The 137,629-nt window shown below is 43.7% G+C and overlaps 4 protein-coding genes across 4 annotated transcripts; 2 read left to right on the plus strand and 2 right to left on the minus strand.

Moving 5' to 3' along the window:
- Positions 1 to 21,187: 21,187 nt before the first annotated feature.
- LOC120051850 (biogenesis of lysosome-related organelles complex-1 subunit 2-like) lies at positions 21,188 to 28,565 on the minus strand. The gene is made up of 5 exons (XM_038998736.1): positions 28,379 to 28,565; positions 22,886 to 22,993; positions 22,525 to 22,644; positions 22,313 to 22,417; positions 21,188 to 21,477 (listed from the first exon to the last, which is right to left on the minus strand). The coding sequence occupies exons 1-5, from the start codon at positions 28,548 to 28,550 to the stop codon at positions 21,446 to 21,448; spliced, it is 537 nt and encodes a 178-aa protein (XP_038854664.1). The 5' UTR covers positions 28,551 to 28,565; the 3' UTR covers positions 21,188 to 21,445.
- Positions 28,566 to 29,341: 776 nt separating this feature from the next.
- LOC120052564 (ubiquitin carboxyl-terminal hydrolase 24-like) lies at positions 29,342 to 76,625 on the plus strand. The gene is made up of 54 exons (XM_038999547.1): positions 29,342 to 29,694; positions 33,442 to 33,610; positions 33,749 to 33,816; positions 34,029 to 34,172; positions 34,283 to 34,405; positions 34,512 to 34,547; positions 39,349 to 39,414; positions 39,668 to 39,733; positions 39,838 to 39,912; positions 40,115 to 40,273; positions 40,459 to 40,573; positions 40,683 to 40,894; positions 41,812 to 42,069; positions 43,105 to 43,212; positions 43,364 to 43,513; positions 45,927 to 46,058; positions 46,406 to 46,517; positions 48,342 to 48,418; positions 51,578 to 51,718; positions 53,366 to 53,602; positions 53,756 to 53,965; positions 54,133 to 54,306; positions 54,398 to 54,483; positions 54,563 to 54,671; positions 54,860 to 55,015; positions 55,132 to 55,325; positions 56,134 to 56,356; positions 56,451 to 56,613; positions 56,792 to 56,953; positions 58,696 to 58,766; positions 58,837 to 58,997; positions 59,864 to 59,925; positions 60,018 to 60,209; positions 62,909 to 63,168; positions 64,676 to 64,921; positions 65,042 to 65,140; positions 65,251 to 65,333; positions 65,441 to 65,582; positions 65,710 to 66,038; positions 66,147 to 66,271; positions 66,445 to 66,586; positions 66,673 to 66,823; positions 67,152 to 67,247; positions 67,361 to 67,578; positions 71,734 to 72,031; positions 72,188 to 72,290; positions 72,375 to 72,493; positions 72,806 to 72,919; positions 73,034 to 73,099; positions 73,233 to 73,299; positions 73,525 to 73,603; positions 73,797 to 73,872; positions 73,952 to 74,149; positions 74,345 to 76,625. Exons 1-54 carry the CDS (start codon positions 29,422 to 29,424, stop codon positions 74,405 to 74,407), a joined length of 7,758 nt encoding a protein of 2,585 aa, XP_038855475.1. The 5' UTR covers positions 29,342 to 29,421; the 3' UTR covers positions 74,408 to 76,625.
- An 81-nt stretch (positions 76,626 to 76,706) lies between these two features.
- bsnd (barttin CLCNK type accessory subunit beta) lies at positions 76,707 to 78,332 on the minus strand. Its single transcript, XM_038998937.1, has 3 exons — positions 78,057 to 78,332; positions 76,964 to 77,043; positions 76,707 to 76,815 (listed from the first exon to the last, which is right to left on the minus strand). Exons 1-3 carry the CDS (start codon positions 78,231 to 78,233, stop codon positions 76,707 to 76,709), a joined length of 366 nt encoding a protein of 121 aa, XP_038854865.1. The 5' UTR covers positions 78,234 to 78,332.
- A 21,936-nt stretch (positions 78,333 to 100,268) lies between these two features.
- On the plus strand, positions 100,269 to 124,072 carry LOC120052566 (delta(24)-sterol reductase-like). Its single transcript, XM_038999548.1, has 9 exons — positions 100,269 to 100,767; positions 112,930 to 113,085; positions 113,169 to 113,274; positions 117,048 to 117,166; positions 121,438 to 121,701; positions 121,839 to 121,982; positions 122,517 to 122,714; positions 122,982 to 123,160; positions 123,270 to 124,072. Exons 1-9 carry the CDS (start codon positions 100,537 to 100,539, stop codon positions 123,421 to 123,423), a joined length of 1,551 nt encoding a protein of 516 aa, XP_038855476.1. The 5' UTR covers positions 100,269 to 100,536; the 3' UTR covers positions 123,424 to 124,072.
- Positions 124,073 to 137,629: the final 13,557 nt, after the last annotated feature.

The raw sequence follows: 137,629 nt of genomic DNA on the forward strand, positions 1-137,629 counted from the left end.
AATGCATTCCTGTTTTGAATGTTATTTTGGCATTAATACATGTCACATATCAGTTTGCAAACAATATAAAAAAAATATTTTAAAAAATTGTTAGTTCGTTTTTTGCTTTCTTGAGTAAGGCAGCTCCAAAATGCAGGTGTTTCAACCTAGCTCAGTGCTCTCTGTGGTGGTGGGTCAGCCAGTGGAAAATATGGAGCGTAGGGGTAGGGAATCTTCTCTAGTTGCGCCGTGATTGGTTCAGTGTTCTGTCACTCATGGCGACACTACATCACCGCAAAATCTACAGGGAATAGCTCGAAAATTGAAGCCCCTTGGGTGCTGCCATAGAGTTACAATAGAAGTGCCCATCCAAGAAGGCTCAAGGTCATTGGGCACAGATAGAATGACATCAAATCACATTGTCAGCATCATACTTTTAAAATCTTAGCTAGCAAGCTAGCAGTCATCATCATGGATCAAGTCGACAATCTACTGGCAAATCCTTTTCAATCCTTGTCATATGAAGAGACATTATAGATAAAACGTATCGGTGCTCATCGGCCATAAACATTACACAACAAGTTGGAAATCGCAAATTCTACAATGAGCGGTTTGGAAGGAAACAGTGGGTAATTGCAAGCACTGCAAAGCAATCACTAGGTGTGTGGTCCAAGTCTGGGTTTAAGGGTCTCTTTCCCAAGCTTAAAAGGATAAACATTGGCCATGCTGTCAATCCAGAACTGGGAAATCTCAGACTTCAGTGAGTTCAAGACAACTGAGAACTCGGGAAAAAACTAGCTCTGACTGGGAAATAAGTTTTGAACAGTCATCCAACTCGAAATTCCAAGTCGGGAACTTGGGCCTCTTTCAAGAGCTCCGACCTGAAGATCACTGATGTCATGATTTGACCTTGTTTTTTTCAGAGTTTCCAGTTGTCTTGAAAGCACCCTAAATTCAGAGAATGCCAGACATTGATAACAACATTTGCCCATGAAGGACCACCGCCACCTTCCTGATCAAGTGAGCACAGCACAACAAAGTGAGTCCAAAAATGTATTGTATGTTGCTTCATAAATTATGTAATATGCCTAGGAGATATGCATACTGTAGCTAAGAAAGTAATACTAAGTGTATTTTCTGTGGTAAGCTGTTGGTAGCCCATGTGCTTAACCCTAATAATTTGGTCCCTTTTCCCCATACCTTAGCCTACTGTTCAGACTTGGTTGTGCACATTTAGCCTATAGCCTGTTTTAGAGAAATGTCATCATTGAATATTGTAAGAGCTTTCATTGTCTGTATTTGCCACGTTTATTTATCCTACGGTTCTGACTTGGTGTACAGGGAGAATACTGTAAGAACGGCCCATGTTCTGAATTCTGTCGCTGTACATTTCAAAAGTGCTGACCAAATAGTTATATTGACTCAGTCCGTTCTTGCTCGCTCATTAATGTCTAAATCGAAATGACCTCTTATCCGTTCGTCATCCCCTTATGCCATAGTTTGTACATCTCAATTGTCAGTAGAAACCACATTTGTTTAAGCAAGTCAGCCATATCAGCTCTATTTTTTTTAAACGGCAGTAAATGAGGCTGAATGAATTGTTTTGCTGCCAGTCAGGTGTAGCAGTGGTAAGATGTTGGGACTGCTGTTGGGACAGCTTTATGTAGGCCCTAAGAGTTTTTGGGCACCGTTTGTCACCGTTATAGTGCAATTAATGTATTGTTTAGTGTTGTGGCTTTGCTGGCATGCATTTTTTATTGAGTTTGCCCCACCAAGATTTACGTGCTAAAATCTGTTATTATGGAGATGCTTTTAGTTTCTTTGACCAGACTGCACCTCTATTCTTTACATGGGTGTTAATGAATGCGCAGATTTTGGGATTGTCAATTTTTTCAGTATTTTCGTTTTTAAATATATATTTCTATAGCGAATGATAATTTCAATTTTATTTTGGAAATAGGCAAACTTTTCTTAGATAAAATGCATCTTAGTCCCATATGTTGATAACAGACAATTCATAAATGCAATATTTATGTTGATAGTGTCCTTAAGATAGCGTAAATCACACAATTATTAGCCTAAAGCATAGACTGCTGATGAGAATAATTTTCGGCAAACAAGTCAATCCACATAGTTTGGAATTTATTTTGGACTAATTGGATAATTATGTTAGAAGATCATGGTATGCACACGTGACAATTAATTCACACATGGCGTGAGAAGGTGCTATATCGGCCTCTCGAGGTCCAATGATTGAAATGCTGGGTAGGGAAAAAAAAAAAAAAAAACACCTGGAACTATTAATGCCTGACTGTGGATCTAATTAAAAGGGACATTGAATTATGAAACAGGATCCTCTTGTTTAAATATCATATATACAGTGGGGAGAACAAGTATTACTGGTTGGTAGGTTGGTACTGGTTGGTAGGTGATCAAATACTTATGTCATGCAATAAAATGCAAATTAATTACTTAAAAATCATACAATGTGATTTTCTGGATTTTTGTTTTAGATTCCGTCTCTCACAGTTGAAGTGTACCTATGATAAAAATGACAGACCTCTACATGCTTTGTCAGTAGGAAAACCTGCAAAATCGGCAGTGTATCAAATACTTCTTCTCCCCACTGTATATATAAAATATAAATAATATCAGAGAGGAAGACTCACACCCTTCCACATCCTTGCCTATTTCCATTTCCGTTCCTGTTTTCAGGACATACTTTATAGAGTATCAATTACACACACGCACACACACAGCCCGACGCCAGAGGAAACAGGGCTGTTGTGAACGTTGAAACAAAAAGACAATTTTAGAAAGTTCCTCCTGAGCGGGGAAACAAAGGGGGGAAGAGAGATGACGTCGCACATCGAGAACTAGTGTCAACTTGTGGCATGTTTGACACACCCTGGGAGCTCACAGTACAAGGTCTACACACACACACATTTTAATTACAAATGAAAAGCTGACATGTCTTGAGTCAATAAAGGGAGATTTTCCAAAGCCACGCAAAGGGCACCTATTGGTAGATGGGTTTAAAAAAAAAAAAAAAGCAGACATTGAATATCACTTTGAACATGGTGAAGTTATTAATTACACTTTGGATGGTGTATCAATAAACCCAGTCACTACAAAGATACAGGTATCCTTCCTAAATCAGATGGTGGAGAGGAAGGAAACCACTCAGGGATTTTACCTTTAAAAAAGTTAGAGTTTAATGGCTGTGATAGGAGAACACTGAGGATGGATCAACAACATTGTAGTTACTCCACAATACTAACCTAATTGACAGAGTGAAAAGATGGAAGCCTGTACAGAATAGAAATATTCAAAATCCTGCATCCTGATTACAACAAGGCACTAAAGTAATACTGCAAAAAATGTGGGAAAGCAATTCACTTTTTGTCCTGAATACAAAGTGTTATGTTAGGGGCAAATCAAATGCAAAACATTACTGAGTACCACTTTCCATATTTTCAAAAATAGTGGTGGCTGCATCATGTCATGGGTATGCTTGCATCCCTAAGACCGGGTGTGGTAACTCGTATGTCTAAAGTTTAGTAAAGATGTTCGGTACAGTGTGACTTTTAGGAAAGGGCTTTATAAATGAAAACATAGCAATGTATCAACCTACGTGACATCAAAGAGGGTCAACCAACTTTCTGGTAGAGAATGCAGCCATGAGTACTAAAATAGTCATCTGTAATAAAGCGCAGTGCGCTATGATAAACTGAATCTAACAGCTTTAATGAAGTGGCAGCTGTGTTCATATAGATGTCACCATAGACTAGGACCGATAGGAACATCGACTGAATTTGCTTTCTACTATTTAGCGAAGAAGCCCATTTTATTCTCAGTTTCTTAACTAACTCATCAATATGCTTTTTAAAAGACAGCTTTTCATCTATCCAGATATTTGTAAGCAGGGACACGATCAATATGGACACAATCCAAAGTACATATGCATAAATCAGAGTTATTTTATGCGCTCTAGAGAACATTCAATAATAATTTCAGGTCAATAAAGTTTTTCTGTAATACAATGAAGGCAGACTGTAGTTCAGTAGAGCCTGGTCAACCGTGGGGGCAATTGCATAGCCAACAGTATCATCAGCATACAAGTGCAGGTTACAATTTTCTACAGGAAAGTTGATATTGTTCATGTAAACAGTAAAGCCCAGAATCGACCCCGGCGGGACACCTTTCGCGATATCCAGGAAAACTGATTTAACACCATCAGTAGATACACATTGAGTTCTACAGTGTATTGCAAAAGTATTCACCCCCGTTTTTCCTATTTTGTTGCATTACAACCTGTAATATAAAATTATTTTTATTTGGATTTCATGTAATGGACATACACAAAAGAGTCCAAATTGGTGAAGTAAAAGTTTTTAATAAAACTTGTTTAAAAAAATAATAATTAAAAAACGGAAAAGTGGTGCGTGCATATGTATTCACCCCCTTTGCTATGGAGCCCCTAAATAAGATCTGGTGCAACCAATTACCTTCAGAAGTCACATAATTAGTTAAATAAAGTCCACCTGTGTGCAATCTAAGTGTCACATGATCTGTCACATGATCTCAGTATATATACACCTGTTCTGAAAGGCCCCAGAGTCCGCAACACCGCTAAGCAAGGGGCACCACCAAGCAAGCAGAACTATGAAGACCAAGGAGCTCTCCAAACAGGTCAGGGACAAAGTTGTGGAGAAGTACAGATCAGGGTTGGGTTATTAAAAAAAATCTTAAACTTTGAACATCCCACAGAGCACCATTAAATCCATTATTAAAAAATGGAAAGAATATGGCACCACAACAAACCTGCCAAGAGAGGGCCGCCCACCAACACTCACAGACCAGGCAAGAAGGGCATTAATCAGAGGCAACAAAGAGACCAAAGATAACCCTGAAAGCTGCAAAGCTCGACAGCAGAGATTGGAGTATCTCTCCATAGGACCACTTTAAGCCGTACACTCCACAGAGCTGGGATTTATGGAAGAGTGGCCAGGAAAAAGCCATTGCTTAAAGAAAAAAATAAGCAAACATGTTTGGTGTTCGCCAAAAGGCATGTGGGAGACTCCCCAAACATATGGAAGAAGGTACTCTGGTCAGATGAGACTAAAATTGAGCTTTTTGGCCATCAAGGAAAACGCTATGTCTGGCGCAAACCCAACACCTCTCATCACCCCGAGAACCTCATCCCCACAGTGAGGAATGGTGGTGGCAGCATCATGCTGTGGGGATGTTTTTCCATCGGCAGGGACTGGGAAACTGGTCAGAATTGAAGGAATGATGGATGGCGCTAAACACAGGGAAATTCGAGGGAAATCTGTTTGTCTTCCAGAGATGTGAGATTGGGACAGAGGTTTACCTTTCAGCAGGACAATGACCCTAAGCATACTGCTAAAGCAGCACTTGAGTGGTTTAAGGGGAAACATTGAAATGTCTTGGAATGGCCTAGTCAAAGCCCAGATCTCAATCCAATTGAGAATCTGTAATATGACTTAAAGATTTCTGGAACCCATCCAACTTGAAGGAGCTGGAGCAGTTTTGCCTTGAAGAATGGGCAAAAATCCCAGTGGCTAGATGTGCCAAGATTATAGAGACATACCCCAAGAGACTTGCACCTGAAATTGCTACAAAAGGTGGCTCTACAAAGTATTGACTTTGGGGGGGGGGGATAGTTATGCACGTTCAAGTTTTCTGTTTTTTTGTCTTATTTCTGGTTTGTTTCACAAAAAAAAATATTTTGCATCTTCAAAGTGGTTGGCATGTTGTGTAAATCAAATGATACAAACCCCTCAACATTCTATTTTAATTCCAGGTTGTAAGGCAACAAAATAGGAAAAATGCCAAGGGGGTGAATACTTTCGCAAGCTACTGTATTTGCAAGTCATTTTTAAAAAACATTTACGAGCAGCCTGGTCTAGGCCAATTGAGGAAAGCCTCTGAATTAGCAGTAAGTTATCAACACTATCAAAAACTTTTGACAGGTCAATGAAGGCAGCAGCACAATGTTGCCTTTTATCCTTACAGTTAAACACATAATGTATAAATAGGGATGCAGCAGAGATAGTAATATGACCTGGTCTAAAACCCGAATAATGTACATTTAGAATAAATTTCAAGGATAAGAAATATCTTAGCTGGGAATTAATCAAGGATTCTAATATTTTAGCTAGGCAAGAAAGTTTAGAAATAGGGCAATGATTATTTAGGTCTCTAGGGTCACCACCTTTGTGAAGGGGGAGTACATGGGCCACCTTCCAAACCTTGGGGATAGTACCATATATAATCGTCAGGTTAAAAATATGGGCTGATGATTCAGCAATCAGGGGGGCAGCGGGCTACAGCAAAAATGAATAAAGCACATCAGCCCCAGTGGATTTTTGAAATAATGCATGGCCCCATGTCGCAAGGATCTGTACACAATTTCTGGAAGCTGAAAATGTCCCAGTTCCATGGCCTGCATACTCAACATAGATGTCACCCATTGAGCATGTTTGGGATGCTCTGTATCAACGTATATGACAGCGTGTTCCAGTTCCCGCCAATATCCAGCAACTTCACACAGCCATTGAAGAGGAATAGGACAACGTTCCAAATGCCACAATCAACCGCCTGATCAACACTATGCAAAGGAGATGTGTTGTGCTGCATGAGGCAAATGGTAGCCCCTACTTTAAAAAAAAAAAAGGTATTTGTGACCAACAGATGCATAGCTGTATTCCCAGTCATGTGAAATCCATAGATTAGGGTCTAATTCATTAATTTGATTTTAACGATTTCCTTATATGAACTGTAACTACGCAAAATATTTGCAATTGTTGTATGTTGCGATTTATATTTATATATACACACTACCGATCAAAAGTGTTAGAACACCTATTCATTCAAGGGGTTTTATTTATACTATTTTCGACATTGTAGAATAATAGTGAATACATCAAAACTATGAAATAACACATATGGAAACATGTAGTAAACAAAAAAAGTGTTAAACAAATCAAAATATATTTTATTTTTGAGATTCTTCAAATAGCCACCCTTTGCCTTGATGACATCTTTGCACACTCTTGGCATTCTCTCAACCAGCTTTATGACGTAGTCACCTGGAATGGATTTCAATTAACAGGTGTGCCTTGTTAAAAGTGAATTAGTTTCCTTAATGCGTTTGAGCCAATCAGTTGTGTTGTGACAAGGTAGGTGTGGTATACAGAAGATAATCTTATTTGGTAAAAGACCACACTCATATTATGGCAAGAACAGCTCAAATAAGCAAAGAGAATCGACAGTCCATCATTACTTTAAGACAGGAAGGTCAGTCAACACGGAACATTTCAAGAACTTTGAAAGTTTCTTCAAGTGCAGTCGCAAAAAACATCAAGCGCTATGATGAAACTGGCTCTCATGAGGACCACCACAGGAATGGAAGACCCAGAGTTACCTCTGCTGCAGAGGATACGTTCATTAGAGTTACAAGCCTCAGAAATTGCAGCCCAAATAAATGCTTCAGAGTTCAAGTAACAGACACATCAACATCAACTGTTCATTAGAGACCGGTGGGTGGCTATTTGAGACTGCGTGAATCAGGCCTTCATGGTCAAATTGCTGCAAAGAAAACACTACTAAAGGACACCAATAAGAAGAAGAGACTTGCTTGGGCCAAGAAACACAAGCAATGGACATTAGACCGGTGGAAATGTGTCCTTTGGTCTGGAGCCCAAATTGGACATTTTTGGTTCCAAACGCCATGTCTTTGTGAGACGCGGTGTGGGTGAACGGATGATCTCTACATGTGTATTTCCCACCGTAAAGCATGGAGGAGGAGGTGTTATGGTGTGGGGGTGCTTTGCGGGTGACACCGTCTGTGATTTATTTAGAATTCAAGGCACACTTAACCAGCATGGCTACCACAGCATTCTACAGCGATACATAGCACGCGCTCCAGCAGGTATATCTCACTAGTCACCCCCAAAGCCAATTCCTCATTTGGCCGCCTTTCCTTCCACTTCTCTGCTGCCAATGACTGGAACAAACTGCAAAAATCAATGAAGCTGGAGACTCATATCTCCCTCACTAGCTTTAAGCATCAGCTGTCAGAGCAGCTCACAGATCACTGCACCTGTACAGTCATTGCCAAAAGTTTTGAGAATGACACACATATTAATTTCCACAAAGTTTGCTGCTTCAGTGTCTTTAGATATTTTTGTCAGATGTTACTATGGAATACTGAAGTATAATTACAAGCATTTCATAAGTGTCAAAGGCTTTTATTGACAATTACATGAAGTTGATGCAAAGAGTCAATATTTACAGTGTTGACCCTTCTTTTTCAAGACCTTTGCAATCCGCCCTGGCATGTTGTCAATTAACTTCTGGGCCACATCCTGACATAATCAATGCTTGGAGTTTGTCAGAATTTGTGGGATTTTGTTTGTCCACCCGCCTCTTGAGGATTGACCACAAGTTCTCAATGGGATTAAGGTCTGGGGAGTTTCCTGGCCATGGACCCAAAATATCGATGTTTTGTTCCCCGAGCCACTTAGTTGTCACTTTTGCCTAATGGCAAGGTGCTCCATCATGCTGGAAAAGGCATTGTTCGTCACCAAACTGTTCCTGGATGGTTGGGAGAAGTTGCTCTCGGAGGATGGTGTTGGTACCATTCTTTATTCATGGCTGTGTTCTCAGGCAAAATTGTGAGTGAGCCTACTCCCTTGGCTGAGAAGCAACCCCACACATGGTCTCAGGATGCTTTACTGTTGGCATGACACAGGACTGATGGTAGAGCTCACCTTATCTTCTTCGGACAAGCTTTTTTCCGGATGCCCCAAACAATTGGAAAGGGGATTCAGAGAAAATGACTTTACCCAAGTCCTCAGCAGTCCAATCCCTGTACCTTTTGCAGAATATCAGTCTGTCCCTGATGTTTTTCCTGGAGAGAAGTAGCTTCTTTGCTGCCCTTCTTGACACCAGGCCATCCACCAAAAGTCTTCGCCTCACTGTGCATGCAGATGCACTCACACCTGCCTGCTGCCATTCCTGAGCAAGCTCTGTACTGGTGGTGCCCCGATCCCGCAGCTGAATCAACTTTAGGAGACGTTCCCGGCGCTTGCTGGACTTAGTTGGACGCTCTGAAGCCTTCTTCATAACATTTGAAACGCTCTCCTTGAAGTTCTTGATGATCCGATAAATGGTTGATTTAGGTGCAATCTTACTGGCAGCAATATCCTTGCCTGTGAAGCTCTTTTTGAGCAAAGCAATGATAACGGCTATTTCCTTGCAATGATGCAATGATGAGGTGTTTCCTTGCAGGTAAACATGGTTGACAGAGGAAGAACAATGATTCCAAGCACCACCCTCCTTTTGAAGCTTCCAGTCTGTTATTCGAACTCAATCAGCATGACAGAGTGATCTCCAGCCTTGTCCTCGTCAACACTCACACCTGTGTTAATGGGAGAATCACTGACATGATGTCAGCTGGTCCTTTTGTGGCAGGGCTGAAATGTTTTTTGGGGATTCAGTTCATTTGCATGGCAAAGAGGGACTTTGCAATTCATCTGATCACTCTTCATAACATTCTGGAGTATATGCGAATTGCCATCATTCAAACTGAGGCAGAAGACTTTGTGAAAATTTATATTTGTGTCATTCTCAACTTTTTGGGCCACAACTGTACATAGCCCATCTGTAAATAGCCCATCCAACTACCTCATCCCCATACTCTTTATTTATCTTTCTCCTTTGCTCCCCAGTATTTCTACAGTATATCTATTTCTACATTCACCTTCTGCACATCAATCACTCCAGTGTTTAATTGGTATATTGTAATTACTTCGCCACCATGGTCTATTTATTGCCTTACCTCCCTTATCTTACCTCATTTGCACACACTGTATATAGACTTTTTCTACTGTATTATTGACTGTATGTTTGTTTATTCCATGTGTAACTCTGTGTTGTTATTTGTGTCAAACTGCTTTGCTTTATTCTTGGCCAGATCGCAGTTGTAAATGAGAACTTGTTCAACTAGTCTACCTGGTTAAATAAAGGTGAAATAAAATAAAAAAAAATAAAAACACCATCCCATCTGGTTTGGGCTTAGTGGGACTATCATTTGTTTTTCAAAAGGACAATGACCCAACACACCTGCAGGCTGTGTAAGGTCTATTTTACCAAGAAGGAGAGTGATGGAGTGCTGCATCAGATGACCTGGCATCCACAATCCCCTGACCTCAACCAAATTGAGATGGTTTGGGATGAGTCGGACCGCAGAGTGAAGGAAAAGCAGCCAACAAGTGCTCAGCATATGTGAGAACTACTTCAGGGCTGTTGGAAAAGCATTCCAGGTGAAGCTGGTTGAGAGAATGGCAAGAGTTGGCAAAGCTGTCATCAAGGCAAAGGGTGACTATTTGAAAAGTATAAAATATATTTTGATTTGTTTAACATTTTTTTGGTTACTACATGATTTCATATGTGTTATTTCATAGTTTTGATGTCTTCACTATTATTCTACAATGTTGAAAATAGTAAAAAAAAATAAGAAAAACCCTTGAATGAGTAGGTGTTCTACTCACGATAGTGCACTGGGCCTTTACTAGTCCTGTATTTGCGGACCGATATAGCTGTCTGGAGTGTTAACAAAAAAAAAATCGTGCCTACCAGTGATAGGAGTGGAACCCGGTGTGGTCGGCTGCTGCAATTGCCCATCCGTGACAAGGACGGACGAGTTTAGCATTGTGTGCTCCGAGATGCTGTTCTGCACACCACTGTTGTACTACGCCTTTATTTGCCCGTTTGTGGCGGACCTGTTAGCTTGCACGATTCTTGCCATTCTCCTTCAACCTCTCATCAATGAGCTGTTTTCACCACAGAACTGCCGCTGACTGGATGCTTTTTGTTTGTCGCACCATTCTCGGTAAACCCTAGACACTGTCATGTGTGAAAAGCCCAGCAGGCCGGCCGTTTCTGAGACACTGACGATAATACTCGTTTTGCCCATTTTAACGTTCAATAGAATAGTAACGGAATGCCTCGTTGCCGGGATGTCTGATTCACATAGCAAACCATAGCCACGTGACTCTGTCTGTAGGAGCGAACCTTTTTTGTGAACTGGGTGCTGTACCTAATAAGTGTATATATAGGGCTATATTTTAACAAACCTAATGCATTGGTAAATCTAAGATCAGGCTGTGCCTTACAGGTTCTAACGGCGAGTTGACGTTCTCTCTTTCTATTTATATTGGATCAATGTCCAGCAACTGTGAACAGTTTGGAGGCGCATAAAACCCCATAGTCAGCTTTGTTTTAATATTATATGCCCACAGGGGTAAATTATGGTGCCTGTAAGTCTGACATCGCCTATTTAAAGCAAGTTGTTTTGTTTAGCATTTGATTATAATTATTCTATTTTTTTTAGCCTTATCAATTATTCATTTAATCTTGCTTATTGACAATGTTTGTCATGTCCATGCTCAGCCATAATGCAATTTACAGTAGGTCTGGCCCCTATATCAGTGTGAATGCTATTGAAGCCATGCAATTACTTGGAACAATGTGGACTACAAATGCGTTAAAGATAGGTCTACATTTTGTTATTTCTTTTCTGTAAGCGATTTAACAAACTATAACGGACTAACATTGGAATTTGAGTTTATTCCGAGGCAAAGCATAAAAGACAGTTAATACACAGCTTGATGCAACCACATATTTCGCCATGGAGGACGTTCTGATTGGCCATTGAGGGGGCAAGCCTCTACACACCCACAACTTGTTAATTCATCAAAACCCAGCCCTTTTGCGACAACGCTAGCAAGTGCGCCTATTTGTGATAGGGGAAAAAAGCAACAATATTTCTGACACACCCCTGTACTGCTCCCAAATTAGTAATATGTTTCATGAACATAATTGTAACCACTTTACAGATCAGATCCCAGAAGTTGCATTGGACACCATAAAACCAGGAAGATGAATCATCCTAAATTCGGCTGTAATACAATTAAACGGAAAACAAGAAATTATCTCTCGTTTCATGATGGGCACGAACACAATGTCCGCATCATGGATGGGGTTTTACATCTTAATTGAGAGGTGCTTGGTTTTTAATCAAATAAAATGGTTAAAAAAACATTTTTTTTTTTTTTTGTATGTTTCAAAATATGAAGTAGCTATACAGGCACCAAAACCACATTAGGCTACTCTTGTTCCATGCCATATGGGCAGTGTGCCATAACCAACTGCATTACTGCTAAAACCAGCTTTTGGTTGATCTTAAATATCCCTAACAGCGCTGCCTGAAATTACCACATTGAATCGTTTTTTTAAAGGACACGTCTTAAATATCTCCGCCCTGTCCATCTGAGAGCACGCGAGCTGATATAAGACAGCTAAATTTGCCGAACCAGGCGTTAAGGCTGGAAAATGCCAGTGCGCCAATTTTTATTTAATGAAATTGCATACGAACGTGCGTTTGAAATTAGCGCCGCCTTAACGCCAGCCGAAAATAGTGCGCGTTAGTATAGATGCTGGGACAAAGTGGCCCTGTAGCTGATATTACGTAACACTATCTCAACCTGTTTGTTTCTGTATGAAGCTGCCATGCCGTGGGGGGGGGGGGGGGGGGGGTCAGGGCCAGAGAGGAGGCATGGAGGTCTACAGTTAGTCAACCCCCCCCCCCCCCCCCCACACACACAAAACGTGGGTTCAGGAGTCACCCCATGGAGGTGGATGTTTTTGTGGTACACATACACACACATCACTTATCTATCACAGCCACAATGTGAACCGCATGGATGTAGTTGCTGGTAATGCCATCCAGCCTTGAGGAGGGCTGTGACATGAGCAGAGCAGGGGTCCGGACTAGGGGAGGACACACACAGCAGGCATCTGGACCAGGTTAGATGTGCTCTATTTATTGTGTGTAAATATCTCTGAAGCTGGGGGCCCATGCCATCAATCAGAAGCATAGTGGTACACACACACATGCACGTACACACATACCCTGCTGTGGCCTGCAGTTGGGGGAAGTATTTACCCCTAGCTAGCAGAGATAGAGTTAACAGCCTAACGCACAACATTGGTTCGTTTATGACGTCATAGTCAGGTTGTATGACATTTTATTAACGTATTTAAAAAGAAAATCAACAGAAATACCTAAATATTTAATCGCCATGAAAAAGATGCCTTTACCAATAGTTGTAATCTAGTTATGCCATCTTCTCAACCAGAAAACATATTTACAACCAGAAAATGTGCTCATTATGACACACACACACCAACTCTAAACTATGATCTAACGCCAAACTACTCAGATATTTTTATTCTCTTAGACAGGAAATTTGTGACTTGTTAATTTAACAAAGAAGTGCTCTGTCTCTCTCGGTCACCCATATGAAGTGTCAACCACAACGATGACCACTGACTGACCAGCACTCTATCGGGACAGAAGATAGCTGCTAGGTTCTGCAGGCCAAGTAAGGCACTATGCTGTTTACTCTGAAGTTAGTGGTGTTCAGTATTTATGTTGCGGTTTGTTGGTCTCTTTGCATGAGACAGTGTTTGGGGTTATTTATACTGAACAAAAATATAAACGCAACATGTAATTCGTTGGTAACATGTTTCATGAGCTGAAATAAAAGATCCCAGAAATGTTCTTATTTCTCTCAAATTTTGTGCACAAATTTGTTTACATCCCGATAGGGAGAATTTCTCCTTTGTCAAGATAAGCCATCCACCTGACAGGTGTGGCATATGAAGAAAGGTGCACCTTGTGCTGGTGACCATAAAAGGCCACTCTAAAATGTGCAGTTCTGTCACACAACACAATGCCACAGATGTCTCAAGTTGAGGGAGTGTTCAATCGGCATGCTGACTGCAGGAATGTCCACCAGAGCTGTTGCCAGATGATTAAAAATGTATGTCTCTACCATAAGCCGCATCCGACGTAATTTTAGAGAATTTGTCAACTGGCTTCACAATGGCAGACCACGTGTAACCACGCCAGCCCAGGACCTCAACATCTGGCTTGTTCACCTGCAGGATCGTCTGAGACCTGCCAAAAACTGAGACCTGCCAAAAACTCGTTCTGATTGGCTGGGCCTGGCTCCCTAGTGGGTGGGCCTCTGCCCTCCCAGGCCCAGTCATGGCTGCGCCCCTGCCCAGCCATGTGAAATCCATAGATTAGGGCTTAATGAATTTATTCCAATCGACTGATTTCCTTATATGAACTGTAACTCTGTAAAATCATTGAAATTGTTGCATTTATATTTTTGATCAGCGTAGTTTCAAATCAAATCTTATTGGTCACATACACATGGTTAGCATATGTTAATGCGAGTGTAGCGAAATGCTTCTGCTTCTAGTTACATTTACATTTAAGTCATTTAGCAGACGCTCTTATCCAGAGCGACTTAGTTCCGACTATGCAGTAATATCTAACAAGTAATCTAACAATTTCACAACTACCTTATACACACACAAGTGTAAGGAATGAATAAGAATATGTCCATATAAATATATGGATGAGCGATGGCCGAACGGCATAGGCAAGATGCAGTAGATGGTATAGAGTACAGTATATACATATGAGAAGAGTAATGTAGGGTATGTAAACATTATATAAAGTGGCATTGTTTAAGTGACTAGTGATACATTTATTACATCAAATTTTTAATTATTAAAGTGGCTAGAGATTTGAGTCAGTGTGTTGGCAGCAGCCACTCAATGTTAGTGATGGCTGTTTAACAGTCTGATGGCCTTGAGATAGAAGCTGTTTTTCAGTCTCTCGGTCAGTACAGGTGCATCAAAGCTGGGACCTCGCCTTCTGGATGATAGCGGGGTGAACAGGCAGAGGATCGGGTGGTTGTTGTCCTTGATGATCTTTTTGGCCTTCCTGTGACATCGGGTGGTGTAGGTGTCTTGGAGCACAGGTAGTTTTCCCCCAGTGATGCGTTGTGCAGACCTCACTACCCTCTGGAGAGCCTTGTGGTTGTGGGCGGAGCAGTTGCCGTACCAGGCGGTGATACAGCCCGACAGGATGCTCTCGATTGTGCATCTGTAAAAGTTTGTGAGTGTTTTTGGTGACAAGCCAAATTTCTTCAGCCTCCTGAGGTTGAAGAGGTGCTGTTGCGCCTTCTTCACCACGCTGTCTGTGTGGGTGGACCATTTCAGTTTGTCCGTGATGTGTACACCGAGGAACTTAAAACTTTCCACCTTCTCCACTACTGTCCCAACAATGTGGAGAGGGGGGTGCTCCCTCTGCTGTTTCCTGAAGCCCACGATCATCTCCTTTGTTTTGTTGACGTTGAGTGTGAGGTTGTTTTCCTGACACCACACTCCGAGGGCCCTCACCTCCTCCCTGTAGGCCGTCTCGTTGTTGGTAATCAAGCCTACCACTGTAGTGTCGTCTGCAAACTTGATTGAGTTGGAGGCGTGCATGGCCACGCAGTCATGGGTGAACAGGGAGTACAGGAGAAGGCTGAGATGCACCCTTGTGGGGCCCCAGTGTTGAGGATCAGCGGGGTGGAGATGTTGTTTCCTACCCTCACCACCTGGGGGCGGCCCATCAGAAAGTCCAGGACCCAGTTGCACAGGGCGGGATCGAGACCCAGGGTCTCGAGCTTAATGACGAGTTTGGAGGGTACTTTGGTGTTAAATGCTGAGCTGTAGTCGATGAACAGCATTCTTACATAGGTATTCCTCTTGTGCAGATGGGTTAGGGCAGTGTGCAGTGTGATTGCGATTGCGTCGTCTGTGAATCTATTGGGGCAGTAAGCAAATTGGAGTGGGTCTAGGGTCGAGGTGATATGATCCTTGACTAGTCTCTCAAAGCACTTCATGATGACGGAAGTGAGTGCTACGTCATTTAGCTCAGTTACCTTAGCTTTCTTGGGAACAGGAACAATGGTGGCCCTCTTGAAGCATGTGGGAACAGCAGACTGGGATAGGTATTGATTGAATATGTCCGTAAACACACCAGCCAGCGGGTCTGCGCATGCTCTGAGGACGCGGCTAGGAATGCCGTCTGGGCCGGCAGCCTTGCGAGGGTTAACCTCTATGGGATATGTGGGATGGTAGTGTCCCACCTGGCCAACATCCAGTGAAAATGCAGAGCGCCAAATTCAAATAAATTACTATAAAAATTTAACTTTCATGAAATCACACATTCAATATACCAAATTAAAGCTACACTTGTTGTGAATCCAGCCAATTTCAAAAATGCTTTACGGCAAAAGCAAACAATGCTATTATCTGAGGATAGCACCCCAGCTAACAATCACAGACCATCATATTTCAACATTCGCGAAACAAAACGCAGAAATAACGATATAATTCATGCCTTACCTTTGACGAGCTTCTTCTGTTGGCACTCCAATATGTCCCATAAACATCACAAATGGTCATTTGTTTGATTAATTCCGTCGATATATATCCAAAATGTCCATTTATTTGGCGCGTTTGATTAAAAAAAAAAAACACTGGTTCCAACTTCCACAACGTGACTACAAAATATCTCAAAAGTTACCTGTAAGCTTTGTCCAAACATTTCAAACTACTTTTGTAATACAACTTTAGGTATTTTATAACGTAAATAATCGATAAAATTGAAGACGGGATGATCTGTGTTCAATACCGGAGGAAAACAATGTGTAGGACGCTTTCTGGTCACGCGCCTCTAACAAACAGTACACTTCACTGGAGCCTCATTCTGAACATGACTACTTCATTTCTCAAAGGAAAAACCTCAACCAATTTCTAAAGACTGTTGACATCCAGTGGAAGCGATAGGAAATGCAGGAAGGTCCCTTAGAAATCTGGATTCCCAATGAAAACACATTGAAAAGAGTGACCTAAAAAAAATGAAAATCTGAATGGTTTGTCCTCAGGGTTTTGCCTGCCAAATAAGTTCTGTTATAGTCACAGACATGATTCAAACAGTTTTAGAAACTTCAGAGTGTTTTCTATCCAATACTAATAATAATATGCATATATTAGCATCTGGGACTGAGTAGGAGGCAGTTTACTCTGGACACACTTTTCATACAAACGTGAAAATGCTGCTCCCTATCCTAGAGAAGTTAACACGTTTAAATGTTTTACTCACGTTGGCTGCGTTGAAGGAGAGTCCACAGGTTTTGGTAGCGGGCCGTGTCGGTGGCACTGTATTGTCCTCAAAGCGAGCAAAGAATTTGTTTAGTTTGTCTGGGAGCAAGACATCGGGGTCCAAGACGGGGCTGGTTTTCTTTTTGTAGTCCGTGATTGACTGTAGACCCTGCCACATACCTCTCGTGTCTGAGCCGTTGAATTGCGACTCTACTTTGTCTATATATTGACGTTTAGCTTGTTTGATTGCCTTGCGGAGGGAATAGCTACACTGTTAGTATTCGGTCATGATTCTGGTCACCTTGCCCTGATTAAAAGCAGTGGTTCGCACTTTCAGTTTTGCGCGAATGCTGCCATCAATCCACGGTTTCTGGTTGGGGAAGGTTTAAATAGTCGCTGTTGGTACAACATCACCGATGCACTTGCTAATGAACTCGCTCAGCGTATACATCAATGTTGTTGTTCGACGCTATCTGGAACATATCCCAGTCCATGTGATTGAAGCAATCTTGAAGCGTGGAATCATATTGGTCGGACCAGCGTTGAACAGACCTCAGCACGGGCGTTTCCTGTTTTAGTTTCTGTCTATAGGCTGGGAGCAACAAAATGTAGTTGTGGTCAGATTTGCCGAAAGGAGGGCGAGGGATGGTTTTGTATGCATCTCGGAAGTTAGCGTAACAATGATCCACAATTTTCCCAGCCCGGGACGGGCATTCGATATGCTGATTAAATTTAGGGCGCCTTGTTTTCAGATTAGCCTTGTTAAAATCCCCAGCTACAATAAATGCAGCCTCAGGATATGTGGTTTCAGGTTTACATAGAGTCCAATTAAGTTCTTTCAGGGCCGTCGAGGTGTCTGCTTGGGGGGGGGGGGGGGGGGGGGGTGTACACAACTTTGATTGTAATCGAAGAGAATTCTCTTGGTTCGATAATGCGGTCAGTTTTTGATAAGGAATTGTAGGTCAGGTCAACAAAAGGACTTCAGTTCCTGTATGTTGTTATGATTAACGAGTCGTGGTGTGATCATAAGGCATACACCCCTGCCCTTCTTCTTATCAGAGAGATGTTTGTGTCTGTCGGCGCGATACGTGGAGAAACCAGGTGGCTGTACCGACTCTGATAACGTATCCTGAGTGAGCCATGTTTCCGTGAAACAGAGAATGTTACAATCTCTGATGTCTCTCTGGAAGGCAACCCTTGCTCGGATTTCGTCTACCTTGTTGTCAAGAGACTGGACGTTGGCTAGTAGTATACTCGGGAGCGATGGGCGATGTACCCGTCTACAGAGCCTGACCAGAAGACCACTCCGTCTGCCCCTTCTGCGGCGCCGCTGTTTTGAGTCGCCTGCTGGGATCCGATCCATTGTCCTGGGTGGTGGACCAAACAGAGGATCCGCTTCGGGAAAGTCGTATTCCTGGTCATAATGTTGGTGAGTTGACGTTGTTCTTATATCCAATAGTTCCTCCCAGCTGTATGTAATGAGACTTAATATTCCCTGGGGTGACAGTGTAAGAAATAATACATTAAAAAAACAATATACTGTGTAGTTTCCTAAGAACGCGAAGCGAAGATCTCTGTCGGCGGCGAAGATAAGATACATTGTCATTCCTCTGACCCCTCACCAGTCTCCCCCATAGGGACTCGGGTGCCTGTAGGTCTGGGAGACAGTGGGACCTGCAGTGACCTGGTACCAGTTAGACATGGTGCTGAGAACAGAGATGTACCACATATCAAAGCAGAAAATTGAAAAACACATACGCACTTCATGAATACAACTGAGCTTTTCCAGAACCCCTCACTTACTCAACAGTGTGGTGTGGCATCCTGCCCTGCTATTGTAATTGGCCATCTTGATTGATGTTTGATATTTCTCAAATCATATTTCTCAAGGACTCTCTCAGGGACTTTTGTGGTCAGTACCAGTAAGAACAGTCTGTGTGTACGCATAATATGTTTATGTGCCAATACTGGCTAGTGTCCCATCTATCTTTCTATCCATCTAGAGCAGGGGTTTTCAAACCTCTCCTCGGGGACCCCCAGCCGTTCCATGTATTTTAACTTATCGACAGCTAGCACATCTGATCAACTTGAACTAATCATCAAGCCCTTGAATAGGTGAATCAGGTGAGCTGGTTTAGGGCTACAACAAAATTGTGAAACGTCTTGGGGTCCCAGAGGAGAGGTGGGAAAACCCCTGATCTAGAGTGTGTGATTGTCAGGCTTTATGTCGGTCTTTCAGTGGTTACACAGATTCATATAATAAATCAGAGTAAACTGTATTGGCACTTGAAGGGACGTCCTCAGGGAGCCTCCAGATAGACTGTAGCAGGCCTCGATCACGCCTCCCTTTAAGACTCTTTGGGGCTCCTGAGTGGCGCGGCGGTCTAAGGCACTGCATCGCAGAGCTTGAGGCGTCACTACAGGCTGGGTTCGATCCCAGGCTGTGTCATAGCCGGCCGTGAGCAGGAGACCCATGAGGCGGTGCACAATTGGCCCAGCATCGTCCGAGCTAGGGGAAGGTTTGGCCGGCCGGGATGTCCTTGTCCCATCGCACTCTAGCAACTCCTTGTGGCGGGTCGGCGCCTGCAAGCTGACTTCGGGTTGCCAGTTGTACAATGTTTCCTCTGACACATTGGTGCGGCTCGCTTCCGGGTTAAGCGAGCAGTGTGTCAAGAAGCAGTGTGGCTTAGCAGGGTCGTGTTTCGGAGGACACATGGCTCTCGACCTTCACCTCTCCCGAGTCCGTACGGGAGTTGCAGCAATGGGACAAGACTAACTACCAATTGGGGAGAAAAATGGGTAAAAGTACAAACATAAAAATAAGACTCTTTCTTGAGCAATAAAGAGTTGGATGACGGGGGAAAGAAACCAGAGCCTCATTTAATTCTCCCTCCCTTGTCCCGTTCCCCTACGTATCGGATTTAACCCCCCATATGCAGCGTTACACCCATGATGCTGTCTCAGCGAGTTGACCGTCCTGTGGCGTGCAGACAACCTGAGTTCAAACCGAGTTTGTCATATATTGTACCCCCTGAAGATTGTAAGTTGTAGCAACAAGAGAAAACACCATGTTGAAGCATTTATCGACTAGGGGAGAGAGAGAGGGAGGAAGAGGTAAATAATGTTACATTATGAATAATGAGCTGGGCCTTCACTGGCCTAATGACAGAGACCTGCTTTAGATTAAGCCCCTACAAACAAACACACACACACACACTCACAACCCCCATGCAGCCACTTACACACAGGAGAGCAGTGCAGGAGGCCGTATCGGCATCCGCTCTGATAATCTATTGCCCCTGGCAATGGGATCAGATTTGCTTTGCTCCAGGACAAAAGAGGGAGAGAAGGGAAGGGGATAAAGAGAAAGACAGAGGGAGAATTGGGCCTGTAACCGAAAGTTACTGGTTCAAATCCCTGAGATGACTAGGTGAAAAATCTGTCAATGTGCCCTTGAGCAAGGCTATTAACCCTAATTGCTCCTGTAAGTTGCTCTGGATATGAGGGGGTTTGTGGTTAGTTAGGATGCAGAGGGGGTCTGTGTGTGTGTGGTTGGTTGGGGTCCGGGAGAATGTTTCAGTGGAAATGTGAATCAACAATGTTGACTGGGAGATCACACCCTAGTCTCACATACACAGCCAGCACTTCATTATGAACATGGAGTACCGCTTCCATCTGCTGGCCAAATGACAACACATCAGTTTCCTTCACAGATGTATTATTAGTTCAAAGTTAATGTTTTCAGAAGATACATTTTACACATGCTGCAATCAAACATGTATGGCAATGCTTTTAAGGGACATTAGTATACACAAGCAAAAAAGTATTATAAAGATTATAAAAAAGGTTTGAATTCAGTTCATAATTCCAGCAGAGGAAAACATTTAAAGACGCTAAAGTCCATCAGTAGAAAAGTGAATTTAGTTGTCATCTTCTTAGCTGTGTAACTTCAAGGTTAGAAGGAGGTTGGTGATTCTAGGGTAGTGTGCACCAAGGTAGGGGTCAATTCACTAAATCCAGGAAGTAAATTGTCATTGTGACAGGACGACACAGAGCGGCCTGGAATGTTGCTAACAGGAATATGGCCTCAATAAACAACCCAAAGCCCCATCTACAAGCAACTTTAATGATCCAACAAAAATTATAATACTAGGTCTAACATCTGGGATATCCCTCCAACCAACCCCAGGCTACCTCACACCTCTCTATATAAGGCTGGTGTTGTAAAGATGTGGGTCTTGCTTCCTCAGATCAAATGGGTTAGTCTACAGACGGGGAGAAGGAGGACCAGTACCCCCTCAGGCCTCCTCCATCAACCCCTCTTCCTCCTTTCCTTATATTCTTCTTCCATATTTACTCTTCATCATCGCTTCTCCAGTTTCTTGAACTTGGCCTCTGCAGAGAGACAGACAGATTGACTGACTGACTGTGCAGGAAGGTTAGTTAGTCTCACACACACACACACACTTAGGAGTAGTGTCCAAGGGAAGTGAATTTTTAGCTGTTCATTTGGGACAGTGTGCTAGCGCTCTCTGCTGTTGGAGCTCAGGGTGTAGAGGTGAACTTAAACAGCAGAGGGCACCACAAGTGCATTTTTAATATGACACTATGAGGTAGAAATAACACAGCCTGTTCAGGTGGGATGGAGTTTTCGGCCCAGATCATGACATCACAATCTGATCTGATTATAAAAGACCAATAACCGTTCATCAGGGTAAGCGGGTGGGCTCTAGATCATCCTATCAGCCAATCAGGGCTGTGTATGTGAATATCTTCAAATTTCTTTCCTAACGCCCACACGATCAGACTGAGCATTTCAATGGCCAAAAGAGGAACAGGGTAATAAATAATACAAATATATATTTAGGAGTTGTTTAAATAAACAGTGATTTATTAGATATACAGTGAAGATTTTTTTTTAAATACATTAAAAACACTGCATGGGGCTTTAATGTTGAGCTGAACACTGCAGCACGGCTATTCTTAGCACATCTGCCATAGAGACTGCTAGCAGATTCTAATAGAGAAGCCTTAGTGACCGCGCTAACAGATATTTATTTCTATCTACCACTTTTCTCCCCCTGTCAGTCTGGTGAGGGTTAAGGTTACACACTGGAACTCAGTAGGCTCTTTTCCACTTACAGCCCTGGTATAAATATAGACTTGCAATATGAAGCTACGGTATGTGTTTCCACAGGCATGCCACTCTGTCTGTGTGTTTCTGTCTTACCAAGCTTCTTGGAGTAGGTGTCCAGTTTATAAGCAGCCTGCTCCAGAGACGACACTTGTTCCTCAATCTGGTTTATCTGCTCTAGATAGGGCTGGAGGCTGGCGTCTAACACACAAAACAATATATTTTTCAGTTAAATGAAGGTAAAAAAAAAAAAAATTCATAAAGGGTCGCAAGCGTCCCCTTCATGTTTGAAAGGCTAATAAACATACACTTGAGGTTGAGGTCCTGCAGGTTCCTGCTGATATTAATGCTGATGTCTTTCATCTCCATGTACTTCAGACTGGTCAGCTTGTTCATATTCTCCAGCAGACGGTAGTCCTCACAGGTGCCTGGGAGAAGAGGGAAACGGGGGAGCATGAAACTTTCTCCACAACAGAAGATTATGACATTGTTGTTATGCTGAAGACATGACAGTATTCACTGAGTGTAATAAAACAACTCAATATTTGGAAGGTGTTCGTAATGTTTTGTACACTCAGCGTATACTAGTATGCAACTGTATAGACAATGTAGCGGGAGAGACAAAAGACAGTCAGACATGCAGGAATACAGACAGATAGACAGGCACACCTGTGAGTTCTCCTTGTAGGAAGACCGCCATCTTATCGAACATGTCTGTACAGAGCTCATTGATGTCTGGTTCTACAGCCTCCTCTGCAGTCTCCACCCCACCGTCACCTACACACACAGCAGTTACACACCATTGACATGTTGTAGAAACATCTCATCATCCGTACTCTGGAGGATTCAGTTGGCTCCTACCTCAGATGTAGGACCAATTTGCCAGTTCCTTGGCATGATGCTGTGATAGTCGGCTTAGCTACTGCATTCTAATGTAATAAAAGGTACTCATGGTCGACTCCAGGCATAAGCAGTTGCTTAATAAACTCTCAAATTTTGTGCATAAATTTGTTTACATCCCTGTTGGTGAGTATTTTTCCTTTGCCAGGATAATTCGTCCACCTGACAGGTGTGGCATATCAAGAAGCTGATTAACCAGCATGATCATTACACAGGTGCACCTTGTGCCGGGGACAATATACAGTAAGGTCACTCTAAAATGGGCAGTTTTGTCATACAACACAATGCCACAGATGTCTCAAGTTGAGGGAGCGTGTAATTGGCATGTTGACTGCAGGAATTTTCACCAGAGCTGTTACCAGATAATTGTATGTTTATTTCTCTACCATAAGCTGCCTCCAACATCATTTTAGAAAATTTGGCAGTACGTCCAACCGGCCTCACAACTGCAGACCACTTGTAACCATGCCAGCCCAGGACCTCCACATCCGGCTTCTTCACCTGCGGGATTATCCGAGACCAACCACCCGGACAGCTGATGAAACAGGAGTATTTATGTCTGTAATAAAGCTCTTCTTGGGAAAACTCATTCTGATTGGCTGGGCCTGGCGCATCAGTGGGTGAGCCTATGCCCACCCAGGGCTGCCCCCCTGCCCAGTCATGTCAAATCCATAGATTAGGGCCTAATTTATTTATTATTTCAATTGACTGATTTCCTTATATGAACTGTAACTCTGTAAACTCTTTGAAATTGTTGTATGTTGCATTTATATTTTTGTTCAGTATATACTCATAAATATATATATAATAAAGTATGTGGACAACCCTGCAAATTAGTGGATTCAGCTATTTCAGCCACACACCCATTGCTGCCAGGTTTATAAAAAACAAGCACACAGCCATGCAATCTCCATAGTCAAACATTGGCAGTAGAATGGCCTCACTGAAGAGCTCAGTGACTTTCAACGTGGCACCGTCATAGGATGCCAACAGTACACCAAGTCATTTTGTCACATTTCTGCCCTGGTCAACTGTAAGTGTTGTTATTGTGAAGTGGAAATGTCTAGGAGCAACAACGGCTCAGCCGTGAAGTGGTAGGCCACACAAGCTCACAGAGCGGGACCGGCGAGGGCTGAAGCATGTAAAAATAGTCTGTCCTCAGTTGCAACAATCACGACAGAGATCCAAACGGTTTCTGGAAGCAACATCAGCACAAGAACTGTTCATCGGGAGCTTCATGAAATGGGTTTCCATGGCCGAGCAGCCGCAAACAAGCCTAAGATGCGCAATGCCAAGCGACGTCTGGAGTGATGTCAAGCTCACCGCTATTGGACTCTGGAGCAGTGGAAACGCATTCTCTGGAGTGATGAATCACAATTCACCATCTGGCAGTCAGACGGACGAATCTGGGTTTGGCGGATGCCAGGAGAACGCTACCTGCCCCAATGCAGTGTCAACTGTAAAGTTTGGTGTTGGAGAAATAATGGTCTGTGGCTGTTTTTCATATTTCAGGTTAGGCCCCTTAGTTTCAGTGAAGGGAAATCTTAACACTACAGTATACAATGACACTCTAGACAATTCTGTGCTGCCAACTTTGTGGCAACAGGTTGGGGAAGGCCCTTTCCTGTTTATGCATGACAGTGCCCCCCGTGCACAAAGCAAGATCTATACAGAACTAGTTTGTCGAGATCGGTGTCGAAGAACTTGACTGGCTAGCACAGAGCCCTGACCTCAACCCCATCGAACACCTTTGGGCTGAATTGGAACGCTGACTACGAGCCAGTCCTAATCACCCATCAGTGCCAGACCTCACTAATGCACTTGTGTCTGAATGGAAGCAAGTCCCAAAAGCAATGTTTCTAGTGGGGGGAATCAACTCCATATTAATGCCCATGATTTTGGAATGTGATGTTCGACGAGCAGGTGTCCACATACATACATGACCAAAAGAGCGTGTGCGTGTGTGTATACACACACACACACACACACACACACACACACACACACACACACACACACATATATACATACACACAGTCAAAAGTTTGGACACACCTACTCATGTATGTTTTTCTTTATTTGTACTAATTTTCTACATTGTAGACATCAAAACTATGAAATAAGACTTTTTATTTCACCAGGTAGGCCAGTTGAGAACAAGTTCTCATTTACAACAGCGACCTGGCCAAGATAAAGCAAAGCAGTGCGAAAAAAACAACACCACAGAGCTACACGTGGGATAAACAAAAGTACAGTCAATGACACAATAGAAAAAAATATATACAGTGTGTGCAAATGGAGTAAGGAGGTAAGGCAATAAATAGGCCATAGTAGCGAAGTAATGACAATTTAGCAAATTAACACTGGAGTGATAGATGTGCAGATGATGATGTGAAAGTATCCATGTTGGCCGGGGTAGCCAGGAGGAAAGCATGGCCAGCCGTAGATAAATGCTTATTGAAATTCTCGATTATCGTGGATTTATCAGTGGTGACAGTGTTTCCTAGCCTCAGTGGGAGGAGGTGCTCTTATTCTCCATGGACTTTAGTGTCCCAAAACGTTTTGGAGTTAGAGCTACAGGATGCAAATTTCCATTTGAAAAAGCTAGCCTTTGCTTTCCTGTGTGTTGGTTCCTGACTTCCCTGAAAAGTTGCATATCGCGGGGACAATTCGATGCTAGTGCAGTACGCCACAGGATGTTTTTGTGCTGGTCGAGGGCAGTCAGGTCTGGAGTGAACCAAGGGCTACATCTGTTCTTTGTTCTACATTTTTTGAAAGGGGCATGCTTATTTAAGATGGTGAGGAAATTACTTTTAAAGAACAACCATGGAGTCATATAGTAAACAAAAAAAATAAAAAAGTGTTAAACAAATCAAAATATATTTGAGATTCTTCAAAGTAGCCCCCCTTTGCCTTGATGACAGCTTTGCACACTCTTGGCATCCTCTCAACCAGCTTCATGAGGTAGTCACGTGGAATGCATTTCAATTAACAGGTGTACCTTGTTAAAAGTGAATTTGTGAAATTTCTTTCCTTCTTAATGTGTTTGAGCCAATCAGTTGTGTTGTGACAAGGTAGGGGTGGTATACAGAAGATAATCTTATTTGGTAAAAGACCACGTCCATATTATGGCAAGAACAGCTCAAATAAGCAAAGAGAATCGACAGTCGATCATTACTTTAAGACAGGAAGGTCAGTCAATATTGAACATTTCAAGAACTTTGAAAGTTTCTTCAAGTGCAGTCGCAAAAACCATTAAGCGCTATGATTAAACTGGCTCTCATGAGACCCAGAGTTACCTCTGCTGTAGAGGATAAGTTCATTAGAGTTACCAGCCTCAGAAATTGCAGCCCAAATAAATGCTTCAGAGTTCAAGTAACAGACACATCTCAACATCAACTGTTCAGAGGAGACTGTGTGAATGAGGCCTTCATGGTTGAATTGCTGCAAAGAAACCACTACTAAAGGACACCAATAAGAAGAAGAGACTTGCTTGGGCCAAGAAACACGAGCAATGGACATTAGACCGGTGGAAATTTGTCCTTTGCTGATGAGTCTGTGATATTTTTGGTTCCAACCGCTGTGTCTTTGTGAGACGCAGAGTAGATGAACGGATGATCTCTGCATGTGTGGTTCCAACAGTGAAGCATGGAGGAGGAGGTGGTGTGATGGTGCTTTGCTGGTGACACGGTATGTGATTTATTTAGAATTCAAAGCACATTTAACCAGCATGGCCACCACAGCATTCTACAGTGATACGCCATCACATCTGGTTTGCGCTTAGTGCGACTGTCATTTGTTTTTCAACAGGACAATGACCCAACACACCTCCAGGCTGTGTAAGGACTATTTGACCAAGAAGGAGAGTGCTGCATCAGATGACCTGGCCTTCACAATCACCTGACCTTAACCCAATTGAGATGAGTTGGACCGCAGTGAAAGAAAAGCAGCCATCAAGTGCTCAGCACATGTGGGAACTCCTTCCAGGTGGATCTGGTTGAGAGAATGCCAAGAGTGTGCAAAGCTGTCATCAAGGCAAATGGTGGCTACTTTGAAGATCCTAAAACATATTTTTACTTGTTTAACACTTTTTTGGTTACTACACGACTCCATGTGTGTTATTTCATAGTTTTGATGTCTTCACTATTATTCTACAATGTAGAAAATAGTAAAAATAAACCTTGAATGAGTAGGTGTGTTCAAACTTGACTGGTACCGTACATACACACACAAAAGTATGTGGACACCCCTTCCAATTAGCAGATTCGCCTATTTCAGCTACATCTGTGCCGACACATCTATAAAATCGAGCACAGACACGCAATCTCCATAGACACACATTGGCAGTACCGATGAGCTCAGGATGCCATCTTTGTCAGTTGATAAAATGTCTGCTCTGCTAGAGCTGCCCTGGTCAACTGTAAGTGCTGTTATTGTGAAGTTAAAACATATAGGAGCAACAACGGCTCAGCCACGAAGTGGTAGGCCACACAAGCTCACAGAACTGGATGACCGAGTGCTGAAGCGCATAGAAATCGTCTGTCCTCAGGTTGCAACACTTGCTGAATGGAAGCTAGTCCCCACAGCAATGTTCCAACACCTAGTGGGAAGCTTTCCCAGAAAAGTGGAGGCTGTTATAGCAGCAAAGGGGGACCAACTCCATATTAATGCCCATGATTTTGGAATATGTTCAACGAGCAAGTGTCGACATACATTTGGTCATGTAGTGTATATATTAACTCAGTTGGGGTCTCAACTTACTGTTTAGAGTTAGAATACACAAGGTGCAAGTTCAACATGTGGTTGTTACATCAGCAGTTTCTCTTGTTTTGTCAGTCAGTCAGTCAGTCAGTCAGTCACTCAATTAGCCATGTCAGTTAACAATTTTTAGATTGGTATGTTAGTCTAGTCAGTTTTCATGGCCAAATACCACCCAGGGGCACTAACCTCCATGGGAGCCCCATTGATTTTGTGAGTCACTCTCACTCAGAAACTGTATAATTAACATGGCATCATGGCAAAATGTGTAGAATTGCAGGGGCCCCTCACTTAGGGTCCCCAAAAGGCTAGAGTCGGCCCTTAAGGTACTAACATCAGTCTAGTATCAGAAGATGGCCAGAGTAAACAACAAAGTGTTAATCTTCTTGCTCTCAATAACTAAAATAGCGCATCAACTTGCAGCCAGGGCGTCTCCATTGGCCCATTTGTGTTTGTTGACCTGCTACGGCTAGCTGGAATTGGAAGCTAGCAAGCACCACTCACTGCTGCTGGTAGGCTTCTTGGGCGCAGCGGGCACAACCTGGCCGTCAGCAGCAGTCTCGCCAGGCTCTCCCCGGGTTTCGGAGCTCCCTCCCAGGCTGAGGACGGTAGGATGGGCCGGGGGTACTCTGGAGATGCTATCCATCGCAGCAGCCTCCTCTCCCGTGGCCGCCATCTTGCCTTTCCGTCAGTCACATGATGGAGTTTCACGTGACATTTATTGTCGTCTCTACCTTCTTGCCCTTTGTGCTGTTGTCTGTGGCCAATAATGTTTGTACCATGTTGTTGTCATGTGTTGCAGCTATGCTATGTTGTTATCTTAGGTCCCTCTGTATGTAGTGTTGTGGTGTCTCTCTTGTCATGATGTGTGTTTTGTCCTATATTTTTATTACATTTTGTAATGTTTAATCCCAGCCCCCGTCCCCGCAGGAGGCCTTTTGCCTTTTGGTAGGCCGTCATTGTAAATACGAATTTGTTATTAACTGACTTGCCTAGTTAATAAAGGTTCAATAAAAAAATAATAAAAGGTTAAATAAAATTATAAAAATTAATTATTCCCCCTCTTCTGAATTCGAGCTACACCAGTTTACTTGACAGGTGCGTGCTACGTCGTGTGGTTGTCAACACTCACCATCATCACACAAACAATATCACGATTCATTTATATTTTTCCTATTCATATTGATTGATAGTTTTATATTGTTTTGTCATTGTTCGAGTGTAGTGAGCTCGAGCTGTCCATGCTGTTTTGCCTGTAGTCGTGTTGCATTATGAACCCTTCGAATCAGTGTGAAACATAATGTTAGTGTTTGCAGAGCTAACTAGTCAGCCTAATGTTAGATGTTTTGGGGTAAAAAAAAAAAGAGGATCCTCAAGTCCTCTCTTCGGTTCATATGGGTGGGTCAGAGTGCTGACGTTCTACGCAGGAAGTGTCCAGTGAACCATCGTGACAGCCTGCGTGATTGTAAACATGGCGCCATGCTCCGCTACAGGACTGTGCTGTTTTACATCCCGTTTGTAGCTAGCCTGAGACACAAAACTTAACCATGGAGACAGAAGAGGAGCAACATATGACAACTCTCCTCTGCATGGGTTTCCCAGATGCAGTGGCGATACGCAAGGCGCTACGCCTGGCGAAGAACGACATCAACGAGGCTGTGGCGCTCCTGACCAATGAAAGCCCCGGTCTTGGGTATGGATATGAGCCGATGGAGAGTGGCCCTGCCCCAGGCCCAAGTGGAGACGGGGAGTCCAGCGGGCGGACTGGGACTGGAGGGTTCGACCCACCTCCCGCATACCACGATGTGGTGGAGAGCGAGGTAAGGGTGAAGAAGGATAGTAACGTTAGTTCGCTGGCTTCGTAAGCTAGAACACAAGCTAGCTAACGTCGTTAGCGCTATCAAATCTAGCGATGATGATGGCTAGGTATCCAGACAGGGCTCGCCCTACAATACTGCATAGCGCGCTCCGCTCATGCCTGGATGTCAAAATATAGAAGGAAAATCCGCGGCATGCATAACTCAATTTACAGTTAGCTCAATCTCGGTCTGCATAAATTCGACACCCGGCTAGTTGAGTTGTAAATATAGCACTATATACTTTCATCATCAGTATTGACATTGGGTGCACACGAGCCACCATCCGAATCAGAATGTAGCTGTTGCTAGACAGCTAGCTAGGTAGTTAGCGGGGAATGCGCGAATCTCTAACGTTACATGGGCAAACTTGCTAACCAACTAACTAGTGTTTGCAATAGTTATTAATAAAGCCGGTTTGCAGAGTGAATGTGGTGATATTAAGATCTTCGCATTCATTATCTTGGGGAAATGCACATCTGTGTGCAGCTTAGCATAATGTAATGGAGCTAGTGATAATGCCCGAGAAGCCGGTGTTTGTTGGATATTGGCACCGGTGTTGTTAGGCCGGAGACGAAGTCCATAGGTAGCCTAGCGGGTAAGAGCGTTGGGCCAGTAACCGAAAGGTCACTGGTTGGAATCCCTGAGCCCACTACGTGAATAATCCGTCGATGAGCAAGGCACTTAACCCTAATTGCTCATGTATGGGCTCTGGATAAGAGCGTCTGTTAAATGACTAAAATGTAGCTAGCCAACGTTAGCTACGCGAACTAAGCTGGCTATAACTAGGTACATTAGAGAAGCTGAGATTTCGCAATCGCCCGTGAACCTGATGTGGCCATCTTGTGCTTTAAATATTGTCTAATAAAGAAAGTTATTTTAAATTGTTCATAGTCCAGTGACAACGTGATGTCTAACCCGTCTGAACTACATGATGTCTAACTAAACTCCAGCATACAGCAGCTGCAAGCTAGCTAGAGAGCATCAAGGAGGGGCAGGGCAAAACCGTTTTGGTGATTTGGCTATCATCAAAATAACTCAATCGCAGACGTTTTTGGTCTCATTCAGCGGTTTTTACCTGATTTAAGTAAAATACCATTGGACATTTTATGTTGAAAGATCAGTTTGTATTCCTAATACTTAAGTTGAAAATGATGCTGTTGCTGCTTCCTGTTAAGACGTAATGATAGTCCAATGTCAAAACAGTTTTAAAGTGTCCAAATCAAGAACCAATAACAGTTTGTGAGAATATTGAAAACATGAAATGTACTATCTACATATACATGTGCAACAATAGTAATCGTATATGTATTTTTTTAAAGGAGCTACTTATAAACTGCACAAGCTCCAAAACCTTGTTGTTTTGTCAAGTGGCAATACATCACTCAACGATTGGGGTGGGGGTATGCACTGTTTAAACTACCACAACTCTAAAACCACATGGAACTGGATAGGCAGTATTTTTACATCACTGGTTAGAGGACAACCTCCAGAACAGTCAGCTACATTTTGGAATGTTGCATTTTGATAAGGGGGTCAGAAGCCAGGACAACAACCTCTCCCTCAACGTCAGCAAGACAAAGGAGCTGATCGTGGACTACAGGAAACAGAGGGTCGAGCACGTCCCCATTCACATCGACTGGGCTGTAGTGGAGGGGTCGAGAGCTTCAAGTTCTTCGGTGTCCACATCACTAAGGATCTATCATGGTCCACACACACCAACACAGTCGTGAAGAGGGCATGACAACACCTCTTCCCCCTCAGGAGGCTGAAAAGATTTGGCATGAGCCCTCAGATCCTTTTTTTATTTTTTATTTACAGCTGCATCATTGAGAGCATCTTGGCTGGCTGCATCACCGCTTGGTATGGCAACTGCTTGGCATCCGATCGTAAGGCGTATCTCTCTAGTCTAGCGGTTAGGGTACCATCTCCATTCTCTACACACAGCAGACTATGTCCGCTGTCTTCATTGCTGTGCGAAACCGTGTGCATGGTGACGTTGATCACCAGGGTGTGGGCGTGTGTGTGTCTGACACCCGGGTTGCATTCAGTAGGTCACAGCATTGCAAAATGTTTTCAAATGGACCACATTTTCCAGGAACCGTCTGCGTCAAAAGCAGCCCTGTTTTGTTTTTATATTGAAAACATGTATTTCAGGTTACATATTCAAATGGTTCACATTCACACCATTGTGCCAGACAAATCTCTCCGTCTCACTCTTTCTCCTCTATCTCTCTCTCCAGCTTGTTTTTTGCGTCTCTGCTGTTTGTGCCTTAGGAGGCATGTCACGGGTCTGTGGCCCTGCATTCTCATCCTAAATATAGCTCCACACACACAAACATCCCTACATTCTCATATGGTTACTTAGCTGCCCTGCGCAACATACGTACATGCGTACATAAACACAGCAGCACACACACTCATTAAAAACACACATACCAGAAAGACATAGACACACTAACAAACACACCACACCCTGTCCTCCTGAGAGAAGCCCAGAGCTCCAGTCCTCCCCTTAGGAGAAGCTCAGGCAGGAAAACAGCACTAGTACTGTTATTGTTACTGTGTTAATAATGCTGAGAGGAAACAGTGATGACTGCCTATTGGTTCTGACCTGTTAAGAGACAGGTCAACAGTTCATACTGTCTTCTTGACCTCAAAAAGAGGTCTCTGATTGGACTGTGCTGTTCAGAGGTTTCTGATTTAGTAGGTGCTCCTCAGCAGTGAAATGTTTGGCTGTTGACGTTTCTGTCTTAGAGAAACGCTCATCTCTGACTCCCTCCATCCACCCATCCATCTAGAGCTCATCTCTCTTTCCATTTTTTTCTATGAAGGAAGATAGCTGAAACCTGATGCTTCTCTCTCTCTCTCTCCCTCCTTCCCTCCCCCTTCATCCTTCCATCGATCATATATTGGTATGCTGTACTGAAAGGGGTTATTGAACACACACACCTCTCACAGCCTGTTGTGTTGTGTTCAAGACAACGAAAGCGAGACCGATTTTTATAGACCGGAGCAAATCGAGTCTGAGTCAAGACTGGGAGGGGGGCGAGTCAAGACCGAGATCAGAAAAATTAAGTCCAATTCAAGACCATGATTGTAATTGTGTCAAATAACCACCATAATGAGTTTAAAATGTCCAGTATTTCTGTGTTTATATTTCAGAAGAACATATTGATTCTTTAGACAGTCAGAATGGTGAGAGAATGCGTGCTGATGGCAGAGAACCACTCTACAGATGATCACTAACCCAAGCAGGTCTCTAATAGATAGAGACAAAATATGTTCCAACTTCCCCGTCTCCCCAAATAATTGTGAGCGCACAACTTTCAAACATTTACTGCATTCATGCCAGCGAATCAAAGGACATTCTGACGAGCATGACAGTTTGAGGATATTTTTCAATGAAAGTAAAGGACAGTAATGTTACGAGTAAAGTAGGAAGCCCAGGTTTGAATAGGCGATAAGATGTTAATGTGTCATGAAAGGAGGGTGGATGTTTGGCTCGACCAAACAGTTTTATACGCTGAGTCTGACTGATTGGGAGCTGGTAATTGAGTTTCTTACTCCGCTGGTCTCGAAGAAATTACGAGTCCTCAATGTCCGAGACGGAGTAATGTTATCTGAAACCTAGACAAGACCAAGACTCTCAAGACCGGTCTCGAGGACTACAACACTGGTAGAACTATAAAATGTTTCTGTGTGTTTCAGAGGAGTAATGATGAGAATGGGAATTGTTCAGGCAGGAGTATGGAGTTCCCCACCACTAACCTGTATGAACTGGAGAACAGAGTGTTCACTGACCACTGGTCCATCCCCTACAAGAGAGAGGAGTCACTGGGCAAATGTCTGGTCGCAGCCACCTGCCTCGCCAAACACGGTAAGAGAGAGCGAGTAAGTGTGTGGGGTAGGTTTGTTGTTGTGGGTTTTGTGACTTGTAACTGTTGGATGCTTTTCACACATTATTTTACACCCAGTTGTCTCTCTCTTTCTGTCTCTCACTCTGTCTCTCTCTCAGGTCTGGCGGATGCGGATGAAAACTGTAAGCAGTTTATGGACAGGTGTATGCACGAGGCCTTTAAAAAGGTGAGTTGTGTGTATGCATGAATGAAGCCTTTAAGGGTGTGTTGGTGTGTTTGTGTGTGTGCATAACACTTATAAGTGAGTGGTGTACAACCTGTTTCAAACACAGTTCCCCTCATCTTCAAGAAAGGAGGCCTATTTGAACAGGACTGTTTGGTGGAATATTGACACGTTCACTCACTCTGCTTGCTCTCGCTCTTCCCATCCCTTTCTAGCTCCTGACCAGTAGTGCGGTCCATAAGTGGGGGACAGAGATCCATGAGGGGATCTACAACATGTTGATGTTACTGGTGGAGCTGGTGGCTGAGAGAGTCAAACGGGACCCCATACCTGTTGGCGTGATGGGTGTACTGACTATTGTGGGTACACACACAGATCTCATGCATACAGTAAACACACACACACACCACGTCACATGAAATAGCATTCACACACCTCACCCCTTTAACCATTAGCTGTCTGTCTGTAGGCCTTCAACCCAGACAATGAGTACCACTTTAAGAACCGTATGAAGACGTGTCAGAGGAACTGGAGCGAGGTGTTTGGAGAGGAAGCCATGTTTGCTGTGTCACCTAGCAACAGCTACCAAAAGGTGAGGCTGTAATATGGGTGTGGCTCTAAAGCACAAGTATAAAATAAAAAACAGAAAATCTATGTGTGACTGATCACGTGTGTGTGTGTGCCTTTTGTTTCTACAGGAGCCTCATGGCTGGCTGGTAGACCTGGTCAATCGGGTAAGTCCTCCCACACACACCTACACACACCTCTGTGATAGTTCAGGGCAGTTTCATGGTAACAGAATTATTCTGAGAACTCATATTTTTCACTTTAAAATGTATACCAAAAAACCCCACTGATATCAAGGTTTAACAAACCATATATCTCCATGCACAATGACTACTTTTAAAGCCCCCCCCCAGACATTGAAGTTAGGTTAAATTTAGGTTCTGAATGAAAGGTGAAAAAGTATTTTCCTTATGTTTAAAATACATATTTTCCAGGACGTTGAAAAGGCGTCTTTTTCCGGATGTTGAAAAATACGTATTTTCCAGACGTTGAAATCCAGTTCATTTTTGGTTATGAATGAAAGTTAAAAATAAGTCATTTATAGGCATCTATTTTTGGGCGAAATCAAGGATGGTCCGGACCGGACCAAAAACCAATGTCCGTGGATGTGGAAATCAAGGCCGGTCCGGACTGCACCAAAAAAGTCCAAAAGGCACCGGCGTCAGACTGTACTTACTGTAGCCTGAAATTGAATTTTATGAATGCCCATCTATGTGGTAAGCCTACCATTTGTAAAACACCCCAAAAAGACTTGCGGACAGAGGTGTAGCCTACAATGTCAGCCCTCACTGGATTTTTATGAATTCCCATCCATGTGGTAGGCCCACTATTTAAGATCTGAATATCAGCTACCCAACTTTATCAGGAGTTCTTGTGAGCTTATTTTCAATGTGATTACACAGCGGGAAATGCAGAAGTATTTTCTTTTTCGCAATGAACAGCTTGTCAAGACTTCGCCACAGATTGCAACCACTGGCCTATCTTTGATTTCGCCATATATTTTCTCCAAAGTTTTGTCATCTCCCATAAATTGCGGCTGCGAATCCCCCATAGAAATAGTTAGAAAAAATAACAGACCTGCCAACATGCACGCATTGTGCGTACCAGCTATGTAATTCTCTGTCCATGTACGAGATCCGAGTTAAAAGTACGCAGAAATAAATGGGGCCTGATTTGTTTTTTTATTGTTAATGTACATTTGAATAAAAAGTGACTCTAACATCCTGATTCTCGAGCTGCAACACACAGACATGTACGGAGTTTGTGTCAACGGACATGCAGATTAATACATCATTATTCGACGTAGCTACCCCGTCTGCCCCGCCTCCTGTTTGTTGTGATGCTGAGTTTGCTGACTGTCAGCTGTACGTAAACATGTGGACAAATCCCTTTTCGACTCTGTGTGTTGTGGAAAGGTAAACACTAATTGTTTCAAGCTAACGTTAGCGAACTTAAGATGGACGTTCAGTGGGCTCTAAAGTGGCAGCAGTTCACTCGCATTTGCAGGTGAAAGAAATTAAATGCAAATACTAAAAACAACTGGTCGCATTTGTGCGAGTGTGATATACATTTAATTCTGCGTCCCTTTAGTTGTATTTCCCACGTAACATTACGAAGATCATGCAACCTGATTGACTGTAACTGTAATTCTGATCCACGTCACAAAAAGTATAATCAAAAATAAATATAAACATCTTTGCATTAAATGGAGTGGGGAGTTTAGAAGAGTGAGCGATGAAGAATGAATGAGTGTCCGGTATTAGCTATAAAGGCAATGCTTCTAAAATACCGTTGCACTAGATTTGAGATTTTATCAATTTTGAAAATCTGAAATGATGTATGCACTGTAAAGAAATACAATAGGCACCTTTACATAGGCTGAAACACAGCCTACTTAAGCTTTGTGTAGCCAGTGTGCGGTCTGTATTTATGCGATCATTAGTTTTTATGTTTTCAAAATGATTTTGCTTTTAGTGTTGATTAGGAACCGTGTCTAAAAAAAAAAAAAGCCAATACTAGTGACTGGCCCTGTTTGAGAGGTGACAAGCGTTCCTCTACTATAGAGACTGAACTTGGGGGCCAAGGCAAGTTGGATCTGAAGACCTTCTATGCAGATGTCAGAAACTTATTTTCTTCTGCAGTAGACTACATGTTGCTGAAATTTCCATTTGGAGATGTGCTCCTCCAGCATGCAGTGGTTGCTGACATTGCCAACAGGCAGACTGCCAAGTTCTCATCCCTCAACTTTTTCATGGCACGCTTTCCCTGCATTATTCCTGAGGGAGCCTCTATTGATCTGGTGGAAGATGAGGTTAGACTCTCAGGCAACAACCTTTGAGCAGAGTCTGGTCAACATGCGCACGGATCAGGCCTGGAGAGAAATCGTCACAATGAAAAGGGGGGGCAGCCTGGTCTACTCCCACCTTTTGGCTGTGATGCAATGCATATTGGTCATATTCCACCAACATCCCCAGCAATGCAGACTGTGAATGAATATTCAGTCTCGTTTCCAAGAACAAAACCCAGTACAGAGCCTCCCTCAGTAGCGACATGTTGAGTGCCCTCGTTACCAAGAAGGTTTCTATGATTGCCAGAGGAACTGTTTTCCACAGAGAAGTCTGCCCTGCTGTGTAAGGCTAAATCTGCTAGCTACCAGGCAAATCTGTCTAGGAAATGATTTCCTGAACATTTGAAGGTCTCCAAAAGATTTGTTCTCACCCACTGTTTCCTATCATAGCTTTTTCGTTTTTACTATGGATAACATGTTTATTTGATACTGATTTCAAACATTTGTTCTTATCATATCAGAGGTAAAAAAAAAAAAAGTTTTAATTATCGTGGATAAGACGTTTGTACATGTTGTACCTAGACAAATAACTTATTATTTGTTTAATAACATTTTTTTTTAAACTCCAAGAATTAAGGCCCTTTGTGTGTTCTTTCTAATTACATCTTGTTAGTGACTTTTACCATGTGTGTAAATGGAATACTTTCTTTCTTGACAGCATTCCAACCTTTTATAGACTTGATTTGGTACAATTCTATATTTGCGATCACTCACAAACAGTGTGCGGGCAGGCTTCGGCTGCGGTACAGCAAAAACAATGCTCATGGTTCTCATGGGAAGTGAAATGATAGGCTACAATGACTTTGCTCATGATCATGCACGCTGCAAGTGACATGTAACTAACTATAAATTCCTTGAATTTTCTTTCGCGTGTGCCTTTTCGTTATCTGCATAGACACTTGTGGTTTCTAGCTATTGTTACACCAGTCAAAGCAGTGGAGCGTGTAGTGTAGCAAAACATGAGCGGTCAAAACCATTCATCTTGCGGCGGCGGGGGAGCAGGTTTTCAAAATGCTATCACATCACACAATTATACCATTTATAAAGGGGTGGCTAGTTTATTAGGTACACCCATCTAGTACTGGGTCGGATCCCCCTTTGCGTCCAGAACAGCGTGAATTCTTCGGGGGATGGAAATGTTGCTCAATTGGTATCAAGGTACATAACGTGTGCCAGGAAAACATTCCCCACACCATTACACCACCAGCCTGTACCATTGACGCCAGGCAGGATGGGGCCATGGACTCTTACGCCAAATCCTGACTGCCATCAGCATGACGCAACAGGAACCGGGATTTGTCAGACCAGGCTGAAGTTTTTCCACTCATCAATTGTCCAGTGTTGGTGATCGCATGCCCAATGTGGCCGCTTCTTCTTGTTTTTAGCTGATAGCAGTGGAACCCAGTGTGGTCGTCTGCTGCAACAGCCCATCTGTGACAAGGACCAACGAGTCGTGCGTTCCGAGATGCTGTTCTGCACACCACTGTTGTACTGTGCAGTTATTTGTCTGTTTGTGGCCCGCCAGTTAGCTTGTATGATTCTTGCAATTCTCCTTCGACCCCTCATCAACGAGTTGTTTTCGCCCACAGGATTGCCCCTGACTGGATATTTTTTGTTTGTCGCACCATTTTCAGTAAACCGTAGACACTGTCCTGCGTGAAAAGCCAATGCCGGACGTTTCTGAGAAACTGGAGCCGACGTGCCTCTCACCGATGGTCATACCACGCTCTGTCGCTTAGGTCACTCGTTTTGCTCATTCTAACGTTCAATCGAACAGTAAATGAATGCCTCGACGCCTGTCTGCCTGCTTTTTCTAGCAAGCCACAACCACGTGACTCACTGTCTGTAGGAGCAAACCATTTTTGTGAACGGGGTGGTGTAACTAATAAACTGGCCGCTGTGTGTGTGTATTTTTTTTTTTTATACAGACTTGCTAACAAATCAGTGAACATTTGCAAATGATCTAAAGGAATCTGATACATTTTTTGTTAAACAAATTTGCACCCCTTATTTTAATTTGCTCCATGGGTCAGTGAACACAAGTCTGTTTGGATCATTTCAGTCGCGAAGAGGAATACAATTGCAGCTGTTTCTGATTAATATACAATGCCATGCTGGTGGGTGGTAACGTTAAAATAAAACCCAGTCCTGAAACAAAACGTAGGCTGACAATAATGTGTATGTCATATCATAGGAAAAGATACTGCATTCATGTGGATTTACACGGAGTGCGCAGTTTGGATTTGTCACCTCAAGCCTAAATATACAGTATCATACTTTGACTAAAACGATAACTTATTGACTTAAATTGTTGTGCAACATCATGAGTAAGCTCTGGCCATCATCTTTCCGCTCGAAAAAGTGGATTTTACCATAATTATTTTACCACACTTTGCATCTGCAGTTTTCCCAGTAAATGTATTTTTAAAAAAATACATTTTTTTAAGTAGTCATTGTGCATATGTCATTGTGCATATGTATGGCATGTTCAACTTGGAAATCAGTGTTTTTTTGTTTGCCATTTTAAAGTGAAAATTCTGTGTTCCGTTAGTCGTATTGCCATTCATTTTTGTTTCTGTCTCTTCTTCTCTCAATGTCCTTTCCCTTCTTGCTCTCTCTAGTTTGGAGAGATGGGAGGGTTCACTGCTATCCAGGCTAAACTCAATACACAGGAGATAGAGATTGGGGTAAGGACACACATGCATACTTGTGTGGCTACTCTTAGATCTCCTTGTATGAGTCCTTCCTTTTGAGGATTCTAACCAGAACAACACACACATTGATCCCTTTCGCAGCAAAGACCATCTCCACCATTAGCATGTTAATCTCTCTCTTGCACTGGAGACTGTAGCTTCTCAAGCCCCCCCTCACCCTTGGGAGACAACCATTTAAAAAATGTTTTTAGAGTATGTGTGTATGCAACTGTCTGTCTCTCTGCAGTGTGTGTCTGCTCTGGTCCAGCCTCTATCTGTGTGTGCAGAATACCTCAACTCCAGCCTGGTGCAGGTAAGACATTTCCCTCCAATACACACTAAGACACGCAACATACGGTACACCCTCAGCATGATGATTAGTTCATGAGACTAATAATAATGTCTGCGTGTTTGTAGCCCATGTTGGATCCTGTTATCCATAAGATGATCACCTATGTTCAGAACCTGGAGGAGAAGGACCTGAAAGACAAGGTACCACAATACCCCCCTGCCTTGTATACCCACAAGACTCTGCTCTACATACCTTGGGATGCTCCCGGAAATGTTATAAATATCAGTGTCCAACGTCTAGAACTGTTCATTCAGAGCATAAAGTCTGAAACGAACAGTCAGACTGTACAGAGTTTCCTATGAACACAGCATCAGATGATGATTGTTACCGTCCCTCCTGTAGAGGCTGGTGAGTATCCCAGAACTGCTGTCGGCCATAAAGCTGCTGTGTATGAGGTTCCAGACCACCCTGGTCACTGTGGTGGACGACCTGCGCCTGGACACTCTGCTACGCATGCTGAAGACTCCTCACTTCTCTACCAAGATGAACTCCCTCAAAGAGGTGAGAGGTCAGGGGTTACACGGTGAAAGGTTAGAGGTTAGGTTCAACTCGGGTAAAACAGGAAGCCTTTGCCAAAGTCAGCAGGGCCAAGACAAACTGGTGTCGCTCTCCTTATTGTTATGCTATTGTCCATGTGGATGCTTCTTACTATAAACGGTATGAAATGTGTTTATGCGTGTGTCTAGGTGACTAAGCTGATTGAGGAGAGTACTGTGTCTAAGACGGTGAAGAATGCCATTGACACAGACAGACTGCTGGACTGGCTGGTGGAGAACTCTGTCCTCTCAATAGCACTGGAGGGTAAAGACAATGTTAATGTTAGCACTGGAACAACATATTTGTACTTTTATCTATCTTGACATGTGATTCCAGGTAACAGAAAGCAGTAATAGGTGTGTGTGTGTTCTAGGAAACATAGACCAGGCCCAGTATTGTGATCGAATAAAAGGCATCATTGAGTTGCTGGGCAGTAAACTGTCTCTGGACGAGCTCTCTAAGATCTGGATGATACAGGCAGGACAGTCGTCCACGGTGATTGAGAACATCCACACCATCATGGCTGCAGCTGCCGTCAAGTTCAACTTAGACCAGCTCAGCCACCTGTTTGTCCTTATACAGAAGGTCTGTATGTGTGATTAGGAACGTCTCTGTGTCTGTTCGTGTTAATTTTATGCCCTGCAAATATTACTAACACCCGCCAAATGCTGGTAGATTTAGCTATTGGCGGGTAAGAATGTCTAATGTTGGGGGGTGGTCAATTTGCAGGCTCTACACTGCACGCATTACATTCGCATTTGTTAATAAAAATAAGAGTCAGAAGTCAAGTATGAGCATGTGTGAGTTTTCTAAATATTTCTGCTGTTTTGTTTCGTAGCTGCTAATCGCACAAAGAAATACAAATCCTACATATGACTTCGCGCAGCAACAGCTTTGCGCACTGTGAGTGAAGCGCTGATAGATACAGTTTTGGAGGCGCTGGCACAGGCATAAATGTTGGTTTTAATTTACTCAAGTCAGCAAAGTGAGACTTTGTCCTGTTATTTCTTGGCTATTTACATTGTTTTGTTCACAAGCTCGGGTTGTTTTTCAATGTTCGTTTGAATCTGCTGCTTCAACTGATAGCAGAGATGCTGTAGATGCTGTCTACTACTAGTCACATCCCAAATCTCACACAGACACAAGTGACATGATTCGAGTGGTCCTGTTACCACGGTAACCTGCCCTTAAAGGGGAAGTGGATTTTTTTTATCTGATATTTTGGGTAAAAGACTCAGGTCACAAAAAATGAGATGAAATTGAGCAATATTACCACATTTTCTAATACATTTCTTGTTTCGGAAAAATCACAAAGCGTGGTTGTTTATTTTTTTAAATGTAATTATAACAAAAATATTTTGTCTGGTAAAAACAATCTGATTGGCTGGTTGATTTTTTTTATCTACCAGCCATCATAGCTGGTGGAACAAAAAGTGAATTTTAGGCCCTGTGTGTGTGTGTGTGTGTGTGTGTGTGTGTGTGTGTGTGTGTGTGTGTTCCAGAGCTGGGAGGTAGAGAGTGACCGTGTGAGGCAGAAGCTGTTGAGTCTGATTGGGAGGATCGGTAGAGAAGCCCGGTCTGAGGCCACCACAGGGAAGGTGCTGGAGGTGCTGTGGGAGTTAGCCCACCTGCCCATCCTGCCTACCTCCCTGGTACAGCAGGCGTCTGAGGAACACCTGGCCATCCTCACTGACGCATATGCTGTGAAGGAGACTGTAAAGCGCTGCTACATCATCAAATGTATAGAAGACATCAAGAAGGTGAGAAACACCCACACTTTCTGTTTCTCTGTAGGTTGAAGCGCTTTGTCACTCACAGCCTTTGAATATCAATGTATGTTTTTTTACACGCACGCACACGCCCTGAATAAGCCAGTTTATGTTTGTAGACTCAGACTGAGGAGCAGGGTAAAACCAGCGACATTCAGAGCTCGTTTCTTACTGGCTCCTGGGGCAAGAAGAAAGCCAAAGAAAACTCATTGGCCAAAGTAAGAGAAGCCCCTCCACTTCCAACTCTACTGACCAGTCAGCATTCACCTACAATCTTGTCAATGCTACACACCAACCAATTCTGGAGGAGTGCTGGATCACGGGGGGGATTTGATTGGTCACTGAAGGATTGCTGCACTTGATTTTAATGCTGCGTTCATAACCAAGTGGGAAAGTGGAAATTACAAGTTGTGAAGTTGTAAATACCAGTTGGATGCATTCACGTGCTTTGAACTCGTTGAGAAACACAGATTGGCTAATGGCCAACAAGCTGCGTCAACCATTAACTAAAAGTGCAGCTATCATGCTTGTAAAGAAATGATAGGGTTCAATAACCATATTTATAGATTGCTTTTGTTGTTGCATTTAACTGCCCAAAATGTTGTTATCGATGTAATTTCCTTAGTTGTTGACGTCAGAGGTCAGCATGTGGAGAAGTCGGAGCTCAGGGATGATAGACGAGTTTCCCACTAGTAATTACAGGTTGGAGGGGCATTCAAGTGGATTCTTCCTAGGTGTATGTGGTAAATTCCACATTCCCACTTGGTTCCCACAGGGTAACATGAGCTGTTTCAGTACTACATCAGGTGTCTAATTTTCTGTGGAATGGGCCAGTCTTCATTGTGTGTGTTGGTGGGAAGTCCAGGTGTATGAGTCAAGGAGTGAGGTATTGATTGGATAAGGTTTGTGTTTGGGCATCAAGGTGTAAGGTGTGTGTGGGGGGTGGCTCTGGTGTTCTGTGTCATGTGATTGGATGAGCTGAAGGAATCTGACGCTACTGCTCATCTAGTGTGTGTGTGTGTGTAGTCTTCACAGCAGGGCAGCCCCCAAGCGGTCTGGGTGGTTCCAGCTCTGCGGCAGCTCCATGAGATCACACGCTCCTTCATCAAACAGACCTACCAGAAACAGGACAAGGTACACACACACACACACACACACTACCCCTGCAAGAGAGACCTTATCCAAGATGGCAGCAGTCGACAGCATTAAAAGTACATGAACACATTACTTGACACATTTTAAAATGAACAGACACATCTTCATAGCACATGTGCTTCCCCAGCAGAGCATCATCCAGGACTTGAAGAAGAACTTTGAGATCGTCAAATTGATCACAGGATCTTTGGTGGTCTGTCATCGATTGGCTGTGTCTGCAGCTGGGAGCAATGGACTGGCCGGATACACACTGGTAGATGGACGATACACCTACCAGGAGGTACTGCAGCGTGTCTGCTTGTGTCTGTGTGTGATTTGCTTTGATGTGTTGTAGAGCTTTGGTAGGAGTTTATGTGGCTGAGATTAGGGCTGTGACGATACCAGTATTGCAATAATTTTTCCATGGCAAAAAAGAACACCAAGCAGACAACTCTTTGGTCCTTAAAAAAATCTGTTGCATGGCCTCCTGAGTGGCGCAGCGTTCTAAGGCACTGATTTGCAGTGTTGCAGCGTCACTACAGCCTGGTTGTTCGATCCGGCCATGAATGGGAGTCCCATAGGGCGGCGCAAAATTTGTCCAGCGTCGTCCGGGTTAGGGGATGGTTTGGCCGGGGGGCTTTACTTGGCTCATCGCGCTCTAGCGACTCCTTGTGGCGGGCCGGGTGCCTGCAGGCTGACTTCAGTTGTCAGTTGAACGGTGTTTCCTCCACACATTGGTGTAGCTGGGTTCCGGGTTAAGTGAACGGGTGTTAAGAAGCGTGGCTCGGTTTCGTAAGACGCATGACTCGACCTTCACCTCTTCCAGGCCCGTTGGGGATTTGCTGCGATGAGACAAGATCATAATCACGAAATTGGGGAGTAAAAATTACAACAACAACAAAGAATTCTGCTGAATGTAAAATATAGTGTGATATAGCTTGGAAAATATGTGACTGGATGACCACATAATGATGTTTGTTTCCAACATTGGGCTGTTTTTCTGAAGACGTTGAGTCTGCTTTCGTGTTTTGTTTCCTTGTCACGATACTAAATATCACGATACTCGTATCTTCCCGGCCCTAGTTGAGATGATGGACTGAGGATTTTGACCTCTGTGAGATTTTGACATTTTAATGTCACAAGTACAGCAAAAGGCATTTCTCGCATGTTCTAAACCAAACAATGCAATAATCAAAAACAATGTTTTACTAGAAAAAAGCACATGAGAAATAATAAATATGACATACACAATTTTAATCAAGTAAGCATACTATATACAGGAAATATTTAAAAAGTCAGTTCCAATACCAAATTTACATGTGCAGCGATACTGGAGTGAAGGAGGTATATATATGTACAGGGGTAAGGGGACTAGGCAACAGGATATAAGAAACAGAGTAGTAGCAGCAGCTTGCATGTGAGTGCGTGTGTAGAGTCAGTATAAATGTATATGCATATTATATGTGAATTAGCAAATGATGGAGTGAATGTTTGTGTGTAGGGCCCTGTGAGTGTGCAAAGAGACAAATATAAAAGAAAACGTCAATAAAGGTAAACTGTCCGTTTAGCTATTTATCAGTCGTATTGCTTGGGGATAGAAGCTGTTCAAGAGCCTGTTGTTGTGAGACTTGATCCAACGGTACCTCTTGCCGTGCGGCAACAGAGAAAATTGTGTGGTTGCTTGGGTGGTTGTGGTCTTTGATTTTCCGGGCCTTCTTTTCACACCGCCTGATATAGAGGTCCTGGATGGCAGGGAGCTCGGTCCCAGTGATGTACTGGGCTGTCCGCACAACCCTCTGTAGTGTCATGCGATCGAGGGCGGTGCTATTGCTATACCAAGAAGTAATGCAGCCAGTCAATATGCTCTCAATGGTACAGCTGTAGATCCTTTTAAGGATTTGAGGGCCCACTCCAAACTTTTTCAACCTCCTGAGGGGGAAGAGGCACTGTCGTGCCTTCAAGACTGCGTGTGTATTTGGACCATTTTAAGTCTTTAGTGGTTTCGACAACGAGGAACTTGAAGTTGTCTACCTGCTCCACTGCCACTCTGTGGATGGGGGTGTCCGTGCCCTCCGTTTTCTCTAGTCCACGATCAGCTCCTTGGTCATGCTGACGTTGAGGGAGAGATTGTTGCTCTGACCTTCACCCTGTAGGCTGACTCATTGTCGCCGGTGTTGGAGTTGTGCGTGGCCACACAGTCGTGGGTGAACAAGGAGTACAGAAGGGGACTAAGCACACATCCCTGTGGGGCTCCTCTGTTAAGGGTCAGCCTGGTGGAGGTGATGTTGCCTACCCTTACCACCTCGGGTCGGCCCGTCAGGAAGTCCAGGATCCAGTTGCAGAGGGAGGTGTTCAGACCCAGAGTCCTAAGCTTGGTGACAAGCTTGGAGGGGATAATGGTGTTGAATGCTGATCTGTAGTCAATGAACAGCATTCTCACATAGGTATTCTTATCTCAGTGGGTGAGGGCAGTGTGGAGACCAATTGAGATTGTTGGGGTGGTATGCAAATTCGAGTGGCTGGGATGGTGCCGTTAATGTGTGCCATAACCAGCTTCTCAAAGAACTTCACGTTTACAGAAGTGAGTGCTACAGGGTGGTAATCATTGTGGCATGAAGCCTTAGAGTTCCTCGGAACAGGGATGATTGTGATCAGGGACGATTGTGGTTTGAAGTACATGCTAGCCTCTGACTCTTTCTGCCTCCCCTCCTCAGTATCTAGACGGCCACCTGAAGTTCCTGGCCTTCTTCCTCCAGGAGGCCAGCCTCTACCTGGTCTGGAACAGAGCCAAAGAACTATGGGACTGCCTGGTCTCTGGGCCCGAAGTCTGCGAGCTGGACAGAGAGGTACCTACACATGTTACATAGTCGTCTCTCTATCTCTCTCTCTGTCTCTCTCTGTGTGTAAATAAATTTAAAAAAAATACAAATAAATCGTGCTGTTTGGTTTGCCTAATATAAGGAATTAGAAATGATTTATACTTTTACCTTTGATACTAAAGTATATTTTAGGAATTACATTTACTTTTGATACTAAAGTATATTTAAAACAAAATACTTTTTTACTTTTACTCTAGTAGGATTTTACTGGGTGACTTTTACTTAAGTCATTTTCTGTTAAGGTATCTTTACTTGTACTCAAGTATGACAATGATGTACTTTTTCCACCACTCTGACTTTACCTGTGTGTGTAGATGTGTTTTGAGTGGTTCACTAAGGGCCAGCATGATCTGGAGAGTGATGTTCAGCAGCAGCTCTTCAAAGAGAAGATCCTCAAATTGGAGCCCTACGAGATTACTATGAATGGTGAGACACACACACACACACACACAATGTATCTTTTGTTTACATTTTTGTTGGCAGTCCACTCATTGACATAAAGTGCATTTGGAAAGTATTCAGACCCCTTCACTTTTTCCAAGTTTTGTTTAATCAATTCTAAAATTGATTACATTTTTATTTTTCCTCATCAATCTACACACAATACCCCACAATGACAAAGCAAAAACAGGTTTTTAGAAATGTTTGCATATTTATTACAAATAAAACACAGAACCTTATTTGCGTAAGTTTTCAGACCCTTCGCTATTAGACTCCAAATTGAGCTCAGGTGCATCCTGTTTCCATTGGTCATCCGTGAGATGTTTTTACAACTTAATTGGAGTCCACCTGTGGTAAATTCTATTGCTTGTACAATATTTAAAAGGCACACACCTGTCTAGATAAGGTCCCACAGTTGACAGTGCATGTCAGAGCAAAAACCAAGCCATGAGGTCTAATTAATTGTCCGTAGATCTCCAAGACATGATTGTGTCGAGGCACAGATCTGGGGAAGGGTACCAAAAAATGTCTGCAGCATAGAAGGTCCCAAAGAACACAGTGGCCTCCATCATTCTTAAATGGAAGAAGTTTGGAACCACCAAGACTCTTCCAAGAGCTGGCTGCCCGGCCTAACTGAGCAATCGGGGGAGAAGGGTTTTGGTCAGGGAAGTGACCAAGAGCTCAAGAGTTCCTCTATGGAGATGGGAGAACCTTCCAGAAGGACAACCATCTCTGCAGCACTCCACCAATCAGACATTTATGGTAGAGTGGCCAGACGGAAGCCACTCTTCAGTAAAAAGCACATGACCGCTCGCTTGGAGTTTGCCAAAAGGCACCTAAAGGACTCTCAGACCATTAGAAACAAGATTCTCTGTTCTGATGAAACCAAGATTGAACTCTTTGGCCTGACTGCCAAGCGTCAGGTCTGGAGGAAACCTGGCAGCACCCCTACGGTGAAGCGTGGTGGCTGAGATTGCTGTGGGGATGTTTTTCAGCAGCAGGGACTGGGAGACTAGTCAGATGAACGGAGCAAAGAAAAAAATATAAAAAAACCTGCTCCAAAGTCCTCATGAGCTCAGACTGGGCCGAAGGTTCATCTTCCAACAGGACAACGACCCTAAGAACGCAGCCAAGACAATGCAGGAGTGACTTCGAGACAAGTCTTAATGTCCTTGAGTGGCCCAGCCAGAGCTGAGACTTCAACCCGATCGAACATCACTGGAGAGACCTGAAAATAGCTGTGCAGCGACGCTCCCCATCCAACCTGACAGAGCTTGAGAGGATCTGCGAAGAAGTATGGGAGAAACTCTCCAAATACAGGTTCGAGAAGACTCAAGGCTGTAAACACTGCCAAAGGTGCTTCAACAAAGTACTGAGTAAAGGGTCTGAATACTTATGTTTACAAACATTTCTTAAAACCAGTTTTTGCGTTGTCATATGGGGTATTGTGTGTAGATTGAGGACAATCAACAATTTAATCCATTTTACAATAAGGTTGTAACATAACAAAATGTGGAAAAAGTCAAGGGGTCTGAATACTTTCCGAATGCACTGCATATAGATCTTACATAGTGGCTTTTGTTAACTCGAAATGACACAACGACAAGGTTCCAGTTTAACAAAGTTTACTCTACTATATGAACACACTACAAGGTAGCCATTACACTCCAGGCTAGGTCCAACAACGACTAGACTTCCTGCGCATGCGCACTCTTGACTGAGTGATAGCCCCGTAATAACAGAAATATAGGGATACTTAAAACATGAACTTAACAGCTTTAACCAGGGTTTTATTTGGGATTTTTTTAGGCTTCAATCTGTTCAAGACCTTTTTTGAGAACGTCAACCTGTGTGACCATCGCTTGAAACGCCAGGGGACTCAACTGGTGAGTCAGTACACGCACGCACAGTCTTGTTTTACTAACATTGTGGGGACACAATTGATTCTCATTCAAAATCCTATTTTCCCTAACCCTAAACTTAACCCCAAAACTTAATCCTAACCCTAATTCTAGAAATAGCCTTTTTCCTTATGAGGATCGCCAAAATGTCCCCAGTTGGTTGCATTTTTTTTGGTTCCCACAGGTATAGTTACGTTTGCCTACACACCACCCTTTTTAGGTCATTACACGAAATTAGTGCCTTATGTGTCCATTTGATATTTTAATTAGAAATTGTGCTCCAATAAAGAATTTTAGAAGCCTGTTATATTCGGATAAGTGCCCTTTTTAATATAGACCACATGGAGAATTCAATAAATCTGATTTTGAATATGAATAAAGTGTTTTGTAGTGGAAAACTGAGTTGGTCGAGCATAACACATCAACCTTGTTACCCATATATAGACAGGCTAGAAATGTTTTACAAACTTAATTTCTTTTGTGAAGCTTGCATTCAATTGCCTGTTGCACAAAACAAGCTTCCATTTCTTCTGTCATAAAAGAATGTATGGCTGATTTTTAAGATGAAATCATCAGACCTGTTACGGTCAACTCTGACTTTATTTGCCACTTAAAGCGGCGATATATAACTTTTGGGGCGACCCAACAAAATTGACATAGAAATTTGAGTTAAAGATCTGTCAGAAGTTTCATTTTAGCTTTTTTTTTTTTACTTTCGGTTTTGTACACCAGCTTCAAACAGCTGAAAATACAGTATTTTGGTTATGGAAAATATATTTCACAGCTGTTTAGATGGTACAATGAATCTCTACACTATACTTGCTTGTTTTGTCACTAACTGAAATTAAGCAAACAATTAGAATTTTAGAAACCAGGAAATGGCAGAGCGATATTTGCATTGTGCACCTTTAATAGGCATTAATAATACTTACTATAGTCCAGGTATACCCAAACTGGGGGTACGCGCAATGCCGTCAGGGGTACGCCAAATAAAAAGGTGATTCATATTTTTTTAAATTTAATTTCTAATTTTCAAACAGTACATTTATATTTTCCAATGGGACTATACATTTGGGTGAGTTTTTTTTCTCTCGCCTGAGTAGTCTCGTTTCATTGGCAAAAATAAAATGAAATCATCTAGTGTTAAGCGAAGTAATACCATGTCAAATACAGTAGCCTACTCAAATTTTTAACATCCAAACACATTAACCATTACTCTCTTGCAGGAAACCTTCACTCTTGCGCAGACATTTAGAAACGAAACATGACAATTTGATAAATAAGCCACGGGAGTTTTTTGAGCGAGAATAAAGATGACTTTCGAGTAGTAAGACATGTATAAAAGCAACAGATACCATTAATAAGAAGGGGCTAGAAGCGCCTTATATGGTGAACTACCGAGTGGCTAGGACAGGCAAGCCCCATACTATTGTGGAGGACTTAATTCTTCCTGCTCCTGCAGATATGGCTAGGACAATACTGTGGGAAAAGGGCAAAAAAACTATACAGACAATGTCTCCATCAAACAACACTGTTTCACGACTCATCAGTGACGTGGCAGGAGATGTTTTGAAACAATTACTGCTTTGCATACAAGCCAGTGAATTATTATATGCGTTACAGCTGGATGAGTCAACAGACGTGTGTAACGTGTGCTGGGAGTCGGGAAGCAAGTTCAGGGAGTGAGTGTTTTTAATAAATAAACAACATAATACAAAACAAGAAACGCGAACAACGCACAGACATGAAACTGAAAAAATTACTCCTGGGGAAAGAACCAAAGGGAGTGACATTTTTAGGGCAGATAATCAAGGAGGGGATGGAGTCCAGGTGTCATAATGCACTGATGCACGTAACGATGGTGACAGGTGTGCGCCATAACGAGCAGCCTGGTGACCTAGAGGCTGGAGAGGGAGCACATGTGACAATGTGGCAGGCCTGGCACAGCTCCTGGTATATGTCCATTACGTTTATGGGGTGTCAATTAAGGAAGACATCCTCTTCTGGAAACCAGAACAACATGAGAGGATATTTTTAAAGTACTGGACAGCTTTGTGACATCAAATGGACTTTGGTGGTCAAGATGTGTTGATATCTGTACTGATGGCGTAAAAGCCATGACGGAGACATGGTGGAGTGGTAACGCGCGTGCAAGCATTTGCCCCCGACACCACTTGGGTACACTGAAGCATCCATCGAGAGGCTCTTGCTGCCAAGGGAATGCCTGACAGCCTGAAAGATGTTTTGCTTTAGCAAATCGCGCTGTTAAGACACTGATGCCCTTTGCAACCACATACCTACGTGAGAGTGGATTCTTGGCCCTCACTAGCATGAAAAGTAAATCCAGGCACAGAATGTGTGTGGAAAATTATTTAAGACAGACTCTCTCCAATACAACCCAACATTGCAGAGTTATGTGCATCCTTTCAAGCACACCCTTCTCATTAACCTGTGGTGAGTTATTCACAATGTTTGTTGAACAAATAAGGTTTTATATGTAAGATGGCTAAATAAAGTGCAAAATTATTGATTATTATTATTATTATTTGTGTCCTGGTCCTATAAGAGTTCTTTGTCACTTTCCACGAGCCTGGTTGTGACAAATTCACTCATTCTTATGTTTAACAAATGTATTGTATAGTGTGTGGCAGGCTTACAATGATGGCAAAAAAACAGCATTTGAGAGGGTTGCTGACCCTGGTGTACGCAGCTGGAGGTTGAATGTTTGAAGGTGTACAGGACTATAAAAAAGTTTGGGAACCACTGCTATAGTCTTTTTTTTAAATGTATTGTAATTAACATTTATTATGTTGAACATATATGTGCTCTATATAACAATGTTAAAATGAGGCGAAATCAAAAAAAAATCACCAAGTTACACATCTCAAAAGACACTGACATGGTGGAACGACCCCTTTTTATTAAATAATTTGGTTCATGACATGTCTAGACAGTCGTTCATCTCCATATCAGTATTGAGACATTATTTTCAGAGCTGGAAAATAATTTCTGGACTCCAACAATCTGACCAGTTTCTGTCAATTTATTCAGCATATGAGGCTAACACTAGCATGACCGTTAGGATTAATGCACCTGTGGGGCCTAAACACCCCAACCCTTTTATCATTACGGTCCTGTGTGTAGTGTGTGGAGCGGCTGGACCTGTCTGGGATGGACTTTATCTGGCGCATCGCCATGGAAACGCCTGACGAGGAGATCGCTAACGAGGCCATCCAGCTCATCATCACCTACAGCTACACCAACCTCAACCCAAAGATGAAGAAGGTGTGTGTGTGCAGGGTTTTATGACTGATTACTTGAGAAAGGTAATCAGTTACTGATTAGAGATTACATGACAGTAAAAGTAATTAGTAATATAATACATTGGAATGAGTAACGCAATCTGATACTTTTGGATTACTGGGTTAGCCAGCATCTGCCACATCAGTTTATGCTGCAGACTGATGAGTGACCTCTCTGCCCACCTATCTCCCCTCTTGCCCACCCAGCTCACCAGCATCTTTGGGCAATTGCTGGCTCAGATGCCTGTTGCATCTTCTTGATGAAATGGCATCACTGCTAAAAAGTCAGCTTCACTGTCAAGTTGTAGGGAAAGCATACCCAACTCTCGTTTTTCGATTGTGCAGTTATAGGCCTACTGCACCCAGCCACCGAGCAGATAGTGCTCAGTAAAAGAGGAAATGGTCATTTGATTGTCTGGCCCACCTTTAACATAACAGTCTGGAACGATAAAGTAGACATATGTAACGGATCCAAGAGAAATCTGATTATTTCATGAGTTGGATGATCAATTGTGCAAATATTCTGAATGTAGACTATTCTCAGTTTGCAAAAACACGTAGATCTGTCTGCCAAGGCTGACAGGTATATTTCAGTGTACTTATTTCCACTGAAACTAGAGGGTTAGCTGTGCAAGCAGCTGATTTGTGGTGTGTGTCATCCCAGGGCTTAGGAAGTGAACAAACAGGATGGAGCTGTGTTAACTAAACTAAAGTGTCCTTTTGACATAACGATCCTGATGAAATGGGGAATGATTTAGTGCTCAGTAAGTGGGGGTCTGATGTTTTTTGTTTAAAGAAAGTTTCTGTGGAGACAACCAAGGAAAGTCATTTGGCAGTTTTGGAGATATTAAATAGATTCGAACAGGAAGGAGAAGTATCCATTTCCACTAAAAGGTGACTTACACTCAGCACAGCTCTCAAAAACCTGCAATTTCTATTGCAGCAAACATCTTGATATTAGATGAAGTAATACGTTGTTTTTAAGAATATAACTAATTTGATTACGCCATATTTATTTTAAGCAATCTGGGCTGGTAGTTACTTCATTTTTGTAATCCGATTACATAATCCCTGTTACATGCAATCCGTTAGTACCCAAACCTGTATGTGTGTGTGGGGGGTGGTCATGGTTACGATCTCTGCTATTGACTCTCAAATCAAATTTATTTGTCACATACACATGGTTAGCAGATGTTAATGCGAGTGTAGCGAAATGCTTGTGCTTCTAGTTCCGACCGTGCAGTAATATCTAACAAGTAATCTAACCTAACAATTTCACAACAACTACCTTATACACACAAGTGTAAAGGAATGAATACGAATATGTACATAAAATATATGAATGAGTGATGGCCGAACGGCATAGGCAAGATGCAGTAGCTGGTATAGAGTACAGTATATACATATGAGATGAGTAATGTAGGGTATATAAACATTATATAAAGTGGCATTGTTTAAAGTGGCTAGTGACACGTTTATTACATAAATTTTTCCATTATTAAAGTGGCTGGAGTTGAGTCAGTATGTTGGCAGAAGCCACTCAATGTTAGTGATGGCTATTTAACAGTCTGATGGCCTTGAGATAGAAGCTGTTTTTCAGTCTCTCGGTCCCCGCTGTGTGTGTCTGTAGGATTCTGTGTCTTTACACAAGAAGTTCATTGCTGATTGTTACAAGCGACTCGAGGCGGCCAGTTCAGCTCTAGGAGGCCCCACGTTGACTCATGCTGTTACCAGGGCAACCAAGATGCTGACGGCCACCGCCATGCCAACTGTTGCTACGTCGGTCCAATCACCTTCCAGGTCCACCAAACTGGTGATCATTGAGAGGCTGCTGCTATTGGCTGAGCGTTACGTCATCACTATCGAGGTAAGACCTCACACTGACCAAAATATGTAACACATCATTTATAATTTTAGTTTAAACGTTAGACTACTCTCACCCATATGTCGTTATAAACATTTCAATTTGGGGAATGAGAGCGTGACATGCAAAGATAGAAAAATGACTGTGTGTGTGTAGGATCTGTACTCTGTGCCTCGTACCATTCTACCTCACGGAGCATCGTTCAACGGCCACCCTGTCTCTCTACACGTCACCTATGAGTCCACCAAAGACACCTTCACCCTGGAGGCCCACAGTAATGAAACTGTAGGCAGCATCCGCTGGAAGATCGCTGAGCACCTCAGCTGTCCAGTCGACAATGTCCAAATCTTTGCCAATGATAGCGTGGTGAGTGTGTGTGTGTGTGTTACTTGTGTGTCGATGACTGAACAGTGTGTGTGACAGCGTAGTAAGCCAAAGGATGGAAGTGTGTGTGTGTTTGTGTGTGTGTGTGTGACTGCGTATCATATGCATCTGTGTGTTTTGTGTAACTCTCTCTCTCTCTCGCTCTGTAGTTGACAATGAACCGGGACCAGAAGCTGCTGTCCCAGCTGGGGTTCAATGATGAGCAGTCTCTGACAGTGAAGAGCTCTGGCACCGGCACGCCCTCTGGTGGCAGCTCTGAATCCTCCGCCTCCGCATCCTCCTCTAGCTCTGCGGTCTTCAACTCCGCCTACGCTATGGAACAGGTAAACCACACACAATCACTCACTGACATGTATATACGAACACATTGAGTTCATGTTTGTGTCTGATTATGTGCTAACGGTGTGTTTGTAGGAGAAGTGCCTTCCAGGTGTTGTCATGGCGTTGGTGTGCAACGTGTTTGAGATGCTCTACCAGCTGGCCAACCTGGACGAACCCCGGTGAGTTGTGCACGAACACACACAGATCCTTCAAGGACCTGGACCTGAATGAATGACGTTCTGTGTGTGTGTGTTCCAGGACAACCCTGCGTGTGCGTAAGCTGCTGCTGCTGATCCCAACAGACCCAGAGGTTCAGGATGCTCTAGATAACTTTGTTCCCAAAGAGTCCAGTGTCTGGAGTCACCAGGTACATTTACATTAACTAGTTCTATAGCTACTAACCCTTCAGTACTATAATAATCTAACCCTGTACTAGCAACCATCAGGCCCGGTGGGTTAGTTTGTGTTTGGGCTGAAATGATGAGGACAGTTCAACCCCTCTGACCAGAGCCAGGGTGATAACATGTATGCGTTTCCTGTGTGTGTCTGCTGTAGAAGACGCTGTTCACCCTGGGTCAGGGGTCAGGCTCTCGGTCTCCGTCTCTGGGTTCTAAGCAGCAGCACCAGCCCAGTGCTGCCTCCATCTTGGAATCACTCTTCAGATCCTCTGCTCCCGGGATGTCCACCTTCAGAGTCCTCTACAACCTAGAGGTACACACACACTCCTATACACACACACACACACACACACACATTTGTCCACGGACACACTTCACACACTTCTTTCTGTGACCTCTCTCTTCTCCTTTCTCTCTTTCTTTCTCAAGGTGTTGAGTTCTAAGTTGATGCCAACCTCAGATGATGAGATGGCTAAGACCAGTGTCAAGTCTTTCTGTGAGAACTTCCTGAAAGCTGGAGGTCTCAGTTTGGTGGTGAACGTGATGCAGCGAGACTCTATTCCCTCTGAGGTGGACTATGAGACCAGACAGGGAGTCTACTCCATCTGTCTACAACTGGCCAGGTACACAGACACAGGCAGACAGACAGACATACACAGTGGCGGTTCTAGCTTGTATGGCTCCCTGGGTGAACCCCCACCCACCATTCTGCACTAACTGTAATTTTTATTCAGACATTTGGAACAACACAAATAAATAATCATAAAATTTAAAACTATATAAATATAAAATATATACAAAAATAAGTAACAAAGACACTTTGGTACTCGAGCATCAATACATTACCCATCCCCCAACACTGTCAACCAAGAGTCAAGACTAAACCAATTCACCTTGGTGGTGTGCAGACTGGTTTTATATTATTCTTAACGATTTCGCTCAAACCAGAAAAAAATGCAACAATATGTCTGTGAAACTATATATTCACAGTATTATGAGTCAATTGTAGTTTATTTGGTAGCAATTCGTAGTGTGACTGATTGTACTAATTGCATTAGTACTGTACACCGTTAGAGGTGCGCTATTTGATAGATTCCCCGCTTCCCCTACCTCGGGCTTCCAGTGGGGAGCCCTGAGGTCAACCTACTCCCGCCCCCCTCCCCATCTCGTACTTCTGAGTGGGAGACCTTCCCAGGCAACTAGAATCAGGGCGCCCACTCCGACAAGATTAATTGACCTTCAGTCCCACACGGTGACATGATATCATTGACGTGATGTGCAAATGAGCGATAGAAAACCGATCGCAAATGTCACCATTCTGAATTTGGGCGGCTGTCCATGTCGCCTATAACGAAATCCACCACTGCACACACACGTTTAGATAAGTTGTTAGAGAGGTTGAATGTGACTGGATCTTTCTTTCCCCTGCAGGTTCCTTTTGGTTGGCCAGAGTATGCCGTCGTTGCTGGATGATGATGTCATCCGAGAGGGCGACACGCTGTCTAGTCGGCCGTTCCGTAACGCGGGGCGACCGGGGAGGCAGCTGTCGCTGTGTGGAACGCCAGAGAAGAGCTCCTATAGACAGATGTCTCTGTCTGAACGCTCCTCCATCAGAGTAGAGGAGATCATCCCTGCTGCACGCGTAGCTATACAGGTACACACACACACACCCTAATGCATACCTAACACAAACATGCACCTAATACACACATCTTACACACACCTCTAACCATGTCTCTCCTCCATAGACGATGGAGGTGGGGGACTTCACCTCGACGTTGGCGTGCTTCATGCGTCTGACATGGGCAGCAGCCGCTGGCCGATTGGACCTCGTCGGCAGTCCACAGCCAATCAGACCTGAGCACAGCTCGCTCCTTCCACTTGGGGTCCGCACCCGTGTCAGCAGCACTGGTGAGACACACATACAAGGCACTGGTGGAATATGTTGACACACATGTAACAACATACACATCAGCCTGAATTGTGAGCAATGAAATGGATTGTCTGTTACTCTCTTCTGATTCTTTAGCCTTATGCTGAGGATTTCTCTCTCTCTCTCCTCTCTCTTTTTACTGCTCTCTCTCGACAGGAAGTAACTGCAGCTCCAGCAGTGAGGGCGAAGCGCCGCCCACAGCTCTGCATGCTGGGATATGCGTGAAGCAGCAGAGTGTTTCTATTAAAGACTGCATCATCGCTAGAGAGGCCCTGTCACTACTGGTCACCTGTCTACAGCTACGAACACAGCAGCTAGGTAACACACACACACACACACACTCTGTCGCTACTGCTCACCTGTCTACAGCTACGAACACTGCAGCTAGGTAACACACACTGACATTTTCAAACCCTGACCCAGTCTGTAATACCTACATGTTTCAAGCAGACCACCATAGTCCCTGTGCCCAATAATGCCAAGGTAACATGTTTAAATTACTATCGCCCCATAGCACTCACATCTGTAGCCATGAAATGCTTTGAAAGGCTGGTCATGGCTCATATCAACACCATCATCCCAGAAACCTAGACCCACTCCAATTCACATACTGCCCCAATAGATCCACAGATGACGCAATCTCTATTGCACTCCACACTGGCCTTTCCCACCTGGACAAAAGGAACACCTATGTGAGAATGCTGTTAATTGACTACAGCTCAGCATTCAACACCATAGTGCCCTCCAAGCTCATCACTAAGTTAAGCTCCCTGGGACTGAACACCTCCCTCTGCATCTGGATCCGGGACTTCCTGATGAGCTGCCCCCAGGTGATGAGGGTAGGCAACAAAACATCTGCCATGCTGACCCTCACCGCGGGTGCCCCTCGGGTGCGTGGTTAGTCCCCTCCTGTACTCCCTGTTCACCCACGACTGCGTTGCCACGTACTACTTCAACACTATCATTAAGTTTGCTGACGGCACGACAATGGTTGGTCTGATCATTGACGATGATGAGACAGCCTATAGGGAGGAGGTCAGAGACCTGGCAGTGTGGTGTCAGAACAATATCCTCTCCCTCAACGTCTGCAAGACAAAGGAGCTGATCGTTGACTACAGGAAACAGAGGGCCGAGCACGCCCCCATTCACATCGACGGGGCTGTAGTGGAGGGGTCGAGAGCTTCAAGTTCCTCGGTGTCCACATCACTAAGGATCTATCATGGTCCACACACACCAACACAGTCTTGAAAAGGGCACGACAATGCCTCTTCCCCCTCAGGAGGCTGAAAAGATTTGGCTTGGGCAGATCCTCAAAAAGTTATACTGCTCAGAATTGAGAGCATCTTGACTGGCGGCATCACCGCTTGGTATTGCAACTGCTTGGCATCTGACCGCAAGGCCCTACAGAGGGTAGTGCGTATATCACTGGGGCCGAGCTCCCTGCCATCCAGGACCTGTATACCAGGCGGTGTCACAGGAAGGCCCTAAAAATGGTCACTTACTCCAGCCACACAAGTCATAGACTGTTCTCTCTGCTACTGTATGGCAAGTGGTACCGATGCACCGAGTCTGGAACCAACAGAACCCTGAACAGCTTCTACCCCCAAGCCATAGGACAGCTAAATAGTTTGTTAAATAGTTTGTTAAATAGTTTGTTAAATAGCTACCCAGACTATCTGCATCGACCCTTTTTGCACCAACTTTTTTTTGTCTTATCACATACGCTACTGTTTATTATCTGTGACTTTATTCTTAGTTCTATGTACATATCTACCTCAATTACCTCGTACCCCTGCACACCGACTCGGTATTGGTACCCCGTGTGTAGAGCCAAGTTATCGCTGCTCATTGTGTATTTATTATTATGTGTTTTACTTTTCTATGATTTCTCTATTTTCTTTCTCTCTGCATTGTTGGGAAGTGCCCGTAAGTAAGCGTTTCACTGTTAGTCTACATCTGTTGTTTACGAAGCATATGATGAATACAATGTGGCTTTGATTTGACACACAGACACTGTTTTGTAAAGACAGAATGCTAACAGTGTGTGTGTGTCTCTCCAGGCTCATTCTACATCCTCCCCTGTGTCAGCGACTTCATCATCGACATCCTGCTAGGATCAGCCAGTGGAGAGGTACCTAGGATGTGTGTTGGTGTGTGAGACTGAGTGTGTGTGTGTGGGTTCTAACCCGTGTCTCTGTCAGATCCGGCGCGTGGCATGTGACCAGCTGTACACTCTGAGCCAATCCGACAGCTCTGCGTTCCCTGAGATCGTCAAACCCAACGTGTTCCTGCTCCGAGTCGTCCTCGCCTCCCAGCTGCCTCTCTGGAGCCCCACGTCTGTCATGAGAGGAGTCAACCAGAGGTACACACACACGTGTTGTTGTCGTTGCTACTGGGAGGCAGTAGTAAGTTATGTTAAACAGCAGATGGCGCCAAATTATCCGTGACAGATGATAGATGGACTAACATGCTGACCACACCGCTTGCAATGGTTTGAATAACATACATGTTATTCAATCATTGCATCCAAACTGCTCGCGTGTGTCAATGAGCGTCTGCGTAGCCAGGCGCTAAAATAGAGCTTGGTTCTATTTGTGGCGCTTAATGCGCTGCAAGTCCCGTCTCTCCCATCTCCTCATTGGTTTTTAGGAGCATATACCCACATGGGTGATTGAAAGATGAACTGAGGTCCGCACTCCAGTCCAGTTGGTGGTGGTAATGCACCTAAAGTTGGTTGCCAACCACCATATAACGTCCAAAGAAGAAGACTGACGGCGGAATGATTACTAGCAACAAACTCGGTTTACCCTTTTATCTGTGGATTAATTGTTAGAGTAGAGGACCTTGTGCATTTCAGGTAAAATAACCTGAAGTTTATATCCCAGGAAAAATTTGTTGGCAACATCAATCTAGCTAGCTAAATTACCATGAATGTTTAATGCTTCTCAACCTGTCCCCAAATTAATATAGTTGGTTCAGAGTTTGTTTCAACCTGCGTGTCCTGATCGCGTCTGGACAAAATCAACATGCACGCGGATGCCTGCGCGCGCCTGGTCTAGTCAGCATGTAACTTGGAAAATATCACTTAAAAGCTGATGTACAGCGTCATATAGCTGTAGCTAGTTGTAAGTGTACATGGATGTATAGCGCCACGGCCTGTTTTGTTCTGTGTATTTCGTCCTGTCTGTTGTGTCTATATCTGAGTGTAATATTGTTTTGTCTGTCCAGGTTGCTGTCACAGTGTACAGAGTACTTTGACCTGCGATGTCAACTACTGGATGACTTGACCAGTAAGTTTACACGCATGCACACACACACACACACACACCAACATTTTTCCAACACTCATTGACACATGATGAATGCTCCTGTCCCACTCCAGGTTCGGAGATGGAGGTGTTGTCAGTGAGTGCGGTGGCCATGTTGGAAGATGAGATCAGCTGGTTGGATAACTTTGAGCCCAGCTGGAGCTCTGAGATGGAGACCAGTGAGGCTGACAACATCCTGCAGGCTGGACACCTCCGCCTCATCAAAACACTACTGTCACTCTGTGGCACAGAGAAGGAACAACTGGGTGAGTATACACACGTTCATATACCGTGCCTTCGGAAAGTATTCAGACCCCTTGACTTTTTCCACATTTTGTTACGTTACAGCCTTATTCTAAAATGTATTAAATAGTTTTCCCCCTCATCAATCTACACACAATACCCCATAATGACAAAGCAAAAACAGTTTTTATGAATTTTTGCAAGTGTAAAAAAACAACAAAAAAACATAACATTTACATAGGTATTCAGACCCTTTACTCAGTACTTTGTTGAAGCACCATTGGCAGCGATTACAGCCTTGAGTCTTCTTGGGTATGACGCTACAAGCTTGGCACACCTGTATTTGGGGAGTTTCTCCCATTCTCTGCAGATCCTCTCAATCTCTGTCAGGTTGGATGGGGAGCGTCGCTGCACAGCTATTTTCAGGTCTCTCCAGAGATGTTCGATGGCTTCAAGTCCGGGATCTGTCTGGGCCACTCAAGGACATTCAGAGACTTGTTCCGAAGCTGCTCCTGCGTTGTCTTGGCTTTGTGCTTGGGGTCGTTGTCCTGTTGGAAGGTGAACCTTCGCCCCAATCTGTCAAGGATCTCTCTGTACTTTTCTCCGTTCATCTTTCCCTCGATCCTGACTAATCTCCCAGTCAGTGCCGCTGGAAAGCATTCCCACAGCATGAGGCTGCCACCACCACCATGCTTCACCGTAGGGATGGTGCTTGGTTTCCTCCAGACGTGATGCTTGCCATTCAGGCCAAAGAGTTCAATCTTGGTTTCAGAGAGAATCTTGTTTCTCATGGTCATAGTCCTTTAGGTGCCTTTTGGCAAACTCCAACCGGGCGGTCATGTGCCTTTTTACTGAAGAGTAGCTTCCGTCTGGCCACTCTACCATAAAGGCCTGATTGGTGAAGTGCTGCAGACATGGTTGTCCTTCTGGAAGTTTCTCCCATCTCCATAGAGGAACTCTGGAGCTCTGTCAGAGTGACCATCGGGTTCTTGGTCACCTCCCTGACCCAGGCCCTTTTCCCCCGATTGCTCAGTTGGAGAGTCTTGGTGGTTCCAAACTTCTTCCATTTAATAATGATGGAGGCCACTGTCTTCTTGGCGACCTTCAATGCTGCAGACATTTTTTTGTACCCTTCCCTAGATCTGTGCCTCGACACAATCCTGTCTTGGAGCTCTACGGACAATTCCTTCGACCTAATGGCTTGGTTTTTGCTTTGACATGCACTGTCAACTGTGGGACCTTATATAAACAGGTGTGTGTGTGTGCCTTTCCAAATCAAAATGTGGAAGAAGTCAAGGGGTCTGAATACTTTCCCAATGCACTGTACATATACACCATCAGAACACAGTGTGTACACACACACACATCAGAACACAGACAGCCATACATACACACATATAGATCAGATCCTTTAAGGTTACATTTCCCGAATGCTTTGCAGTGGTAGGGAGATGCTACAGCACAATTGCAAGTTACACTGAACAAAAATATAAACCACATATAAAGTGTTGGTCATGTGGTTCATAAGATTAAATAAATGATCCCAGAAATGTTCCTTACGCACAAAAAGCTTATTTCTCTCAAATTTTGTGCACAAATTTGTTTATCTCCATGTTAGTGAGCATTTCTCCTTTGTCAGGATAATCCATCCACATGAGGTGTGGCATATCAAGAAGCTGATTAAACCGGATGATCATTCCACAGGTGTACCTTGTGCTAGGGACAATTAAAGGCCACTCTAAAGTGGGCAGTGTGCTGTGTGACACAAAAATGTCACAGATGTCTCAAGTTTTGAGGGAGTGTATAATTAGCATGAATGTCTAATGTTCATTTCTCTACCATAAGCCACCTCCAACGTCGTTTTAGAGAATTTGGCAGTACGTCCAACCGGCCTCACAACCGCAGACCCACATGTATGGCGTCGTGTTGGCGAGTGGATTGCTGATGTCAACATTGTGAACAGAGTGCCCCATGGTGGCGGTGCGGTTATTGTATGGGCAGGCATAAGCCACGTAAAACAAACACAATGCATTTTATCGATGGCAATTTGAATGACGAGATCCTGAGGCCCATTGTCGTGCCTGTCATCGGTCGCCATAACCTCATGTTTCAGCATGATAATGGACAACCCCATGTCGCAAGGATCTATACACAATTCCTGGAAGCGAAAAATGTCCCAGTTCTTCCATGGCCTGCATACTCACCACACATGTCACCCATTCACCATGTTTGGGATACTCTGGATCGACGTGTACAACGGTCTTTTCCAGTTCCCGCCAATGTCCAGCAACTTTGCACAGCCATTGAAGAGGAGTGGGATAACATTCCACAGGCCACAATCAACAGCCTGATCAACTCTATGTGAAGGAGATGTGTCGGGCTGCATGAGGCAAATGGTGTTCACACCAGATACTGGCTGGTTTTCTGATCCACACCCCTACCTTTTTTTTTTCAAGGTATCTGTGACCAACAGATGCATATCTGTTTTCCCAGTCATAGGAAATCTATAGATTTGGGCCTTATGATTTTTTTTTATTGACTGATGTCCTTATATGAATTGTAACTGTATAATCTTAGACATTTTTGCATGTTGCATTTTTATATTTTTGTTCAGTATCATTTCCTGTCTTCTAACATTACAAGACAGTCCAGGCAGTTCGGATTTCAAAGTCGCTTAATACAAGACTTTCACATTTACAGCATGTGTGTGTTTTCTCCACAGGTCCCTCTCTGATCCAGCAGCTGTTAGATGACTTCCTCTTCCGAGCATCCCGCATCATCCTGAACACGTCTAACCCCGCCTCCAGCTCCCCCCCCAGCCACGACTTCTTCCCCAAGTGCAGTACGGCCAGCAGTAGACTGGCAGCCTACGAGGTGCTGGTGATGCTGGCAGACAGCTCTGTGGCCAACCTACAGCTCATCACCAGAGAACTGCTGTCCATGCACCACCAGTCAGACCCCTCGCTCAGCAAGGAGTTTGACGTGAGTCTCACACACATTTTTGCTCTGATGCGCGCGCACACACACAGATGGGTGTAACGGTTCACCAAACCCGCCGTTTGGTACGTTTTACGTTCACGTTTCACAATGTTCAGCATTCACAATGTTCCTGACGTTGTCTGTTGTGACTGGATTGTTATGTTGGGCCTCAAGTTTCCACTCTGATGCTGCATTTGTGGGAGGTGGGAGTTTACCAGTTATGAAGTCGTAAATACCAGTTGGATGCATTCATGTGATTTGAACTCTGTTTGAGAAACGCCGATTGGCTAATGGCCAACACACTGCGTCAACCATAAACTAAAAGAACAGCTATCATGCTTGCAAACAAATTATAGAGTTCAAAAACCACATAAATAGATAGCTTTTTCTTATAAATAAGGTCTTGTTGCATTTAACTGCCGAAAATGCTGTTGTACATTTCTTTAGTTGGGGACGTCAGAGGTCAGCATGTGGGTGAAGTGGGTTCTCAGGATGATGTACTAGTTTCCCACTAGTAATTATGAGTTTGACGGCCGTTCAAGTGGATATTTTCCCTCAGTCGTATATGGTAAATTCCCTCTTCCATCTTAGTTACGAACGCACCGTGACACTGCCTCCTTCAGTGCCAGATGGGTACTTGTGACTCATAAAGGGAGCTTGTCTGTAGCATAATACATCTCCTTCCGGGGTAATGTGATAGGCATTAACTGTTAAGTAAGCCCAACACAGTGTACATTGGCCAATTCATGGAAAGCTTTGGCTTGCTTATGTAGAGTGGGTAGTCTACTACCTGTTTGCTAAAATGGGTGCGAGAGGGAACTTCGTAACGTTGGCTCGAGTACTTTCACGAGGTGCTGAAAAAAAAACTATTCTCAACCACAGAGAATAGCCTACCTATCGCTCTTGTAAGTTCTTTGGCTCTGTCACAATCAGCTGCCAAGGGCTGCTTGAATGCAGAGGGGAGGCGATGTGTTGTTTTCTTTGCGTTTCTGTCTTGCTCCGGTATACTGGGGTGATGTCGGCGTAAATGTGTCGACCATATTTGAGGCGTTGTCCATCATCGTTGTACTCTACTGGGAAGCCGAAATGTTCCCAAACGGGAGATTTAAACGATGGTGGTGGGAACGTCCAATCCTGGTTTATCGACCCCAGGACAGTTTGAAATGTGGCAATTAAGATTTGAATTTGGATTACAACGTGTCCATAGGCTCTAGTTGTGTTAACGGAATAGCCTGAAATATCTTTTCAGCTCAGATTTACTGGAGACATTGGCCTACCATGCAGCGTAGGCACAGCCTATAGGTCTAGTGTTTTTATGTTTTTTATGTATTCATTCGGGTGCACAGTGCGGAACAAACGGGGTCTCCGTACCGAACGGTTCTGTATGAATACGTGTGCCGTTACTCCCCTGGTGTGCGTGTAGGACTGAAGCGTTTACAGGTATGTAATGTTTCTACCTTCAGTGTCTAACTCTCTTCTCCTATTCCCTCCTTCCGTGCCCCTCTCCCAGTTCCTCCCGCCGGTGGACAGTCGCTCTGTGTCGGGGTTCGTAGGGTTAAAGAACGGTGGAGCCACCTGCTATATGAATGCTGTTTTCCAGCAGCTGTACATGCAGCCTGGCCTGGCTGAGGCCTTTCTGTCTATAGAGGACGACACGGAGCAGCCAGACGAGAGTGTTTTCTGTCAGGTCCAGTCTCTGTTCGGACACCTGATGGAGAGCAAGCTGCAGTACTACGTCCCTGAGAACTTCTGGAAGGTATCTGAACATGCGCAGTCGCGGACGTGCACACACACTCATTCAAGTACACTACACAGTACATACTCAACTAACTACCCGTGTTTCCTTTGAAAATAACTAATGTTTTTGTTTCTGTAGATCTTTAAGATGTGGAATAAGGAGCTGTATGTACGAGAGCAACAGGATGCTTATGAGTTCTTCACTTCACTGGTGGACCAGTTGGACGAGCACCTTAAGGTTTCACACACTCCACTATTCACATCTACTTATCACACATATTTGTACTATAATGTGACACACACCTTTTATGATTGACATATTGAGATGTTGTCTGTTTTGTTCTTTAGAAAATCGGCCGTGAGCAGATCTTTAAGAACACTTTCCAGGGAATCTTCTCTGATCAGAAGATCTGCAAAGACTGTCCTCACCGGTGAGCTCACACATGCGTGTACACACACACACACACACACACACACACACACACACTCAGCCATCACTTCTAAACCCCTAACTATAACCTCTGACCCCTGATCGTAGATATGAGCGAGAGGAGACGTTTATGGCGCTGAACCTGGGTGTGACTTCGTGTCAGAGTCTGGAGATCTCATTGGACCAGTTCGTCAGGGGGGAGGTGCTAGAAGGAACCAACGCCTACTATTGTGAGAAGTGCAAGGAGAAGGTGTGTGTTAATGTATGCATAAAGAGAATGTGTATTAATGTGTGTGTAAACAGGATGTTTACTAAGTCGATGTCCAGTGTTAGTGTACATGTACATGTACGTTAACTTGGTGTGTGTATCTCTCCAGCGTACCACAGTGAAGCGCACCTGCATAAAGTCCCTGCCCAGTGTTCTCTGTATCCATCTGATGCGTTTCGGCTTCGACTGGGAGAGCGGACGCTCCATCAAATACGACGAGCAGATCAGGTTTCCCTGGGTGCTGAACATGGAGCCCTACACAGTGTCTGGCATGGCTCGTCAGGATGGGGGGGCGGAGGGGGGAGAGGGCCGGGGGGAGGCAGGTGGCTCACCCAGGAAGAAGGTCACTATCTCTGAGAACTACGAGCTGGTGGGAGTCGTAGTCCACAGCGGACAGGCACACGCTGGACATTACTACTCCTTCATAAAGGACCGACGGTGAGAGACTAACAATTAAGTGTTATAAACAAATATCATATTTTTAAGACAAGGAAATTACATTGATCATAAATAGTCATCTTACCATTCTGCTCTCCTCTCCTGTAGGGGAAGTGCTAGAGGAAGGTGGTATAAGTTTAATGACAATGTGGTCGAGGAGTTTGACATGAACGATGAGACACTGGAATACGAATGCTTTGGAGGAGAGTACCGGCCTAAAGTCTACGATCAGTGTAAGTCCTATTTAGGTAGACCAAATAGTGGATGTAAATGGAACATTCGCAGCGCTAACATTTTTAGGGTCCCTCTGGGTAGTGTCCTTGGTCCACTTTTTTTTCAGTTCCTTCTGTACATTAATGACAAACTTATAAAATATCCAACTTAACATCACTTTGTTTGTGTGTAGCTAACCCCTACCCGGATGTGCGGCGGCGGTATTGGAACGCCTACATGTTGTTCTACCAGAGGATCAGTGACCAGAACTCTCCTGTTCTCCCTAAGAAGAGCAGAGTCAGCGTCATGAGGCAAGAGGCAGAAGACCTCACGCTGTGAGTCTCACACACACAGCCTACATACACACACCTCATGCACACACACACACAACTCACACTGTAACCCTCTCTCTTCCATGTAGTTCGGCGCCCTCTAGCCCAGACGTCAGTCCCCAGTCGTCCCCTCGCCCTGCCAGGGCCAACAATGACCGTCTCTCTGTCCTGACCCGCCTCGTACGGAAGGGAGAGAAGAAAGGACTGTTTGTGGAGAAGATGCCTGCAAGGATCTACCAGGTAACTACACTGGACTGGTTCGGTGGACCACATTTTGTAATCAGTCACCTTGCCTGAGACCTGAGGACTTTAAAAAAGCACCCTGTGTTAATGCCTAGGCTTTAGCTCAGTTCGCTAATCAAATGTTATTGGTCACATACACATATTTAGCAGATGTTATTCTGGGTGGAGCGAAATGCTTTTGTTCCTAGCTCCAACAGTGCAGTATAACACTGTCTTGTGGCACACAGACAAACTCCTCTCCCCTTCGCCCTCCATTTCTGTGTTTCTCTCTCTCTCTGTGTCTATGTCTCTCTCTGTGTCTCTCTCTGTCTATACATCTCTATAGATGGTGAGAGATGAGAACCTGAAGTTTATGAAGAACAGAGATGTGTACAACAGCGACTACTTCAACTTCACTCTGTCACTGGCCTCCGTCAACGCGGTATGTGTTTGTGTGTGTGTGTAAGATAAACAGAGACGTGTCTGCATAATTCAAAGTTATGCCTGACTCTTTTAAAACTGTTCTTATAAGGTGTGTGTTTGTGTGTGTTGCAGACAAAGCTGAAGCACCCAGCCTATCAGGCCATGGCCAGAGTCAGTCTCCAGCTAGCAGTCCACTTCCTGTTCCACACCTACCTCCACACCAAAAAGAAGCTGCGGGTGGACACAGAGGAGTGGATGACTACGGTGGAGGTGCTTCTGTCTAAAAGCAGTGAAGCCTGTCACTGGATGGCTCAGTACCTGGTGGGACCTGAGGGACGAGAGATCACCAAGTCAGTACTACTATAATACTGCTATAGTACTGCTATTATACTACTATTGTACTGCTATAATACTACTATTCTACTACTTAGAGCTGTTGCGGTGACCGTATTACCGTCACACCGGCAGTCTTGAGTTATGTGACCATTGAGTCACGGTAATCTCCTCTTATGCACTTTGAACATGTTGGTAGTACCCAGCTCCCTAACGACCGTCAGGTCATAATGGCCTGCTACTCGGGGCTCTATTGTTCCTCTAACCACTCTGACATCAATGCACATGAAATCAGAAATCACATCAAACACTTATCAAAACAGTATCATGCTTTTAAAACTCACCATTAGGCAAAAAATATTTACCTCACTGTGATCAATTTGAAGAAAGAAGTTCAACAACAGGTTGAAACTGAGTGGAGAATGTGGTCGTTGTGGATGTTTCAATGCCAAACGCAGTGACATGGACAGCCCTTTCTAAGGTGATGATTCAGTCCAAGTGTTTAAAATGTTGCATGTAGAACCTTCATTTGCATATTAGAGCTTATGCAAACTCTTTCAAATAGTCAATAGCCTATAGTCGCATCATGAAGCCCATTGTATGTTTTGATTCTGAAGACAGACAGGTTTGTATAATTCAAAACTAAATCTAGAGTATAAGACCTGTTTCAAATGATCACTTTTATGCTCAACGAAACCACTTCATATGCGCACTTGCTCCGGAATGGGATTTTTTATTTATTTAATTATATTCAATTATATTATTCTAACAAAAAAAATCGGATATAAAATAATGGGACTTATAGGCATATCTTTTCTGCAAAATGAACTAGCCTACAGCCTATGGCATGGTGCATATCCAGAAAGCATACATTAGGCCGATTCCTATTCTGTTCTTCTGAAATATATTTTCTTCATATCATAATGTTTCTTTTAGACCAGACTAAAATAAATAATGGATTTATTGTGATGGTGTATATTAAATAGATTTATTCAACTTTTTGAATGTAGATGTTCCAAAGGCGCACATCGCCAGGTGGTAAGGGTAGGTAACAACCCATCTGCCACGCTGATCCTCAACATGGGGGTCCCTCAGGGGTGCGTGCTCAGTCCCTTCACCCATGACTGAATGGCCAAGCACAACTCCCAACACCAAGTTTTCCGACGACACAACAGTGGTAGGCCTGATCACCGACAACGATGAGAAAGCCTATAGGGAGGTGGTCAGAGACGCCAGGATAACATCTCCCTCAACGTGATCAAGACAAAGGAGATGATCGTGGACTACAGGAAAATAAGGGCAGAGCACGCCCCCATTCTAAATCGACAGGGCTGTAGTGGCGCAGGTTGAGGGCTTCCAAGTTCCTTGGTGTCCACATCACCAACGAACGATCATGGTCCAAACACACCAAGACAGTTGTGAAGAGGGCACAACAATGCTTATGGCCCCTCCGGATATTGAAAAGATTCAGCATGGGTCCTCAGATCCTCAAAAGGTTCTACAGCTGAACCATCGAGAGCATCCTGACTGATTGCGTCACCACCTGGTATGGCAACTGCTCGGCCTCCGACCGCAAGGTACTACAGAGGGTAGTGCATACGGCCCAGTACATCACCAAGCTTCCTGCCATCCAGGACCTCTATACCAGGTGGTGTCAGAGGAAGGCCCTAAAAATTGTCAAAGACTCCAGCCATCCTAGTCATAGACTGTTTTGTCTGCTACCGCACGACAAACGGTATCCGGAGCGCCAAGTCCAGGTCCAAGAGGCTTCTTAAGTTTCTACCCCCAAGCCATAAGACTCCTGAACAACTAATCAAATTGCTACCCGGACTATTTCCATTGCCCCCCCCCTCCCATTTTTACGCTGCTGCTACTCTTACAAGGGCTTGTAAGTTAGCATTTCAATGTAAGGTCCACACCTGTTGTATTCGGTGCATGTGACAAATAACATTTGATTTAATTTGTATGTGTAGAGACCTGAAGATGCCAAACAAATATTTGTTAATTAATGGTAAATTGCCAGCATTTCTCTATGGCTGGTCATGCTTTCCTCCTAGCTACCCCAACACCGGCCAACAGCTCCGCCCACCCGCAGCTACTTGCGCGAGCCTCCCCAGCTTCTCCTTCACCCAAATCCAGATAGCAGATGTTCTGAAAGAGCTGCAAAACCTGAACCTGTACAAATCAGCTGGGCTAGACAATCCAGACCCTCTCTTTCTAAAACTATCCGGCGCAATTGTTGCAACCCCTATTACCAGTCTGTTCAACCTCTCTTTCGTATCGTCCGAGATTCCTAAAGATTGGAAAGCTGCCACGGTCATCCCCCTCTTCAAAGGGGGTGACACTCTAGACCCAAACTGTTATAGACCTATATCCGTCCTGCCCTGCCTTTCTAAAGTCTTCGAAAGCCAAGTTAATAAACAGATCACTGACCATTTCGAATCCCACCGTACCTTCTCCGCTGTGCAATCCGGTTTCCGAGCTGGTCACGGGTGCACCTCAGCCACGCTCAAGGTACTAAACGATATCATAACCGCCATCGATAAAAGACAGTACTGTGCAGCTGTCTACATCGACCTGGCCAAGGCTTTCGACTCTGTCAATCACCGTATTCTTATCGGCAGACTCAATGGCCTTGGTTTCTCAAATGACTGCCTCGCCTGGTTCACCAACTAACTCGCAGATAGAGTTCAGTGTGTCAAATCGGAGGGCCTGTTGTCCGGACCTCTGGCAGTCTCTATGGGGGTACCACAGGGTACAATTCTCGGGCCGACTCTTTTCTCTGCATATATCAATGATGTCACTCTTGCTGCGGGTGATTCCCTGATCCACTTCTACGCAGACGACGCCATTCTGTATACATCTGGCCCTTCTTTGGACACTGTGTTAACTAACCTCCAAACGAGCTTCCATGCCATACAACACTCCTTCCGTGGCCTCCAACTGCTCTTAAATGCTAGTAAAACCAAATGCATGCTTTTCAACCATTCGCTACCCGCCCGCCCGACTAGCATCACTACCCTGAACGGTTCTGACCTAGAATATGTTGACAACTACAAATACCTAGGTGTCTGGCTAGACTGTAAACTCTCCTTCCAGACTCATATTAAACATCTCCAATCCAAAATCAAATCTAGAATCGGCTTTCTATTTCGCATCAAAGCCTCCTTCACTCACGCCGCCAAACTTACCCTAGTAAAACTGACTATCCTACCGATCCTCGACTTCGGTGATGTCATCTACAAAATAGCTTCCAATACTCTACTCGGCAAACTGGATGCAGTCTATCACAGTGCCATCCGTTTTGTTACCAAAGCCCCTTATACCACCCACCACTGCAACCTGTATGCTCTCGTCGGCTGGCCCTCGCTACATATTCGTCGCCAGACCCACTGGCTCCAGGTCATCTATAAGTCTATGTTAGGTAAAGCTCCGCCTTATCTCAGCTCACTGGTCACGATAACAACACCCATCCGTAGCACGTGCTCCCGCAGGTATATCTCACTAGTCATCCCCAAAGCCAACACCTCCTTTGGCCGACTTTCCTTCCAGTTCTCTGCTGCCAGTGACTGGAACTAATTGCCAAAATCACTGAAGCTGGAGACTTATATTTACCTCAGTAACTTTAAACATCAGCAATGTGAGCAGCTAACCGATCGCTGCAGCTGTAAATAGTCCATCTGTAAATAGCCCACCCAATCTACCTACCTCATCCCCATATTGTTTTTATTTACTTTTCTGCTCTTTTGCACACCAGTATCTCTACTTGCACATCATCTCCTCATTTATCACTCCAGTGTTAATCTGCTAAATTGTAATTACTTCGCTGCTATGGCCTATTTATTGCCTACCTCCTCACGCCATTTGCACACACTGTATATAGACTTTCTTTTTTTTCTATTGTGTTATTGACTACGCTTGTTTATTCCATGTGTCGCACTGCTTTGCTTTATCTTGGCCAGGTCGCAGTTGTAAATGAGAACTTGTTCTCAACTAGCTTACCTGGTTAAATAAAGGTGAAATCATTTATTTATTTTAAATACTATAATACTACTACTCTACACAGAACCACTGTAGTACTACTACTTATATCTTACATTTCTACTCATCAATCTAACTGATCTTCTCTTTCTCTCCCTCACCTCTTCTTTTTCTCTCTTCCCCCCTTCCAGAGTGTGTCTGTTGGAGTGTGGGGTGAGGGAGGTGAGGGTCGTAGTGGCAGCCATCTTGGAGAAGACCTTAGAGAGTGCGCTCCACTTCGCTGACTCTGGATTAGACAGCCTGACCGACGCGCTCCTCTCCCTATTGGACAAAGACGTTCCTGAGAACGTCAAACACTGCAACCAATACTTCAGCCTCTTCAGCAACTTTGCTCAGAGAGGCTCTGGTCCGTGCCATTTGTTGTTGAAACACTCAGCGTATCGCAGGATGCTCATCTTTCTCCTCGGACCCAACAGACAGAACAACCAGGTACTCACAGCACACACACTCAATTCTTACTCCGCTGCAGAGAAATGCATATGACAGGATGTTGTTGTTGATGGTTCTGGAAGTGAATTACTTTTTTTCCCACTCTCTCTCTCTGTCCCTCGCTCCCTGTTCCTGTGATTCCTTCTCCCACTCTAGAATCGGAGGTGGAGTCCAGCCCAGGCCAGAGAGTTCCTGCACCTCCACTCCACTCTGGCCCTGATGACTCTCTACTCAGACCTCAACACACAGCACACACATGGTAACACACTCGCCTTACCGCAGTTAGGATGGTTCCATAATACGCTGATGTGTGTAACCTGATGTGATTGTGTGTGTTTCTCAGATCAAGGTGTGTGTAAGCTGATTGTGAGCAGTATCCCTGCCTCCTCCCGCCTCCTCCCCCTCAACGCTGACATCATGGCCTCGCTCTTCAGCCCCGAGGGACAGCCTTACCTGCTAGAGGTAACATACACACGGTCTCACACACACGCACACTGAGGAGTATTTCTGTCTGTAATAAAGCCCTATTGTGGGGGAAAACTCATTCTGATTGGCTTGGACCGGCTCCCCAGTGGGTGCCCTCCCAGGCCCATCCATAGCTGCGCCCCTGCCCAGTCATGTGAAATCCATAGATTAGTGCCTAATGAATTTATTTCAATTGACTTATTTCCTTTATATGAACTGTAACCCAGTAAAATCGTTGAAATTGTAATATTTTTGTTCAGTGTATATGGAAGAGGCAGTTATATATTTTGTTTGTCTCTGTGGCTGTAGGTGATGTTTGCGATGCGGGAGTTGTCAGGCCCTCTGACTGTGCTGATAGAGATGGTGACGTACTGCTCCTTCTGTAACGAACCCTTCTCCCTCGGAGTACTACAGCTGCTCAAGGTAAGAACTACCAGTTCTGAACAAATCCATTTCCACAGATGACTCCAAATCCCAGCACAAAACACATCATTACTATTCTGATCTGTGTGTGTGTGTGTACATTTATGTATATAGACCCAGTTGGAGACCGCTCCACCCCATGAGTTGAAGAACGTGTTCCAGCTGCTGCAAGAGCTGCTGGTGAGTGACCGCTGTCAATCAAACCTGTCTGTGCATTAGGGTTGAGCGATTAACAGAAAATAATTTGTTTGGGATGGGGAATCCATGCCCCGACGAGGCGGTGTAATACACACGGTGTAACGTGTGTTCTCAGGTGGTAGAGGACGCTCTCCAGACCCAGAGACTGAAGTACGCCTTTGAGTCAGAGAAAGGCCTGCTAGGTAGGCTACCTTCCACTGGAAGTGTGTGCAGGGCGTGTGTATTTGTAAGGCGTGTGCAGGGCGTGTGTATTTGTAAGGCGTGTGCAGGGCGTATGTATTTGTAAGGCGTGTGCAGGGCGTGTGTATTTGTAAGGCGTGTGCAGGGCGTGTGTATTTGTAAGGCGTGTGTATTTGTAAGGCGTGTGGAGAGCGTAAGTGTGTGTGATACTCTTCTCTTGTTTGCAGCATTGATGCACCAGAGTAACAACGTGGACAGCAGCCGCTGCTACCAGTGTGTCAAGTTCCTGGTTACCCTGGCACAGAAGTGAGTTCCTCCAGAGACCAGGAAATATGTTCATGTCGCCACCCTTTTGGCTCAGGCTCAAAATATTGAATGGAAGTAGATTTGAACGTTGCAGCAAGTACATGAAAGTAACAAAGAAATTTCAGTTCAGTTAAAACCTCTAATTTCATACTTCCTGATTTCACATCAAGTGTTTGTCTGTCTCTTTCTCCAGGTGTCCTCCTGCTAAGGACTATTTTAAAGATCTGTCTGGTCACTGGAGCTGGGCAGTGCAGTGGTTGCAGAAAAAGGCAAGCATCAAGCACACAATTTCAGACGTGTGTGTGTGTAGAGTATGGGTTAGTGTAACAGTGTGTGTTTCTCTGTCAGATGTCAGAACACTACTGGACTCCTCAGAGCAACGTGTCCAATGAGACGTCTACAGCCAAAACGTTCCAGCGCACCATCTCAGCCCAGGACACGCTGGCCTACGCCACAGCACTGCTCAACGAGAAGGAGCCATCTGGCAGCAGCAACGGCTCTGACGGCAGCCCAGCCAACGAGAACGCAGACCGCAGCCTCCGACAGGTACAGCTTCACAGAGAGGTAGCAAGTATGAAGAGCTCAATAGCGGTCCTAGAATAGAGACTTGTCACTTCTCAGGACTGGGTTGAGCTCAAAATCTTGGCTGGAGAGTTTTGTATGAATCGGTTTCATAAAGATCTCTTACTCTGAGATGTCACGTCTCCTGTAATCTCTCTCTCCCCTCTCTCTATATCTCAGGGTTCCGAGTCTCCCATGATGCTCGGTGATTCAAAGAGTGATCTGGAGGATGTCGACCCTTAGCTCCTCCTACCAGACACAATCCCTCCAATGGAGAGAAGGCTCCAGACAGCCAATCAAAAGACTGCTTTTCACCTCTGATTGGCCAGAGTTTTGAGGGAGAGGCCCGCTACAGCCTGGTCGGCGGAGCGACAAAGGATGCGTGAAATATCTTGAGTGACTTCCGGCCAGACTAATGGAATCAGAGCTGGAGGAGAGTTTACAGACCAGACTAATGGAATCAGAGCTGGAGGAGAGTTTACAGACCAGACTAATGGAATCAGAGCTGGAGGAGAGTTTACAGACCAGACTAATGGAATCAGAGCTGGAGGAGAGTTTCGAGACCAGACTAATTGAATCGGAGCTGGAGGAGAGTTTTGAGACCAGACTAATGGGTTACAGTGCAGTTTATTATTTTACTGGCTGAGTCAGAAATGTCACCCCTTTGCCTTTGTAGTTCACTACTTTTGGCCAAAGGTTCAGTGACAGCTAGTGGTACTATACTGTATAGGCAAAAGGGTGTCATTTCAGGTGTAGCCACTATTGTCTCACAAGGAAGGGATGGGTTTGTTTTGTAAGTTGTTGCTCATATTTGCCAATGTAACTAAACAGACCATATTCGTTATTGTAAAGATCTGTTCGATAGCTGTAATTTGAAATGTAAGATACTATTTTAAAGTCTCCTGTGCTCCACTCTGTAGAGGTGTGTATGTGTGAGCCCGCGGTATGACCTGCTCTGGAAGAACACACACACACACATGCACACACATATGTTTAACCAGGGTTTTTAAGTATGCACTTTATAGTCCACCCCAGCCTATAGTGGAGTAGAGCAACAGTGATCAGGTCCGCTAGAGCAGCTTAACCATCCTCAACACACACACCATCACACGCACCTGTCTTTCTTTTGGTGTTAGCACTTCTTATCACATCAAACTGAGTTTTCAGCTTCTTACACACACACACACACACACAGTACACATAGCCGATGCCATCGTAGAGAACACGGGCTCCTATGGCTATGTCTGTTGCTCCGGTAACCACAGTGGTATCTAGGATGACGCAGTCTACGGAGGATTCTAGAACACGAACGGAACCAAGCCAACCAACCATTCAGCGCTCTCCCTTCCCCTACAGCGAACCACAGCGCTGGATTTTAGGTATTTTAATTTCTTTGTTTTTGGTTTCTTCTGACGTCACTGTACTCATGCCTTATGCCACCACCACTGCCCTGTGACACACACACACACACACACACACACACACACACCAGAGAGAAGGTCATCGTGCCACCCAGAGGAGAGATCAGGAGCAAGTTTTACTTTGGGTGCCAATGAAATACACACACTGTCTTCCCCTCTTTTTTATTTATATATATATATATATATATATACACACACACACCATACTCTGTGCTTTATCATTATTATTTGGCGCTGGGTTTTTCTTTTTTTGCCTTTTTATCTTTGTCTGTTCAGGTTTGCCTTTGAACACAGAGGGGCATAACCTCTGACCCCTAAGCTCTGATACCAAACCCCACCCCACCTGGACCTCTTGACCTAACCCAACTCCTGGGAGAATTCTAGTGCCTTCATCTCCCAACTCCCCTCACCTCTCTGAAATCAAATTTTATTGGTCACATACATGTGTTTAGCAGATGTTTTTGTGGGTGTAGTGAAATGCAAAGTTTCCTAAGAGCTCGAAGCGAGGCATCCCTCTGTCGGCGCCATTTTTAACATCCCTCCTCCCCCTCACACTTCTCACCCTTGTCCATCTCGCACCAATCCCCTACCTGGCAACAGATGACTTGCTATAATGAACTGTGTGTATGTTACCATGCTGCGTATTGACCAGCAGACTGACCGGGCCCTCGTCCTGGTCTTAGAAGGCTTTCAGGTGTGTTCTAGGTCTGGTGTGCCAGTGACACAGCACTCCTCACTCAGACCCTACTGCTCAGTTTGACCCTCAACAGCACCTGTAGTACTTCTCAGAACAGTACCAACCAATCAATAATTTATTTGTATCTGTGGTGTGTAGTGAGGGGGTTAAGGGGGGGATGGAATTACGGAATGACATGGATCCAGGTTTTTATTCTGTCTCATTCTGCTTTGAGCGTCACTCCTGCTGAAGGCCAGTCCGAGGCAGGACCATTCATGTTGAAACCCAGTTTTCATTTGTACATCAGTTTGATTATGGGGAAATTTGATATAAAATAAACTGGAATGCCCAACTTTTTTGTAAACCTTGTCTTGTTCTTTGTGTGTCTGTGAAACAGGAGTGATCACAGTAAAATATAAAATCCATAAAAGATGTTTATTTCAGGTCAAGCCAGGTGTAGTATGGGACAGCTGTGGGAAGAGTGGAGCTGGAGGACCAGAGGGACAGACAGGGCAGGGCTGACCTTGTTATCATGGAAACCAGCCAGTGTAACTCTGAGAGAGAGAGAGAGAGAGAGAGAGAAGGGGGAGATACGTCAGTCTTGTATCTCAATGCTCCATCACATAAATATACATTCATGATCACATTACTTCCTGGTAATACTACATATTAGTATATTACTGGAGTGTGTGTATACAGCACCTGATGTTTTTCTCCCCTGCAGCAGCATCCATGCTGTCCTTGGCTCCCCTCTCCTCCAAGCTCTGAGAGATCAACACCACCTGACACACAGAAACACAGATTTAATGACCATGTTTGTTTATTCCATGCACACTCATTCTGTGTTTATTATGGCTCTGGGAGAGACCGAGTGGAGACAGACCGCACGTCCTGCTACTATACTGAACAAAAATATAAATGTAACATGCTACAATTTCAAAGATTTTACTGAGTTAGTTTGGAGAAGGAAATCAGTCAATTGAAATAAATGAATTAGGCCCTAATCTATGGATTTCACATGACTGGCAGGGGCGCAGCCATGGGTGGGAGTAGGCCATCCCACTGGGGATCCAGGCCCAGCCAATCAGAATGATTGGGCTTTATGAAAGGGCTTTATCAAAGACAGAAATACTCCTTAGCACCCTCAGATGATCCTGCAGGTGAAGAAGCCGGATGTGGAGGTCCTGGGCTGGCGTGGTTACACATGGTCTGCGGTTGTACGGCCGGTTGGATGTACTGCCAAATGCTCTAAAATTACATTGGAGGCGGCTTATGGTAGAGAAATGAACATTCAATTCGCTGGCAACAGCTCTATTGAACATTTCCGCAGTCAGCATGCCAATTGTACACTCCCTCAAAACTTGAGATGTCTGTGTGTGTGTGACAAAACTGCACATTTTAGAGAGTCCTTTTATTGTCCCCATGATCATACTGTTTAATCATCTTCTTGATATGCCACACCTGTTAGGGGGATGGATGATCTAGAAAAGGAGAAATAATCACTAACAGGGATGTAAACATGCATATGGAACATTTCTGGGATCTTTTCTTTCAGCTCATGAACATGGTACCAACACTTTACATGTTACGTTCATAGTTTTGTTCAGTATAAATCACAGTTGTCCAAACCACCATCCTGTTCAACACACACACTAATACTTTATCTCTTTCATACACAGATGTAAGGTGGTTCGTGATTGCTTGATTGATAACCTTACCTGGGACCTGAAGACTTGCGTTGGCTGGCTCCCTGAGGTAAGTTTAAACTTGAACATACACACACACCTGTCCTTACCTTAGGGTAGCACTGGCAGAGGCTCCACGCGGTGCCAAGGGTGACCATGATGATCCCCAGAGAGCAGAGTGTTGCGTAGATGTGAGGTCGCTCCTGAGTCATAACGAAAAGACCGACTAACAACACACACATCCCCGCCGCGATCAGACCATACCGGTACGGCTTACCCTCCGCCATGCGACCCTGACCAATGAAGTCTGAACCAAACCCACTCCCCCTTACTATGTAGCTTAGCTAAGGCTATGTTATGCTCTGGGTCAGATACTACTGAAGGTGAGGGAGAGAAGGAGGTTCAAGATTTGTAATTCAGCAACAGAGTTCCACTCTGTTGGTTATTACAGCCTGCAGACAGAATAAGGTGTGTGCATGTGGACGTTTATAAGTATACTTGTGGGGACCAGAAGTCCCCACAAGAATAGTAAACAAACAAAAATCTGACCAACTGGGGACATTTTGTTAGTCCCCACAAGGTCAAATGCTATTTCTAGGGTTAGGTTTTTGGGTTAGGGTTAGGGAAAATAGAATTTTGAATGGGACTGAATTGTTTGTCCCAACAAGGTCAGTTATACAAGACTGTGTGTGTGTGGTTTTAAACAAGTACAGTTCTGACAAGTGGGGATATTTTGCCAGTTCTCACAAGGAAAAATGCTATTTAAGGCTTAGGGTTAGTTTAAGGGTTAGGTAAGGGAAACTATGATTTTGAATGGGAATCAATTGTTTGGTCCCCACAAGAATAATACAACGTTTGTGTGTGGTGGCCAGTGGTGGGTCACATTGTCCTACCTCCAGTTCTACTTTAAGTAAATGCTTTCTCAAGGAGAGATGAAGGGGAGAAGGCTGTCATGGTGCCTCTGCTAGGAGGCCCACAACTCCTCCTTCTCCACCGTCCTATTTTCCTCTCCCTTTTATCTCTCTCTCTCTCTCTCTCTCTCCTTAAAAGCATTTACTTCAAGTGTAAATGAGGTTAGAACATAACAAAGAAACTGAGCAAACATACAGTGCATTCGGAAAGTATTCAGACCCCTTCACTTTTTCCACATTCTGTTACGTTACAGCCTTGTTCTAAAATGTATTAAATATTTTTTCCCTCATCAATCTACACACAATACCCCGTAATGACAAAGTGAAAACAGGTTTCAGAATTTTTTGCACATTTATTTAAAAAAAACTGAAATACCTTACTTACATAGGTATTCAGACCCTTTGGTATGAGACTCGACATTGAGCTCAGGTGCATCCTGTTTCCATTGATCATCCTTGAGATGTTTCTACAACTTGATTGGAGTCCACCTGTGGTAAATTCAATTGATTGACATGATTTGGAAAGGCACACACCTGTCTATATAAGGTCCCACAGTTGACAGTGAATGTCAGAGCAAAAACCAAGCCATTAGGTCAAAGGAATTGTCCGTAGAGCTCCGAGACAGGATTGTGTCGAGGCACAGTTCTGGAGAAGGGTACCAAAAAATGTTTTAAGCATTGAAGGTCCCCAAGAACACAGTGGCCTCCATCATTCTTAAATTTAAGAAGTTTGGAACGACAAAGACTCTTCCTACAGCTGGCCGCCTGGCCAAACTGAGCCATCGGGGGAGAAGGGCCTTAGTCAAGGAGGTGACCAAGAACCCGATGGTCACACTGACAGAGCTCCAGAGTTCCTCTGTGGAGATGGGAGAACCTTCCAGAAGGACAACCATCTCTGCAGCACTCAACCAATCAGGGTTTTATGGTGGAGTGGTCAGACAGAAGCCACTCCTCAGTAAAAGGCACATGACAGCCCGCTTGGAATTTGCCAAAAGGCACCTAAAGGACTATCAGACCATGAGAAACAAGATTCTTTGGCCTGAATACCAAGCGTCACCTCTGGAGGAGACCTGGCACCAGCCCTACGGTGAAGCATGGTGGTGGCAGCCTCATGCTGTGGGGATGTTTTTCAACGGCAGGGACTGGGAGACTAGTCAGGATCGAGGGAAAGATGAACGGAGCAAAGTACAGAGCGATCCTTGAGGAAAACCTGCACCAGAGCGCTCAGGCCCTAGACTGGAGGCGAAGGTTCACCTTCCAACCAGACAACGACCCTAAGCACACAGCCAAGACAACGCAGGAATGGCTTCGGGACAAGTATCTAAATGTCCTTGAGTGGCCCAGCCAGAGCCCGGACTTGAACCCGAACGAAAATCTCTGGAGAGACCTGAAAATAGCTGTGCAACGACGCTCCCCATTCAACCTGAGAGTTTGAGAGGATCTGCAGAGAAGAATGGGAGCAACTCCCCAAATACAGGTGTGCCAAGCTTGTAGCGTCAAACCCAAGAAGACTCAAGGCTGTAATCGCTGCCAAAGGTGCTTCAACAAAGTACTGAGTAAAGGGTCTGAATACTTATGTAAATGTATTCCGTTTTTTTTATACATTTGGTCAAAATCTTTAAAAACCTGTTTGTCATTATGGGGTATTGTGTGTAGATTGATGAGGGTAAAAAAACAATTTAATCAATTTTAGAATAAGGCGGTAACGTACCAAAATGTAGAAAAAGTCAAGGGGTCTGAATACTTTCGAATGCACGGTATGCTATAACAATACCTTAACACTCACAACTGAGACACAAACAACTGAGATCTTTGGTTATTAATTTACTAAAGTTGATCATGACATCCCATTTTAAAAAATGAAGAGAGAGGAAAAAAAAACTGTTACAAGCGTTTACTACTGTAACAAGGCACTTCTGGTTGAAATCATCTCTGCCCAAATTGTATTACATTGTCAAAAAAGCAAATCAGTGAAAATGATATTCATTTTAATATTGTACCTGTAAACCCACCAAAGGAAAAAAAATATGAGAATCAGTGGTGCATACAAGACCACAGAAGCACACACACTCGCTACATCGCACTCACTCACACATACATACATACACACACACACCTTCTCACTCACACTAGGGAATGACACTTAACTCCCTCCACAGTCACAGCACACAGCTAATGGAGTCCAAGGCCGCAAGAAAGTCCGATTGGGGTTTTAAAGGCTGGCTCCATTGAGACTGGTAGTGAAGGCTTAGTGCTGGCGGTGTGCTGGGCTTGTCGCCTGGTGTAGCACGATGCCACTAAAAAGTCCAAATATATGGCTGCCGGGCAGTCTTAAACTAAAAAGTAACAGCAGCAACAACAATTTTAGGTGGTGTAAAGTTGAAAAAAGTATTTATTTGTAAATGACTTAATAGGAGTGCAGTGTATTACGCTGTAGTAGTCTTAATAGTAGCAATATAACGCACTCATTCTTCAAACAAGTATGTAAACAATGTTGGTGGGTTCAACCCCTTACTGCCTCTGCGTTCCCCTCCATTCCTGAACAATGTCTCTCCCAGCACGGGTGTGCTTTATTTAGCTCACTGTGTAATGGCAGCAAGGGAATACACCAGAGTCAAAGAACAGTAGTCCCATCCTAGCCCTCAGAGGTCAGAAGGACCTCGGCTCTTCATGACAGAGTCGTAGGAGGGGGGTGCCTCCAGGTCCCAGGGAGGAGGGGTGGGGGGCAAGGGGAGGGGTAGAGAGGGGGTCACTTGCACAGAGTCCTCTGACATCTCTCTACGTATCCGGTCCAACCTCCTAGGGAGAGAGAGACGGATTATAAAGTATCTTGACATATAGTGACAAACTCCCATGTCGTTCAAATTGCATTGTTTCATTGTCTCCTGTCCATCCTGCTCACTGTTATTGACCGTTAATTAACAAACACATTTAGCATCTCCAGGCCTTCACGCATACAAGCCGCTGATGCGCACCTTTGGAACATCTACATTTTTTAAAAGTATAATAAATCAATTTAATACACAACATCACAATAAATAAATAATTTATTTTAGTCAGGTCTACAGAAACATTATGATATGGATATAATTGATTTAATTAGAACAGAATATGAGTTGGCCTACTATATGTTATCTGGCTATGTGCCATGCCATAGGCTTGTTCATTTAGCAGGTAAGATATGCTTGTAAATCCCGTGCCATTATTTTTATATTATACGATTTTATAGTAAAAATATAATTGATAATAGCTGAATAAAATAAAGGATATTTTTCCCATTCTGGAGCAATTGCGCATATTAAGTGACTATATTGAGCATAAAAGTGATCATTTGAAACAGGTCCTATATGCTAGATTTAGAGATTTGGCAACTTTAATTGTGAATGATACAACCTTAGAAATCAAAACAGAAACTCAGCAAAAACAGAAACGTCCTCTCACTGTCAACTGCGTTCATTTTCAGCAAACTTAACATGTGTAAATATTTGTATGACCATAACAAGATTCAACAACTGAGACATAAACTGAACAAGTTCCACAGAGGGCCCTAGCCCTCACCCTCCGATCCAACAGGTCCCAGACGTGCTCAATGGCATTGAGATCCGGGCTCTTCGCTGGCCATGGCAGAACACTGACATTCCTGTCTTGCAGGAAATCACTCACAGAACGAATAGTATGGCTGGTGGCATTGTCCTGCTTGAGGGTCATGTCAGGATGAGCCTGCAGGAAGGGTACCACATGAGGGAGGAGGATGTCTTCCCTGTAACGCACAGCGTTGAGATTGCCTGCAATGACAACAAGCTCAGTCCGATGACGCTGTGACACACCGCCCTAGACCATGACGGACCCTCCAACTCCAAATCGATCCCGCTCCAGAGTACAGGCCTCGGTGTAACGCTCATTCCTTCAACGATAAACGCGAATCCGACCATCATCCCTGGTGAGACAAAACCGCGACTCGTCAGTGAAGAGCACTTTTTGCCAGTCCTGTCTGGTCCAGCGACGGTGGGTTTGTGCCCATAGGCGACGTTGTTGCCGGTGATGTCCGGGGAGGATCTGCCTTACCACAGGCCTAGAAGCCCTCAGTCCAGCCTCTCTCAGCCTATTGCGGACAGTCTGAGCACTGATGGAGGGATTGTGCGTTCCTGGTGTAACCTGGGCAATTGTTGTTGCCATCCTGTACCTGTCCCGCAGGTGTGATGTTCAGATGTACCGATCCTGTGCAGGTGTTGTTACACGTGGTCTGCCACTGCGACGACGATCAGCTGTACGTCCTGTCTCCCTGTAGCGCTGTCTTAGGCGTCTCACAGTACGGACATTGCAATTTATTGCCCTGGCCACATCTGCAGTCCTCGTGCCTCCTTTTAGCATGCCTAAGGCACGTTCACGCAGATGAGCAGGGACCCTGGGCATCTTCTTTTGGTGTTTTTCAGAGTCAGTAGAAAGGCCTCTTTAGTGTCCTACGTTTTCATAACTGTGACCTTAATTGCCTACCGTCTGTAAGCTGTTAGTGTCTTAACGACCGTTCCACGGGTGCCTGTTCATCAATTGTTTATGGTTCATTGAACAAGCATGGTAAACAGTGTTTGAACCCTTTACAATGGATTTTTACGAATTATCTTTGAAAGACAGGGTCCTGAAAAAGGGATGTTTCTTTTTGTGCTGAGTTTATATTGGCTGCATGATGTGCCTATAGGCTATTGATGATTTGAGAAAGTCACAAAAAAAAGCTTGTGCTCTGTTCCTTGTCTCAGGCTGCACAGCTGTTCTCTCATCAAGTGGTCATATTTTAAATTTAATCTTGTCTTTACTAATATGTAAAATTCGTTTAGATTTAGATTGGCCCATTATCAAATAGGCAAGAACAGACGCAGAGGGAAAGAGACATTCACTCTGTATGCACTGGAATAGTGAATGGAGGCCACTTTCCTGCTGGTTTGTTTTTCAATCAGGAAGGGTAAACTACTCTGGTTATTTTAATCCTTCCATCAACCACTGTTTGAGGCTCATGCAGCCTCCCGACAGGTGATATTCTACCCAAACTCTGTATGCCATGGGCTCTCAAACCCTGTTCCTGCAGCTACCCAGTGCTTAATTTGGGAAACCAAGTGAAATCTGTTCGGGAACATTGATAGTAACATGTTTTCACAGCTAAAAATATTTAATTAAACTGTTGACAGCCCCTATGCGCGCTCGGAAAGGAAAATGTCCAATACAATTTCACTATAATTGTAAGCTAACTCTGTAAACCACCCTGCACAATCAATGAACCAACCGCATCGCTTAGGCCTATACATTCTTTCCCAGACTCATGGATAGATAGTTTAGAGCGTAGCGTAAGGTAACCAGTCCATCTATCAGGTATCAAGGTAAGACCCAGATGCAGACCGTGTCAAAGTAACAATGTTTATTACAGCAACAGGGGCAAAAGGTACAGGACAGCAGGCAGGGTCAGCTCAGGAAGAGGTCGGTAATCCAGAGGTGGGGCAAAGGTACAGGACAGCAGGCTCAGGCGGGTGGGTACAGGGTCAGGACAGGCAAGGGTCAAAAACCAGGAGGATGAGAAAAGAGACACTGAGGAAAAGCAGGACCTGACAAAAAAAATGCTGGTTGGCTTGACAAACAAGACGAAATGGCAACAGAGAAAACAGGTATAAATACACAGGGTATAACGGGGAAGATGGGCGACACCTGGACGGGGGTGGAGACAATCACAAAGACAGGTGAAACAGATCAGGGTGACACCATCCAGTATGCATAATAATACAGTCCACACTCAAAGGCGATTACTAGAATTTGTTTGATTTTGGAGTATAGGCTAGACCAATTATGTACCAAAGACATCTTAAATCTGTTTTTTTGTTATGTTTTTCTGCTGTGCGTAATAAGGCATTGTGTAACGTACGGCACAATTATTATTTTAATTTGGGGGGGTTCAGGCTTGGGCTCATATATAGGCCTATGTATATGCATAAGCTCTAATATACGTATGTATGTTTTTAATTAATCCTCACCTTAGAAAGGGCTGTCCATTTCCTTGTGTTAGGCTTTGAAACCACACCCAAATGAACCATGTTTTCCACTCAGTTTCAACCCATTGTTGAACTTCTATCTTCAAATTGATCATCACATTGAGGTGAGTTTTAAACGCACAATACTGTTTTGATGATGAGTTTGATGTGATTTTTGATTGCATATGCATTGATGTCAGAGTGGTTACAGGTACAATAAAGTACCAGGCCATTAGGACCTGATGGTCGTTAGTGTGTTTGGTACTACCAATGCATGTTAAATCAAATCAAATCAAATCAAAAAAAGATATTTGTCACATGCTTCCTAAACAACAGGTGAAGACTAACAGTAAAATGCTTACTTACGGGCCCTTCCCAACAATGCAGGGAGAGAAAAAAAGATGAAAAATAGACAACACGAGGAGTGCATAAGAGGAGATTACCATGACTCAACGGTCACGTGAAATTTTACTGCGGTCATGACTCATGACTGCCGTAACAGCCCTGTGTGTGTGTTTACCTCTGGATGGCCAGGGCCTGGTGTGGGCTGTAGCGTGTTCCTGTGCGGGGGTGTAACAGGAAGTGTCCAGGTACGTCCAACACCTGTAGCGTGGTCATGACAATACAGAGTCCCGCGGTGGTCAGTGTTGCTCCGGTAACAGCCATCAGCACCCCCAGCCAGAGGGCTGGACCTTGCAGAGTCAGGAAACCCCCTACTACCTACATACATACATACAAACATACATACAAACATACAGTAAGCCAGGACACCATCTATATACTTCTTAACAAAATAAACACACACACAGCTAGAATGCTGCACCCTCCTACCATCATCACTGGGCCTATAGATAGCAGCATGCCCTGGGGAGATGGCCTCCTTCTCTCCCCCTGTCTGCCTGGAGTTACTCCCTGACTTGGCTCACATACACTACACTCCTCCTGCAACACCATCATACACAATCTGCAGGAGAGAGAGAAAGATGAATGAGTGTAATGTTTACTGTTCATTTTGTATTGTTTATTTCCCATTTGTTTCTTGTCAATTTCACTTGCTTTGGCAATGTAAACATATGCTTTCCATGCCAATAAAGCCCTTTAAATTGAATTTAAATTGAGATATCAAAGAAGAGGGTTAGAGAGTTATCAGATGATCACTTGTTGATTGAACTAGGGCATACTATTTTACTACTTTACCTTCTGAAGAGGCTTCCAGTTGCCCAGCCGGGGATAAAGGAAGGAGATGATTATTTAGTTTCTAAACATCTCCGTTGTTTTTTTTTACTAATCTCTTCTTCAACTAGTTTAACTTCCTTTATGCTTTCCATGTGGCATGCGGGGTTGTGATTGTTATCTAAACGAAAATTAAGAATCTCCAGAATCAAATTATTCTACTCGAACGAGACATATAATTTAAAACTCATCCCGCTTGCTTTGCCAGAGGTAATCTTTATCGATCCTTTAAATCCGTTATAACGTTGCATCGCGGTCGACATTGAATGTGTGTCGAGTTGTGGGCAGGGCAGGACACTCGCCCCCGGTAGTCACACAGCCCCTGTGCGTGGTAAAAGGAAGTCGGTTTCTGAATGTTATTCGGTGACCGTAGGGGGAAAGGATCAAGACAGAGAGAGGGGGCGGGAACGGAGAGAGACAGGGTGGGGCAGAGAAGAGAAAGATCTGGATATCGTCAGTGTTTTATCAGAAACATGTTTGGCTGTTTATTAATCTAGACGAAGCTGTGTGAGGAGGGGGGAGGATATATGCCATTCCTATTGTGTGGTGTAATTAATTATCCATAGACTAGTTTTAAATTAGTTGGACAGTGTAGGTTATTATCTCTGAAGCAGATCACTTTGGTTCAAATTGTTTCAGTGAACAAGCAAACCTATAATCTTCAATGATTAAAATGTGATGATTGACTGGCCAGTCAGTCATCTCTATTACCAGAATGTGTTGATCGAGAGAGCCTAACCTGGAGCCTCATTTATCAATGTAACGTTGCGTAGAAACTATTCTAAAATACTACTTCCGAACGGTATTTAGAACGTACATATGCATATAACATTTATGATTTATCAAACAATCCTACGAGCGTCGTACGCACACCAGAAGGAGATAACCATTGATAAATAACAATTGTTCTTAGCCTCAGTGGTTGTGCACGACCTTGGCTAGTTGCATTTCGAAACGTCCCAAATTAACCATATTTGGTCAAAATCATCCTTTTAAAGCTTCCGGATTGGTGGGTCCCTTACGGGACGGTTGAGCTGATTTAGGCTAAAGCGATTAGCATGAGGTTGTAAGTAACATGAAAATTTCCCAGGACATAGACATAACTGATATTGGCAGAAAGCTTACGTTCTTGTTAATCTAACTGCACTGTCCAATTTACAGTAGCTATTAAAGTGAAATAATACCATGCTATTGTTTGAGGAGAGTGCACTGTTTTGAACATGAAAAGATATAAACAAATTAGGCACAGTTGGGCAGTCTTGATGCAAAATTCTGAACAGAAATGCAATGGTTCATTGGATCAGTCTGAAACTTTGTACAGACACTGCTGCCATCTAGTGGCCAAAATCTAAATTGCACCTGGGCTGGAATAATACATTATGGCCTTTCTCTTGCAGTTCAAAGATGATGGTACAAAGAAATTGAAAAAAAACACTTGTTTTTTTCTTTGTATTATCTTTTACCAGATCTAATGTATTATATTCTCTGACATTCCTTTCACATTTCCACAAATGTAAGTGTTCCCTTTCAAATGGTACCAAGAATATGCATATCCTTGCTTCAGGGCCTGAGCTACAGGCAGTTAGATTTGGGTATGTCATTTTAGGCAATAATTTAAAAAAGTGGCCGATCCTTAAGAGATTTTTAAAGCCCAAGGGGAGTATACAACGTTGTTCCATGAAATTCAACGCGCAACCAAACAAAGTGAAGAAAAAACACTTCCTAGACTGAAATAAAGGTGCTACTGTCAGAGATTGAGTAAAATCAACAACAACAAAATTGGCTCGCTCAGTTGTGGCGTGACCAGTAAAAATAAAAACATGCTAACATTGCTGTTCTGTAGAATGACCGAGTAGTGCGTTCCACCTGGCCACCACATTCAGCAGCGTCTTTTTGCGCATCACATAACCTATCACTTGCACATTAAGCATGGAAACCTGTTCACATAGTTGAAATTGTTTGAGGATATACAGTTGAAGTCGGAAGTTTACATACACTTATGTTGGAGTCATTTAAACTCATTTTTCAACCACTCCACAAATTAACAAACTATAGTTTTGGCATGTCAGTTAGGACATCTACTTTGTGCATGACACAAGTAATTTTTCCAACAATTGTTTATAGACAGATTATTTCACTTATGATTCACTGTATCCCAATTCCAGTGGGTTAGAAGACTACATACACTAAATTGACTGTGCCTTTAAACAGCTTGGAAAATTCCAGAAAATTATGTCATGGCTTTAGAAGCTTCTGATGGGTAAATTGACATCATTTGAGTCAATTGGAGTACCTGTGTACCTGTGGATGTATTTCAAGGCCTACCTTCAAACTCAGTGCCTCTTTGCTTGACATCATGGGAAAATCAAAATAAATCAGCCAAGACCTCAGAAAAAAAATGGTGGACCTCCAAGTCTAGTTTACCATTGGGAGCAATTTCCAAATGCTTGAAGGTACCACATTCATCAGTACAAACAATAGTACGCAAGTATAAACATGGGACCACGCAGCCGTCATACCGCTCAGGAAGGAGACACGTTCTGTCTCCTAGAGATGAACGCACTTTGGTGCGGAAAGTGCAAATCAATCCCAGAACAACAGCAAAGGACCATGTGAAGATGCTGGAGGAAACGGGTACAAAAGTATCTAAACTCAGCAAAAAATAAACTTCCCTTTTTCAGAACCCTGTATTTCAAAGATAATTCGTAAAAATCCAAATAACTTCACATATCTTCATTGTAAAGGGTTTAAACACTGCTTCCCATGCTTGTTCAATGAACCATAAACAATTAATGAACATGCACCTGTGGAACGGTTGTTAAGACACTAACAGCTTGCAGACGGTAGGAAATTAAGGTCACAGTTATGAAAACTTAGGACACTAAAGAGGCCTTTCTAATGACTCAGAAAAACACCAAAAGAAAGATGCCCAGGATCCCTGCTCACCTGCGTGAACGTGCCTTAGGCACGCTGCAAGGAGGCATGAGGACTGCAGATGTGGCCAGGGCAATAAATTGCAATGTCCGTACTGTGAGACGCCTAAGACAGCGCTACAGGGAGACAGGACGGACAGCTGATCGTCGACACAGTGGCAGACCACGTGTAACAACACCTGCACAGGATCGGTACATCCGAACATCACACCTGCGGGACAGGTACAGGATGGCAACAACAACTGCCTGGGTTACACCAGGAACACACAATCCCTCCATCAGTGTTCAGACTATCCGCAATAGGCTGAGAGAGGCTGGACTGAGGGCTTGTAGGCCTGTTGTAAGGCAGGTCCTCACCAGACATCACCGGCAACAACTTCAGGCACAAACCCACCGTCGCTGGACCAGACAGGACTGGCAAAAACTTCTCTTCACTGACAAGTCACGGTTTTGTCTCACCAGGGGTGATGGTCGGATTCGCGTTTATCGTCGAAGGAATGAACGTTAGACCGAGGCCTGTACTCTGGAGTGGGATCGATTTGGAGGTGGAGCGTCCGTCATGGTCTGGGGCAGTGTGTCACAGCATCATCGGACTGAGCTTGTTGTCATTGCAGGCAATCTCAACGCTGTGCGTTACAGGGAAGACATTCTCCTCCTTCATGTGGTACCCTCCTGCAGGCTCATCCTGAAATGACCCTCCAGCATGACAATGCCATCACGCACAGAACGAGCAGTATGGCTGATTTCCTTGGCCAGCGAAGAGCCCGGATCTCAATGCCATTGAGCACGTCTGGGACCTGTTGGATCGGAGGGTGAGGGCTAGGGCCATTCCTCCCAGAAATGTCTGGGAACTTGCAGGTGCCTTGGTGGAAGAGTGGGGTAACATCTCACGGCAAGAACTGGTAAATCTGGTGCAGTCCATGAGGAGGAGATGCACTGCATTACTTAATGAAGCTGGTGGCCACACCAGACACTGACTGTTACTTTTGATTTTGACCCCCCCCCCCCCCCCCCCCCCCACTTTGTTCAGGGACACATTATTCCATTTCTGTTAGTCACATGTCTGTGGAACTTGTTCAGTTTATGTCTCAGTTGTTGAATCTTAACACATGTTAAGTTTGCTGAAAATAAACACAGTTGACAGTGAGAGGACATTTTTTTTTTTTGCTCAGTTTATATCCACAGTAAAACGAGTCCTATATCAACATAACCTGAAAGGCTGCTCAGCAAGGAAGAAGCCACTGCTCCAAAACCGCCATAAAAATGCCGGACTATGGTTTGCAACTGCACATGGGGACAAGATCGTACTTTTTGGAGAAATGTCCTCTGGTCTGATGAAACAAAAATAGAACTGATTGGCCATAATGATCATCGTTATGTTTGGAGGAAAGAGGGGGAGGCTTGCAAGCTGAAGAACACCATCCCAACCGTGAAGCACGGGGGGTGGCAGCATCATGTTGTGGGGGTGGTTTGTTGTAGGAGGGACTGGTGCACTTCACAAAATAGATGGCATAATGAGGAAAGAAAATGATGTGGATATATTGAAGCAACATCTCAAGACATCAGTCAGGAAGTTAAAGAAAGGTTGCAAATGGGTCTTCCAATTGGACAGTGACCCCAAGCATACTTCCAACGTTGTGGCAAAATGGCTTAAGAACAACGAAGTCAAGTTATTGGAGTGCCATCACAAAGCCCTGACCTCAATCCTATAGAAAATTTGTGGGCAGAACTGAAAAAGCGTGTGCGAGCAAGGAGGCCTACAAACCTGACTCAGTTACAGCAGCTCTGTCAGGAGGAATGGGCCAAAATTCACCCAACTTATTGTGGGAAGCTTGTGGAATGCTACCTGAAACACTTGACCCAAGATCAACCATTTAAAGGCAATGCTACCAAATACTAATTGAGTGTATGTAAACTTCTGACCAACTGGGAATGTGATGAAAGAAATACAAGCTGAAATAAATCATTCTCTCTACTATTATTCTGACATTTCACATTCTTAAAATAAAGTGGTGATCCTAACTGACCTAAGGCCGTGGAATTTTTACTAGGATTAAATGTCAGGAATTGTGAAAAACTGAGTTTAAATGTATTTGGCTAAGGTGTATGTAAACTTCCAACTTCAACTGTATTTTATGTGGGTGCGTCTATTGCTCCGTTCATATTTGGGAACCCATCTTTGCAAATAAATCTCTTGACTTCAAAATCAAATCAAATGTATTTATATAGCCCTTCTTACATCAGCTGATATCTCAAAGTGCTGTACAGAAACCCACCCTAAAACCCCAAACAGCAAGCAATGCAGGTGTAGAAGCACGGTGGCTAGGAAAAACTCCCTAGAAAGGCCAAAACCTAGGAAGAAACCTAGAGAGGAACCAGGCTATGAGGGGTGGCCAGTCCTCTTCTGGCTGTGCAGGGTGGAGATTATAACAGAACATGGCCAAGATGTTCAAATGTTCATAAATGACCAGCATGGTCAAATAATAATAATCACAGTAGTTGTCGAGGGTGCAGCAAGTCAGCACCTCAGGAGTAAATGTTAGTTGGCTTTTCATAGCCGATCATTAAGAGTATCTCTACCGCTCCTGCTGTCTCTAGAGAGTTGAAAACAGCAGGTCTGGGACAGGTAGCACGTCCGGTGAACAGGTCAGGGTTCCATAGCCGCAGGCAGAACAGTTGAAACTGGAGCAGCAGTATGGCCAGGTGGACTGGGGACAGCAAGGAGTCATCATGCCAGGTAGTCCTGAGGCATGGTCCTAGGGCTCAGGTCCTCCGAGAGAGAGAAAGAAAGAAAGAGAGAAAGAGAGAACATACTTAAATTCACACAGGACACCGGATAAGACAGGAGAAGTACTCCAGATATAACAAACTGACCCTAGCCCCCCGACACAAACTACTGCAGCATAAATACTGGAGGCTGAGACAGGAGGGGTCAGGAGACACTGTGGCCCCATCCGATGATACCCCCGGACAGGGCCAAACAGGAAGGATATAACCCCACCCACTTTACCAAAGCACAGCCCCCACACCACTAGAGGGATATCTTCAACCACCAACTTACCATCCTGAGACAAGGCCGAGTATAGCCCACAAAGATCTCCGCCACGGCACAACCCAAGGGGGGGGCGCCAACCCAGACAGGAAGATCACGTCAGTGACTCAACCCACTCAAGTGACGCACCCCTCCTAGGGACGGCATGAAAGAGCACCAGTAAGCCAGTGACTCAGCCCCTGTAAACTGTTGCGCGATTGTGTATGGAAATGGTATGTGTTACTGTTCGTTTTGCTGATGATTGCATACAAAACATTGGCTCATCGCGTGCTGTGAGATGCCGATCAGCAAGCTCCCGCTGAAAAGTGCCTGTTGTCGATAGCACTTGGATGTACACCGGAATGGCATATGTTTGCCTTTTTTAATGTAGGTCTTAAATCCCCGCATTTAATGTAGGTCTTAAATCCTATAACATTGGTTTTGGGAAACAATATCTGATGAGCCAATCTGTACTTTGTAGAAAAACTCCCACCTGTCTCAAAAAATGAGCTCTCTGGAAAATGCAGCATGTGCCAAATCTTCCAAAAGCAAAATCAGCCATCTCTCATTCGATTACCCATTATCTCAGTATTTTATAGTATTTCAACAATAGTTCAGTTTCACACACAGGCCTACCTCTAATTTAACAAATTCTGCTTTATATGGATTGTTATCTTAACAAATGCACTGATGTGGTCAAATTATAGGCTATAGCAGGTCAAGATACTTTTGTATATATAGTGTATGTGGACACCCCTTCAAATGAGTGGATTTGACTATTTCAAATCAAATTTTATTGGTCACATACAAGTGTTTAGCAGATGTTATTGCGGGTGTCGCGAAATGCCTGTGTTTCTAGCAATAGTGAAGTAATATCTAACAATTTCACAACATATAGCCAATACACACAAATCTAAGTAAAGGAATGGAATTAAGCAAATATAAATATATGGACAAGCAATGTCAGAGCGGCATAGACTAAGATACATTAGAATAGAATACAGTATATACATATGAGATGAGTAATGCAAAATATGTAAACATAATTAAAGTGACTAGTGTTCAATTTATTAAAGTGGCCAGTGATTTCAAGTCTATGAAGGCTGAGCACGCACCCTTGTGGGTCCCCAGTGTTGAGGATCAACGAAGTGGAGGTGTTGTTTCCTACCTTCACCACCTGGGGGTGGCCCGTCAGGAATTCCAGGACCCAGTTGCGCAGGGCAGGCTTCAGAGCCAGGACCTCAAGCTTAATAATGAGCTTGGAGGGTACTATGGTGTTGAATGCTGAGCTATAGTCAATAAACAGCATTCTTACATATGTATTCCTCTTGTCCAGATGGGATAGGGAAGTGCGATGGTGATTGCATCGTCTGTGGATTTATTGGGGTGGTAAGCAAATTGAAGTGGGTCTAGGGTGACAGGTAAGGTAGAGGTGATATGATCCTTGACTAATCTCTCAAAGCACTTCATGATGACTGAAGTGAGTGCTACGGGGCGATAGTAATTTAGTTCACTTTCCTTTGCTTTCTTGGGTACAGGAACAATGGTGGCCATCTTGAAGCATGTGGGAACAGCAGACTGGGATAAAGAAGAGATTGAATATGTCCGTAAACACACTAGCCAGCTGGTCTGCGCATCCTCTGAGGACACGGCTAGGGATGCCGTCTGGACCGGCAGCCTTTCGAGGGTTAACACGCTTAAACGTCTTACTTACGTCAGCCACGGAGAAGGAGAGCCCACAGTCCTTGGTAGTGGGCCGCTCCGGTGGCACTGTGTTATCCTCAAAACGGGCAAAGGAACTGTTTAATTGTTTGGAAACAAGTCGTCGGTGTCCGCGACGTGGCTGGTTTTCCTTTTGTAGTTCGTGATTGTCTGTAGACCCTGCCACATTCGTCTCATGTCTGAGCCATTGAATTGCGACTCCACTTTGTCTCTATACTGACATTTTGCCTGTTTGATTGCCTTGTGGAGGGAATTACTACGCTGTTTGTATTCTGCCATATTCCCAGTCACCTTGCCATGGTTAAATGCGGTGGTTCGTGCTTTCAGTTTTGCGCGAATGCTGCCATCTATCCATGGTTTCTGGTTAGGGTAGGTTTTAATAGTCACAGTGGGTACAACATCACCTATACACTTCCTGACAAACTCAGTCACCGTATAAGTATATTCGTCAATGTTATTGTCGAAGGGTACCCGGAACATATCCCAGTCCGCGTGATCAAAACAATCTTGAAGCGTGGATTCCGATTGGTCAGACAAGCGTATAATAGTCCTTAGCACGGGTAATTACTGTTTGATGATATGGTCGACATTTGATTGAGGTATTCTAGGTCGGGTGAACAAAAGGACTTGAGTTCCTGTATGTTATCACAATCACACCATGAGTCGTTAATCATGAAACATACACCCCCGCCCTTCTTCTTCCTGGAGAGATATTTATTCCTGTCTGCGTGATTGGACTGAGTCAAACAGTATATCCCGAGAGAGCCATGTTTCTGTGAAACAGAGTATGTTACAATCCCTGATGTCTTTCTGGAAAGAAATCATCGCCCTGAGTTCGTCAACTTTATTATCCAGAGACTGAACATTAGCAAGTAATATTCTCGGAAGCGGTGGGTGGTGTGCGCGCCTCCTAAGTTGGACTAGAAGACCACTCCGAGTACCTCTGCCAGCGGTGTTTTGGGTTGGCCTCTGGAATCAGTTAATTTGCCCTGGGGGGTGCGAACAAAGGATCCGATTCAGGAAAGTCGTGTTCCTGGTCGTAATGCTGGTAGAGCTGGTGAGTTACAGCTGCTCTGGAATCCAATAGTTCTTCCCGGCTGTATGTGATAACACCAAGAAATAATAAATTATAAAAACGAAATACAGCAAAGTTTCCTAAGAGCTAGAAGCACGGCAACCCTCTCGTTGTTATTTCAGCCACACCCGTTGCTGACAGGAGTATAAAGTCGAGCACACAGCCATGCAATCTCCATAGACAAACATTTGCAGTAGAATGATCTTACTGAAGAGCTCAATGACTTTCAACATGGCACCGTCATAGCCGCCACCAATGCCACCTTTCCAACAAGTAAGTTCATCCAATTTCTGCCCTGCTAGAGCTCCCCCGGTCAACTGTAAGTGCTGTTATTGTGAAGTGGAAACTTCTAGGAGCAACAACGGCTCAGCTGGGAAGTGGTAGGCCACACAGCTCACAGAAAGGGACCTCCGAGTGCTGAAGCGCGTAGTGCGGAAAAATCATCTGTCCTCCGTTGCAACACTCACTACCGAGTTCCAAACTGCCTCTGGAAGCAACGTCAGCACAAGAACTGTTCATCGGGAGCTTCATGAGATGTCTTTCCATGGCCCGAGCAGCCGCACACATGCCTAAGATCACCACGTGCAATGCCAAGCATCGGTTGGAGTGGTGTAAAGCTCACTGTCATTGGACTTTGGAGCAGTGGAAACGAGTTCTCTCGAGTGATAAATCACGCTTCACCATCTGGCATTCCTGGTTCAGGGAATTCTTATTTTTAATTGAACCTTTATTTAACTAGGCCGGCCAAACCCTCCCCTAACCCAGACGATGCTGAGCCAATTGTGTGCCGCCCTATGGGACTCACGATCCCGGCCGGTTGTGATACAGCCCAGGATCGAACCAGGGTCTGTAGTGATGCTTCTAGCACTGAGATGCAGTGCCTTAGACTTCTGCGCCACTCGGGAGCCCTAAAAGATAGTTATGGCTAGGCCCCTTCGTTCCAGTGAAGGGAAATCTTAATGCTACAGCATACAATGACATTCTGTGCTTCCAGCTTTATGGCAACAGTTTGGGGGAGGCCCCTTTCCTGTTTCAGCATGACAATGCCCCTGTCCATACAGAAAGTGTTTGTCGAGATCGGTGTGGAAGAACTTGACTAGCCTGCACAGAGCCGTGACCTCAACCCTATCGAACACCTTTGGGATGAATTGGAACACGCCAGGCCTAATCGCCCGACCTCACTAATCATCATGGCTGAATGGAAGCAAGTCCCTGCAGCAATGTTCCAACATCTAGTGGAAAGCCTTCCCAGAAGAGTGGAGGCTGTTATAGCAGTAAAGAGGGGACCAACTCCATATTAATGCCCATGATTTTGGAATGAGATGTTTGACGAGCAGTGTCCACATACTTTTGGTCATGTAGTGTATGTTGCATGAATTCACAGTGGAAATACAATGGAATAAAAAAAATATTTAATGATTACTCTCCCAACTAAACACATTTTGAACATATATTTTCCCCATTCTACACTTGACAAGCAGTTCCCTTATTCCACCACTTGCCACTGTGCATACGCAATGTCATGGCTGTGCTTAAATTTGTGCAGACTCAATCCAATGTTCATATTGATAAATCTCACACTTTGCGTGGAAATTATCCCACGCATTGTTTACACACAGATTTGTGCCTATGCATTATTGATAAATGTGGCCCCTGGAATCTAATTCTTAAATTCAGTCTTATACAACCAAATTGCACAGAATAACAATATGTGCATTTATAAAGTACCATAATTTAATCATTAATCAGCCAAGGAGATACATCTCTGGGCTGATTGTGTATGTGGAGCCTGTTTCTACATACGACATTCTCCTTGTGGCAGGACAGGTGAGTCATGTGTTACAGATTGACCATGCAAAGCATTTACGGGTCATGTCTAGATGGGATACAGCTTTTGTCAAATTTGACGTCACGTTTATTTTTTATTTTAGCTAACCCTTTTCCTAAACTTAACAACCTGCTACATTAATGATCCTAAACCGCTGCGTAAATTCTATGCTTGATCCGAAAATGTGGTAGGAGACACCATATGGAGGGTGTGATGCAATTTCGTGGCCTCCGGAGTCATGCAGAGGCCAAATTGAGCTCCATACCGCATCACCATGCGCCTCCCAAATTTTGTATCAATGTGGAGGGATCCATATAGCGCTGTATAGCGCTGCATTGACATGATTGGTTGACGGTAGATGGGGGCGGGAGGTCCTGTATAAACACAAACTCACTTCCTTGACAACTTACTTCATAACAGCTCTACTCAACAGCTCTGCACTGATCCGCGAAGCACGAATGCCCTGATTTATGCAGAGGCCGTCTCACCATAAATGCTGCACGACAAATGCAGACGACAGATTGACAATGCATCGCCTTTAAACCTTCTATGAAAATTCAATGTTGACTAAAGCTGTATCCCTTCTAGACAAAACCCTTTAGAGTGGGCTGGATGTGGTATTTGTAGGGTTTTACTTGTCTAGCATGTCGACTGACCACTAGATGTCCTCGCAGACACATTCATGTGTCACATTTGGATTTCAAAAGGACTACTAGATGACATGAAATAATTTCAAGTATTCAGACTATTTTGTTGAACTTTACATAATTAAACAGTATTTAACTTTAATATTCTGTTACACATGCATATACTGTAAAGAGCTAGCAGAGGCAGGGAGAGGCACTGCGGACATTGAGTGTGGTTTGCACTTTTGGGCTATTCCATCGGTTCCTTTGCACCAGGCAAACTCAATGTCTCATTTAAAAGGTAGCTTGTGAAAACATGCTCAACTACAGGTTGTTGAAGACAGACAGATAATATGCTGCTCAAGAGTGTTGCTTTAGGGCAATCTCCTATTCCTGCTTTTTCCTATGGGCTGACAGCTGATTGGAAGAGCCTGAGTGAAGGGTGTGGCCACAGTATTCCTCCTCCAGTGTGGTGGGTGGAGGCAGTGTGTGGGCCTGTCTGAAGTGATGTCACACCTCAAAGCTGATCTCCCGTGATCGGCCAAACAGGGGTTCCGAGGCCAGGTGTGTGTCTGAGTAGGCGCGGCGCAGGTGGGTGGAGCTACAGGTGGTCTTTATGGCGACCTCGTAGGGAGGTGGGGGGCCCAGCCCGGGGGGGTAGCGGGAAGGGGGGCTGAGTGGGGGGTAGTCCACATTATTAGCCCCATACACACCTCGCCGCTGGTGCTCGGTCCTAGACACAAACACACACATAAAGGACAGTTACAATACATGCACAGTGCATTGTAACCTTTCATTTACCTTCTATGTACTTTAAATTCAACAATAACAATTCAAGAAGGATGTGTTACCTCTGCAGTAGGGCTGACTGGGACTCTGGGAAGTGTCCAACAGGACCACGGGGGCTGAAGAGGACGTGTCCCAGGTCAGGATGGGTGTACCGGCCAGGGTAGTTGAGGTCTGGGTGTGGGTAGGGAGGGTTGGGATGTTCTGCCTGGTGGGGGTATTGGGGGAAGTTGGGGTACTCTCCCTGGCTGTACTCTACCTGGTGCTTGTTACTCATGGCCCAGAGAAGCCCCAGGATCAGCATGACGGCTCCCAGCACCACACAGCACAGAGAGAACGCCTGCAGGCGGCTCTGTAATAATAATAAATAACATTATTTGATTATTAACCATAATCATAACAGTAATAATAATAGATTGTACATTGTATCTCTTTATAGTACCCACCTGTGAGGAGGTGAGAAAGGCAGTGGAGCCGCCTGTCGCGATGAGAAAGACTCCGAGGAAGATGGCGCCGTGGTGGAGGGAAGGCATCGCTCTGGGACCTCCGGGGATGAGGTTTGTGTGTGTGTTAGTTTCTGTGGTTCAGGGAAGGCATCTCCCTCTCTATGGGATCACCAGGGATGTAACCCCCTGGTAAATAACCCGTTAGGCGTGCTCTGTTCTGGTCAGTTCCATGGGACCAGGTCCCATTCCAAGTGTGGTTCCCAGGTCCGTGTGGGTTATTTGGATTCAAGAAGCAAAGATGATGAATGGATTTGAAGTTAAATAAGAGTTAAAGTTGAAAAACATTTGCACAGAGTCCCATTATCTTCAGGTACAGCAGTAGAAATACAAATTAAATGGAGGAAATTTTGGTTTTCTTTTATTCCTTCCAGACTGGATGATGAAATGAAGACGAAAGATGAGGTGATCACCATCAATTTCTTTTAGAATAATAGAGACCCATTTTCCAATGATATCCAGAAGCTCACATAAAAAATTGTCAATATCATACAGTTTCTTAAATGAAGACACTGAAAGCAGGAGAGAATCATCCGGGAGGGCTGAGTGAGTGTGAGAGAGAGAGAGAGAAAAAGAGAGAGAATTAGTGTGTGGTGTGTGTGTTCCGGGCAGGAGAGACAGACGAGTTGACAGCAGAGCCCATTAATTACTGGCGCCCCACCCTCTGTCTAATGTGTGTGTACAACTCACCAGCCAAGTAATGCTCCATTCATGTGTGTGCATGTTTGCATGCCTCGGTGTATGTGTGTTCACATGTTCATTCCTTTTCATATGACCCAACAACTGAAAGTGAATTAAACTGAAAACAATCAGTCAAATCTCTCCTGTGCCAGTGCTTGACTTGGACTGAAATAGGAGTCGATACTCATTCTGGGTACCGGTACTGTTTATATTTAGGTGCAGGAGCTGCACAATACTTTTGAGCTACTATTCTATACGAGGAACAGGAGCTCAAGCAGTAGAACATTTGAGGTGTTGGTACTCAGCTCCGGTGAGCTCCTCCTGCCCAAGTCAAGCATGGCTCCTGTCACTGTGACAGTTCATAGATGTGGCTAAAGCAATGTATCCAGACCTACCTCACTGTATGGATAGGGTATATGCTATTATTTATCTAGTTTGATTTCAGACTAATAGTTAACTATGGATATTTAAGGATGTATTCACACTGTATTCACACATTCCATTTTCTTTCATTGGTTAGTGTTTCATGTATCCTAATAATCAATGTAGTTTTATTACCTGTTTTATGGTAGTAATTGGTATAGTTTTATTTCCTGGCTATATGATCGCAATAACTACTATTGTAATTATATGGAAGTTATAATAGTTTGTTATAGTTTAATTAATATAGCCTATGTTTTTCATACAGTTTAATAATTGTATCATGCATACAATAGGATATTGAAATACTGTAGGCCTAGTGTAATATTGGTTTAGTTTTTTGGTTTATTCGTTTTACAAAGTTTTATTGATTTATATCATGTATACACTGTATTACCTAACTGTTGTATGTTAATGAAGGCATGAGCAGGGGGTGAATGGTGTGACGAGCTTTCTGCTCTCTGATTGGACGAAGCGCGCTGACATAGCAACTGGAGTTATGCCGATTGACGCATTGTTCGCCAATGAGCACCGGCCAGAGGCGGGGCAAGCCTACCACCCAGCCAGACTCTCATATCAGAGAGAACGACAGGAGTGGCTGGATTCTAACTTCAAAAATTACACACCTATCTATGTGTGTGAATTTATGTGTGTGCATGTGTTGGCATAAAGAATCTGTGTTGGATTTTAAAAGCAGAAACTTTTTAATCTTGCATCGCTCGCTCCCAACTAAAGGTCATAGAAGATCGATTGTTCCTAGAAGGGATTTTCTCTCTGGAAAAGTCCCACTGGACCATCATCAGGCCAAGTAGACCAACAGAGCGGTAAAAATGGATCCGTTGCTGTATCTTGGTGGACTGGTAGTACTATTTCTGTTGTGGATCAAGGTGAAAGGCTTAGACTACGTGATCGTTCATCAGAGATGGATATTCGTCTGTCTGTTTCTGCTGCCGCTCTCAGTCATATTTGATGTGTATTATTACCTGCGCGCGTGGCTCATCTTCAAGATGTGTTCCGCGCCTAAACAGCACGACCAGCGCGTACGGAACATCCAGAGACAAGTAAGGGCACGAGGCTGAATATCAATTATGTATGCACTCCTGTGATTATACTCTATTTAAATAAATGTTTAATATTAAAGGCCCCGAACAGTCATTCTGATTCCCATGTAAAATAGCCACTTGGGTGACTAAAATATCACCCATAATATTTGTTTTGGATAGGAGTGGAAATTTATTTTAGAAAATTACTAACTACCAGGAAGTTTTAAAAGACAGTGTGAGTGGGCGGGGAGCTTAAATTCATGAGCTTGCCTTGACTGACAGCTCTAAAACGCCTATGTCAAGCAACTTGGATGCAGTGTTGTAGTAATCATCAAGAACATTTGGTGATTCACAAAGCAACTCAAACAACATTGAAATTGCATCAATGATGTCAACTTTTTTTTATACATCTCCCGTTTGGCATGTCTCTTGTTATGTGGTTCCCTTGACAACTGCTTCAGGGTTTTGAACGACCCTCCCCCCTTTTGTTCCATGCTGGCTGAAGCCCTAGGTAGCCAGTAACTAGCTAACACCAGACACAGATGAAAGGGGAAACATGTAAGTATCTTTGCCAGAGATGAATAGGCTAAACTTTTAAATATATTTGCTGACACCCTACTGTAAAATGTTGGCACCAGTCGAGTAGCTATCTAGCTATATAAACCACGCCCCTCTGCAAACACGCCTTCTTCAATGTAGGTTACAAAGCGGTACTTATTTCAATTAGGTAAGAGAACATCATGTTATCATTGGTGTATTAAAATGAGGGTTAGGGTGATGTCACCACCCCTTAATAATCCCGCCTCCTGAATCGAAGTGTTTGACATGGGGAAGGGGACCAGTAACTTTATGACTATCAAAGTAGAAGCAACAGTTATTTTTCATACTTTGGTCACCATACTGTACTTTGATCTGGTTTAATTCAAATGTCATTGATCAGGACTCTCAATTCCATTACATTACACATAAGAGTCATTGGACGAAGGTGTCTTCTGTAGGGGGGAGTTTTGTTAAGATCCCTGATGCTCGGTCTGAACATTAATATGCATCGCTTGCTGTACAGTTTTGGAAGCATAAGGACCTTATCTTTCATATCAGCGAGAAATCATTAAAAAAACATTTAAATTGATACACACCTTGATAGGGTTAGTGTTCCCACACGGCCGTATCGCCTTGCTACAGCGCTTGTTTAAGGAAAACAGACGGAAGACAAGAGGCGACCACCTGTGCTAATTAGTTATCTAGCATGTGTGTAAGTGTAACTCAGGAAGTGTAGCAGAAGTGTCGTTTCGTCGGATGGACACACCCATAGCTGAATGGATCTGTGCAAACACTAGCTGTAGTAGTTATCTTTTTTATTTGAAGTATTGTTTCTCACTGATGAAAGATAAGGGCCATATGTTTTGAAAGCCGTATCGCAAGCAAATATGCGTAGGCCTACTGTCTTAATAAAACACAATCATCAACATTTCCAGATGTTGCACACCGCGTTCAGACAATCAGGTTGCAGCAGTCTGTTGTTTACCCCTGCCTGAACACAGTGCAGCAACATCAGGATGTAGCATTAGCCACTCTAGCATGGTGGTGGAAAATATTGTTTTATTAAGACAGTACGCATATTTTCCCAGTTCTTTTTGGTCGGTGGACCATTAAATCGAGTTGAGGAAACCGACGACTTTGCAGCCTGAATGAAGGATGTTTTATGTATGAGCCGGTCGCTGGGGGAAACAATTGCATAGCCGGCTGAGCACATTGAAGTCAAACTCAGATTAAACAACATAGAAGGAATAATAGAGCCATCTGGTGGCCGGTTGGGCCTCTACTAGAGGTCGACCGATTAATCGGAATGGCCGATTTAATTAGGGCCGTTTTCAAGTTTTCATAACAATTGGTAATCGGCATTTTTGGACACCAATCATGGCCGATTGCATTGCACTCCACGAGGAGACTGCGTGGCAGGCTGACTACCTGTTATGCGAGTGCAGCAAGGAGCCACGGTAAGGTGCTAGCTAGCATTAAACGTATCTTATAAAAAACAATCAATCTTAACATAATCACTAGTTAACTACACATGGTTGATGATATTACTAGTTTATCTAGCTTGTCCTGCGTTGCATATAATCGATGCGGTGCCTGTTCATTCATCATTGAATCACAGCCTACTTCGCCAAACGGGGGATTTAACAAGCGCATTCGCGAAAAAAGCACTGTCGTTGCACCAATGTGTATCTAACCATAAACATCAACGCCTTTCTTAAAAGCAATACACAAGTATATATTTTTAAACCTGCATATTTAGTTAATATTGCCTGCTAACATGACTTTCTAAAATAGGGAAATTGTGTCACTTCTTTTGCGTTCTGTGCAACAGAGTCAGGGTATATGCAGCAGTTTGGGCCGCCTGGCTCGTTGCGAACTGTGTGAAGACTATTTCTTCCTAACAAAGACAGCCAACTTCGCCAAACGGGGGATGATTTAACAAAAGCACATTTGCGAAAAAAGCACAATCGTTGCACAAATGTACCTAACCATAAACATCAATGCCTTTCTTAAAATCAATACACAGAAGTATATATTTTTTAAACCTGCATATTTAGTTAAAAGAAATTCAGGTTAGCAGGCAATATTAAACTAGGGAAATTGTGTCACTTCTCTTCTCTCTGACGCAGAGTCAGGGTATATGCAGCAGTTTGGGCCACCTGGCTCGTTGCGAACTAATTTGCCAGGATTTTACGTAATTATGACATAACATTGAAGGTTGTGCAATCTAACAGCAATATTTAGACTTATGGATGCCACCTGTTAGATAAAATACAGAACGGTTCCGTATTTCACTGAAAGAATAAACGTTTTGTTTTCTAAATGATAGTTTCCGGATTTGACCATATTAATGACCTAAGGCTCGTATTTCTGTGTGTTATTATATTATAATTAAGTCTATGATTTGATAGAGCAGTCTGACTGAGCGGTGGTAGGCAGAAGCAGGCTCGTAAGCATTCATTCAAACAGCACTTTACTGCGTTTGCCAGCAGTTCTTCGCAATGCTACAAGCATTGCGCTGTTTATGACTTCAAGCTTATCAACTCCCGAGATTAGGCTGGTAATACTAAAGTACCTATTAAAACATCCAATAGTCAAAGGTATATGAAATACAAATGGTATAGAGAGAAATAATCCTATAATAACTACAACCTAAAACTTCTTACCTGGGAATATTGAAGACTCATGTTAAAAAGAACCACCAGCTTTCATATGTTCTCATGTTCTGAGCAAGGAACTTAAATGTTAGCTTTTTTACATGGCACATATTGCACTTTTACTTTCTTCTCCAACACTTAGTTTTTACATTATTTAAACAAAATTGAACATGTTTCATTATTTATTTGAGACTAAATAGATTTTATTGATGTATTATATTAAGTTAAAAATAAGTGTTCATTGTTCATTCAGTATTGTTGTAATTGTCATTATTACAAATATATATATATATATATATATATATAAAAATCGGCCGATTAATCGGTATTGGCTTTTTTGGTCCTCCAATAATCGGTATCGGCGTTGAAAAATCATAATCGGTTGACCTCTAGCCTCTACTCTACTACCCTACATGTAAAGGCCTATTAATTGATAACTTGTGCAGTGCTATTACAGTCTAAATTCGAACATGTTATGTTATCTGGACCTTCACACAGGTTCCTGATAACAACCCCAGATGCGTGCGTGCGTGTGTTCCTAAACACAGATCCCTGATAACAGATCAAATTATAATACATTTTGTGTGTGTGTGTGACTGTGCTGTGAAATTCCTGGGGTGAGGGACCTTAATCCCTCTCTTCCTAAAGGGATTTTGGAAAGAACAAGGGATTTGGAAATGGAAGAGAGATAACAAACTGTGCAGGGTTCACTGCGTAGATCTCGGAATGTGTGCCAGTGTGTGAGTGTATTCTGGGAGCTCAGCATTTCTTCATGGTATCAGATATTGTACACTGCTCAAAAAAATAAAGGGAACACTTAAACAACACAATGTAACTCCAAGTCAATCACACTTCTGTGAAATCAAACTGTCCACTTAGGAAGCAACACTGATTGACAATAAATTTCACATGCTGTTGTGCAAATGGAATAGACAAAAGGTGGAAATTATAGGCAATTAGCAAGACACCCCCAATAAAGGAGTGGTTCTGCAGGTGGTGACCACAGACCACTTCTCAGTTCCTATGCTTCCTGGCTGATGTTTTGGTCACTTTTGAATGCTGGCGGTGCTTTCACTCTAGTGGTAGCATGAGACGGAGTCTACAACCCACACAAGTGGCTCAGGTAGTGCAGCTCATCCAGGATGGCACATCAATGCGAGCTGTGGCAAGAAGGTTTGCTGTGTCTGTCAGCGTAGTGTCCAGAGCATGGAGGCGCTACCAGGAGACAGGCCAGTACATCAGGAGACGTGGAGGAGGCCGTAGGAGGGCAACAACCCAGCAGCAGGATCGCTACCTCCGCCTTTGAGCAGGAGGAGCACTGCCAGAGCCCTGCAAAATGACCTCCAGCAGGCCACAAATGTGCATGTGTCTGCTCAAACGGTCAGAAACATACTCCATGAGGGTGGTATGAGGGCCCGACGTCCACAGGTGGGGGTTGTGCTTACAGCCCAACACCGTGCAGGACATTTGGCATTTGCCAGAGAACACCAAGATTGGCAAATTTGCCACTGGCGCCCTGTGCTCTTCACAGATGAAAGCAGGTTCACACTGAGCATGTGACAGACGTGACAGAGTCTGGAGACGCCGTGGAGAACCTTCTGCTGCCTGCAACATCCTCCAGCATGACCGGTTTGGCGGTGGGTCAGTCATGGTGTGGGGTGGCATTTCTTTGGGGGGCCGCACAGCCTTCCATGTGCTCGCCAGAGGTAGCCTGACTGCCATTAGGTACCGAGATGAGATCCTCAGACCCCTTGTGAGACCATATGCTGGTGCGGTTGGCCCTGGGTTCCTCCTAATGCAAGACCATGCTAGACCTCATGTGGCTGGAGTGTGTCAGCAGTTCCTGCAAGAGGAAGGCATTGATGCTATGGACTGGCCCGCCCGTTCCCCAGACCTGAATCCAATTGAGCACATCTGGGACATCATGTCTCGCTCCATCCACCAACGCCACGTTGCACCACAGACTGTCCAGGAGTTGGCGGATGCTTTAGTCCAGGTCTGGGAGGAGATGCCTCAGGAGACCATCCGCCACCTCATCAGGAGCATGCCCAGGCGTTGTAGGGAGGTCATACAGGCACATGGAGGCCACACACACTACTGAGCCTCATTTTGACTTGTTTTAAGGACATTACATCAAAGTTGGATCAGCCTGTAGTGTGGTTTTCCACTTTAATTTTGAGTGTGACTCCAAATCCAGACCTCCATGGGTTGATAAATTTGATTTCCATTGATAATTTTTGTGTGATTTTGTTGTCAGCACATTCAACTATGTAAAGAAAAAAGTATTTAATAAGAATATTTCATTCATTCAGATCTAGGATGTGTTATTTTAGTGTTCCCTTTATTTTTTTGAGCAGTGTATTTCCATTGTGTCGGTTCAAAGTTCAAGTTCTTGCTTCCATGTGTAATGTTCTGTAGGGATTCATTTACAGGGGAAAGCAGGAGTACGGCTTTAACAATTGAACCCAGGACAAGTCTACTACCTATCCATCTTCTATGCAGTGGCGATTTTAGCATGTAAATCTTGGTGGGGTAAAAAAAAAAAATGTGGGATGCATGCCAGCAAAGCCACAACACTAGCCAATACATTAATTGCACTATAACGGTGACACACGGTGCACATAAACTGTTAGGGCTTACATAAAGCTGTCCCAACAGCAGTCCCAACACCTTACCACTGCTACACCTGGTCTCTGACGAACCATCAAACAGCAAAGCGTCAATACAGGACTAAGATCTAATCATACTACACCGGCTCTGACGCTCGTCGGATGTGGCAGGGCTTGCAAACCATTACAGACTACAAAGGGAAGCACAGCCGAGAGCTGCTTAGTCACGAGCCTACCAGACGAGCTAAACTACTTCTATGCTCGCTTCGAGGCAAATAACACTGAAACATGCATGAGAGCACCAGCTGTTCTGGAAGACTGCGTGATCACGCTCTCCGCAGCTGATGTGAGTAAGACCTTTAAACATGTCAACATACACAAGGCCGCAGGGCCAGACGTATTACCAGGACGTGTACTGCGAGCATGCGCTGACCAACTGGCAAGTGTCTTCACTGACATTTTCAACCTCTCCCTGTCCGAGTCTGTAATACCAACATGTTTTAAGCAGACCACCATAGTGCCTGTGCCCAAAAACAAAGGTAACCTGCCTAAATGACTACAGACCCGTAGCACTCACGTCTGTAGCCATGAAGTGCTTTGAAAGGCTGGTCATGGCTCACATCAACACCCTCATCCCAGAAGCCCTAGACCCACTCCAATTTGCATACCGCCCAACGAGATCCGCAGATGCAATCTCTATTGCACTCCACACTGCCCTTTCCCACCTGGCCTATGTGAGAATGCTATTCATTGACAAAAGCTCAGCGTTCAACACCATAGTGCCCTCAGCTCATCAATAAGCTAAGGATCCTGGGACTAAACACCTTCTGCAACTGGATCCTGGACTTCCTGACGGGCCGCCCCCAGGTGGTAAGGGTAGATAACAACACATCCGCCACGCTGATCCTTAACACAGGGGCCCCTCGGGGGTGCGTGCTCAGTCCCCTCCTTTACTCCCTGTTCACTCATGACTGCACGGCCAGGCACGACTCCAATACCAACATAAAATTTGCCGATGAGAGAACAGTGGTAGGCCTGCTCACCGACAACGACAAGACAGCCTATAGGGAGGAGGTCAGAGACCTGGCCGTGTGGTCCAGGACAACAACCTCCCCCTCAACGTGATCAAGGCTAAGGAGATGATTGTGGACTACAGGAAAAAGAGGACTGAGCACGCTTCCATTCTCATAGACGGGGCTGCAGTGGAGCAGGTTGAGAGCTTCAAGTTCCTTGGGGTCCGCATCACCAACAAACTAACATGGTCCAAGCACACCAAGACAGTCGTGAAGAGGGCACGACAAAACCTATTTCCCCTCAGGAGACTGAAAAGATTTGGCATTAAATCAAATTTTATTGGTCACATACACATGGTTAGCAGATGTTAATGCGAGTGTAGCGAGCGAAATTCTTGTGCTTCTAGTTCCAACTATGCACTAATATCTAACAAGTAATCTAACAAATTCACAACAACTACCTTATACACACAAATGTAAAGGGTTGAATAGAATATGTACATATAAATATATGGATGAGCGATGGCGTGCGGCATAGGCAAGATGCAGTAGATGGTATACAATACAGTAAATACAGTTGAAGTCGGAAGTTTACATACACTTAGGTTGGAGTCATTAAAACTCGTTTTTCAACCACGCCACAAATTTCTTGTTAACAAACTATAGTTTTGGGAAGTCGGTTAGGACATCTACTTTGTGCATGACACAAGTAATTTTTCCAACAATTGTTTACAGACAGATTATTACAATTCCAGTGGGTCAGAAGTTTACATTACACTAAGTTGACTGTGCCTTTAAACAGCTTGGACAATTCCAGAAAATTATATCATGGCTTTAGAAGATTCTGATAGGCTAGTTGATGTCATTTGAGTCAATTGGAGGTGTACCTGTGGATGTATTTCAAGACCTACCTTCAAACTCAGTGCCTCTTTGCTTGACATCATGGGAAAATCAAAAGAAATCAGCCCTCAGAAGTCCTCAGAAAAAAAATTGTAGACCTTCACAAGTCTAGTTCATCCTTGGGAGCAATTTCCAAACGCCAGAAAGTACCACTTTCATCTGTACAAACAATAGTACGCAAGTATAAAGACCATGGAACCACGCAGCCATCATACGACTCAGGAAGGAGACGCGTTCTGTCTCCTAGAGATGAACGTACTTTAGTGCGAAAAGTGCAAATCAATCCCAAAACAGCAAATCAAATCAAAGTTTGTCACGTACGCCGAATACAACAGGTGTAGACCTTACAGTGAAATGCTTACTTACAGGCTCTAACCAATAGTGTAAAAAAGGTATTAGGTGAACAATAGGTAAGTAAAGAAATAAAAACAATAGTAAAAAGACCGTGAAAATTAACAGTAGCGAGGCTATAAAAGTAGCGAGGCTACATACAGACACGGGTTAGTCAAGCTGATTGAGGTATTATGTACATGTAGATATGGTTAAAGTGACTATGCATATATGATGAACAGAGAGTAGCAGTAGGGTAAAAGAGGGGGTGGTGGGTGGCGGGACACAATGCAGATAGCCCGGTTAGCCAATGTGCCGGAGCACTGGTTGGTCGGGGCAATTGAGGTAGTATGTACATGAATGTATAGATAAAGTGACTATGCATATATGATAAACGGAGAGCAGCAGCAGTGTAAAAGGGGTTGGGGGGCACACAATGCAAATAGTCTGGGTAGCCATTTGATTACCTGTTCAGGAGTCCTCCTTTTCCTGTAGTCCACAATCATCTCCTTAGTCTTGGTTACGTTGAGGGATAGGTTGTTATTCTGGCACCACCCGGCCAGGTGTCTGACCTCCTCCCTATAGGCTCGTCGTTGTCTGTGATCAGGCCTACCACTGTTGTGTCGTCTGCAAACTTAATGATGGTGTTGGAGTCGTGCCTAGCCATGCAGTTGTGGATGAACAGGGAGTACAGGACTGAGCACCCACCCCTGGGGGGCTCCAGTGTTGAGGATCAGCGTGGCAGATGTGTTGCTACCTACCCTCGCCACCTGGGGGGGCGGCCCGTCAGGAAGTTCAGGATCCAGTTGCAGAGGGAGGTGTTTGGTCCCAGGGTCCTTAGCTTAGTGATTAGCTTTGAGGGTACTATGGTGTTGAACGCTGAGCCATTGTCAATGAATAACATTCTCACATAAGTGTTCCTTTTGTCCAGGTGGAAAAGGGCAGTGTGGAGTGCAATAGAGATTACATCATCTGTGGATCTGTTTGGGCGGTATGCAAATTGGAGTGGGTCTAGGGTTTCTGGGATAATCGTGTTGATGTGAGCCATTACCAGACTTTCAAAGCACTTCATGGCTACGGACGTGAGTGCTACGGGTCTGTAGTCATTTAGGCAGGTTGCCTTTGTGTTCTTGGGCACAGGGACCATGGTGGTCTGCTTAAAACATGCTGGTATTACAGACTCAATCAGGGACATGTTGAAAATGTCAGTGAAGACACCTGCCAGTTGGTCAGCACATGCCCGGAGCACACGCCCTCGTAATCCGTCTGGCCCCGTAGCCTTGTGTATGTTGACCTGTTTAAAGGTCTTACTCACGTCGGCTACGGAGAGCGTGATCGCACAGTCATCCAGAACAGCTGATGCTTTCATGCATGCCTCAGTGTTGCTTGCCTCGAAGCGAGCATAGAAGTGATTTAGCTCGTCTGGTAGGCTCGTGTCACTGGGCAGCTCGCGGCTGTGCTTCCGTTTATAGTCTGTAATAGTTTGCAAACTCTGCCACATAAGACGAGCGTCGGAGCCGGTGTTGTATGATTCAATCTTAGCTCTGTATTGATGCTTTGCCTGTTTGATGGTTCGTCACAGGGCATTTCTTGTAAGCTTCCGGGTTAGAGTCCCGCACCTTGAAGGCGGCAGCTCTACCCTTTAGTTCAGTGCGAATATTGCCTGTAATCCATGGCTTCTGGTTGGGGTATGTACGTACAGTCACTGTGGGGACGACGTCCTCAATGCACTAATTGATAAAGCCAGTAACTGATGTGGTGTACATCGGAAGAATCCCGGAACATGTTCCAGTCTGTGCTAGCAAAACAGTCCTGTAGTTTAGCATCTGCTTCATCTGACAACTTTTTTATAGACTGAGTCACTGGTGCTTCCTGCTTTAATTTTCCTTGTAAGCAGGAATCAGGAGGATAGAGTTGTGGTTGGATTTACCAAATGGAGGGCGAGGGAGAGCTTTGTATGCGTCTCTGTGTGTGGAGTACAGGTGATCTAGAATTTTTTTCCCTCTGGTTGCACATTTAACATGTTGATAGAAATTTGGTTTCCCTGCATTAAAGTCACCGGCCACTAGGAGCGCCGCCTCTGGGTGAGTGGTTTCCTGTTTGCTTATTTCTTATACAGCTGACTGAGTGCGGTCTTAGTGCCAGCATCTGTCTGTGGTGGTAAATATACAGCCACGAAAAGTATAGCTGAAAACTCTCTAGGCAAGTAGTGTGGCCTGCAATTTATCACAATATACTCTACTTCAGACGGACAAATTTGAGAGACTTCCTTAGATTTTGTGCACCAGCTGTTGTTTACAAATATGCACAGACCGCCCCCCCTCGTCTTACTGGAGTGTACTGTTCTATCTTGCCGGTGGAGCGTATATCCCGCTAGCTGAATATTCATTTCGTCATTCAGCCACGATTCCGTGAAACATAGGATAGGATATTACAGTTTTATTACAGTTTTTGATGTCCCGTTGGTAGGATATGTCTCGTTGGTAGGACCTTGAAGATGTTGGAGGAAACCGGTACAAAAGTATCTATATCCACAGTAAAACAAGTCCTATATCGACATAACCTGAAAGGCCGCTCAGCAAGGAAGAAGCCACTGCTCCAAAACCGCCATAAAAAAAAGCCAGACTACGGTTTGCAACTACACATGCGGACAAAGATCGTACTTTTTGGAGAAATGTCCTCTGGTCTGATGAAACAAAATAGAACTGTTTGGCCATAATAACCATTGTGTAATAACCAGTCTCAACGTCAACAGTGAAGAGGCGACTCCGGGAGCTGGTCTTCTAGGCAGAGTTGCAAAGAAAAAGCCATATCTCAGACTGGCCAATAAAAATAAAAGATTAAGATGGGCAAAAGAACACAGACACTGGACAGAGGAACTCTGCCTAGAAGGCCAGCATCCCGGAGTCGCCTCTTCACTGTTGACGTTGAGACTAGTGTTTTGCGGGTACTATTTAATGAAGCTGCCAGTTGAGGACTTGTGAGGCGTCTGTTTCTCAAACTAGATTCTCTAACGTACTTGTCCTCTTGCTCAGTTGTGCACCGGGGCCTCCAACTCCTCTTTTTATTCTGGTTAGAGCCAGTTTGCGCTGTTCTTTGAAGGGAGTAGTACACAGCGGTGTACGAGATCTTCAGTTTCTTGGCAATTTCTCACATGGAATAGCCTTCATTTCTCAGAACAAGAATAGACTGATGAGTTTCAGAAGAAAGTTATTTGTTTCTAGCCATTTTGAGCCTGTAATCACACCCACAAATGCTGATGCTCCAGATACTCAACAAGTCTAAAGAAGGCCAGTTTTATTGCTTCTTTAATCAGGACAACAGTTTTCAGCTGTGCTAACATAATTGCAAAAGGGTTTTCTAATGATCAATTAGCCTTTTAAAATGATAAACTTGGATTAGCTAACACAACGTGCCATTGGAACACAGGAGTGATGGTTGCTGATAATGGGCTTCTGTATGCCTATGTAGATATTCCATAAAAAAATCAGCCGTTTCCAGCTACAATAGTCATTTACAACATTAACAATGTCTACACTGTATTTCTGATCAATTTGATATTTTAAGACAAAAATGTGCTTTTCTTTCAAAAACAAGGACATTTCTAAGTGACCCCAAAGTTTTGAACGGTAGTATTACCGTTCAAAAGTTTGGGGTCACTTACAAATGTCCTTATATATATTTTTTTTCTTTGCCCCACCTGCCCTGAATGACGGGTCACCACTGCTTCTATGCCATAAAGTTCCAGACCTTTAGGCAGGGGCCATAGCGTTCAGAGTGGTTAGAGAGGCAAGCCAGCAACTGGAGGGTTGCCAGTCCGAATCCTGGGTCTGACGGGGAAAAAATCAGGCGTGAAGTGAGCTGGCAACAGGATGGTTGCTGGTACCAAATCCTAGAATCCATTGCCTGCTGTTGTGCCCTTGAGCAAGGTACTTAACCCCCCACAACAACAGCTCCCTGGGCACCCTGTGTGGCAGCCCCCCCTCACCTCTCCAAAACCTGTATGTGTATGTACATGTGTCTTTCGAAGGGTTGGGTTAAAAGCGTAAGTAAAATTTTGGTTGGACCTTGTGTGCAATTTACAAATAAATTGAGCTTAATCTACAGTATAATACTGTCTGTGTGTTGCAGGTGCGCGAATGGAGGAAGGAGGGGGGGAAAACCCACATGTGTACAGGTCGTCCAGGCTGGCTGACTGTCTCTCTCAGAGTGGGGAAATACAAGAAGACCAATAAGAACATCATGATCAACATGATGGACATACTGGAGGTGGACACACAGAGACAGGTAGGAGATCAAACACACACACTAGCTCTGTATATAAAAGTGTGTGTAAACCCGTATGACCTGGACATGTGCATGTATAACAGGTGGTTCGTGTGGAGCCCCTGGTCAACATGGGCCAGATAACTGCTCTTCTCAACTCCCTGGGCTGGACTCTGCCTGTGCTGCCAGAACTGGACGACCTCACTGTCGGTACGCTACGCATCTCGTTACCATATCATCTGCATATCATCCTCATATATTGGTTGTATATGGCTCAGGTTATATTGTGTGGTGGTATATGTTATTTTATAAACTGGGTGGTTCGAGCCCTGGATGATGATTGGCTGACAGCTGTGGTATATCAGACCCTATACCACAGGTATGACAAAACATTTTTACTGCTCTAATTACGTTGCTAACCAGTTTATAATAGTAATAAGGCACCTCGGGGGTTTGTGGTATATGGCCAATATACCACGTCTAAGGGCTGTATCCAGGCACTCCATGTTGCGTCAGGCTTAAGAACAGACCTTAGCCGTGGTATATTGGCCATATACCACAAATCCCTGAGGTGCCTTATTGCTTAGGTATATGGTTTGGGGTTATAATGTAGTATATATTGTTGTATGGCTATGTTATATGCTAGATTTTGTTTGATTGTTGTTCTCTAAACACGCTCATGATATGATGCTGGAGTACAAAAATCAAACTAGTAGTAGTATTTTAAATGTTAATAAAAAAAACTGTGGTACACATTAATGTTATAAAATTATCGTTCTATTTATCGTTATCGCATCAATTCAGGCAATTTATCACAATATGGAATTTTGTCCATATCGCCCAGCTCTAGTATATACACTGATTGTACAAAACATTAAGAACACCTGATCTTTCCATGACAGACTGATCAGGTGACTCCAGGTGAAAGCTATGATCCCTTATTGATGTCACCTGTTACATCCACTTCAATCAGTGTAGATGAAGGGGAGGAGACCAGTTAAAGAAGGATGTTTAAGTCTTGAGACAACTGAGACATGGATTGTGTATGTGTGTCATTCAGAGGGTGAATGGGCAAGACAAAATATTTAATTGCTTTTGAACGGGGTATGGTAGTAGGTGCCAGGCGCACCGGTTTGTGTCAAGCACTGTACCACTGCTGGCTATTTCACACTCAACAGTTTCCCGTGAGTATCAAGAATGGTCCACCACCTAAAGGGCATCCAGCCAACTTGAAAAACAATCCAAATCTACACTGATTTGAAGTGGATTTAACAAGTGACATCAATAAGGGATTATAGCTTTCACCTGGTCAGTCTATGTCATGGAAAGAGCAGGTGTTCGTAATGTTTTGTACACTCAGTGTATGGTGGGATATGTTGTTGTCCTATACAACGACTGTCAAATTGTCATCCAGAGGGGTATACTACAAAGCCAAATATTCTGAAATAACTGTTTTTTTTAAAAGTTTTTTTTAAAGATGAGCGTGAAATATGCATGGTCTAATTCACTCAACAACCAAAAACGCATATCTATGTTTAGCTTTCTTAATCTACGGGATCGGTGTCCCTATACTGGGACGGTTGAGCTAACGTGCGCTAATGTGATTAGCATGACGTTGTAAGTAACAAGAAAATGTCCCAGGACATAGACATGTCTTATATGGGCAGAAAGCTTAAATTCTTGTTAATCTAACTGCACTCTCCAATTTACAGTAGCTATTACAGTGAAAAAATACCATGCTGTTGTTTGAGAAAAGTGCACATGTAACGGATGTGAAATGGCTAGCTAGTTAGCGGTGGTGCGCGCTAATAGCCTTTCAATTGGTGACGTCACTTGCTCTGAGACCTTGAAGTAGTGGTTCCCCTTGCTCTGCAAGGGCCGCGGCTTTTGTGGAGCGATGGGTAACGATGCTTCGTGGGTGACTGTTGTTGATGTGTGCAGAGGGTCCCTGGTTCGCGCCCGGGTCGGGGCGAGGGGACGGACTAAAGTTAAACTGTTACACACAACAAAACTTATCACGGCAACTGGTTTGATACATTCACCTCTGAATGTAAATAATGTACTTCAGTACTCTTGCTCTGATTTGTCATCCTGAGGGTCCCAGAGATAAAATGTAGCATAGTTTTGTTTGATCAAATACATTTTTAAATTCAAATGTAGGAACTGGGATCTACAGTTTGAACGCCTGCTGTCTCTGGCTCCACACCCACCCCGCCTGGCCATCTAGATGTGTGCCAGTTAGTGTATAAGCTAATTATCTATCATGTATGACATTCCTGGGAGTGTGTAAACTTTTATTTTGTATTACCATATAATTTTTGTATGTTCTCTATAGTTATGTACTTGAAAATGAATCAATTGACCAATTCGGAACATTTGGGCAGACTTGATACAAAATATTGTCCAGTATTGCAAGGCTTCACTGGATCAATCTGAAACTTTGCACCCACACTGCTAAATCTAAATTGTGCCTAAACTGCAATATTATATGATGGCCTTTCTCTTGCATTTCAAAGATGGGAAAAGAGAAAAAAATATAAAAACCTCGTGTTTTTTTGGTTTGTATTATCTTTTACCAGATCTAATGTGTTATATTCTCCAACATTCATTTCAAATTTCCACAAACTTCAAAGTGTTTTCTTTCAAATGGTATCAAGAATATGCATATCCTTGCTTCAAGTCCTGAGCTACAGGCAGTTAGATTTGTGTCATTTTAGGTGAATATTTAAAAAAAGGGTCAGATCCTTAAGAGGTTGAACCCGAAAATCAGTAGTTATTTCTGGTTGTTTATCAAAGTTAGCTGGCTAACTCATTGATTGTAGTATACTCCTCTGTAGCTTAGCATTTCCATGGCATATCATCCATCAGGGTTGTTTATTTCGGGTTGTTATAACCATCACACTCTCTTATTGGATTGGATGATACATGGTTTATAGATGGTAGAGTTCCGAAGGTGAAACTCAGAGGAAATGGTTTCGGAAGTGCACAGCGCCCCTGGATCAGATTCCATAATGGTTTTCCCGATCCATGAATGTTAGATCAACAGCTTAATGTTTTCCCATCAGCACGCTGTAGATTCATCTGGATTTCCACAGAGACTCTCTCTCACACACACAACCGAGGAACTGTTTGAGTGTTTACCCTGCTCTCTGCTTTTCACCTGTGAGGGTATTGAGTTCCCCGAATCCCTAAAGTGTCCTCACTTTTGTCAGTGTTGTTTTTGTTGTCCTGTGCTGTTCTATGTTGTTGTTATTATTATTATTATTATTTTTTTTAACAGTTTTTATTATTATTCTGTTTTCAATGAATCGTCAGAATAAACAGCATTTGACAAATACCTTGTCAGTGCACGTCCATATCACATAATAATAATCATTACATGCTTATCAATAACATACTGTAAGGAGCATTCATAGTGGAAAATAGGATAAATAAAAAAATAACCCCCCCCCCCCCAAAAAAAAAAACAACATCCCACCCGAGTGACCCTTTTGATTTAACTCCTCATAGCAAGAGATCTTGCACTTTTAGCTGCATTTCACCACATTAACAAGGTTATTTCATTGTCACCTTGAGAATGAGAAGTGGACAATTCCAAAAGAACAATATCTAACAACTAGAAGACCCATTGGAGCCATGCCAGTGTATGTGGGGGCTTCCATCTTAAGGCAAGGTACTGTTGTATCTTGACTGTTCCTGAGCATTTGGGCGGCAGGTAGCCTAGTGGTTAAAGCGTTGGGCTAGTAACCGAAAGGTTGCTAGACCGAATCCCCGAGCTGACAAGGTAAAAACCTGTCGTTCTGCCCCTGAACAAGGCAGTTAACCCACTGTTCCTAGGCCGTCATTGTAAATAAGAATTTGTTCTTAACTGACTTGCCTAGTTAAATAAAGGTTAAATTAAAAAAATAGTATTCCCCCATATTTTACTAAATAATCAAGCCTACTCTCTCTCTCCCTCTTCTCTCTCCCCTCTCTCTCTCTAGGAGGTCTTGTGATGGGTACAGGTATTGAGTCGTCCTCTCATATCTATGGACTCTTCCAGCACATCTGTGTTGCCTTTGAGCTGGTGCTGGCTGATGGCAGCCTGGTCCGCTGTACTGAGGTGAGCAGAGCTCTCTTTACTGTTTGACTCTTTGAGAGAACCTTGTAGTCGGAGAAGAGCAATACTACAGACCTCCAGTTCTATAACAGAGTAATACTACAGACCTCCAGTTCTATAAAAGAGTAATACTACAGACCTCCAGTTCTATAACAGAGAAATATTATAGACCTCCAGTTCTATAACAGAGTAATACTACAGACCTCCAGTTCTATAACAGAGTAATATTATAGACCTCCAGTTCTATAACAGAGTAATACTATTGACCTCCAGTTCTATAACAATAATACTACAGACCTCCAGTTCTATAACTAACAGAGTAATACTACAGACCTCCAGTTCTATAACTAACAGAGTATTGCTACAGACCTCCAGTTCTATAACTAACAGAGTATTGCTACAGACCTTCAGTTCTATAACTATCAGAGTAATACTACAGACCTCCAGTTCTATAACTAAAAGAGTATTGCTACAGACCTCCAGTTCTATAACTAAGAGTATTGCTACAGACCTCCAGTTCTATAACTAAGAGTATTGCTACAAACCTCCAGTTCTATAACTGAGTAATACTACAACTAACAGAGTAATACTACAGACCTCCAGTTCTATAACAGAGTAATACTACAGACCTCCAGTTCTATAACTAACAGAGTAATACTACAGACCTCCAGTTCTATAACTAACAGAGTATTGCTACAGACATCCAGTTCTATAACTAACATAGTAATACTACAGACCTCCAGTTCTATAACTAACAGAGTATTGCTACAGACGTCCAGTTCTATAACTATCAGAGTATTGCTTACAGACCTCCAGTTCTATAACTAACAGAGTAATACTACAAACCTCCAGTTCTATAACTGAGTAATACTACAGACCTCCAGTTCTATAACAGAGTAATACTACAGACCTCCAGTTCTATAACTAACAGAGTATTGCTACAGACCTCCAGTTCTATAACAGAGTAATACTACAGACCTCCAGTTCTATAACTAACAGAGTAATACTACAGACATCCAGTTCTATAACTGAGTAATACTACAGACCTCCAGTTCTATAACTGAGTAATACTACAGACCTCCAGTTCTATAACAGAGTAATACTACAGACCTCCAGTTCTATAACAGAGTAATACTACAGACCTCCAGTTCTATAACTAACAGAGTAATACTACAGACCTCCAGTTCTATAACTAACATAGTAATACTACAGACCTCCAGTTCTATAACTAACAGAGTATTGCTACAGACCTCCAGTTCTATAACTAACAAAGTAATACTACAGACCTTCAGTTCTATAACTAACAGAGTAATACTACAGACCTCCAGTTCTATAACTAACAAAGTAATGCTACAGACCTTCAGTTCTATAACTAATAGAGTAATACTACAGAACTCCAGTTCTATAACTAACAGAGTAATACTACAGACCTCCAGTTCTATAACAGAGTAATACTACAGACCTCCAGTTCTATAACTAACAGAGTAATACTACAGACCTCCAGTTCTATAACTAACAGAGTAATACTACAGACCTCCAGTTCTATAACTAACAGAGTAATACTACAGACCTCCAGTTCTATAACTAACAGAGTAATACTACAGACCTCCAGTTCTATAACTAACAGAGTAATACTACAGACCTCCAGTTCTATAACTAACAGAGTAATACTACAGACCTCCAGTTCTATAACAGAGTAATACTACAGAACTCCAGTTCTATAACTAATAGAGTAATACTACAGACCTCCAGTTCTATAACAAAGTATTGCTACAGACCTCCAGTTCTATAACTAACAGAGTAATACTACAGACCTCCAGTTCTATAACTAACAGAGTAATACTACAGACCTCCAGTTCTATAACTAACAGAGTAATACTACAGACCTCCAGTTCTATAACTAACAGAGTAATACTACAGACCTCCAGTTCTATAACTAACAGAGTAATACTACAGACCTCCAGTTCTATAACTAACAGAGTAATGCTACAGACCTCCAGTTCTATAACTAACAGAGTAATACTACAGACCTCCAGTTCTATAACTAACAGAGTAATACTACAGACGTCCAGTTCTATAACTATCAGAGTATTGCTACAGACCTCCAGTTCTATAACTAACAGAGTAATACTACAAACCTCCAGTTCTATAACTGAGTAATACTACAGACCTCCAGTTCTATAACAGAGTAATACTACAGACCTCCAGTTCTATAACTAACAGAGTATTGCTACAGACCTCCAGTTCTATAACAGAGTAATACTACAGACCTCCAGTTCTATAACTAATAGAGTAATACTACAGACCTCCAGTTCTATAACTAACAGAGTAATACTACAGACCTCCAGTTCTATAACTAATAGAGTAATACTACAGACCTCCAGTTCTATAACTAACAGAGTAATACTACAGACCTCCAGTTCTATAACTGAGTAATACTACAGACCTCCAGTTCTATAACAGAGTAATACTACAGACCTCCAGTTCTATGACTAACATAGTAATACTACAGACCTCCAGTTCTATAACTAATAGAGTAATACTACAGACCTCCAGTTCTATAACTGAGTAATACTACAGACCTCCAGTTCTATAACTAACAGAGTAATACTACAGACCTCCAGTTCTATAACTAACATAGTAATACTACAGACCTCCAGTTCTATAACTAACAGAGTATTGCTACAGACCTCCAGTTCTATAACTAACAAAGTAATACTACAGACCTCCAGTTCTATAACTAACAGAGTAATACTACAGACCTCCAGTTCTATAACTAACAGAGTATTGCTACAGACCTCCAGTTCTATAACTAACAGAGTAATGCTACAGACCTCCAGTTCTATAACTAATAGAGTAATACTACAGAACTCCAGTTCTATAACTAACAGAGTATTGCTACAGACCTCCAGTTCTATAACTAACAGAGTAATACTACAGACCTCCAGTTCTATAACTAACAGAGTAATACTACAGACCTCCAGTTCTATAACTAACAGAGTAATACTACAGACCTCCAGTTCTATAACTAACAGAGTAATACTACAGACCTCCAGTTCTATAACTAACAGAGTAATACTACAGACCTCCAGTTCTATAACTAACAGAGTAATACTCAGACCTCCAGTTCTATAACTAACAGAGTAATACTACAGAACTCCAGTTCTATAATTAATAGAGTAATACTACAGAACTCCAGTTCTATAACTAATAGAGTAATACTACAGACCTCCAGTTCTATAACTAATAGAGTAATACTACAGAACTCCAGTTCTATAACTAACAGAGTAATACTACAGACCTCCAGTTCTATAACTAACAGAGTAATACTACAGACCTCCAGTTCTATAACTAACAGAGTAATGCTACAGACCTCCAGTTCTATAACTAACAGAGTAATACTACAGACCTCCAGTTCTATAACAAAGTATTGCTACAGACCTCCAGTTCTATAACTAACAGAGTAATGCTACAGACCTCCAGTTCTATAACTAACAGAGTAATGCTACAGACCTCCAGTTCTATAACTAACAGAGTATTGCTACAGACGTCCAGTTCTATAACTAACAGAGTATTGCTACAGACGTCCAGTTCTATAACTAACAGAGTAATGCTACAGACCTACAGTTCTATAACTAACATAGTAATACTACAGACCTCCAGTTCTATAACTAACATAGTAATACTACAGACCTCCAGTTCTATAACTAACATAGTAATACTACAGACCTCCAGTTCTTTAACTAACAGAGTAATACTACAGACCTCCAGTTCTATAACTAACAGAGTAATACTACAGACCTCCAGTTCTATAACTAACAGAGTAATACTACAGACCTCCAGTTCTATAACTAACATAGTAATACTACAGACCTCCAGTTCTATAACTAACAGAGTAATACTACAGAACTCCAGTTCTATAACTAACAGAGTAATACTACAGACCTCCAGTTCTATAACTAACAGAGTAATACTACAGACCTCCAGTTCTATAACTAACAGAGTAATACTACAGACCTCCAGTTCTATAACTAACAGAGTAATACTACAGACCTTCAGTTCTATAACTAACAGAGTATTGCTACAGACCTCCAATCCATTAGTAAACACAAGCCAACACCTAGCTACAGCTAATCTGGAAACAAAGGTTTGACAGTACAATGAGAGAGAGAGAAGGAAAGAGATAGAAAGGAGGAGGATAGTTTCTGTCCTCTGCTGTGTGGCTCTCTTACAGGAGGGGAACTGTTGTTCTGTGTGTTTGTGGTCTCTAACAGGAGGAGAATTCTGACCTGTTCCACGCGGTTCCTTGGTCCTGTGGAACTCTGGGTTTCCTGGTTGCCGCGGAAATAAAGATCGTCCCTGCGAGGTTGTGGGTTCGTTTGCAGTATGAGCCAATCAGAGGGCTTGAGAACATCTGCCGTCGGTTCAGTGAGGCGTCTGAGGACAAGAACAACACATTTGTAGAAGGACTGCAGTACTCACTGGATGAAGCTGTTATCATGACTGGCACTATGACTGACACCGCTGAACCCGACAAGGTGAGAGAGGGAAAGCGAGAAAGAATGACAGGGGTACACTGAGAAGGACAAGAGAGGAGGAGAGTGCTGTCTGTCTGCAAGATCTAACCATAACTCTCGTGTGTGTGTGTGTGTGTGTGTGTGTGTGTGTGTTTCAGATCAACCGGATCGGCCTGCACTATAAGCCTTGGTTCTTCAAGCACGTTGAGAGATACTTGAAAGAGAACAAGAAAGCAGTAGAGTACATCCCTCTACGCCACTACTACCACAGACACACACGATCCATCTTCTGGGAGCTCCAGGTACACACACACACACACACACACACACACACACACACACACACACAATGCATTAGACAGATGATACAAAGTGACCCTTTTATCCTGCAGATTTCAGCATGTCATCATATTCTCCCCCAGCTCATGCATTAGTATCCCTAATGCACACACACACACACACACACACACACACACACACACACACACACACACACACACACACACACACACACACACACACACACACACACACACACACACACACACACACTGCCATTAGGAAGTCATGTGTGGTTTGCTGGTAATTGTTTCTTTCCTAACCTTAAATGATGTTATAAATAATGTAGTTTTTCTCTGGCAGACAGAGGATGTTGTTGTTGGGGGAGGGGGAGAGGATGGGTAAGGAGGCAGTTTTACAGCTTCCTGATATTCTATCCTTATTGAGGGTCGTGGTTTGTAGGGCGTACAGTACAATAGCTAAACGTTCTTAAATGTACTGGACACCACTGCACTGCTGGAAAGCGGATTCCTGTTAACATGAATGTGTGTCTCCAGGACATCATCCCGTTTGGTAACCACCCAGTGTTCCGGTGGTTGTTTGGGTGGATGGTTCCTCCTAAGATCTCTCTGTTGAAGCTGACCCAGGGAGAGACCATCAGACAGCTGTATGAGCAGCACCATGTTGTCCAGGACATGCTGGTCCCCATGAAACACATCCAGACCGCTATTGCACGCTTCCACCAGGACATCCACGTAAGACACATACTTTGCATGATTCCACAGCGTAACATATACCCTAATAAATTAGACAAACTCAAGTGTGACTTAGTTGATATGTCTTGTTGTAGGGGTGTGACTGAGTTGGTGCAGTATGTCTCGTTGTAGGGGTGTGACAGAGTTGGTATGTCTTGTTGTAGGGGTGTGACTGAGTTGGTGCAGTATGTCTCGTTGTAGGGGTGTGACTGAGTTGGTATGTCTCGTTGTAGGGGTGTGACCGAGTTGGTATGTCCCTCCCTGCAGGTGTACCCTCTGTGGTTGTGTCCGTTCATGCTCCCCCCGGGCCGGGGGATGGTTCATCCTAAAGGTGAGGAGGCAGAGCTGTATGTGGACATCGGAGCGTATGGAGAACCCGGAGTTAAACACTTCCAGGCTAAAGCCTCGTGTAGACAGCTGGAGCAGTTTGTCAGAGAGGTGCACGGGTGAGTTTAACACACACACACACCAACCCTTACGCACACGCACCCCAACAGGGGCTATAGACAGTAGGGAGTTAGGGTTCAGATTGTGATGATGTGTGTGTGTCTCCAGGTTCCAGATGCTGTATGCTGATGTGTACATGGAGCGCAGTGAGTTCTGGGAGATGTTTGACGGGACGTTGTATCACCGTCTGAGGAAGGAGCTTGGCTGTCAGGACGCTTTCCCCGAGGTCTACGACAAGATCTGCAAAGCTGCACGACACTGACCTCTAACCTCTGATACTTTCAACTCTGCCATCCCACCAGCAACAATATGAAGATGAGAGCCTTTAAGGAGTGTTTGCACTGTGTTCACATCCTGTTTGTATTGTAAATTCCACTGAATGTGAATGTGCTGATGAAGCAAACACAGCCCTAACACCTGCCTGTTTTGATGTCTAACCTCTGACCCCTAACCCCAACACCAGCCTGCCCTGACCTCTAGCTCATAACCCTAGGAGACCTGTGCTGTCATTTGTTTGTTTTAACATTCCATAATTTGACTATCAAGGGGTATATTTCCTTTGTAAGATGTCCAGTCATTTGAACTGACTGTAGCTTTAATGATGTAATGCCCTCTGCCTGTTATACAACACATATCCAGTCTGCTCTTCCATCTATCATGTGTTTAGAATCTATCCTGACATATGGAGCATGTTTCTTTGTGTCCACTGTGATCACATCACTCTGCCTTAAACTCATCTGATGATTATTGGTTCGCACGTCATCTGTAGTGTTTAATCAATCACATTTTCCTCTGGCTTGTGGAAGAACAGTCACCTGTTCTCAGTCCGTGTGTGTGTGCGTGTTCAGAGAGAAAGGACGTCACTGTTTTTGTTGATGTATGATAATAAAGTTTGATTTGTCAACAGTAAATCTCTACTACTTTCTACGGTACCAAACATAGACATCTCATGTTGATCAATATAGATTTGAGTATAGTTGAAAAACAAAACTTTGAAATCTGATGGTTGAATCCTAAGTCTGGGGCGTGCTGCTTGTGTGTATGCCGTGTGTCTTTGTAGCTGTCATCAAAGCGTTCCTTCTGGACGGCACCAGGAAACTCCCTGAAACGCACAAGCTCTGTCAGAGAAAGGTCTCTGTCGTTTCAGGTCAGGTATCACTGTGTGTCTTACTGTGTGCTTGTCTCTGTCAGGTTTGTGAATGTATCTCCGTGTCTGGGATCTGAAGGAGGAGGTGTGGCCATTGTCAGTCTTACTCCACCCCTTTTCTGCAATGTCATAACAACCAGAACCAACTGTGCTCTGATTGGAGGAGAGGAAAGGAATACATGGGTCATGGTTAGAGGTCAGAGTTAGAGGTGAAGGGTTAGGTTTAATGGGGGTAGAGGAAGGGGGGAGGGGTGTGACTGTCAGAAGTGCACGGGACTAGGAACATCTGAGGAGAGAGAGATGGAAAGGACAAATAAACGGGGAGAAGAGAAGAGTATTATTTTTTCTTCCACCATTTGGGTCGGGTTGGATGCTACAGGTTACCTAGAATGGTTGGAGCGCATTGGAGCAGGGTTAGGCGTCAGCGGTTAGGGTACACTGGGTACTGATCCAACATTCCAAACACACCGTGGTTCTGCGTCTCATGACGACACAGCTCCTCTCCAAACCCCATATACACACCAGGGTACTTCCTTGGAGTCAGGTTCATACACTTCTGCACTCTAGAGAGAAAACGGTTGGTGGTGGTCACTCGCAGTTTAATATGTTCTAAGGTGTGTCTGTGACGGTGGGAGATTGTGTGTGTGAGCCAGGATGTAAGGGTGTGATTTTAGTGTCTGTATGTTTACCGGGGAGCTGAGGTGCATTATGGGTGCTACATTTGGCCCCGCCCTCTTCTCTTCCAGCGCTGCCCATGGAACACTCCCTTTACCCTAGCAACCAGTGCCTGGCATCCAGCTCTGTACACACATATGTTGAGGCGGAGTTGTGGTGTAAGGCGCTTTAAGCATCACAGAGAAAGATTGATCCAAATCTAATCTACCTTGAATGATTGTAGCCAGTTGATACCTGCTATTAACATGGTATTACCATGGGGCATATCGTCCAGTGTGCTGAGTATAACATATTGTGTTCTCTTGCCCTCTAGTGGTGTACTGTGGTACCTGTGTGTGTTGTGGTACCTGTGTTTTTCTGAACCTCTACTCTGCTGTCACACTCCTCTTACGCTGCCTGGTTTCTTCTGTAGCTCCTCTATAAAGTCTGCTGTTCTGTAGGTTCATGGACCCACTTTCATTTTCTACAGGACAGACAGACAGACTGAGGTTAGGGGTCAGGTATGTGTTTGTGTGCATGTGACTGTGACCCACCAGGAAGCGTTTGTTCTCCCAGGCCTCCCTATAGAGGAGGTGGGGTATGACTGCATGCCTGGCTGTCTACTGGGCCCTGTGCCACCCCTGCCCTTTGGCCCGCTATGTCAGTCCCCACAGCCGGCAGAATCATATGACCCCGGTCCCGACCGCCTCTGCTGACATAAACAACACACACATCATTAACAGCAAACTTAAACAAAACTTAAGTGCCATGTTCATTATGATAATGAAGCATAGATAGATAAATGCTAATCTCTCACCATTACAATAACAGTGGAGGTTAGCATTTTTGGGTGGGTATGATAACTAACTTTCTCACTCTTCATTATTCACTATTCATTAAAGATTATCTGTAATCATTGTAACATCCTCATTAACTGACTCCGCCCTCCAACCCTGAGGAGGTCAATCTGCATGTCCCAAACTCTGGGCCATCGTCCAGCCCTGAGGCAGCCACCCTGCTATCTTCTAAATCTCAGCCTCCTTCAGCCCAAAGGAGGCCAAGCCAAAGCCAACCTCCCCATTGAAGCAGTCAACCTGCTGCCCTGTCATGCTGAAGGGGACTGAGCTGCCACTGCCTCCTTGGCCTAAGGTGTCCTCATGTCCGGCATGAGAGCCAGACTGAGTCTGGCCAATACCCCCTGTGAAACCAGAGGTGCTATCAAAACTACAGTCCCTCGCTGTGTCACAAGGGGCAGCACCTAAACTGCAGTCCCTTACTGTGCCACCAGGGGCACCGCCAAACTGCAGTCCCTTGCTATGCCACCAAGGGTACTACCCATACTGCAGTCCCTCGCTGTGACACTAGAGGTACCGCCCATACTGCAGTCCCTTGCTGTGCCACCAACGGCACCGCCCAAACTGCAGCTCCAGCAACGCCTCCAATGCTGAAGCCACAGCCTCTCTCACTACCATCCCTACCTGGCCTCCTGCTAGGTAGCTTGCCCTTATTGGCCAACCACACCTTTGACCCAGGGGGATAGGTGGCCGTAGAATGGCCAATCTTCAGTCGGCCAATGGCCTCCATTGAGGAAAGAAGTTAGGTGGTGTAAAGGCAAACCCTCTTACCATGCCCTTTCAACAGTTTAGCAAGCTGATACTGCTCACATTCAGGGAGAAAGGACTGGAGTCAGCAGCAGACAAGTTGGGGGCTAAAATACTTTCAGTTTAAGAGAAACCTCAGTTACTGAAGCTTTACTTTAAGCTACTTATTGTTGAGCATTTATGTTTGTAAAATGATCAGTAATTCTAGTCAACCACAGGAGGCTGTTGAGAGGATGACGGCTCATAATAATAGTTGGAACGGAGAAAATGGAATGTCATCAAACATCTGGAAACCATGTGTTTTGACGTATTTGATACCATTCCACTGAATCCACTCTAGCCATTACCACGAGCCCGTCCTCCACAATTACGGTGCCACCAACCTCCTGTGTAGTCAACGTCAACTCATCGCTTAATGCTTGCTTGTATATTTGAATGATCTTTAATGAGTCAGATAAACATTTGAATAGGATAATTGCTCAGTCTTATTATTATGAGTTGCATGTGAGGTATTTATAATATCATATAATACAGTACCAGTCAAAAGTTTGGACAGACCGACTCATTCAAGGGTTTTTCTGTATTTTTACTATTTTCTACATTGTATAATAATAGTGAAGACATCAAAACTATGAAATAACACTTATGGAGTCTTGTAGTAACCAAAAAAATGTTTTATTAAAAATAAATAAAAACCCTGGAATGTGTAGGTGTGTCCAAACTTTTGACAGGTACTGTATATCAAATATTACCCCACTACAGTAAATGTGACCCCGACATGATATAACATTAGGAGTTTGTTTATTATATTGATTACTTTGGAGGTAAAGTAAGGGGCGACTTGATAATATCTTACGGAGACTTTAGATCAAATATTAGTTAATTCCATTAGATTCCCCGATATATAACGAATATGTAGCTTACGTGATGGAGAATATTAAGTCAGGCTGACTGGCTCTCGTTCAGGCAAATGAGAAAAAAGTGCACTTAGGCTATCCGGAAGGCCAAAGTGAGTTACTTTATGGAGCAGTTATCTCTCTGTGGGTCTAACCCCAAGAAGTTCTGGAAAACGGTTAAAGACCTGGAGAATAAACCCTCCTCGTCACAGCTGCCCATGTCCCTTAATGTTGATGATGTTGTCACTGACAAGAAGCACATGGCTGAGCTCTTTAATCACTACTTCCTTAAATCCGGATTCCTATTTGACTCAGCCATCCCTCCTTGCTTGTCCAACATTTCCTCATCTCCCACCCCTTCTAATGCAACCTTTATAACCTGTCCCTCCTCTCTGGGGAGGTTCCCATTGATTGGAAGGCAGCCACTGTTCGTCCTTTATTTAAAGGGGAGATCAAGCTGATCCTTATTGTTATAGGGATATTTCTATTTTGCCCTGTTTATCAAAAGTGTTGGAAAAACATGTCAATAATAAACTGACTGGCTTTCTTGATGTCTAAGGTATTCTCTCTGGTTTGCAATCTGGTTTCCGCTCAGGTTATGGATGTGTCACTGCAACCTTAAATGTCCTCAATGATGTCACATTGCCCTTGATTCTAAGCAATGTTGTGCTGCTATTTTTATTGACTTGGCCAAAGCTTTTGATAAGGTAGACCATTCCATTCTTGTGGGCCGGCTAAGGAGTATTGGTGACTCTGAGGGGTCTTTGGCCTGGTTTGCGAACTACCTCTCTCAGAGTGCAGTGTATAAAGTCAGAACATCTGCTGTCTCAGCCACTGCCTGTCACCAAGGGCGTACCCTAGGCTCCACGCTCTTCTCAATTTACATCAACAACATAGCTCAGGCAGTAGGAAGCTCTCTCATCCATTTATATGCAGATGATACAGTCTTATACTCAGCTGGCCCCTCCTTGGATTTTGTGTTAAACGCTCTACAACAGAGCTTTCTTAGAGTCCATCAAGCTTTCTCTACCCTTAACCTTGTTTTGAACACCTCCAAAACAAAGGTCATGTGGTTTGGTAAGAAGAATGCCCCTCTTCCAACAGGTGTTATTACTACCTCTGAGGGTTTAGAGCTTGAGGTAGTCACCTCATACAAGTACTTGGGAGTATGGCTAGACAGTGCACTGTCCTTCTCTCAGCACATATCAAAGCTGCAGGCTAAAGTTAAATCTAGACTTGGTTTCCTCTATTGTAATCACTCCTCTTTCACCCCAGCTGCCAAACTAACCCTGATTCAGATGACCATCCTACACATGCTAGATTATTGAGATATAATTTATAGATCGGCAGATAAGGGTGCTCTCTAGCAGCTAGATGCTCTTTATCATTCGGCCATCAGATTTGCCACCAATGTTCCTTATAGGACACATCACTGCACTCTATACTACTCTGTAAACTTGTCATCTCTGTATACCCATCGCAAGGGGGCTCCCGAGTGGCGCAGTGGTCTAAGGCACTGCATCTCAGTGCAAGAGGCATCATTACAGACGCTGATTTGATTCCAGGCTGTATCACAACTGGCCGTGATTAGGAGTCCCATAGGGCAGCGTACAATTGGCCCACCGTCGTCCGGGTTTGGCCGGGGTAAGCCATCATTGTAAAAACTGACTTGCCTAGTTAAATAAAGATCCCACTGGTTGATGACCCACTGGTTGATGCTTATTTATAAAACCCTCTTAGGCCTCACTCCCCCCTATCTGAGATACCTACTGCAGCTCTCATCCTCCACATACAACACCCGTTCTGCCAGTCACATTCTGTTAAAGGTCCCCAAAGCACACACATCCCTGGGTCACTCATTCTTTTCAGTTCGCTGCAGCTAGCGACTGGAACAAGCTGCAACAAACACTCAAACTGGACAGTTTTATTTCAATCTCTTCATTCATAGACTCAAACATGGACACCCTTACTGACAGTTGTGGCTGCTTTGCATGATGTATGTCTCTACCTTCTTGCCCTTTGTGCTGTTGTCTGTGTCCAATAATGTTTGTACCATGTTTTGTGCTGCTACCATGTTGTGCTGCTGCCATGTTGTCATGGTGTATAGCTACCATGCTGTGTTGTCATGTGTTGCTGCCTTGCTATGTTGTTGTCTTAGGTCTCTCTTTATGTCGTGTTTTATTTATTTTTATTTAACCTTTATTTAACTAGGCAAGTCAGTTAAGAACACGTTCTTATTTACAATGACGGCCTACCAAAAGGCAAAAGGCCTCCGGCGCTGAGATTAAAAATAAAAATAAATTAAATAAAAATATAGGATAAAACACACATCAAGACAATAGAGACAACACAACACTACATAAAGAGAGAACTTAGACAACAACATAGCATGGTGGCAACACAACATGGCAGAAGCACAGCATGGTAGCAGCACAAAACAGGATACAAACATTATTGGGCAAAGACAACAGCACAAAGGTCAAGAAGGTAGAGACAACAATACATCACACAAAGCAGCCACAGCTGTCAGTAAGAGTGTCCATGATTGAGTCTTTGAATGAAGAGATTGAGATAAAACTGTCCAGTTTGAGTGTTTGTTGCAGCTCGTTCCAGTCGCTAGCTGCAGCGAACTGAAAAGAGAAGCGACCCAGGGATGTGTGTGCTTTGGGGACCTTTAACAGAATGTGACTGGCAGAACGGATGTTGTATGTGGAGGATGAGGGCTGAAGTAGGTATCTCAGATAGGGGGGAGTGAGGCCTAAGAGGGTTTTATAAATAAGCATCAACCAGTTTGTACAAAGTACAAACTTTTTTACATTCACATTTCAATAGCTCCTTGGTCATGTGACCTACGGACTTCAAACGAGGTTCAGAATGTCCACTGACTACCCTTCTATATTGCACACCCTTTAGTTTGTCCATTTTCATCTCACAAGATTTTACATTAATTTTTCAAAATGTAACATTTCAATAGCTCCTTGGTCATGTGACCTGGTGACTTCAGACAAGGTTCAGAATGTCCACTCAGTGGCCCTACACATTGCACACTCTTTAGTTTGTCCATTTTCATCTCATATGCTTTTACATGAATTTTTCAAAATTTTGAATTTCAATAGCTCCTTGGTCATGTGACCTAGTGACTTCTCGTGCTATTAGACTTAAATCTGTAAGCTTTGTAGGCCTTCATTTTACATGGGTGTTAAAAAATATATTTTAAGTCAACAAATGTTCCATCCTCGCAATAACTATCTTCCACATGGACACTGAAAAGATCCGCAAATGGCTGTATGTGGTATGGAATAAAGGACAGGAGAGGTGTTCGAACAGAGGTGCTTAAAGGACGGCGCACAGGTCGGCCTCATGAAAACAATGTTTCATATGCTCTTTTTAATCACAGTAATAGGCAGTGATTTGTCAGTCAGTGAGCTTGATAACGTGAAAGAATCCTTTTCATAGCATCCCTTTCATATACTGTACATTAAGACAAATCCTTCTACATTGAATATTAGAACGCAGTTTACATAACCTGATAATGACTTGATATTTGAGTGCATTCACAACAAGCCACCTGCAGACAACTTACAAAATGCAATAGCGCATTTGAGGGTTTGTTTTTCTGATGAAAATAGTTATTTGATGCATGGCCTACTATTTCTAACTGGGAAAATAAATTCCTGCGTCTTTTGTGAGTAAAATCCTTTTTTCAAAATTGATTTAGGTACATTTTTGTGAAGGGGTATGAGGGTTGTGAAATGGGTCATTTAATAGTAAAATCATTTAAGGGATCAATACATTTCTATATTGCTTCCCCAGTATCTGCATGAACCATCAGGCCAAGTGTTTTTGGTTGACCCTGCTGGACAGAAAGAGAAGGAGGAATCGAAAAACCCTGCATTCAAATTCAGGTCTTAGTTATTCCATTGTACTGGATCTAATACATATTAGCATTTTACATACATTCATAAGTGTAATACTTTTTTATGACATACTGTGAAAAACTCTCTTGGCTGCTGGCTCTGTCACTTTCAGACATAGCAGAGCAGACTTGAACCACAGGGGTTCTCTGTAAAGAGAGAGTAATCCAAAAGGCACAGACACACCCCTTGACTTTCAATTGGCACCGTTGACCTGTATGTATTCTCTCCTGATTGGCTCTGTGGTGCACAGTCTGGCAGTCTGGCTAAAGTGCCAGAGGTATGAGGAGAGACATCCTCCTTTGTATTTATGGGAACAAATATTTCCTAACACTTTGGATCCTATTCTTGGACAGATAGAAGACACAATGCATCAATGCACATTTTTTTATTACTAATTACTGTCCATGAGTAACCTCAACCTTGTGGGTCTGTGGGTGTTTGGGCCAATAAAGTGCCAACTCAATTCTACCACTGACTAGTCTCTCATGCCCCTATGAACGGGGACACATGGCAATAGTTTTTAATCTAAACCAGCCCTTTTTTACTGGAGTACACTAACCCCTAATTGGGGCTCTTTTCTTGACACATAGTAGCAGTTTACCAGATAACAAGTCAAGGAGATCAAAAAGTAGATTGTTGTAAGGGTATATTACATCCTGTGCTGGCCCCATTGTCATATCCATTCTGGATTCTGAGTGGTAAAATCATAGCTGAAAAATGCCTTTATGTATGTGCATACCTTTTCCGCCAAGACAGAACAATCTACTGCAGAGACATCCTGCAGAGTTCTGTCATGCTATCCAGGTCTGTGCCCAAACAGTTCGAGCTTCTACTTTTAAAAATACACCTTTCCAGAAATAAGTATCTTACTGTTGTCGCTTGTTACAGACCCCCCTCAGTCCCCAGCTGCGCCCTGGACACCATATGTGAATTAATTGCCCCCCATTTATCTTCAGAGTTTGTACTGTTAGGTGACCTAAACTGGGATATGCTTAACACCCCGGACGTCCTACAATCTAAGATAGATGCCCTCAATCTCACCCAAATAATCAAGGAACCTACCAGGTACAACCCCAAATCCGTAAACTCGGGCCCCCTCATAGATATCATCCTGACCAACCTGTCCTCTAAATACACCTCTGCTGTCTTCAACCAGGATCTCAGCGATCACTGCCTCATTGCCTGCGTCCGTAATGGGTCTGCGGTCAAACGACCACCCCTCATCACAGTCAAACGCTCCTTAAAACACTTCAGCGAGCAGGCCTTTCTAATCGACCTGGCCCGGGTATCCTGGAAAGGTATTGACCTCATTCCATCAGTAGAGGATTCCTGGTTATTCTTTAAAAGTGCTTTCCTCACCATCTTAAATAAGCATGCCCCATTCAAAAAATGTAGAACCAGGAACAGATATAGCCCTTGGTTCACTCCAGACCTGACTGCCCTTGACCAGCACAAAAACATCCTGTGGCGTACTGCATTAGCATTGAATAGCCCCCGCGATATGCAACTTTTCAGGGAAATTAGGAACCAATATACACAGGCAGTTAGGAAAGCAAATGCTAGCTTCGTCCAACAGAAATTTGCATCCTGTAGCACAAACTCCAAAAAGTTCTAGGACACTGGCAACGTCCATGGAGAATAAGAGCACCTCCCAGCTGCCCACTGCACTGAGGCTAGGAAATACTGTCATCACCGATAAATCTACGATTATCGAGAATTTCAATAAGCATTTTTCTATGGCTGGCCTTGCTTTCCACCTGGCTACCCCTACCCCGGTCAACAGCTCTGCACCCCCCACAGCAACTTGCCCAAGCCTCCCCATTTCTCCTTCACCCCAATCCAGATAGCTGATGTTCTGAAAGAGCTGCAAAATCTGGACCCCTACAAATCAGCTGGGCTAGACAATCTGGACCCTCTCTTTCTAAAATGATCTGCCGCAATTGTTACAACCCCTATTACTAGCCTGTTCAACCTTTCTTTCGTATCGTCTGAGATTCCCAAAGATTGGAAAGCTGACGCGGTCCTCCCCCTCTTCAAAGGGGGAGACACTCTAGACCCAAACTGTTACAGACCTATATCTATCCTACCCTGCCTTTCTAAGGTCTTCGAAAGCCAAGTTATCAAACAGATCACTGACCATTTCGAATCCCACCGTACCTTCTCCGATATGCAATCTGATTTCCGAGCTGGTCATGGGTGCACCTCAGCCATGCTCAAGGTCCTAAACGATATCATAATCGCCATTGATAAAAGACAATACTGTGCAGCCGTATCCATCGACCTGGCCAAGGCTTTCGACTCTGTCAATCACCGCATTCTTATCGGCAGACTCAACAGCCTTGTTTTCTCAAATGACTGCCTCGCCTGGTTCACCAACTACTTCTCAGATATAGTTCAGTGTGTCAAATCGGAGGGCCTGTTGTCCGGACCTCTTGCAGTCTCTATGGGGGTGCCACAGGGTTCTATTCTCGGGCCGACTCTTTTCTCTGTATATATCAATGATGTCGCTCTTGCGACTGGTGATTCTCTGATCCACCTCTACGCAGACGACACCTTTCTGTATACTTCTGGCCCTTCTTTGGACACTGTGTTAACTAACCTCCAGATGAGCTTCAATGCCATACAACTCTCCTTCCGTGGCCTCCAACTGCTCTTAAATGCAGTAAAACTAAATGCATGCTCTTCAGCCGATCGCTGCCCGCATCTGCCCACCCGCCTAGCATCACTGCTCTGGACGGTTCCGACTTAGAATATGTGGACAACTACAAATACCTAGGTGTCTGGTTAGACTGTAAACTCTCCTTCCAGACTCACATTAAGCATCTCCAATCCAAAATTAAATCTAGAATCGGCTTCCTATTTCTCAACAAAGCATCCTTCACTCATGCTGCCAAACATACCCTCGTAAAACTGACTATCCTACCGAGCTTTGACTTCGGCGATGTCATTTACAAAATAGCCTCCAACACTCTACTCAGCAAACTGGATGCAGTCTATCACAGTGCCATCCGTTTTGTCACCAAAGCCCCGTATACTACCCACCACTGCGACCTGTATGCTCTCGTTGGCTGGCCCTCGCTTCATATTCGTCGCCAAACCCACTGGCTCCAGGTCATCTATAAGTCCTTGCAAGGTAAAGCCCCGCCTTATCTCAGCTCACTGGTCACCATAGCAGCACCCACCCGTAGCATGCGCTACAGCAGGTATATTTCACTGGTCACCCCCAAAGCCAATTCCTCCTTTGGCCGCCTTTCCTTCCAGTTCTCTGCTGCCAATGACTGGAACGAATTGCAAAAATCACTGAAGCTGGAGACTCATATCTCCCTCACTATCTTTAAGCATCAGCTATCAGAGCAGCTTACAGATCATTGCACCTGTACGTAGCCCATCTGTAAATAGCCCATCCAACTACCTCATCCCCATATTGTTATTTATTTAATTTATATATTTTTGCTCCTTTGCACCACAGTATCTCTACTTGCACATTCATTTTCTGCACATCTCACTCCAGTGTTTATTTGCGAAATCGTAATTATTTCGCCACTACGGCCTATTTATTGCCTTACCTCCCTAATCTTACTTAATTTGCACACACTGTACATATACTTTTGTATTGTGTTATTGACTGTACGTTTGTTTATTATATGTGTAACTCTGTGTTGTTTGTGTCACACTGCTTTGCTTTAGCATGGCCAGGTCGCAGTTGTAAATGAGAACTTGTTCTCAACTGGCTTACCTGGTTGAATAAAGGTGAAATAAAAATGTAAAAAATACTGTATGTGGGAATGTCTTATGTCCGTCCTACATGTTGTGGTAGGTACATGGAGTATTCCTCAACTGCATATATCATAAATTGCTCTTGCAAATAGAAGTATTATGTTCAACAACTGACATGTTCAGATATTATTTTGACAAACACACTTTGGTGCTTACAATTCATTCTCTATTTTCATAGATTTGCTGGGCACTGTCATCTGTGATCTTTGTCATATGACTTTCTTTAACTTCTTATGGCTGCAGGGGCAGTTTTGAGTAGCTTGGATGAAAGGTGCATAGAGGTGCCCATAGTAAACTGCCTGCTCCTCAGTCCCAGTTGCTAATATATGCATATTATTATTCGTATTGGATAGAAAACACTCTGAAGTTTCTAATACTGTTTGAATGATGTCTGTGAGTATAACAGAAATCATATGGCAGGCAAAAACCTGAGAAAAAATCCAAACAGGAAGTGGGAATTCTGAGGTTGGTCGATTTTCAACACAGCCCCTACAGAACACACAGTGGGATATGGATGAGTTTGCACTTCCTACGGCTTCCACTAGATGCCAGCAGTCTGTAGAACCTTGTCTGGTGCCTCTACTGTGTAGTGGGGCCGAAGGAGACAGGAAATAGTCAGGTCTACCATGACCTGGCCATGCTCTGACCATGCGCGTTCACATGAGAGGGAGCTCTGTTCCATCGCACATCTGAAGTCAATGTAATTCTCCGGTTGGAACGTTACTGAAGATTTATGTTAAAAACATTCTAAAGATTGATTCAATACATCGTTTGACATGTTTCTACTGACTGTTACGGAACTTTTTGACATTTCGTCAGCTTTTAGTGAACGCACTTTCTGACTTTGGATTTGTTTACCAAACACGCTAACAAAAATAGCTATTTGGACATAAATGATGGACATTACCGAACAAAATGAACATTTATTGTGGAAGTGGGAGTCCTGGGAGTGCATTCCGATGAAGATCAGCAAAGGTAAGTGAAGATTTAGAATGCTTTTTATGAGTTTTGTTAACTGCACAATTTGGCGGGTAACTGTATGGCTTCCTTTTGTGGCTGAACGCTGTTCTCAGATTATTTAATATTGTGCTTTTGCCGTAAAGCTTTTTGAAATCTGACACAGCGGTTGAATTAAGAACAAGTGTATCTTTAATTGTATGTATTTAGTATTTATGTTATTTGACGTGGCTCTCTGCAATTCCTCCGGATATTTTGGAGTCATTTCTGAACATGGCGCCAATGTAAACTGAGGTTTTTGGATATAAATATGAGCTTTATCGAACAAAACATATATGTATTGTGTAACATGAAGTCCTATGAGTGTCATCTGATGAAGATCATCAAAGGTTAGTGATTAATTTTATCTCTATTTCTGCTTTTTGTGACTCCTCTCTTTGGCTGGAAAAATGACTGTGTTTTTCTGTGATTTTGCGGTGACCTAACATAATCGTTTGTGGTGCTTTCTCTGTAAAGCCTATTTGAAATCGGACACTTTGGTGGGATTAACAACACGATTACCTTTAAAATGGTATAAGATACATGTATGTTTGAGGAATTTTAATTATGAGATTTCTGTTGTTTGAATTTGGCGCCCTGCACTTTCCCTGCCTGTTGTCATATCATCCCGTTAATGGGATTGCAGCCATAAGAAGTTTTAAGCACGTACTGATGAAACTGTCACTTAATATATTTTTCTTAAAGTCTACAAACGCTCTACATTTATTCACTCTGTGATAGGTTTGGATCCTATATGCTACTTTTATTATTGGGCTGTAAATGGTTCTGTAAATGTGTAGAATGGGGCATAAAGGAAAATACCTCTACTAATAAATTACTACTAGATTACAGTGATAAGGAAAACAGCATACAAATTTGGCTTGTGTATTCATTTGCCTATAACTAATCATAATTCCATTATTTTAACATAAAAAAGAGAATACTTCAAAATGAGAAGATCCTGCCATGGAAAAGACGACTGGGCGGACATAAAGTGGAAAGGAGGGGAAATAACTCACACCATGCAGCAGACACCTTAAGCTGCGGGGTCTTTGTCATGCAGGTTTGATAGTTATATTTTCAATAATGAATGGTTAGCTGTTATGTGACAATTAGGTCAAAAACTCTATTTTATTTTTTGGTGAAGATGGCCAAGGAAGTTGAACAGAACTTCCCCAACATCCCCTCCCAAATTGATATGGAACCTTCAAAAACACATGGAGCAACTGCGAAAAGAAATGGCTGAGGATTTACTAAAAATGTCTGGTATGTAACGACATTTAATTCAAAGTAAATGAACATTCTTTATTTTTAAGTAGTTGTGTGGGACAGCCATCATGTGTGCCACTGATAAAGAACCTGGATGTGGCCCAAAGACTGACTGGGTTAGTAACTTTATTTAACATGTTTATAATCTTTTGACAACAGTGACGGCATGTAAGACAATTTATGATATAACACAATGGATGGCTAATTCGTC

This window comes from Salvelinus namaycush, chromosome 8, assembly GCF_016432855.1.
Source record: "Salvelinus namaycush isolate Seneca chromosome 8, SaNama_1.0, whole genome shotgun sequence".
Taxonomy (NCBI): domain Eukaryota; kingdom Metazoa; phylum Chordata; class Actinopteri; order Salmoniformes; family Salmonidae; genus Salvelinus; species Salvelinus namaycush.

Coding starts and splice junctions, on each gene's coding strand:
- LOC120051850 (XM_038998736.1), bottom strand. CDS start 28,550: ATGGCGGCCACGGGAGAGGAGGCTGCTGCGATGGATAGCATCTCCAGA. Junction 22,645..22,885: donor CCTACAAGGAGAACTCACAG/GTGTGCCTGTCT, acceptor CTCTTCTCCCAG/GCACCTGTGAGGACTACCGT. Junction 22,418..22,524: donor GCAGGACCTCAACCTCAAGT/GTATGTTTATTA, acceptor TTTGTGTGTTAG/ACGCCAGCCTCCAGCCCTAT.
- LOC120052564 (XM_038999547.1), top strand. CDS start 29,422: ATGGAGACAGAAGAGGAGCAACATATGACAACTCTCCTCTGCATGGGT. Junction 33,611..33,748: donor CACCTGCCTCGCCAAACACG/GTAAGAGAGAGC, acceptor TCTCTCTCTCAG/GTCTGGCGGATGCGGATGAA. Junction 34,173..34,282: donor TGATGGGTGTACTGACTATT/GTGGGTACACAC, acceptor GTCTGTCTGTAG/GCCTTCAACCCAGACAATGA.
- bsnd (XM_038998937.1), bottom strand. CDS start 78,233: ATGGCGGAGGGTAAGCCGTACCGGTATGGTCTGATCGCGGCGGGGATG. Junction 77,044..78,056: donor TCTGCCAGTGCTACCCTAAG/GTAAGGACAGGT, acceptor TCTGTGTGTCAG/GTGGTGTTGATCTCTCAGAG. Junction 76,816..76,963: donor GCAGGGGAGAAAAACATCAG/GTGCTGTATACA, acceptor TCTCTCTCTCAG/AGTTACACTGGCTGGTTTCC.
- LOC120052566 (XM_038999548.1), top strand. CDS start 100,537: ATGGATCCGTTGCTGTATCTTGGTGGACTGGTAGTACTATTTCTGTTG. Junction 100,768..112,929: donor TACGGAACATCCAGAGACAA/GTAAGGGCACGA, acceptor TGTGTGTTGCAG/GTGCGCGAATGGAGGAAGGA. Junction 121,983..122,516: donor CCATCTTCTGGGAGCTCCAG/GTACACACACAC, acceptor GTGTGTCTCCAG/GACATCATCCCGTTTGGTAA.